The sequence below is a fragment of the Diadema antillarum genome, unplaced genomic scaffold, assembly GCF_040938485.1.
Source record: "Diadema antillarum isolate AM-2024a unplaced genomic scaffold, OU_Dant_1.0 scf00000134, whole genome shotgun sequence".
In the NCBI taxonomy this organism is placed as follows: Eukaryota; Metazoa; Echinodermata; class Echinoidea; order Diadematoida; family Diadematidae; genus Diadema; species Diadema antillarum.
In genome coordinates this window covers 1,084,898-1,229,076 of record NW_027271023.1, presented here as the reverse complement: position 1 = coordinate 1,229,076, position 144,179 = coordinate 1,084,898, and the positions used below count along the sequence as shown (strand labels likewise).

Sequence of the window (144,179 nt, the reverse complement as noted above, 5' to 3'; positions counted from 1 at the left end):
CAAGGTAACCATGGCAACATCGTTGGGCTTGAATTTGCTAGAGGATGCATTCATGTAACGAGCAGTCAGATTTCGTGCGGATTAAGAAAAAAAAATACAAAAGTGTTTCTGTTTTGTTCATTTTTTTGAATCTCCTTATTTTATCCATTTTCTTATGAGTTTGCAACAGATATCGGGTTGAGTGGAGTTAATTTATTTAACCACAGTAAAACAGCTTGCTACCAGCTGTAAACTGTTTTCAACCAAGGCCCTGTTTCTTAAAAAGAAAACCACCACCACCATCACCACCACCACCACCAACAACATATTTTGATCTTACCCTTCTCTACTAGTATCATTATATTGTCATAAGCATCATTACCTGGGTCCCATTTCATAAAGGATATTAGGATGACAACTCCTGCTGGAATGCCAACTTCCTATAACACGGCCATGCAATCAGGAGGCTGGATTCTTGTCGTTCCCATGACAATTAACTTCCCACCAAGAGTTGCTATCATATCATCTTTTTATGAAATGGGGCCCAGGTCTACCCTTTTTTGTCGTTTGTATGTGTGTGACTGCTGCAAGATATCAAAGTGTTCTTTTTTTAACACTATCATATTTTACCATGAATAAAATTAAATTTAGTATAACTATCATTAGAGGATTGCTCTCGCTGTTTTCAAGATCATCTTTATCTTATTACTATTCTCTATGTCTCCAGGCCATGATCAGCGCAGCTAGCACCATCAGCGGTGCGACGGAGGAGTCTACCCCAGAGGAGGCGGCGGAGAAACTGCGGGAGGCTCGCTCCGAGATCGACACCTGGCGCGTCAAGTGTAGAGACACGTGGCGCGCAAGGTTCCGGGGGCTCAAGACTGAGCTCCAAAGGAGGCTGAAGGTGAGATAGACCGAAATGTTATGATCATTCTTTCCTTCATAGGACTTCTGCTGCAACTACTTCTCGTACCAAAACAACAACTACTGTCACAGGGGACTTTCCTCTGAATGTGGGGAACGAAAGTCCTCCCTGCGACTGGGATCTTTTCTATAGTCAAAGGCTGACTTTCTCTAAATGCAGCAGATTGTTAAGCAGACCATTCACTCAATCAACTCCTTCAACTTGTGCAACTACAGTGCCTCGAAATAAGTAGCCAATTACACAGTGTTCTTATAATGTAACAAGCAATAAGATTTATTATACTCGTCTCAAATTATGGTCGTTTACAATTATAATAACATGGTACAAACTTGAATACAGATTTCCAATTCCACTTGATCTTGAGCTTGGTTGCTCTGCTCGTTGGTTTATTCTAGAAGCTCCCGTGCTTGGTTGCTCTGGGTTGTAGACGATGCCCTGCCTGAAGTAGCGGGTCGTCTCCCCTTACTTCTGGTCCTCTCTGGAACCCTAAACTTGGTCCTCGCTGGAACCCTAAACGGTGGCTCTCTCCCTGGAACCCTAAACACCCTGTTAATTTAATAACATGATACCTCCCTTATAATTTGTGGTCTTTAGTTATTCCTGATTCTTATTCATATAACTTAAACAAAACATATGATTATATATTCCATCATATCAACATTGATTAGCCACACATAATTTCCATAATAATGTTTCACCATGGATAATTATCTTTCAATGTGGAATAGGGGTGATTAATCAGCCCATTAAAATCTTAGCGTTGTTCTAATTCTCTATTTCTTTCACAATGCAATTAAAATTCGGTTTGACATACAACCATCACACATACAATGCAATATCGGGAATTACATAGGAACTTACAAGGCATAAACAACTTCAATTAAATGATCGTGTACTTACAACAGTTGTTGGTGTTTACACTCGAATCCTCCTAGATTCTCTGCTGGATGGTCAGGCTGTCCCAGCCGAAATGCAACAATCCCTGAATCACACTGATTCCAAATAACACTCTGCTACTCTAACTTCGCAATCTCGAAGTACCGTAGCCTGGTCCTGAGTGTTCCGCAAATAATGTGGCATCTGAATTTTGTGCCCAAACACTGCATATTTATACATTTGTTGGACCATAGGTCTCCATGTAAAATTAATTAAATGAAGTCAAGTGACTTCCTAGAAAGTTTTCATAGAAGTCCTGCCCCCTTTTCTTATTGGTTGGCGTTTTCTGTCTGTCAAAACTTTCCTGAGTATCTCATTTTGCATTGGTCAAGCCTCTGCTTGACGTCATCACTTCCTGTCCACGGAAACCAAAATTCTTTGAAGTGGTCCTGTTTTGACCTAGCTAGAAACTTGTGTTTGACGTCGTGAATGACGTCCACATACCAGATAGTATGAGGCATACTACCAGGGATACCCTTTCCTCGTATTTTGACGTCATGTAGGGTTTACTCATCCCTAAAACATTTAATTCCAAATCACTCTCTTTTACTTTGATTGTGCATCGCAACATCTCCTTATATGGTTATTTTGATGCAAGCTTTTGTCTTTAAAGCTGCACTTCTTTTGTAACCATTGCCATAACATCAATTTCTTACATGAGCTACACAATAACCAGTAGTACAATGAGACAAATTATTACGTGACAAATACAAAATATGTCATATCATGACACAACCCCCCATTTCAAGATAGTACTGCTATCTACAATAGTATTTTCACGTATGAAACTAATTTGTCCGTACATACACATGACAATATCAACATTCGATAATCCCCTTGATATGGGTAAACCTGCCCCTCTTACTCTGGACATCGGCTAAGGAAGTCTGCCCCAACGTTATCTGTTCCCTTGACAGCGGTCACGTGGTAGCGGTAGGATTGGAGGGCAAGTGCCCAGCGCAAGACTCGGTTGTTTTGCAACTTAGCCTTGGCAATGTACATGAGGGGACGATGATCCACCTCAAGTTCAAACTCTCTCCCATATAGGTAAACATCGAACTTTTTTACTGCCCATGCAATTGCGAGGCACTCTCGCTCTATGACGGCATACCGTCGCTCTGTGTCTGACAACTTCCGGCTGATGTATGCGATAGGGAACTTCTCTCCCTCTACGCGCTGCATGAGTACTGCGCCAATGCCTACGTCAGACGCGTCAGTCGCAAGTATGAACGGGGATTCATGGTCTGGAAGATGGAGTATGGGGGATGAAGTCAGTCGGGACTTCAGCGTGTTGAACGCCTGCTCTTCCAGGGGTCCCCAGTCTACGCGGTTGGCTCTGTCTTTCTTTGTTAAGTCCGACAGCGGTGCGGCGATAGCTGCGAAGTTGGGTATGAACTTGCGGTAATACCCAGCTAGCCCTAGAAACGCGCGTACCTCCCGCTTTGTTTGCGGCACTTCCGCCTGCAAGATCTGCTCTACTTTCTCGGGGTGAGGCTTCAGCGTGCCGCCACCTACGACATGCCCTAGAAAGTCGAGCGTCTTGAAGCCCACATGACATTTACTTGGCTTCGCGGTTAACCCAGCATCTGCAAGCCTCGAGAGTACAGCTTGCAAGGAATCCAAGTGTTCTTCCCAGGTCTCGGAGAACACAAGGATATCGTCGATGTAGTTCACTACATTGTCGAGTCCAAACAGCACTTCTCGCATCAGCCGTGAGAAGGTGGCTGGTGCATTCACCATACCAAATGGCAGCACGGTGAAGTGAAACAGGCCTTCAGCGGTGACAAATGCTGTTTTCTCCTTATCAGACTCGGCCATGGGTATCTGCCAATACCCCTTGCTGAGGTCGAACTTCGAAAAGTACTTACCTCTTGACAGCTTCGCTAGGAGAGTGTCAGCAATCGGAATAGGTTCTGGGTCAAACACAGTTATAGCATTCAATTTGCGGTAGTCGACGCAAAATCTGTTACTTCCGTCCTTCTTTTTCACTAGTACGATCGGTGACGCGTACTTGGATCGTGATTTCTCTATCACGCCCATCTTCAGCATTTCGCTCAATTCTGCTTTTACCGCAGCTTGCATAGATTGTGGTAGGGGATACGGCTTGCTTACCACGGGGTCAGCGGTAGTAAGTGTCACTGAGCATTCCATTGCGTTTGTTCGCCCTGGTACATCGGTTAATTGCGCATCAAACTGATTTAGCAGATCGGTTACCTGCGCTGCTTGTGACTCGGTCAGTTCCGCATCTATCACCACGTCAGCCACGCTCTCATTCTGCGATAAGGCGGGCAGTCCTATGCACGGTCGGTCGAGATCGGGTTCGACCTCCTCCTCGACCACGGAGATGGCATTCGCTTGGACTCCATTGTCCCTACTTCGCGCACGGTCAACATACTTCTTCAAGAGGTTAACATGGTAGGTCTTGACCTTGCCATTGACCTCAACTCTCACATCACATCGCCCTAGTGTGCCTGTGACCGTATACGGTCCCTGCCATTGCATCAGGAGTTTGCTTGCGCTCGTTGGCCTCATAATGAGCACTTTATCGCCAACCTCAAACTTCCTGTCACGCGCCTTTGCGTCATAGTACTTGGCATATCTTTTCGATGCGCGCTTGAGCTCCTCATGCGCCACTTTGCAAGTCTCCTCGAGTCTCGCTCGTAGGTCCACAACATACTCGTATGTTGTTTTGACCTCTTCGTCGACTGTTTCCGCTTCCCAGATTGTCTTAATCAGGGAGAGAGGTCCACGTACAGTCCTACCATACAGTAGCTCAAACGGACTAAAGCTAAGGCTAGCTTGTGGTACCTCCCGATACGCGAACAACAATGCCGGTAAATAACGGTCCCAATCTTTGGGTCGCTCTGCACTCATTCGTCGCAGCATGGCTTTGAGAGTTCCGTTGAATCTCTCAACCAACCCATTGCACATGGGATGGTACGGAGTTGTGTTAAGCTGCTTTACGGACAGCAAACGCCCTAACTCCCTCATTAGCTCAGAAGTGAACTGCGCCCCTCTATCAGAGAGAATCTCGTCTGGCAAACCTAAGCGGCTAAACATCTCGACAAGCGCCTCAGCCACTCGCTCGGTTTCAATGCTCGGTAATGCAATAGCTTCTGGGTAGCGAGTTGCATAATCGACCAGCGTCAAAACATACCGATTCCCACGATCGGTCTTGGGGTCAAAAGGTCCTACGAGGTCAATCGCCACGCGCTTGAACGGAGTATCAATGAGCGGCATGCTCGCGAGCGGCACGCGACCCACGCTCCCCTTATTCACGGTGCGCTGACAGATATCACATGATATGCAATATCGCCGGACGTCATCTCCCATACCTGGCCAATAGAAGCTTTGCTGTAATCGGTCGAGTGTTTTCTGTGTTTTTAGGTGCCCAGACATTATGCCATCGTGGGCAAGCGCCATTAATCCATCACGGTATGCGCTCGGTACGGCCAATTGTCGAACTGGCTTGCCATATTCCAATTTTGTAGATTGGAATTCGCGATAGAGCAGGCCTCGATGCACGAGAAACTTGCTCTCATTTCCTTTGCTTGTGGTCGTTTTCTGACCACTCTCCGCTGCTCGCCAAGCTTTCGCTAGCGTCGGGTCAGCCTTTTGCGCTGCTTCATACTCACCTTTACTCGTCGCGAGTGAGAGTGCACTTGCTGTCGGCAGTGGTTTGAGGGGTTTCGCACTTTGCGCCTTCTGGCCACGTGTCTCTACCGCCCCTCCCTCGGATGATTCTACCATCTCTTCCTCCTCTACCACTACCTCGTCACTATCAAGTGACCACTGTGGATCGGGATTATTTTGGTCCCTGACCCCGGGAATATTCCCCAAAATAAGCTCATACATTGGGTCTTCCATAACCAGAGCTTCCACTTCCCCAGTGTAGAAAGGCGTGTCTACCCATACCCTAGCAATGGGGAATTCTCTGACAGTCCCGTCTATCAAAACCACCCTCTTCTTCTGCCCTGCAACAATCTGAGGGGTTCTAACGAACACTGACTTTACCACGGCTGTACTACAGCCACTGTCCCTTAGAACGGACACTACATGCCCTTCTACTTTTCCCTGAAGAACAGGCATGTTCACACCTGATGGTCTGACTCCCGAAGAGCATCCTGCCTCGAGAAGGGGTATTTCATCCCCCGAAGCTAGCTTCACATACGAGCCCGGCTGTCTTGCCGTTTCATATCTAACGGTGTTAGCCTCAATACAGGCAGCCCCCTTTCGGTCCTGACTAGTCTTCTCCTCAGACCCCTTCATTTCATCCAAAGCAGCAGCCCGGTTTAGTCTCGGACTATTCGTTTTGGCCTGGCAGTTTCGAGCCAAATGACCTGCCTTCCCACAAACATAACAACCACTTGACCCCTTATTTCCTTGTGGGCCACTGAATTTGGAAGCCGAATGACCCTGACTTTGGCCCTTGTCAGGTCGCTTTTGGTCTTTGTAGGAGTTGCTCTTTTGTTCCTTATGGGGGTGGGCTTGACTGTATTGATCCGCTAGCTTCGTCATTTCATCTAAGTTTGTCGGATGTCTCTCGCGAACAAACTGCTTCAGCTCTTTCGAGCTCCTGGCATAAATTTGATCCATTATCATCAATTGAATTAGGTCATCAAACTCAGCCCTAAAACCAGCTAACTCTAACCAACGCAAGAGATAGCGCTTCAGCCTCTCGGCTAACTGACTGTGAGTCTCGCCAGGCTCTACCTGCGAGCTCCGGAATTTAGCTCTAAATCCCTCTTCGTTCAACTCATACCTTTGGAGTAAGGCAGCCTTTAATTCATCGTAATCATTTGCAAGTTCTGACGGCATTCGGGAATACACTTCCAGGCCTTTGCCCGTCAACAGTGTACTGAGGGGTAGGGCCCACTGAGTTCTGGCCCATCCCATGCTTTCCGCATATCTCTCGAATCTGCATAGATAGGAATCTAAGTCATCTGTTTTCTCATTGAAAAGAGGTAATTTCACCTTTTTCATGCCATTACTAGGGGAATCATTCCTAGGTCTGGCTGCTGCGATTTGCAGCTCCAGCTCTTTTATTTTCTCCAAATGTTCCCTTTCCTTTTGTCGTTCCTCTCTTTCCTTTTGTCGTTCATCTCTTTCCTTTTGTTGCTCCTCTCTGAGCTTTTCTTCCTTCAAGTCTAGTTTCTCCTTTTCATCCCTAGCAAAATCGACCAATTCCTTGCCTGTCAGCCCTGCCTCCTTCCCCACTTTTATGAGTTCAGAATACACATCCATTGCAATGTACAGTCACGTTACTATAGCAACAATCACTCAATGTAATCTGACCTTAAGACACTGGACCTTGAGCCTAACTCTCACTGGCCAGACAAGTGGCCACTGGCGGTCTAACCTTTGGCTTCTTGTTTCGAGTTATCAGTTGCACATGAGTTGACTGGTCTAGTTATTAACTTTTAACAATTGCTGCCCGGGTTCTCCACCAATTCTTGTCACAGGGGACTTTCCTCTGAATGTGGGGAACGAAAGTCCTCCCTGCGACTGGGATCTTTTCTATAGTCAAAGGCTGACTTTCTCTAAATGCAGCAGATTGTTAAGCAGACCATTCACTCAATCAACTCCTTCAACTTGTGCAACTACAGTGCCTCGAAATAAGTAGCCAATTACACAGTGTTCTTATAATGTAACAAGCAATAAGATTTATTATACTCGTCTCAAATTATGGTCGTTTACAATTATAATAACATGGTACAAACTTGAATACAGATTTCCAATTCCACTTGATCTTGAGCTTGGTTGCTCTGCTCGTTGGTTTATTCTAGAAGCTCCCGTGCTTGGTTGCTCTAGGTTGTAGACGATGCCCTGCCTGAAGTAGCGGGTCGTCTCCCCTTACTTCTGGTCCTCTCTGGAACCCTAAACTTGGTCCTCGCTGGAACCCTAAACGGTGGCTCTCTCCCTGGAACCCTAAACACCCTGTTAATTTAATAACATGATACCTCCCTTATAATTTGTGGTCTTTAGTTATTCCTGATTCTTATTCATATAACTTAAACAAAACATATGATTATATATTCCATCATATCAACATTGATTAGCCACACATAATTTCCATAATAATGTTTCACCATGGATAATTATCTTTCAATGTGGAATAGGGGTGATTAATCAGCCCATTAAAATCTTAGCGTTGTTCTAATTCTCTATTTCTTTCACAATGCAATTAAAATTCGGTTTGACATACAACCATCACACATACAATGCAATATCGGGAATTACATAGGAACTTACAAGGCATAAACAACTTCAATTAAATGATCGTGTACTTACAACAGTTGTTGGTGTTTACACTCGAATCCTCCTAGATTCTCTGCTGGATGGTCAGGCTGTCCCAGCCGAAATGCAACAATCCCTGAATCACACTGATTCCAAATAACACTCTGCTACTCTAACTTCGCAATCTCGAAGTACCGTAGCCTGGTCCTGAGTGTTCCGCAAATAATGTGGCATCTGAATTTTGTGCCCAAACACTGCATATTTATACATTTGTTGGACCATAGGTCTCCATGTAAAATTAATTAAATGAAGTCAAGTGACTTCCTAGAAAGTTTTCATAGAAGTCCTGCCCCCTTTTCTTATTGGTTGGCGTTTTCTGTCTGTCAAAACTTTCCTGAGTATCTCATTTTGCATTGGTCAAGCCTCTGCTTGACGTCATCACTTCCTGTCCACGGAAACCAAAATTCTTTGAAGTGGTCCTGTTTTGACCTAGCTAGAAACTTGTGTTTGACGTCGTGAATGACGTCCACATACCAGATAGTATGAGGCATACTACCAGGGATAGGTCCTACCCTTTCCTCGTATTTTGACGTCATGTAGGGTTTACTCATCCCTAAAACATTTAATTCCAAATCACTCTCTTTTACTTTGATTGTGCATCGCAACATCTCCTTATATGGTTATTTTGATGCAAGCTTTTGTCTTTAAAGCTGCACTTCTTTTGTAACCATTGCCATAACATCAATTTCTTACATGAGCTACACAATAACCAGTAGTACAATGAGACAAATTATTACGTGACAAATACAAAATATGTCATATCATGACAACTACTGCTACTACTACTACTACTATTACTACTACTACTCGTACTACTACTACTATTACAACTACTGCTGCTGCTACTACTACTACTACTACCGATACTACTACTACTACTACTACTGATACTGGTACTACTACTTCTACTACAGCTACTATTACTACTACTACTACTACTAGTCGTAGTACTTCTACTGCTGCTACTTTTACTACTACTACTACTGCTACTATTGCTTCTACAATTATAGGCCTACTACTATTTATACTTCGAGTAGTTGTAGAGATAGTACACGTAATTCCAGCAGAGCCATTATAGCAGGCTAATATCAGGTTTTGGTTATTGCAGTGGTGGATTGTTATCATATTAATATTTCACCTATATATTCACATAAACTTCCTACCTACTTATCCATTTATCAGTATTTTGTTTGTCTATTCGTGCACCTGTAGCCCATACATACCAGTCTTTCCATCTGTTACACTTTAGGCTTATCTATCTATCTATCTATCTATCTATCGATGTATCTCTCTGTGTATATGTTTTAATGTTCGTCATTATATGAATTCATAAGTAATCATCTACTAATATCCTTGTACCCCTCTTTCCCTTCACCTTGCGTGGTGGTCAGACCCTAGCTGATCCCATCAGGCTGATAACCGGGGGCGGGGAGGACCGAAAGTGGTGTGAGCTTGGTGATGACCTCAAGCAGGCCTGGGACAAAGTTCAGAACCAAAACGACGACCTAGACCTGGCCCTGCAGGTATTAAATGACCAGACCTTACTATGATACTAGCATCGATCTAATTTGGCCTCTAGATAGACAGGGGGGGGGGGGGAGAATACACCTATGTCTATTTTCAAGAATATATACGTCATTATAGTATATTGTAATGATAGTGACTTATATTATGATATAGTTATTTTCCTTTCTCTGTCCTTATATCTTTTGACGTTTATATCTTGGTCAATTAATGCCTAAGCCATTATGAATGTTCATCATTTCAAGAAAAAAGATGACTGTACTTCGTTTGGTCTACATTGTAATCTTACATAACCGCTGCATATTCAATTGCTTTGGCAACAGAGAGAGTTTTTTTTTCAGCCATTGTCCCTGTGGTTAGTTTTTGATATATTATTGGTGTGGGGTTTTTTAGCGTGATGGTGAATATCTATCAATTCGTTGAATAAATTATCCAATCTTGTAACTCATGGAGTAATTCATTCTTTCAATTATTCATTATCATATCATTTCAGTTCCTATTCGATCACACACTTTTCCATGCCTTCAGCGATTCAGTCATCCATTCCATCACATCTTTAATTATCCCATTCTATTCATCTGTATATATTTTGACCTTTTCATTCACAAAATCTATATGTCATCAACCAGTCAGTTATTTTAATTTTCCCCGCTTATATTGCAGGACGCTCGTGAGAAAACGGCGCGCCTGCAGCTGGACTTTGACTCTCACACCCAGGAGCTGAAGGTATATGCAGGGCTCCAAACTAACTTTTATTTTTGGTGGCCCAAAGGCAAACATCCGACCTTTTTTGATGGCCCGATCAGGCCACCAAATTCTTCATTTCTGAAAACACCGTTAGTGTCGAGCCCTGGTATATGTAATGTAGATTTTTTGTGACAAATCATCATATATCATCTCAGATAAAGACCCAGCTGGTATGGGCCTCTAATGACTTTAGATCATATTCATGATACACTATATTTTAGTATATAGCTCAACGGTCTAGTTCCACATCTAACGTAGATAATGGTATACTACACATACACACACACACACACACGCACACACACACACACACACACAAATGAAATAAAAATCCGACGGGCCAACAGCAATATGATACGTGGTCATTGTAATTTGTATTATCATTACCAAGCAAAATAAGATACATTTTCGAAATATGTATGTCACTAACCTCGATGTTATTCAACTTAATGATTATGCATCTTTTTAGGTATATAGAAGGATTGGTCCACCTACCTTTCGTAATTATTTAAGGTGTCAAAAATTCACTGGACTTATGACTTTGAGTGCCCTCCATGGGCTCCGAAGAACTTCAAAAGATGTTTCGCTGAAGCTATACTTATTGGCTTAATATGATTATAATTTGGAGCATTGAACGTAATACCTAACGACGGATTCGGACTGAACACAAGGCACACAAACCCATAATGCGCCTACCTATTATAGCTGTCATAATATCTTAGTCATTATTCTTGTCTTTACCACTGCCATAAGTCATTTGTCCGTAGTACCTAGTACTATTATCATTGTTGTCATGCTATGAATCTCTGTGTTGTTAAACTCTCTTTCTAATTTGGAATATTCTAGATTCTGGCTACTGATATCGGCGTCGGCCTCGCTCCCGACATCACGCCGTCAGCGATAGTCGGCGTGCTCAACACCGCCTTCGACGACCTTCGGAAAGTCGCCGATACCCGCGAACAACAGCGGATCGAAGCTTGCGACATGATCATGTCGAATGAGGCGGAAATCCAGGTATAGCTCAGACACATTCATACATATTATACACATACACGCGTTAAGAAGAAAAAAGTGTATCCATGTACATCATGTCTGAATTTCAATGCATTTGAAAAAAAAAATTGCTAGTATTTATAGGGCTTAACAAAATAAATATTCACTCACGCATCACAAATGGTGACCACTTTGAACCATGTAGTGTATTTACCTAGTTAGATTAACGCGATTCCTTCCGAAAGTTTATTTCATTTAGTTCATGCCTTCATGCATGCACATTTGTATCAGACATACATAATAATGAATTACAGTATTTTGAAAGGCACAAACACACAGTCACATACACGCGCACACACAGAAACACACAGTCACATACACGCGCACACACAGTCACACACATACACACACACACACACACACACACACACACAGACACACAATCAATCAAAATGAAATATGAATGAGAATGTATTTTCATATAATGACGTCGTAGTGACGTCACGGTCGACTGATCACTATTATTTTATAAGATCTGTCGTCTTTGAGACATGATACATATATGGTATAATTTTGAAATTGATAGGCCAAGGACTTTCTGAGCTAACCTCTGCACAACTTTTGGGGAGAAATAAAGAAATAAAGAAAGAAGAATAAAGAATTAGTACAGATACAGAAGGTGATCCGAGAGGATACTCGGATCACCTAATAACTGCAACTATGGGCATCAGTAATATAATGTTTCTCTGTTATTGTTATTTGATAATTTTGACATCAGTATACTGCACCTTTTGAATCTAAAACAGAAAAAACAGGCATGCTTCCGTAATACAGTGTATAATCAACTCTTTTATGCTACAATATCTTTGAATTGTTCCTTTGCCACTACCCAGGACCTCAAGAGAAAGGTCGAGGGCCTGACACACTCTTTGGAAGAGTTGCATGCCCTTTCAGAGAAAAATCGGGCCAAGAAGGGTCGAAGGATGCGCTTCCGGTGGCGACGGAAGATCTCCGACTCAAAGAAAGTACGACTGATTTTATGTAGACATTAAACTTTCACTTTAACATAAAACTTGGTACAGTATAAGCAGGTGAAATCATTACAAGTATTGATTCCTTCATTTCAGTTGGTGATGGGAGAATTCTGGCTGTAAATAAATACGACTATAAGTACAGCTTTAGGGGGCACCGTTGTCATGAATTTATCAACGCAAGAGAACCACGAGTGTTATCATATTTGATATTGTTGTGCTTTTGATTGCATAGATAGTTATACTCATCACTGAACAAAATCACTATGATGCAAGAATTGTATACAAATTGCACCATCCTCTGTAGAGAGAACGATGTTGTTTATCATTGCTCGTTGTCTTACAGCGCAGATAATGATGCAAAGAAAAATACACTTCTGTATGCGCCTGTGTGTTACACGACAAATGAATATATCTGTAAAGTTCAAAATTCAAATTCATTTTCATTTCCATCAAATAAACAGAGAAAATTGAATACAATGTATAAGCAGAAAATATTTCAAATATGATTTTAAAAACGCAAATTGATAAAATACATGTGATAATGAGTAACAAATTGAGGAAAACATAATTGTATCATCTATAGTTATAACAGACCGCAGTATCAATTGCAGCTCATAATCTACATGAGGAAAATTAGTGCAGATAACATCGATGATAATGATCCAAGACGAACCAAAAAAGAAAAAGAAATTATGTTTGTTTTCCTTTTCGTCTCAATTCAGCCCATTGATCTCTGTAAGCTGCAGGATGATATCATCGAGAAGAACGCCAAGATCAGGTGATTATCATTGATTTTCATGTTTATTCGTGTAGTTATTACATTTTCTATTAACATGATAATTGCCATTTACCATTGTCATGGAAATGAGACGATACGATACGATATCATAATGCTCGGTACCTCTTCTGGGTTCTATTTCATATAAGACCTTAGGATGGCAACTTCTCACAGCAACAGCCAATGAAGAAGCTGGATACTTGTCATTACCATGACAATTGCCATTCCAGCAAGAGTTGCCATCATAACTTTTTGTAAAATGGGGCCCTGGAGTTTGCGATATTGATAGTCGCAACTTGTATAGCGCACAGGTCCACCTTTCGGTACTCATGGTATGTACACTCTATCAAAGCAGTTGTAGAAATTTAATTAAAGAACCAGCCTCAAGACATAATGACATATACATTATGGCAGATTATCAATTCTTACTTACGTCATCAAAATGCATGAGCACGCTCTTATCCAAATCACATTAGACTATCCTAATCATCATCACACTTTTCAGCGTCATTAACATCATTGTAACCACAACACCACCACCAGTACTACTTTTGTGATAACATCATCACATCTTTGTCATCAACATAATATGTATTACGACCACTATCTATCCTCACATGAATGAATCGTTAATCATCACCATGATCGTTGTCGATGTCGCGTTCCAGCCTTCTCGAGGGACAGATGACCGGTCTGGCCGATGACCTCAGGGTGATTGAGAAGGCAGGAAAGAAAGTCCAGGAACGGCTGGAAAGAGTTCAGAAATCCAGGACTGAACTTCGGCAGGAGGTCACGCTCCTTGAGTTCGACAACTCGAGGAAGGAGCGGCTGATCCAAGACCTTAGGAACCTCGTCAATGTGTAAGGGATTTGTATTTGTACGAAAAAAAAATGTACACCACCTATCAGAAATGATTGGGTTTGTGGGTGTCCGCCCCTCCTGGATGTATGGATATGCGTATGATGAGTATATGAAATACAATCTATGGTATATGTCTATGTTCCATACATGTCACGCATGCATTATTCAAAGCACAATTCGTATTATATATATATATATATATATATATATATATATCCCAATTCACCGCTACTTGAATCTCATTGGAAGATCCAGCTGAGGCACGCGGCTGGTTGTTATTCATAACTCTCTGCCCCAAAAAGGAACATGCGCACAAAGAGTTGAAAGGTTGGTCCGTCGGGTATTCGAGCTTGGGTCTGCCTCAACCGCTATGATGTCTCCGTGGCCGAGCGGTTAAGGCGTTGGCGTTCCATGCCAAAGACCCGGGTTCGATTCCCGGCATAGACCAATTTTTCAACTCTTGCGCTTTTCCGAAAAAGGAGGAGTGTAAGAGGAATAATGATGTCAAAGCTACGCAACGATTTCTCCTTCCTTTCTCATATATCACATATTCGAAATACACAATGAATTATGTGTGTGTGTGTGCAAACAATGTGCCAACATGGATTGTACATGTTTACAATGATATAAGACATCAATACTCTTCTGGAGAGAGCTTCTTGATATATTGAACCATAATTGGTTACAAAGAGCGTTAGAGTCGAGAGTTGTTAGAGTTTAGCCATTGAGAATATAAAAAAACCATGCTTACATGAATATGGAATTAGCTTAATCAGTGTTAAAACAAACAATCAGCAACCATAACAAATCCGAATGTATTAACGATGAGTGTTTCCTCCGGAAGAAATGAACTTGTATCGTTTGTGCTTTTGGTTTCATTTTGTTTAGCCTGCAGACCAACTGCGTGGACCAAAAGGCCATCGCCTCGTTCCCCGTCACAAACATCGTGGATCACGTGACCATCGCCTCCATGCCCAACGTTCAGTGCCAGAAGATCTCGGCCAAGGACATCCTGCCTTTCAAGGGACGCAGGCGGGCTGGCGAGCTCCGCAAGATGAGGCTACTCGGTAAGGGAAGCTACGGCAAGGTGTTCCTCGGCCGCTACAAACCGACTGATGAGCCTGTCGCCATCAAACAGCTCCAGCTCGAACTCCCCACTGTCAAGTGCAACCGGATTGCAGAGAAGCGCTGGATTAAGGGCGTGGCTCTCAAGGAGTCTTTGGTGCAGCAGCTGGTGTCAGGTTCGCCTTACTTCCCCAAAATGATTGGAGTCGTCACCTTCGAAGGCATCCCCTGCACCGTGTCCGAGTTCGTTGGCAACAAGCGGACCGGAAAGGCGTTTCCCCTCTACTCAGCCCTCTCGAGGAAGAGACCGAAACCCAAGCTGACCTCGAAGACCATGCTTCACGTGTGTGAGGACATCACCAGGGGACTCATGGAACTCCACCAGCATGGACTGCTGCACAACGACATCAAGTGCAACAACGTGCTGCTGGAGAAGCGCACCCAGCGATGGCACGGTGTCCTGATCGACTTCGGTCTCTGTAGCACCACGTCCTACTCGCGTCAGAAAGACTTCAAGTCTCGCGCCAAGAGTGAGTACAAGGCGGGACGCGGCCTTTTCTTCCTCGCACCCGAGGTCGTGCTCGACGGCAAGCGTTACTCCGTCCTCTCCGACATCTTCTCGCTGGGCACCCTGTTCGAGACCATCGCAGAAAGCAGGGGTCCTCAGGACCTTATGGAAGTCGCCCGGGCGTGCATGGAGGAAGACCCGCTGAAGAGGCCACACACTATGGATGAGGTTTTAACGAAGATCGAAAACGCCCGGTCTTCGGTCTGATCGGCGCCGGCTTGGGAGGGGTAAAGCATGCTGCGGTATTATAGGTGCCATTGAAATCAACACCGCAGCATGCATATAGTTCTCCTTCCCCTCCCTAGGCCGATGACAAAGTCTAACACCTGACTTTTGATATAAGGAGTACAGGCACCATCAGTTTATCGACTTCATCAGTGATATTCTTCTGATGGGAAAACCAGTTTAATCGGACAGTAGTGGTTGCCATCCTGAAATAAAGTCGAGGTTCATACAGCGAGGAATACAATGCAAATTACGGAGGAAAACTATCGGAATTCACCGTCCTCCATTAGTCCCGTGATCAGGCGTGGTCCAGACAGCCGATTCAACAACAGCCGGATGGTTCGGCAAGTTTTCAGCAGATATTAATGGGAGGCCAATATTAGACAGTGTTAATGAAATGGCCTTAGAGAGGAGAGGGTCATCTTTCCGTCCAGAGACTATGAATCAGAGGCTACACGTCCACTATACACTGTCTGGGACTGATTTTGAAGATTTGGTTGCAACGAAACATGGATTGACAGTTCGCATAAACATAACACCAGCTCACTCAAGAAAACAGATATAAGAACGGAACAACTGGAGACAGAAATGATGAGTATGGGACCTACAAAGCACAGAAATAACGAAGTGGAGGCAAGACAAAATTTAGCATAGGCCTACCATGTGCAAAACCAAACAATAACGAAATAGTGGAGACTAATAGTCTTAGAACTAATGGACATGATTCAAGCAAACAAACAGAATATGAAAGCGCAACAAACAGGCCAGTGGACCTAGACGTCAACCAGACAACATGAACGATGAGTATATCACCTCCTTCGATGGCAACAAAGCAATCGTGGAATTGATGCGGGAAATGCCAAGAATACAAACGAGCAACACTAAAGTGCAGCAGATATACTGAGCCTGCTCCAAACAAAGCAAAGGAGGCGAAAGAAATGAGCAAGCCCCAAGCTGAAATCTGCCAAACGCAAAACTAAACTGAAGACTGGGGCAGGCATAACGGACATGCCCATAGAAACCAGAAGAGATATAATTGAAGTGAGATTATCATGAGCGTACCAGAAGCAAAAGTCATCAACAAGTCATTGGTGACAAAATAAAATGGCAAATGTAGGAGGAAGCAAAAAAAATTACCGATTGCAGCAATGTTGCACCTAGTGAAAACGGGATTCTACTACAAAATTGGACAAAATTATGAGGACATGCAATAAGCAAAAGAATAAAGAGGCAGAACTGACATCCATCTACACACAAGAGGCAGGCAAGAAAGACTAAAATATTGACCGCAGAAATACTGGCCATGATGAAAATGAAATCCGCTCTATACTGAATATGCCTCGAAACAATGATCGTACCCGAAGCGGGTATCTGCAAGGACTCGGTGACTGCAGGAATGATCACGACTTGCAAACAAGGACAACCTGGAGAAAAATAAACGACCATATGAACAGACGGAGAGAGAGAAACAGAAATGTTCGGCGTGCCACACGCTGCAACCAGTAACATTGCAGTGGAGACAGAAGTAGCGGCGGTATCATAATCCTACAACCTCAAACCAGCAGAGACAGCATGTGACTGAAATGGCATGATGAAAAAAGAAAACCCCAGAAAATCAGCCACGAAATCATAACAAATAATAAACATGGGGACCTGTTGACTGTAGCGAAGACTCAGAAAATGAAGTATGCGGAAACCATGCAGATGTAAATGGAGGCCGTTGGCGAAAATTTCAAAAGTAAAATTGGAAATCGCAGGCAAAACACTTTTAGGTTACTGCAAAAGAAGTCTTGAAAGCCATTTTAACGGCGTTTGAAAACGGATGCAGATATGAAATAGGCAAAATATAGAAACAACAGCAGTCCCAACGTGGACTAAAAAACGAAGCAAAATACCAGCCTTCAAAGAACAGAAAATGAAAACGAAGAGGCCAGTGGGGGGATAAGAAGCTAGCAGAGGAGGTCGAAAGTAGGGTAGAAAAAAATCGACCATGCCATAATAGTTTCTTCCAGCCACGACTGCGTGATCGAAGAATCGAGGAATATGCCCAAAACGAAATCAGCACATTGGCATTAGAGGCAGACACAACAGACTAAATTACTGCAGATTATGATGAAAATGAAATCCACTATATACCAAATAAGCTTTTGAACAACTATCATTCCAGAAGCTGGCACTTGCAAAGTCTGAGGATTCAATGACGGCAGGGGTAATTGCGACGTGCCAACACTTACAGCCTAGAGAATAATGTGCAAGAAATTAATGGATAGAAGCAAAAACCAGGGGAGAATAATGTAGCAACCAGCATTCATCAAATGGAGTCAAAAGAAGTGGGATTATCTTACAACAAGCACAAACCAGCAGAGATTGCTTGCAAAAACACCTCGGGAAATTAGCTCCGGAAATAAGCAAAATTAAAATAACATGTGATCGCGTTGTTAGCAGTATTGACTGAAATGTGAAGCATGCCCAAAGCAGGGGCAGGGGTCAGAAGTGACCGGGAAGCCACAATCTGTAGTCCAAAAGAATCATGTGATGTCAAACGGAAAGTAAAGGACATCAAAAATCGCAGGCAAATCATTGTGAGGTTGCTCGAAGAACAGTCATGATGGGCATTTCAAAAGCGTTTTTAACACTGATGCATTACGGAATGGGCAAAACCAGAAGAATCTACACGGAGACAGCAAGCCCAATGTGGACTCGAAAACGAAACAAAATATACCACCAACGAATGGAAACAGGCTGTGCAGCGGAGGCCGAAAGTATATAGGCAGAAGAACTTCCATGCCATAAATTGCTTCAGTCAAGGCTGCGTGATCGAAGAAACGAAGGACGTAAATACCAAAAACGAAATTCAGCGGCGAAACAACCCCAAATAATGATAAAGCCAGCAGCAGAAACTAACAAACACCAACTGGCGACATAATTGATGTGACAGCAGAAACAATGAGAACGTCATACCGGGACCAAAAGTAACGAGCCTACGTATTGGCGAACCCAGCAACTATACTTATAGGTGGTTGTACATTGAAAAGATAAGCCATAAAAACGAGATCAACAAGAAATGAAATCAGCAGTGGTCTTGCGGAAAGGAGCCCTATTGCACGTACAACAGAAGGAGGTAGAACTACTATAAGTACGTCATAGAAGCAAAGAAAAAAAACTGCAAAGAAAACGTGAACACGACAAAATTGTGACGCCAAGTGCAATATAGAAAAAAAAAAACCGTGTACACGTCAGGAACGAAAATCAGCAGAAGTCACGAGGACAGGACTATAATTGGTGTGAGGAAAAAAATCAGCGTGCTCCCACAAGCGATAACCTGAACATAAACTATGATAAAAAACAGAAAGGATGAATTCAGCAATAAAATCTTGGGGAATAATGAGCACGTCATCAGCGACAATAAATTGCAGGGAAAAGTTATGGACGCGGCGGGTGCAAAAACCTACAAACACTGAATGGAAGCATGAAGAAATGATGAACGTGCAATAGAGATTCAACTCGCAACAAAAAGTGACAGCGAGCGAAAATAAGCTACCTAACAACCAACGACCAGCGGAAACTCTCGATACTTGCATGGTGTATGGCAGACTAAAGACTTCCGCAAAAAGGGGGGGGGGGGTAGAAATCTATCATAAATGCAGATATAAAGAACCTACAAAGAAGAAAATGGCATCGCCGAATACCATTGGAAAGACAACAACAACAATAACTAATCTGTTCTGGCAGAAACCAGCAATGACAAAATTGTGGCGGATCGCAATAACTTCCTGCTGTGACAAGTACTACAAGGCATGTTTATATACCCAAACTGCAGTGCCAACATAATAGGCGCAAAGACAGTGATCATGCATGACAAAAGTTTTGTAAAATTCAGAGAATAGCCCCATGTCAACTTTGTGAGAACAACATCTGTGTCTTCGAGTCAAGCAGGATGGGACGGACAATATACGCCATGCAGGCAATAAAGAGGCTATATCTTACGCCTTGGAGTCAAGCACGCAATACATTGGTTATTTCATTTCTGGCTTATCCCCCAACAAACAAAAACAAAAGTTACATGCACAAAAAGTTGTCTTCGGAGCCAAATCATTGTGAGGTTGCTGGAAGAACAGTCCTGATGGGAATTTCAAAAGCGTTTTTAACACTGATGCATTACGGAATGGAGAAAAACCAGAAGAATCTACACGGAGAGAGAAACAAACAGCAAGCCCAATGTGGACTCGAAAACGAAACAAAATACCACCAACGAATGGGAAAAGGCTGTGCAGCGGAGGGAAGAAGCTAGCAGCGAAGGCCGAAAGTATATAGGCAGAAGAACTTACCATGCCACATATTGCCTCAGTCAAGGCTGAGTGATCGAAGAAACGAAGGATGTAAATACCAAAAACGAAATTCAGCGCCGAAACAACCCCAAATAATGATAAAGCCAGCCAGCAGAAACTAGCCAACACCAACTGGCGGCACATACTGGAAGTGACAGCAGAAGCAGAACGTCATGCTTAAGTACAAGTAGCGAGCCCAAAAAGTGGCGAACCCATCAACTATATATACTATACTAAGACAAGCCACAAAAACGAGATCAGCAAGAAACGAACTCAGCAGAATCAGTGGTCTTGCGAAAAGGAGCATCATTGCACGTATATCAGAAGGAGGTAGAACTATAAGTATGTCATAGAAGCAAAGAACAACAAAAAAAATGTAAAGAAAACGTGAACACGACGCTATCATGAAATTGTGACGCCAAGTACAATTCTATTATTATAGAAAAAAAAATGTGAACACGTCAGAAACGAAAATCAGCAGAAGTCATCAGGGCGGGACTAATTGGTGAGAGGAAAAAAATCAGCATGCTCGCACAAGCAATAAACTGAACATAAACTATAATGAAATAAGAAAGGATGAATTCAGCAATAAGATCTTGGGGACTAATGAGCGCGCCATCAGCGACAGCTAATTGCAGGCACAAGCTATGGATGCGGGGGTGCAAAACCCTGTAAACACTGAATGGAAGCAGAAATAATGAATGTGCCATAAAGATACAACTCGAAACAAGAAGTGAGATCGAGCGAAAATGAGCTAACAACCAACGACCAGCGGGAACTCTCGATAATTGCATGGCGTACGGCAGAATAAAGACTATGCAAAGAAGAAGAAGAAGAAAAAAAGTCTATCATAAATGCAGATATAACGAACCTACAAGGAAGGAGAAGGCATCGCCGAATACCATGGGAAAGACAAAAATAATAACTAATCTGTTCTGGCAGAAACCAGCAGTGACCAAATTGTGGCGGATCGCAATAACTAGTACTGCTCTGACTAGTACTACAAGGCATGTTTATATACCCAAATCTGCAGTGGCAACATAACAGGCGCAAAGACAGTGAGCATGACAAAAGTTTTGCAAAATTCAGAGAAGAGCCCCCTGTCAACTTTGTTGGAACAATATCTGTGTCTTCGACTTGCACAGGAAGGGATGGATGGTTTACACCACTCGGGCAATAGAGAAACTTTCTTGAGCCCTAGAATCAAGCACGCAATACGTTAATATTTCAGGAGTTATCTCAACCCAATAAGAAAAACAAACAAACAAGCAAACAAGAAAAAAAAAAGAAAAATACATCGACAAAAGTCGTCTTCCTGTGACGGAATATCAGTTTTTAATTCAAAAAGAAGAAAAAGAATGTTTTTGATTTATTCCCATAGAATAATCATTGGAAACGATCTTTGACACAGACATAGATAAAAAGAAAGACGGACTATGAAGAAAAAAAAAATGTACCTGAACGAAGCAAAACTTTAAAACAAAAAAGACAGGAATGATGAGTATCTTCAGAAATGACCTTAAACTTGAACAAACTAGGATGATTAACCATACTGCCATCATTAATCAATGCGGGGAATATTACGATGTTATCATCATCCTTAATGTATTTATTTATGTGTATTTTTAATTATCATCACCTTGTTATAAAGATTGTGATGTGAGATGTACCGCAACGCAACGTAATTTGAAGCAACCGATATGATCTGACATAGTATTTGATAAGATATTTAGATAAACATTTCCATAATGATGACACTGTAATTAATGCTTTTAATATTATTGTTTAAAATGTTGATTGTATATGCATATTTTGTGAATAAAATGTACTGAAATAGAACATTCTCAGTGTTCCTGATTTTTTTTAGAATGTTCTAATAATTGCCGAGAATCTGGGTGTTGAAGCATGTTTCATCAATGCAGGGGCGTCACCAGCTTTTTTTCAAGGGGGGTGCGTTTTGACCCTAATGTAACGAGATTTTTTTTTGGACTGACATTTGGAATATAGGAAGCTCTCAATCCCTAGACTTTTACTGTTGTTGAGGGAAACCAAGCGGGGAAAGGGCACCGGCGTAGCTAGGATTTCATCTTTTACAGTAAAAAAACTACCACTTGGAGCTATATTTTTTCGCTTTGGAAATAAAGAGGGGGGGGGGGGGGGAGGAGGGCGCACCGGGCGCAACTGCCGGCAATTACTGGCAGCAACATCAGGAGAAAGGCATAACAATTAAATGCGAGCGAGCGGAGCGTGTGAGCTTGAATATTTTGACATTTTCACAGTAAAAAAAAAAACAAACAAAAAAACTGCAGTTTGTTGCTATATTATTTCGCTTTGGCAATAAAGGGAGGGGGCGCACCGGGCGGAACTGCTGGCAATTACTGGCAGTAACATCAGGTGAACTGCATGACGAATAAATGCGAGCGAGCTTGAAAATTTTACATTTTACAGTCCAAAAGCTGCCGTTCTTAGCCATATTTTTTCGCTTTGGAAATCAAGGGAGAGGGGGGGGGGAGGCGCACCGGGCGGAACTGCTGGCAATTACTGGCAGCAGCATCAGGTGAATTGCATAACGATTAAATGCGAGCGAGCGAAGAGAGCGAGCTTGAAAATTTTACATTTTACAGTCCAAAAACTGCCGTTCCTAGCCATATTTTTTCGCTTTGGAAATTAAGGGAGGGGGGCGCACCGGGCGGAACTGCTGGCAATTACTGGCAGCAACATCAGGTGAATTGCATAACGATTAAATGCGAGCGAGCTTGGAAATTTTACATTTTACAGTCCAAAAACTTCGTTCTTAGCCATATTTTTTCGCTTTGGAAATTAAGGGGGGGTGGAGCGCATGCCACCGGCGGAACTGCTGGCAATTACTGGCAGCAACATCAGGTGAATTGCATGACGATTCAATGCGAGCGAGCGAAGAGAGCGAGCTTGAAAATTTTGACATTTCACAGTAGAAAAACTGCCGTTTGTAGCTATATTTTTTCGCTTTGGAAATTAAGGGGGGGGGGCCACCGGGCGCAACTGCAGACAATTACTGGCAGTAACATCAGGGGAATTGCATAAAGATTAAATGCGCTCGAGCGAAGACAGCGAGCTTAAAAATGTTACATTTCACAGTCCAAAAACTGCCGTTCTTATAGCCATATTTTTTCGCTTTGGAAATTAAGGGAGGGGGGCGCACCGGGCGGAACTGCTGGCAATTACTGGCAGCAACATCAGGTGAATTGCATAACGATTAAATGCGAGCGAGCTTGAAAATTTTACGTTTTACAGTCCAAAAACTGCCGTTCTTAGCCATATTATTTCGCTTTGGAAATTAAGGGGGGTGGAGCGCATGCCACCGGGCACAACTGCTGGCAATTACTGGCAGCAACATCAGGTGAATTGCATATGATGATTCAATGCGAGCGAGCGAAGAGAGCGAGCTTGAAAATTTTGACATTTTACAGTAGAAAAACTGCCGTTTGTAATCATTTTTTCACTTTGGAAATTAAGGGGGGGGGGTGCGCCGGGCGCAACTGAAGACAATTACTGGCAGTAACATCAAGAGAAAGGCATAAAGATTAAATGCGAGCGAGCGAAGAGAGCGAGCTTGAAAATTTTACATTTTACAGTCCAAAAACTGCCGTTCTTAGCCATATTTTTTCGCTTTGGAAATAAAGGGAGGGGGGCGGAACTGCTGGCAATTACTGGCAGCAACATCAGGTGAATTGCATACGATTAAATGCGAGCGAGCTTGAAAATTTTACATTTCACAGTCCAAAAACTGCCGTTCTTATAGCCATATGTTTTCGCTTTGGAAATTAAGGGAGGGGGGCGCACCGGGCGGAACTGCTGGCAATTACTGGCAGCAACATCAGGTGAATTGCATAACGATTAAATGCGAGCGAGCTTGAATATTTTACATTTTACAGTCCAAAAACTGCCGTTCTTAGCCATATTATTTCGCTTTGGAAATTAAGGGGGGTGGAGCGCATGCCACCGGGCACAACTGCTGGCAATTACTGGCAGCAACATCAGGTGAATTGCATATAATGATTCAATGCGAGCGAGCGAAGAGAGCGAGCTTGAAAATTTTGACATTTTACAGTAGAAAAACTGCCGTTTGTAATCATTTTTTCACTTTGGAAATTAAGGGGGGGGGGGGGTGCGCCGGGCGCAACTGCACACAATTACTGGCAGTAACATCAGGAGAAAGGCATAAAGATTAAATGCGAGCGAGCGAAGAGAGCGAGTTTGAAAATTTTACATTTTACAGTCCAAAAACTGCCATTCTTAGCCATATTTTTTCGCTTTGGAAATAAAGGGAGGGGGGCGGAACTGCTGGCAATTACTGGCAGCAACATCAGGTGAATTGCATAACGATTAAATGCGAGCGAGCTTGAAAATTTTACATTTTACAGTCCAAAAACTGCCGTTCTTAGCCATATTTTTTCGCTTTGGAAATTAAGGGGGGGGGGTGGAGCGCATGCCACCGGGCACAACTGCTGGCAATTACTGGCAGCAACATCAGGTGAATTGCATAACGATTCAATGCGAGCGAGCGAAGAGAGCGAGCTTGAAAATTTTGACATTTTACAGTAGAAAAACTGCCGTTTGTAGCTATATTTTTTCGCTTTGGAAATTAAGGGGGGGGGGGGGGGGCGGGGGCGCACCGGGCGCAACTGCAGACATTACTGGCAGTAACATCAGGGGAATTGCATAAAGATTAAATGCGAGCGAGCTTGAAAATTTTGACATTTTACAGTCCCAAAACTGCCGTTTTATATTTTTTTTTTTGCTTTCGAAATTGAGGGGGCGCACCGGGCGCAACTGCTGGCAATTACTGGCAGCAATATTAGGAGAATTCAAATGCGAGCGAGCGGAGCGAGCGAGCTTGAAAATTGTGACATTTTACAGTCTCAAAACTGCCGTTTGTAGCTATATTCTTTGCAGTAAGGGGGGGGGGGGGGGCGCACCGGGTGGAACTGCCGGCAATTACTGGCAGCAACATCAGGAGAATGGCATTACGACTAAATGCCAGCGAGCGAGATTGAAAATGTTGACATTTTATAGTCCAAAAACTGCCATTTTGCTATACTTTTTCGCTTTGGAAATTAAGAGGGGGCGGGGGGGGGGGGGGGGGACGCCCGGTGCGCACCTCCCCCTGGATCCGCCACTGGTAGTCAAGGGTGTCGGTTTATGTTCATGACTGGGGGAGGTATGACCAGCGAGGTGGCGTCGAAGTGACCAAGTATGGGAAGGATGTGCAAAATCTATGTATATAGTCAACACTGTATAGAATACACTTGTACTAGTAGAAAATTATGTATAAAATCAGTGCTGCCAGAACCAGGGGTGCGAATTGCTTTTGCGCACGATTTTTTTGTTTTTGTTTTTGTCCCCGATGCAAAATGTCAAAAAAAAAACAATATAAGAAAAAATAATAATCATTTAGTGTCCGGCGTTGAGGTCGCTCGCAGACTGAATTTTTTTTTTTTTTTTTTTTTTTTTTTTAGTCTGAAGGGGGGTGCGTTCGCACCCAACGCACCCCCCCTGGTGACGCCCATGCAATGTTTCAGTACGGTACATGATAGATCAGATATAGGCCTATAACACCACGGTGTTACACCAAGATAGTGTTCTATATAAAGCACAAACATTTTTTTTTTTGCCTTGCGCGTCGCAGACAAGTGCGCGAAAACGGGTAAAAGGGGAATGTGTGGCAATCGAAAGAGAGGAGATATAGATAGATAGATAGATAGATAGATAGATAGATAGATAGATAGATAGACAGGTACAGGCAGATAGATAGAGAGATGTATAATATATGGACAGATAGATAGATAGAGAGGGGGGGGGGAAAGATATGCAGATAGAGATAAATATGACGTATAATGAGAGAGATACGGTTGGGCAGATGTGGGACGGGATAGACGTTCAGTAGAAACGCAAACGTGAGATAATACAGCCAATAATAATCATGTAAGAAAAAGAGAAAACACAAATAGAAGCTAGCGGACATGTTATTTTCTCAGATGCAAATTTTGCAAAATTCACAGGTAAAAATTAATCGCAAAGCATAGAATACATTCCGTAGACAATGGTGGGAAAAGGGCAAAAATAGAGAGAGAAAAAAAGAGTGATCTTGAGTTTGTTTAAAGATAATGCTGACATTCATTTATTGTAGAATTTTATCAAAGCTGATTCATTACACAAAACTAGTGGACATTAGTTCAAGTGATTCATCGTACCAACACATTCCGTGGATTTGTGCTGTCCCTATAGATTACTAGTCTTCGAAGTTCATACCGTACAATGCAAAACATTATATATAAGCAAGTAATATGCTTTGTAATTTGATTTCTTTATTGGTACACATCTCTGAATATGTGTCATTCACGTAAACTTCTTTGCATAGAGGAAGAGGAACCTTACTATTAATAATCAGAACTGCTAGACTTCATCATGTTTGTGTGGGCTCGAGCGAAGAGGTACACGTAAGCTATTTAAACATTTCCCCCACTCGGCAGCATCAGACACTTTATCACTTAAAGCGTTAGTGGATAACGGTTCTGATTTGGTTGTAACTACTTCAATGATGTAATGACAATGACATGGATGATAATATTCTATGATCTTCTTCATCCATGGGAGCCTCTTACGCGTTACAATTATTTTACCAGAGGGCCCTGCCTTTATAAGTGGATATTGCGTGATGTTTGCTATTGTTTTCAAAGAAAATATAGTATGATAAGAATGTTTTTTTCATGAGATTAGAAAGAAGTGTGCACGATGTCTTTATAATACCTTCATCTCCGGTTGTGGAAATGTATGGGTAATCTAAACGTTTAGTTGCTACGAAGGCAATCAACGTAAAATAGTAGAATGAGTTTATGCATAACGATAATTTCGAACCACACACATTACTGATTAAGTTTCATTGCAAAGATCAGACAGTGTTTCACCACCTAATCCTGGTCATGTATGACTGTAAGATTTTCTGCACAGGTGTCTGAAAATGCCATTGAATAAGAATATTATGCAGATATATTACCCATACTCTCCGAAGACACCCTTAAAATTCTTACCCTTGCAGATATTGTTAACATTAAAAAGATTATAAAAATGCAGTATGCATAACATTTTACTCCGAAGATACACTTCCCGTGAAAAATAAAAGTGGGAAAGAAAGAGAATTACGTATAGGAGTGTCTAGTAAAACCCTTTTTTAAAAAGTAAGAAAATCCTGCAGAAACAAGAGCCAGGAACGGTCAACATGCAGGTTCTTTCCTCCAAATTCAGAATGATTAGGAGGTTTGAATTTGCATTATACAGTACGTATGTTAAAACTACTATTCAACTGCCTCCAGGTACTACTTTGTAACCTTTTGCAACATTGAAACATACAGTAACTTTGTGAACTTCATGTTTACTACACAAACGACCAGGTCAATTGACAGCCTGTGACAAATGGAAATAAATGAGAGATGAACGAACAATCGCAGAGATAGAGAAGTTAGATGCACATTATTCATAAAGAGAGATAAAATTAGTGGATCTTATTGGTAGATTCTCTGGTAGACAGATATCCTTAGAGAAGGGAAGAAAGGAAGAGACGGAGTAAATAGAAAAATCTGTATCCACTCGGCTGTCTGTTTCCGTAACACATCTCAGCACCTTGCATCGGGCTCTAAGGTCCGAGTACATTTTCAAGAGTAGCTGTCGAAATGCTGCGTTAACAACCATCGTCAAATGTGACGCGTCGCTGCGATAGGCGCGGCGGGAAAGTTTTCGAGCCGTCCGTTTCTAGAATGCTCCTTCTGTCCCGTCGCCGTTCGGTGACTAAGCTATATGTTGCCTCACAGCTCCGAGGAATGGGCGGTAGGGGTCTATTGTCCATGTTCAGACTTGTACTCCGGGCGACACTACGAGAAATCTCCTGCTCCACTACCGCGTCTAGCCCTGTGCCGGAGCAAGATGTTTCCGTCATTTCACAGTCCTCGTGCACGATGCTGAGCATTTCTTGTCCATGGTACATTGTAGAATGTGGTCTTGTCGCCAGCGGATGTTCTTCAATAAAAGACCCTTCAGGTTGCGCCGTTGCTGCGAGTAAAGGGCTTGTCATATCCTCGTAGTGAGCTTCTATCACCTCGCTCCATCTGTGGCGACGAAACTGGCTCGTCCGAGAGGAACTCCGTCCGACTTCCACACAGCTCGTCCGAATCACCCGAAGAGGGTTCTGGATCTGTTGCACAGTGTTGGCGCTGAGTCCGTTATGGAAATCAAAGCGATCAAGGTGCCTGTCGTCGGTGGAGCCTACCTGCGTGAAGATGTCGTCCAGCGACCTCGACATTCGTCGATCAACCTTCATCTGCAAACCCACTGAGCGTCTGATTCTGTCACATTGTGGATGTTGATCTGTCAGGTCGTCATCTTCATGACATGCCGCGCGTAGATTTCTTTCGGACATCGAACGGCGCGACAGTCTGGTCATCGCCTTAGCCAACGGAGAGCGAATCGACGAGTCGACCTCGGCTGTCTCCGCACCATCGCCTCGATGGACAGAATTCCGCTCGAGAAACGACAACACGGCGTCCACATCGTCCACGCGGTGGGTGAGTTCGATTCTCATCGACGATCGTCGGCTACCGTTGTCGTTGTCTCTGCGATTTCGCCACATATACAAAATGACGCCAGTGCCAAAGATGGCTATCATTAGAATTGTGACGATAAACAATACCGTAGAAGTTTCGGCACCAGGCGATGACGGATCGACAGTTGGGCGTGTCGAGGGTAGGCCTATACTAGTCATTGCAAATGTTGTCTGCATTGTCGAATGTTTGGAGATAGTAGCAGAGTGGAAAATGTTCTTTCGATGCTAATGCTAGCCGTTCACCCAATTTCCGAAAAACGTTGATAGTATAATACTTGCGTTAGTGTAATTTCAGCTACATTTATCCAAATCTTTCTCGATGTAAAATGTAGGCACCCCAGGAACAGAGAAATATCAAATTCTTCAGGAACGGCAATGCCGACACACGTTTTGCTGGTACCCCCTTTGTCCGGAAGAATGTTTCTTACTCCAAGAAAACACGGCACCAATTGCACCACAGAACTTTATCTCCAAGAATGTTCTACAAGAGATGAATAGTGACACAGATCTTTGGGCACATTCAACAGTCAGATAAGGTGGGGAAGCTGAATTTCTTCTGACAAGTAACCTCTGGGTCGGTTTTTACCAACAATGTGTACAGGTGGCTGACTCCACACGCGACAAGAATAATGATATACAAAATGTTATTGTGACAGTATCATTACCATCATGCAGAAAGGCGTGTCGGGTGGTATTAATAGAAGGGGGACGAGGAGGATACACTTGAGATCAGCATTGTGAATTCTTCCGGGGCAGTCACGGCAAATGCGCGGCGTTATGCGCGCAACATCTCTTATGTAATGATTATACCCGGCGGACCTGTCGATGCGTCATTTCGTGGGTGTCGAACATGATGCGGGGTTTGATAAAGTGTCTCTGGGTTTGAGGAGTTGAGGGAAGATTGACACTCCGCCTTCTGCTGGTTACGCCACTGATGATATATCTTCGAAATAAATTAGGTTTCGGTGGGTTTAAATACCCTGCGGTCTCTATCAAGCTATTTTTCATCGGGCAAAATCGATGTCTCGAGACAGTGATGACGGCTATTTAGTCTTCGTCACTGATAAAATACATTCTGCCGGCCAATGCTGATACGGAAACATTAAAGGGACTATAAATGCAAATAGGATGGTTTGTATTGATTCATGCCACTATCAGCATCATGTATGTGGCCAAAACGAATATCTAAATACATGTACGTTCCATATATCTTATGATTTTTTTCTACGTTTTGTCTTCAGATTACTTGCATACGCCCACCACAAACAAGCAAGCAAACAAACAAACAACCAAACTAAAAACTTCCATTCCAAGATTCTGCCAGTGACATAATCTGATGTCAATCTTAATGTTTAAGAAAAGATACTGGGACGCACTTTCCCTAGGCTGAAAATATTTTTCTGTTTCCGTGTAACTAATTATGATCAAAAGGCATCGCAGCGAAACAGGCAAGTAATCTTTTTGCTAATCACATTATAGTACTTTAGCAATGATTGGCAGACATTTTTTTTTTTTTTTTGGGGGGGGGGGGAGGGGTTTGGGGCGTATCCAAACAATCTGAAGGAAATTATAGAAATATAATCATAAAATTATATCTAGATATTCTTTGGCCACATGAATGATGATCAGGGTATTATAAATGAATAGAGGTCAACATGCATTTGCATTGCATAGTAGCCTGTTCCTATAACCATCTTTTTTTAAAGCTCAAGTCCACTGAGAGGTATAATGACTAACACACAACAGCTAGCTATGAAACACGGTGAATGAAGTTGTAAGCGTACAAAATAATGCAAAATTCTTCGACCGTGATTTTTCGGGCGCCGTCAAAATGGTCGACTCTGAAAGTCAGGAATCACTAAACTTCTGGAGGAGTCGAACCCTGACGATATAGAAGTCTGGACAAGTATAAAAAAAGAGTGAGTACGATATTACCAAAGGCATTTAGTATCAAACAAGAGACATGGAAACAAAATAGATAAGACGAAATATTTGAAAATTATTGGATAAGACTAACAATTGACGGGTGAAATCAACTAGTAATTACAATAAAATATAAACGAACAGAATATTATGGATACTCGCACGAGCCTAAAGATTTAGATTCTAAAGGGGTTAAAACTATCGTGAGAAAGCATAAACGTGCCATACGCGTGGACGTTGTGGATCTATTTACGTTAATTGTCTATGTTTACGACATTGCTAATCTCGATAACAAGGATATGAACGTTTCGGAAGAAACCAAATTTAGGGTTAGGTATACTAAAATGGTCATATCACGAAGTCGCACCTCGGCGTTAGTAATCGTGATTTATCTTGATTGTTCTCACCTCCAAAACGCTCACGACGGATGGGAATACAGTGCACTCCCAATATAATGAATACGGTTAAAACGAAATTCCTGTTATAACAAAGTAAAAATTCAGGCCGCAACATAATCCACTCTGTGCTTTTTTTAAATAGTTTATTTGTTCGGTTATAACGAAATTTTGATTTCTTCGTTATAACGGGAGTCCACTGTATATTACCAATCATCGTCACATACATGACATCTAATTACATGTACTTTTTTTTTAGTCTTCACCTTAAAGCGGCGATAGGACCACGCCCCACACCAAACATTTACAAACTGGTTAGCCAGTGCGACCATTGTGAAATTGGGATTGTGCTACAGGCGGCCCAAAAAAATTATACTCAATTGCCATTAATCCAAAAAAAAAAAACCACCACCAACAACAAATGCTGCTATGTCATATCAAACAAGGAAAGGGGGAAAAAATCTCTCGACAAATAATAATAAAGAAAATTTTCAGTTTTTTTCCTACCAGTTCTCAACCTACCCCCCCCCCTCCCATCCGTCACTGGAGATCATTATTCGCGTTGATTAGCTGATGTATATTCTTAAGAGAGGTAGGCCTACTGTATATAAACCAAATAACTTTCTCTGAGATATGCAGAAAGGAATTATTGATATCAGTAGGCCTATACCTGTATACCTAACATCATTAGTAGCATCCTTACCGGACTTACAGGTTCCTGTCACCTGAACTGCTACAGTCAGCCTCATCTCCTTGTTGCTATATTGATGTAGCTTACCTCATAAATCACTAAGTTTCGAATGACAAATGGATCAGACAGGTTTCTATAGTTGTAAATCTTACATCATGTGCCATAATCATCATAAAGATTTTGTTGTTTCACGAGCATCTAGGTTGATCATCTGGGTTGTGTGTCGTGAACATCACTTTGTCAAAGACCCCCTAGCTTGCTGACAAAATATATTGTACCATTTACGGTGTTAGGCCTGGAGAATGCCTAGGCCTATTTCCTTGTGCATTCATGACTTACACACCTCATTGCATTTTCTCAGCTGTTGTTGGAACTTAAATTTCTGCACCCCTGCCAACCCCCCCCCCCCCCTCCACAAATCGAATATATTGCCTTATTCTTACGAAGTCAATAACATAACACAATAAATTTCGTCTGTCTTCTGTTATTATTATGATTATTGTTATTTTTGCCGTGTGCGATCTGTCACGCCCATTCTCGGCAATCCAAATTTGTAAAATCGAAGGAGTAGATTAAAGGGAAACAAATCCAGGATTCAAGAAGACGGTATTGCATGGACCCACGCTCACACAGTCTGACATGTTCCGAAAGTCCGAATAAAATCGATACGGTTATGTCGAAAATGGTCGAAATCATGGCAGCTCGTCTCTTGTTTTGGCCGTTATTCCTTTGCTGGTTCCGCCTACCTCTTCAAAGCAAAGATGGCTTGCCAGTTAACTTCCTGGTAAATACGTGTGACAGGTACGTAGTATTTAACGGCTTGCCGCGTATAAGTGTAAGAGCTGAGTCCCGTTTCATAAAAATTTTCATCAGTAACAACTGCCACATTTCTATGACAAATTTGCTCTCAGGCAATCGGATGAAAGGATTTCCGTAGCTTTTAACAACTATCATAACATGTTACTGATAACAAGTTTTATGAAACGGTGCCTGCTCTCAATCTAATAAGTCGATATGATCGGTCCAGTCTAATATGCAAATGTATCATTACACTACTGCTACTTGAGTGCACGCTGTACGAGCCCTCGATTTAATTTCATTTGCAGTGAACAAGCCGTATAATCATAGGTAATTTTCGTAAAGAAGATGGTGCCGATCATAACGCCAGAGCCTTCTATTAAGGCTCTGCGTCACGCCATGGAATAGCGCCCTCTTTAATCCCGAGTCCACGTCCCTTTAAACTACCTTTGTGAACTCGGACCAACAGATTCCTGTCACTCTCTGTAACGTTAGAACTGCGCAAGAGGGCGATTGTGTCAAAATGATTAACCCTTATTTAGCAACTGAAGATTCCGTACATGATGGTCTATTGTTCCGTGGAAGATACAGCAATTGATATTACTCTCATTTCGACAACTTTCTAAATTATGCAAAATACAGCTGTAGATCACTGCATGTTTATTTTTGGATAATAAAGTTGTCTTTATTTGAAAGCCTATTACGACTTTATCAAGAAACTTGTGTGTCACATAGATAATTCTGACATACTTTTGCTGACCTTTGACCTCTTTCACTTTACGTAATCATATATTCTATATGACCACATAGTAAAGCATAAAACTTTGAAAAAACGGACGGGCGGTTTCAGGCTGTTAAGGAAGTAATCTGACGGGCGGTTTCAGGCTGTTTAGGAAGTAATCTGACGGGCTGTTTCGGGCAGTTCAGTTACTAATGGGTTTTGTCTGTAAGTTATGTTTATTTGAAAGCCCATTAAGACTTTATCAAGAGACTTGTGTATCACATAAATAATTCTGACATACTTTCGTTGACCTTTGACCTCTTTTAATTGCTTTTTAAAATATATATATTTTAAAATTTTAATTTTAATTTTAATTTTAATTATATTCTAAATGACGAAAATTAATAGCAAAGCACAAAATTATAAAAAAAAAAGAAACCGACGGGCGGTTTCGAGCGGTTCACTTTCTATCAAATGGGTTTAAGAGATCAGTCTTATATAGACATCACTTACCATGGTGTAGAGTTTCGTCAGAATTGTCCTATCTCTTGGCAGCAAGCAATTCCAAACACACGCCGTTTTTATCAGCAAGAATGTGCTGGGTATTTTAGAGTTATTCAGTCACACGTACCCCACATTTCATGTTCGTTGTTTGGTTTCGTTTTGTTTTGAAAAAAAAAAAAAGGTTTCATAGTAGGCCTAATTTGATTAAGTGGGAGAATGAATTGATGATGTTAGATAGTCATGTATGATATGTTTCTCCCTATAAGGATGGCTTTGTTTTGATCTAGAGTATAGTTTCTAGCAGAAGGTCACTCGGATGATCAGGCTGTCCGAACCGGTTACAGTTCCTTATTCCGAAGGTTCGGTAATCCGAAAACGAAGTAAGATTTGTAATTTTGAAGCTTCGTCAGCACACACCTTTCATTTCACTTACGGAATTCCGAACTTTCAGAATAACAAAACCTTGTTTCATGTTCGGATTATCATAGAACCTCCGGAATGACGAACCTTAATTCATTTTCACTCTAGGAAACCTTCGGAATATAACGGCACAATATTGTTCTGATGATGAAGAACCCTACATGTATTTTATTTCAGGATTACGCACACGTAGGCGTATTATAGGAATCGGTGTGTTTTGGAAGAGCGTACAGTTGGGTATAACGATCCTTATTTCATTTTCGGGTTAAAGAACCTTCGGAATAACGAACATCAAACGTCCGAAACATCGACTCATGTTGTAACATGACAAACTACATGTTCTTGTCTTTTGCATGCAATTGTGTATGACGCTCGGGATTTTTTTTTTTTTTTTTTGACTTGATGAGATTATTACGGATACCTTGAACTGGCACTAACATATAAATACATACACACACACACACACACACACACACACACACACACACACACACACACACACACACAGGTTGACTAATATATTCCTCACTATATACACGCACCCCCTCCCCCCCCCCCCCAAATAAGAAGTTAACTATACAACCAAACACACAACAGTCACAATAAATAAAAGTACCGTTGTAGCTGCTAAACTTTGGCAAGATGCTACATATGACGTAAAAAATCACTTTGCTGTGCAAAAACATGAGCAAAGGGTAGCTCTGCATGGCCATGTCATTGTATTTTGACCAATACAGTACAACGTTTGGCTTCTACATGTATTTCTTACTTTGTCAGGATTCCATGCACATGCATTCATTAATCCCGATATTATCATGTAGCTACCGTTATGGATTAATATAATTATCTATAAGTACAGCAACTTTCTCAAAACACTGCACACAAGAGTGAAATTCAGTTATACATCAATTAATAGTTTTATTTCATGAGTACGTCATATATAATACAGGGTACATGGATGGCCATTTGAATACACAATTGTTTTCATAGACATACACCGTTCTTTTTCCCGACCAACTATGCTGTGGCAATTATACATATAATATAAAACAATGAATCTAAAATGAAATACGGAATAAACAGAATAGCATGGAAAAGTAGACGATAAATATATCTTTGTGTTTTTTATACAAAGAGCTAGAAATCAGATTTCAAAACACAATTGTTTATAAATTACCTCAACATATGAATTCATAACAATTCTCAAAATGAGAAAGGTATGACCCTCTCACTCATTGTACAGTGTTGAGACTTTGGTTGGAATTCAATACAGCCAGAATGCAAGACAGAATTCAATTGGAATATTAGCATCAGTTTATCACTCGTAAAAAACTTGTTATGCAGTAAACAACAGAACATAGTGCGATTATATAGAGGGGGAAGATGTTGAAGAAGTACTCCATGAACAGTGAGACAGACTACACTTGGTCTTGAAAAAAAAACCACAAACAAACAAACAAACAGAGACATAAAGAAAAGAACAGTAGAGACCTCCAGCTCTCATACACAACCTGTGTGCATTTCCTGCATCAAAAACAAAACAACATAAACACTAATGAATCTCTCAAAAAACAAGTGCACTTCAGTAAATACATGTTACCATGGAAACAGGAACATTTACAAACACCTTCCTGATCCAACCATCTTACATGCTCGGCACGATATATATTGCAATGTTTTAAAAATGATTAAAGCGTGCTCACACCTGACGCTATAACTCTGTCGCTGAAGAGATGGTTGACTTTCTCATCAAGGGCTTCAGAGCCATAATTTCTCACACTTATATCCCCCACATAATCACATTGTACATGTTCGTTTCGAAGAATCTTTCTCCGTGACAGGTATCACTATGTTATTCGGGCAACATGTGAGTTTCAAAACCTGTAAGACTCTTTTGACATAATCAATTTCCTCCATCAATCATGCCTTGGAAGGTTTCATCTTTGCCTCGTTGGAAGAGCTCCAGACCGGCAAATTATTTGTCATTTGGCATGTAGTCATCATCCTTGCATGATGGGTCATGTCTACCAAAAGGAAATAAATAGGCCAAATATATCTAGTCATAAGGACAAAAAAAGTACATGTACACTGCATGTTCTTTATATTGTGAACAGAGTAGTGCAAAGAATTCTCACATGAAACAGAATCTACTAAAATGGTTAAGAGGAAAAGGTTTAAAGGAATTGGTACAAACACATTATTCCACTGTAATCATTAATTGGATTTGCATGTGGCTCTTACATGGAGGAAAACAAATGTAGGAGCATGAGAGGTGTATGTCAAGGACTCAAACAGTTCAGTGTGCTGATCACATAGAGCATTTTTGCCCCCCCCCCCCCCCCAAGTACTCTCATATTAGTTTGGTTACCTAATGTATTTTGCAACATTTCAATCTCCATTTTAGAGACACGCAAGACATACTTATTTTTCAGTCTCTAGGACGTCACGAAAATACACCATATGCAGCATATATAGATATGCAGGAAAAAGAAGGAAAAATCATACACATAAAAAGAAGCAATCACTGTCGATACACATCAGCACAGCCACGTCTTACTTTTATACCCAAGACTTCATTATAAAGTTATGTGACGTCTGAGTGATGATAGAAAAAAAGGCTCGTGTCTACATAATACATGCCATCTGCATCGATAAACTAAATATAGAAGAATTATGATTAAAATACAAGCAGAAGTTATCAGAAAGTACTGTTCAACTGGTGATGCGGTAATGCAATACACCGCAAATAAAATGCACAATGTCAATAACAACAACCACACATGGTTGAAGGTACTTTATTGGACAAAATATGTTACCAAGGGCTACGTAAATGATCCATAAGAATACTGAGTGCTTTCAGTCTTTCTATCAACTGAGGATGCAAAATATAATAATAAAGATAATTCATCTTTCTGTACCACCTAGAAAATTTATCATAGCAGTTCTACTCTCTGGATGGCCACATTCTTCCAATATCTTGCTTACATGTACATAAATATGACATAAATGAGTCTTTGTGAATACAAATAAAACTTCAGCACCAAATGGATTAAACACAACACATTCAACAATCAACATCAAAACACAGTAATCATCACTGAAGTGCATTTCAAATACTTACACAGTTTTTTTTTTTGCTAGTGACTGAGAAGGAGACTAGCCACTGTCATCATGAGAACTTAAGTTGTACCATGTGCAACAAAGGGGAAGTGAACAGACAGAAAAAGATTGGATACAGGGAAACATGTGCCTCTGTTCTTAGTTCACTTTTGCCATCACCATAGCAACTATTGACAACAATGATACTCTTGCAACTGATTGTCAATTTGTCCTTCATCTATGTAAATGAGCACTAATTATTCAGTGTTTGGTATAGCCATGATTAAAAAAAATAAAAACCAGAAAAGCACTCGGACAGCACAGACCTACGCCAAGCCAGCAACTCATTTCCACCCTTACACGCATGCAATTTCCCCAAATAAAAGCCTTTTGTTTACCTCATTGCACAGCGCATTGCCCAAGCAGAGCGCATGCTTTAGTGCGCGTATCTAAACCTCCAGTACACGCAGCTTGAGCCCCAAGTTCGTTGATCTTATATGTCAAAAGATGAAAAATCCTTCAAAAATCCTTAAAAATTCAAAGATCACTACTAAAATTTAATGAGGTGTTCCTTGTGTCAATATCGACTTTTCCGGCAAATTCATTTCAATCCGTACACAACTTTTTGAGTTATTTTGCAAACAGACAAACCAACGCCGATGATCACTTAACCTCCTTCCTTGGCGGAGGTAAAATCATGGGCATACATACTCTGGTGCATATGTCAATTATCATCATTTTTTTAACATCATGGCTATTATCCTAAACTCTGAACAGCAGATGCTTATTTATGTCAATACAGGGCAATTTGTCAATCAGTTGCAATGATAACAAATTGATGCAAGAATCTTTTATTTGAATGAGATTCTTGCGTCACTTCAAGCAATAATATCTAAAAGTCGGAACAACTTCCTGACTCTCTCTACTAGTATTTGCATATTTTGTCTGCGTAATATCAAGCAGGAAGAAAAGAGAACGAAGACTCTTCTTTCTATCAGAAGTCAAAAGAAGAAGAGGAGGAAGAGGAGGGGATGGAGGAGAAGACGAAGGGAGAAGACAATGAAAATATACAATGGAGAAAGTGACTTTCTTTATTCACAAATTGAATTAGAAAGAAGAGTGGGGAACAGAAACTAGGAAATCATGCACACTCTTAAAAATCCCAGTTCTCTTCACCATACTGAGCCTGTTCCCTGCCAGTTCAAAAAAAAATCTCCCAATCGAATTTTTACAAGATCAACCAGGTTCCCGTGGTCGCCGATTATACAAAACGAGGACGATCGGTGAGCATACTACATTTTTTTTCACCAGCTCTTTCTGTCTGACATAATTTAGTGCTTCCAAATCAAAACAGAAAGGATGAAACCATATCAAAATGTAAGAAGGTGGAAGATATGACATCAATTTGGCTGAGAGTATCTTTGGTGTATGATAAAACTACAATAACATAAACACCTGCCATCCCATCAAGTTCATTAATCAATACTCTTCACACTCGACTTTACACTTTGAGAAGTGCATGCTTCACATCCTCCAAGTTCAAATTCAAATTCCCAAGAAATTGGTTTCACTTACTATAATCGCAGACAGGACAAATATTTAAAATTGTACACCTTAATTGTTTCACCTATCTCATATGTATGATAAATATGTGGGCTAATCAATGATCATCAGTTACCAAAAAAAACAAACAAGGATATATACTGTAAAATGTCTAACCCTCTTCGACTTATTTTTGGATACAACTGAATAAAAATGACATCAAAATTCCCATTGGTCTGAACTATCTCAAGTACATTGCCGTCTAGTATGTCCTTACAAGAGACTTATCAAGAAGCCCAACCTGTCTTATTGTATGCAGCGAATAGATAAGTTCTGCTGCGGCACCTTTTGTGAATATAATAATGTAAATTATCATGAAGAAATAGATACATAAACACAAATCACCACATATTTTTCGACAAAACAAGCTGTATATTGGATACGCAAAACCTGAAAACAGAAAAACAAAATAAAGGATATTACTAGTGATATATTCTGTAAATCATCCAATAAAACAACTCCACTTCTAAACCAGAGTAAATTTATCACAGCCACTCCAACACATGATTCTGTTTAAAATATTTGTATGTATCATAAATTATAGTGACTAAAATAATTCAATCTCCCTGATGCAGTGATATCCTTTGTTAAAAGCCTCTTCATTTTTATGATGACACTCAATCTTTGGATACTCAATGCATACATCAAGTGTGGTATATGCTATATATTTTTCTCTTTTTTTTGGTTATATTCATGAATTTTACAAGTCCGTTGATACTCCTTAAACTTTATTTATCAACACGCAATGATATTTACTCTGATTCTGACATGAATGTGACGCGCATACACACATTTCTCTATCCATTGCTGTACTCCACTACTGCGAATTTAACCATTCGCAAAATTGTTGGGAAGTCCCGATTAGCAAGAAATCAGACTTGCAAAATACACAGAGTATACAAGAGTCTGTTTCAAATTCATGCTATTTTGCAGACTGCATGTCAAAGGAATTGTGGCACCACATAGTGTTCCATTGGAGGGAAAGTTGATATACACTCGAGCATCAGTCAGCAAAGAGGATAAGGTGAGTGTGTAAGTAAGTACAATGTGTGCATATCTTGCCAGCGTAACATGGCCATGTGCAGGGTAGCAGAGAGAAAAAAAAAGCGCAGTCACTTGAGCATTTCTGAGAGTCATGTCCACCTTTAAAGTTTGTAGAGGATCCCAAACAGCAGGCAACTGGGTTATCCATCATTTTGTTTGTTGCTCCAGTGTTTGTTTTCATCCCACAGCATAGTAAAAAAAAAAACCAGCAACAAAAACAACACAAAAACAAAACAAAACAGGAGATGGGTGTGCTGTCTACCTGTGGCATCACTGAATCTAGGAACGACGTCCGCAACGAAAATGTGAGGTCCTTTAAAGTCCTTCTGCTTCTAATAAGTCTCATCCTTCCTCAATGACACATGTCAACGTAGGAATGAGAATACAAAAAACAAAACAAAACAAAAAGAGTGATCCGTCTAAGAGGTGGCATGAGTGAGATACACAGAGCTCTCGAGAGTCTTCCTGATTGGTCAGATTCAATCCGAAGAAACAAGAATAAGAACATTCCTTGTTTGATTCCATGTCTAGTTGCTGCGACAGTGGTGGCACCGGATGCAGTTTGAAACCTGCGTGATATCCTACGTGCATTCCTTTCCTTCCGTCCTAGGTCAACAATCCCTTGCGGTTCCCCCGTCAGAAGCGCGTCGTCTCCGTCTTCTCGCATCTGAGAGGAAATATTGAATCCCGGACCTTCACTTCCCCAGCATAAACATCTACATAAAGGTAACAAAAAGAACGAAAGTGTGAAAACCTCGCAAAAAAAAAGAAAGAATATCAGTCTACTAGATATTTCATTCTGGTCAAAAAATCAAGTTGTTTGATCTTGCATATGATACTCTAAATATGAAACTAAAGGAGAATAGGGCAGCTCCTTGAACAGTACCAAACTATCAGAAATATCCCGATGGAATCCCATTTTCTTTGCTCATTTTTTCACTAATAGGAAATATCACTTATGACACATATTTTACATATGAGACCAATCTTTCAGAATATTCATCAATAATCCTTTCACTGAGAAGATCAAGAGCCATCATAAAAACTTTATGACACCCTTGAACATTGAACTGTATTAGCCACTGAATCACAGTATTACAGTGTATTCCCACTTTGATTTAATCCACATTCCATCGGGGTTCGAAGGGCCAGTGTAAATTCTTCAATGTGGACTTTAAAACACATAAAATATGAATTACCGACAAATAAAAAAAAAGAAAATATATATTTATATTTTCAACATTGAAAGTGGGTAATACTCCATAAATATATCACATCCATCAAACTACCTCACCTTTGTTTGCCCTCATTTTACAGACTCAAGGCAAATTTCCACACAAGGTAAAATGAGAAATGCACTAAACTTTTGCACTGCAATCCAAACAACGTTATCTGACACAGCAAACAACATTTTTTATGAGGCATGCTAGTGAACTCCACGGCTGCTTCACTCTCCTCTACTTACCAAAGGGAATGCATGCTGACTAACGTGAAATATAAAATGCATGTTGATTATAAAGCATGCACAACCTTTCTAGACAGCGAATTTCCTAAAAAATCATGCAAAATTCATGCAGGAAACAGGGCGATAATCAAACCTCTGCACAATTCAAAGGAATTTTCGGGACCAGTTTAAAACTTGAATGGTTCGAGAACAAAGAGTGAAATTTCACTCGTCCAGCAGAACAGTGAAAATTTGAAGAAACTGAATAAAAGTTTGGAAAGTTTAAGTTTGTTGCAAGAAGGGTACGAGCTTGATGCCACGCACAGACAGACAGACAGACACACACACACAGACACACATTACCCTCTCTCTGACAAAATTCTGAAATCTCTAAGGACTTTGTACAGGACCAACCAGCTTTGCATTTAAAGCTTTGAAGTCACATTTCTCACCAATTTTGTTTGCATGTAAACAACAAAAACTGCTACAACAAAATAATTATTGGCTCTGATATTTATCAGTAATTTACTGTTTGAGGTAGTAAGAAGGCACAACAGAAGCTTTCAAGTTTTCTGTATGCCTAAGATTCTCACGATAGGGATCGTATATTGATAAATGTTTATACTGAATAAGTTGATCAGTAAAGCACTGAAGCAAGTACATTGTAGTCTATAAATTTTATCTATATACACAAAAACACAAACACACATACACACACTCTAAATATTTACCACGGTGCAGCTTGAGAACTATGACCTATTTAATGATCACACAAAACTCGTAGTGGTAGGGCATGATCACTTGATTGAAAAAAGTGTAAAAAAAAAGAGACGATTAATTGTAGAATGACATGTGCCGGAATGTAATGTCTTCTCACTGAAATGACAGTGCATGTGCGGAACTGTTGAATGCTTTTCTACCAGTTACCGATTTGTGGCAGATACAGAAGGGCGGCTCAACACAGCAATGGCATGTTCAATTTCACTTTTCTGACGCACACAGACACATACACACACACACATACACATACACATACACATACACATACACATACACATACACATGCTTGAGGAAGACACAGTTGTGGTACATGCTATGCGAACAGCACACTGCATGAAAAGGTGGGAACACCAGCAATTGTGTTTGATGCTCTCTAATTTGGGAAAGTCTAAATTATCAATAAGACCAAGTCAACAAGTAAAGATCTCAGCTCATGACAGCCATGTCTATCAAAGTTTTCAATGCTAGTATTGTTGCATATAACTACACAGTGTAAGCATTTCTATGATTATTGTTTTTACAGTGTACATATATGTTAATGTACTTAACATATAATTTCATCATTATATTATTATACATTCATCATTTAAGATATGGGAAGATATACTCAAAATTCAAAGAATATATTCCTGACATTCCAAGCTGATCAGTAGTCAGCCTTACTATGATTACATAACTGGAGACCTCGATATGCAGTGATCAGGAATTCCACATTTAAACAGCATTTTTCTTTCTAACTTTTACAAGCTTTTTGTTATAAGGCAAAGGATGGGGAGACTTATACTGTTTAAGGAGGCGATTTCCTAGAAAACAGCCCCACAGAATTCCACAACTACAGACGGCATTAACTGAAAACTATGCTCAAGCAAGATAGAACATAACCATCAAAAAGAAAAAAAGAAGAAAAAAGAGGGAAACATAGATGTCATCCCCAAGCACACACCAACACACGCTTCTTTATGAGAAGGACTGAAGGCAAAAAGAGGAAAGCAACAGTGGCGTTCAATCCAAAATTTTCTTCTACAGGACACGATTTCATTTCACAGGATTGATATTGGCCGACATTCAAGGGGGAAAAACAGATTTAAAAAAAGGTGAAAATAGCGAAGCTCTGGCATTGCAATGATGATTGGCATGCTTTTTAACCCATTGAGGACGAGTCCCGAGTATATTCGGCAAGTGTCTATGGGAAATGTGTGTTAGACTTGTAGCAAAATCAGTCCGTCCTCAAAGGGTTAAATTGGCTGGCTGTGTCGTGGCGCGTGAACAGTGCATGATGCAAATTCCTTCAGCTTTTGCGAAATTATGAGTCATGATATGGCTCTATCTTAGAGTTTCAGCAAAAAAAGAAAATGAGAAAAAGAGGAAGAAGAAGAAATACTGTCGCCAACTACAGTTGGAGAAGCACTACATTGTCACTGATTGTAAATATCTATGATATTTTCTGGCCTAAAATTAGATACAGGCTGGTACTAATATTTCATCAACTATTTGCATTGAATAATTCAAGTCTTTAAGAGATAATGAAACACATCACACTATTGTATTGTTGTATCATCATATGCATCTTATGATTTTATATCAAAAGATCAGTATCAATTTTGGTGTGTGTGTGTGTGCATATACATGTGTGTGTATATAACATATATATAGATATATAGTTCATCACCCACCATAATATTTCTTAACCTACTAGGCAAAGATGTCAACTGTAGTCACAGAAAGCTCTCATCCAAAGTATAGTGATAAGGGAAAAGGTGTTATATACTTCTACCCTTCCATACCTGTAAATTTATTTCATATGCTGTTCTTGTGTATATAAACAACCCAAACCCCAAAGAGTACATAATAATACAAACAATATAACATGCAGGAAAATTTGCTATCAATTTCATGTGAAGGTGAATATCATTGTGTAACTACTTATTGTAATAGGTACATAAATATATTGACTAAATTGATAAACAAATAACCACATAAAGTGATGATATAATATTGATGTAAACTTTTTTGCTTTATTTCTGATAGAAAAATCCCTTTCATCCAAGGATAAGAAACTATCTATATTTACTCAAGTAATTACTCTCAGAATACTTTCACCAAGGATACTAGGCGGGACCAAGGAGGTACTAGTACAATCCTCCTTGCTTTCACCATACACTAAAAGCACTTGTGTGTAAGAAGGCCACAGAAAGGTTATGGAAAGTAATTGAATTAATTTCAGAATAAGAGCCCTAGTTGAGTTCAGCCTAATCACCAAAAAAACTACAAATCTGAAAATGGTTAATCATCTCATCACTAAAATTCTCCATGAAGTCAAGGTATTGCTCTAAGGCATACAATTAAAAGAAATGGTACAGGTAAGTAAACATCTGGCTACCAAAAAAAAAAAAATACTGTATAAGCCGTTATTTTCGCGAGGGTTTAATTTTCGCAAATTTTGTCAATCTCAGTTGGACCGCGAATTCAACAACACGCGAAAATGTCACCATACGCTAAGGTAGTAGGGCGCTTATGTAGGCCTCTGTGTCAATTCGCGAAAACAACATCTCGCAAAAATGACCTCCTCATTCGCGAAAATATCTGTACGCGAAAATAACAGCGTATACAGTATATGGATTGAGTTAGTCAAAAATTGAAGTCACAATCTGTGTAAATGTCAACTAATAAAATCTTGAAGTATCTCATGTCATCTCAGGTTAAGAGCAAAGCAGGAAAAGTAGTTAGTTAAGGCCATTTTCTATTTTCAAGCAGATCAGTATGAACTCATCAACTGAAGAACTGGTTGGTTTGTTGTTGTTGTTTTTTTTGTCATCAGCAAAGCAGAGAGTTATATGACTCTATCATAGGTAAAAAGCTGACTTGAGTCTCAAAATGCAAGTTGATAAAACAAAATGGAGGAAAGGAAATGAATCAATAACCGACAGTATCCTTGCACCCTTTTAACTACTGACTAACAACGAATAAATTGGTTAAAGCCCCTCACCCATTCTACTGATGAGGAAAAAACCCATCCTACCACCATTTGTGGCTTTGTTTTTTCCTGAGGACTATGTATTAGTAAAACAAGGTCTGAGTTCATCAATTACCTGATTTACTTGAAAGAACTGAAAGTCTGCAGGTGAACGTAAAAAAAAAAGAACATATTTGCAACTGGACTAAGTGATGTTACTCCTTTTCAAATTATCTGCAGACATATGAGTCTGACAAAAGATTCACACTGTGAAGACTAAAAAGAATATAATGTTGACAGAGATTTGAAAGTCCTCCAAACTACTTAATTCATGCAGTTTACATTTGAAAGCGCTTGGTGGTTAAGGTCGTCCATGTTCATTCTCTGCTTACATATATGACCATTTCATCACCCCTTAGCATTTTGAATGCTGTAGTTGAAATGATTTGAAATTTGAATACTGACATCTTGCCAACCCATCAAGTGGAAAAGAAAGAAAATGTGTTTGACATTTCAGACTGCGTACAGAATGTTTCTGTTCACTATTGAATCTGAGCTAAAACCTGTTCATCAATAGTCACTAAACTTTTAAACTTTAAAGAAAAAAAAAGTGACATATACAAGTAAAACCATACCAATATCAGATATTGTACCATATGGTACCAGATTATGTGGATACTGTAATTTGAAGCATTTTACCAAATGACCACTGGAATCACAATGAATAGATGATGCCACAAACATCACATACATTCTTCCATCTTCATACAACAGTGGTTAACACACATGCACACACACACAAACATACATAAGGAATTGAAGTAATTTTCTATACATACATCTGTCATTCCATTGTATCTGAACACTTATACTCAATTGTCATACCTAATCATGTCCTCAATATTCACATCTGACTTTTTAAACAGTGGCAATCTATATTCATGAAAATGCTGGAAAAAAAAGATATATAGAAAGAGACTTTGCCAGAAACACGACTTGACAAATTGAATAGGGAGAAGCAAAGATACTTTGCACAATTTGATCAACCAGGGCATGGGGAATAAAGCTGGAAACCTAGGATGAAAGCAACACCATCAAAGACCACACTGACCAATTACACATTTTTTTTAAATGTAATCTACGTTTTCCATGACACTGTCTGTGCAGAAAAATTAAAGAAGATAATCACAACCATCTATCCAAGTGTAAATGCAGATGGAGTCTAATCCATCATCGCAGTTTTACTAATTGCACATTACTGCAGTCACACAACTCCCGGCACACATCAATGCATGAACATTTGCAAGTGAATACTCCACCAACTCGTTGAAGTCTTTCAAAACACATAAATCAAATTGATACTATATAGGCTGGCATGGGCAGTGTGCAAAGTGGGGGGGGGGGGGGGAGCGAGAGATTGTGCACATCAATGATTTCTTCATGAAAGCAGAAATGGTTTGAAGGTTTGGATAACTCCTATGGAAACAAAAACGAAAGCTTGAGTTATAAAAAGAGTCTTCAAGTACAGGCAGAGACAGACAGAAGAAAAATAAAAAAGAGAAAAATGATATGAATCTATAATGAAACAAACCAGTGCAGACCACACACTGTCACGTTTGTCCGCTACCTACCCTCTGTTATCGACGACTTCTGCCATATTTTTCTTACTCAAATGCCTGCACCAAGGATTGGAAAAGAAAGCTTCTTCAAACAAGAAGGAAATCTGCTCGAAACTTTTGCAGATAACCAACAATATTTGAGAGTGACTGGGTATTAATAGATTTCTCAGGTGGGACTTTTCTTGAATTTATGTAAATGCACATTCCTGTAGTATCTACACTTATTATACCTTGTTAAACATTTTCTTGTGAAACAGCTTTGTGAAAAAAAGAGGAATATAGAGGGGATATTCCAGGGAAAATGTAATGTGAAATAACTTCTTCAATTCACATTTATACTTTCAGACAATAACCTCTTTTTTTTTGGGGGGGGGGAGGGGGCAGGGGACGGCAGATGGGGAGGTGGAAGGTGGGAGGGAAGGGGGAGAGCTGGGCAAGTTTTGTAAGAGATAATAAATGCAAACTTTGCTTCTTTGGTAGTCATGGCAGTCAGCACTCTACTTCTACAATAGATGAATATAAAACTTGTTATGTGCTGCATTTGGAATCATGCTGGCACATGTACTGCAAAAACACGATCAGAACAATGGTAAAATCATGGGCATGATCGTTGTATAGGTCCCGTGTAAAATTTTATGAACATTTCTTCCCGACAACAACTAGTAAATCACTGAAAATATAAAGAGTCAGTATGAAAAAATATTTTGTTACATCTGATCATATTCCTGAAAACGACTTTAAAGCATTTTGATTGCTGTGCGGGGAAATAATCGTACAAGCATCACATGAATCCATTTACTTCTGTGGAAGAACACTTCACAGGAAATTTGCAAGCTATCAAATTACTTCTATAAGTTTGAGAAAATGACTTTGTGGAATGTACAATATTCCTGAGAAAATAATAATTTGTTGCACGCATGAAAGTGATCCATTTCTTTGGTTTCTTTGCACAGTATATTTCTCACGGGAATAAAAAAGAATGGACTGTGTATTCAGCACTATTGAGCCAAAAATGAATTCTACAGTCAATTGAAAGGGGAAGAAGGAACTGAATATACAAATACTTGAATAGTGGAATATATGCTATAGCCATACAGAAAACAGAAATACAGAAATACAGACTCCCTTTAGGTGAGAGGACATATGGGGAGGGGCTGGTGATTAAAAAGTATCAAACATGGGAATCTGAAGTGGGATCAGTAGTCAGAGAAACAAACTCAGCACACCATGTCAATACATCAAATGTATTGAGTTCCTTCTCAAACAATCTGTAGGGATATTCACTACAACTCATAAAATGGACCTCAATTTCACCCTTTTGATATTATGGGGTCAACAGACATGTATCAGACAAAGTAAAAAAAAAGTGACAGAAAAAGTGACAGACAATTTTCCCCCTAGCTCAACAGCTCATTTGTCTACAAATTTTCATTATCAAAAAACCTTGACATATTTTTACTTTTTCTCAAGGAAGAACAAACACTTTTCTATAAAGCCACAGAATAATGGAGATTGGAATGTGCAATGACTTCTCTTTAGAATAAGATTTGTGACAATTTTCAGAGGGTTTTTAAAGCTAGCATCATCAGGCACATCTGAAAGTCATAGGACATTAGAGTGCCAGACAGACAAGATCATCAATCACAGAAAATGTTAACTGTGATACATGGTGGCTCACTGAATACTGTTCCCACTTCAGGCTTTGGATAAACACAAGCACACCAATCCAAGAGTATAATATATATAAACAGTGGATCCAAGTACCATAAACACACTGTTATTGCCATTAAATGCTGGTCTAAATTGCTACGCTGGGGCAGAGACTGAGATGCGTGTAAGATTGGTTTTTACGGTTTGCTGCCAGTGAGAATGTCATATACATAGGCATTTACCAAATGACTGAAGGAAACTTTTATTAGCAGCTGCTTCACTCCAAAAATTGTTAGATACTTTTGCTGGGCATCCTTTATGATACCTATATATTGATGCCAACCAGCAGCACTAGTCTTTCTGCTCCATTGCTCGCATGAATCATGTACAATCTTACAAGATTTAATCAGGCTAGGCATTGAAACTGTGTCAGCTTTACAAGATCTGTGCTTGCATTTCTGATCTCTCTTGTAGCCTCTTTTCTAAACTATATAATGTAGGACACTGCCAAATTTACTTTGCCTTGCGTAATATATGATACTGTTCACCAATATTTCGAGCAAAGTTTAAAACAAGATATGGATCTCAGAAGTACTTACGGATCTCAAATCAGCAACTTTCCGGGCGTGGGCTGAGAATTTGGATGTCTCCACCTGCGAATCAGAGGCACCTTCGCCAATCCTTGCGTACATGGAGGCAGGTCGATATGGCCGTGGTCCCACCTGAGGTTTGGGTCTGATAGGGGGCGGGGCTTTCTTTGCATTATTGTCAGTTGGGAGGGGGAGGACAGGGTCATGTTTAGGGTTTTGCACTGGGACCTTTGGCTGCACATCGGCGTCAACCGTCACGGACTTGGAGGTATTGTTATTGCTTTCGTCATGGGATGAGTTGTTGGGTGAGGATGGGGAAACGGGAGAGTCTGGTTTGGGCGGGGCGGTGGGTGTAGCATCATCCCGGATTGGTGATGCTTCGGGAGTTTCAGGTGGGGTGGGTAATGTTGGTGAAAGACCATTGGTGACAAGTTCAATACTTTCCTGCCTTCTGGCTTCTGGCGGGGGAGCAGTGGTTTCAGTTCTTGAGTCAGTCTTTGAGGTGCTCAGGCTCATTGACATGCTACCACTGACGCTGTCATCTTTCGAAGAAGATGATGATGAGTTGAGGGAGGAGTTTGAGTCACTGCGTTGCCGCTGGGCCTCTCGTTGAGCAGAGAGGACATACGAGGCTTTTGGGTTGTTCTTCTTCTTAAGAATGTCAGCAAAGACATTCCGTCTGCCACTCGCAGATGCTTGGGCAGATACTTGTGGCTTAGTGGGAGTGTCTTCTGGGATTGCTTCCACCATCTGATCAACTTTTGGGGAGTCTTCTTTCAGCGGGGCATCGGCCTCATCACCGCCCAACTTCCCTGAATCCTCGGCAGATTTTTCAGGCGCCACAGCTGGTGGTGCCGGTGCTTGCTCCACAGGGGTGCTGATTGCTTGTGGGGGGGTCATCTGGCCATAGACAGGCATAGGCTGCATGCCCATTGGGGTATAGACCATCTGGGGTGGGGACATGAGGACGCCTCCACCCGGTTGCTGCATCATCATGTACGGTGCCTGGGATGGCATCAGGACTTGCTGCTGCTGCTGCTGTTGCAACAACAGCTGCTGCTGCAGCATGATCTGCTGTTGCATCTGCTGCTGCTGCATCTGCTGCATCTGGTAGGACATGCCCGGGTTTGCCGCCATGTGCGCCGCTGAGGGATTCGCCATCAGCTGTTGCTGCAACATGGCCATCTGTTGCTGGAGTTGCTTGTATTGTTCGGTAAGTTGCTGCATGCTGGGTTGCCCGGGCTCTACCTTCACAGTCTCACTGGCAGTCTCCTGCTCCTTGTCAACCGAGACATCTTCCTTCTCCTGTTTCTGTCCTTCCTCTTTCTCTCCATCTCCAACCTTTCTCTCGGCATCATCTGGCTTTTCTTCCACTTGCTGTTCTTTTTCTGTGACAACCTGCTCTTCATCTTTGCTATCTTTGCTCATCTCAACATCTTTATCATCAACTTCTTCCGCCACTTGCTCTCTTGTCTGCTCCGCCCCATCTTCTGCCAGTTCTTCCACCTTCTCCTCCGTCTCTTCTGCAGTATCCTGGACGACGTCCTCTGCTTTGCTCTCGGACGCTGCATCGTCCAGCGACTGTCTACTCACGGGAGCAGCAAGGGCTGTCAGGGATTTCTCCTCCAGGACGCTGTCTGACTCCTCTCCCTGAGGGGTGGGGGAGTAACTCGTCGTCTCATTGCTATCGTCATCCAGGCTCAGTTTCATCATGCGTGTTAGAGCGGCTCGCTTGTCTAAAATATCTGAGGTTTCTGCAATAAAGCAAGAATCGAACAGGGCTGAGGGTTAGGGCTATATGCTTCACTCGGCACTTAATGCTTTGAGCTACATTATCTCATCATGTTTGATCACGATGATTGAGTTAGGGAAAAAATATCAGAAGTACATCTTCTATTCAGACAGAAACTACTCTGCAAGAACAAAAGGCACATTGATTCCGTGAAAAAGTAACTGCATGCTACATAGAAAAATAGGAAAAGACAGTTTTTAAGAAAAGCAAAATAATGCTGCATACTACATTCCCATACACAGAATGTTGAAAAAGAAGCCTCAAATACAACTGAAATTTGCGCGCCAAGTCTTATTACATTAAAACTCAAAATTCCTAGGATTAAACTTTTAGCATTGACGACTGTGTGACTTGAACTAGACAGCACATGAAAGAAATTCAACTCATCGAAATCATAAAAATGACATTGAATCAGAAAAAAAAAATGCACTATAAAGTTGCAAATTTGAACATTTAAAAAAAAGTGAATGGATGTTATGCACGAAATTAGAAGAACCCGAACTTCCCACACATAGATGAAAGAGCTTCAGTATAGCTATTCTAATGATAATGTGATGTCATACATAGAATGGATGGGAGCAAGAAATGATATGGGATAAATACACTACATAGTTTGCAGTAAAGCAAAGATTTGATAGGTCATGCAGCTTTGGAAAGTTAGAAGCATCTACAATTATAGGCCTATGAATACTGCAAACCACAAGCTCTATTTGAGATAAAGCAGAAGTATAAAAGTTTGCTGGGAAAAGGCACTTGTTTACACCTCTAAATGAATCTGAATACTATGTTTCCTTTATGACAGCAGTTAGCATGCACATAAATTTGTTGGGTCACTGATACGTACAATGTATTTGTAGCTTTTAAAAAGAGCATGCTTTACGAAAATATTAGACATTTTGTCTTTACAATATTAGCACATCAATACCCTCATCCCGTAGATGGATACGTGTAGATAAATTGCATACACAACACACATCTCATACCACTGCATGCTACACTATTCATGCTCATATTTTTTACTTCATCATTTGAAATGAAAGCATTGGGATTCATGCAAGATGTTTGCCTCTCTACGATGTGACTGACTGTCTTGTACGGAAAAAAAGTGTGAAGTGGCCTAGATGTGTCTTTTTTGGGGGGATCGGGACGGCACAGCGGTGAAAGTGAATTTTGTGGAGTGAAAAGTAAAGTGACAATGATGAGAGTGGGCTGACCTTTGACCTTTTCAGGAAGGACAGGAGAGACAGAGGTGGGTGATGTCACACTATCCACTACCACCACCGGTTCTGGTTCCCCGCCCTGTAATCCTGATGGCACTCTCTTTGCCGTTGCTCCCTCAACGGCTTCTTGTGGAGGCTGGCCAGATGCAGCCAGCGGTTGAACGTCGGTCGAGTCGTGCGTGGAGCTGAGATGATCGGAGCTGCGGGCGTTCGGCCCTGATGAAGCATCTCCGAAAGAATCGTCGAGGAAGACATCATCATTGCTCGTGGAAGCATCAAAGCTCTCCTCCAGTCGCACCGAACGATGCAAACCTCGGAGTCGTCTCCTGAGCACATCTTCAAGGTTCTCGCTCGATGGGTTTGTGTCGCTCGGTACAGACCCTGACTTGGTGGATGCTTCTCTCGCAACGGAGGAAGTCTTCTGCATGGGAATTATTGATCCCGAAGAATTTTGGGCTGCCATGTTTCCATCAACTGGTGGCAAAGTGTCTTGTTCTCCTTGTAATCGAGTAGGGGGAGCAACAATCTCGGCTCTGACTTGAATTTGGTTGGATTTCTTTGGTACAGGACGCACTGCATCTATTTTTGCATCCGCACTCTTTTGCTTCCTCATTCTGGCTGCAGGGACTGGGGGTACAGCACTCCTCCCAGCAGCTTGTGAGTCCTTGAGGGTCTCTGAAGAAGGGAGCTTATTCTTTGACGCATCACTTTTGACGTCCTGAAGGTGTCCCTTTCCATCCATGTCTGAAGAGGACTTCTTCTTTCTCCTGGGTGGCACTGCTGGCCTGGTGTCCTTACCCACACCTCCATGACCTTTGCCTGGTTGCTGTGTGGGAGCAATGGATCCTGCTGTTGCAAGCTTCAACTCTGATTCGGATGCGCTTCGAGGTGCGAGGTGCTTGGGCGGTGCCTGTTTCAAACGGCTCTCGGTGGTCGATGAACTCCTCTCCTTTCTGAAGGATGGAGGGAGGGGAGGGGGCCGACTGGGTCTCAGCTTCATCGCAGGAGCTGTGGAAACCTTGTTGGCCGAAGCATTCTTGCTCTGCTGACTGAGCGCTTGCAGGAATGCCGACTGCAGGGCACTCAGGGCCGCATTGTCCTGAATCGGCGGGGGCCTCTTCGGTGCCTTTCTCTTCCGGTACAATCCAGGCTGCTGATCGGCAGACAGCTGTTTGGTGAGCTTCGCAACTTTGCCACCCGAGCCTCCCACGCCTAGCTCGGGCTCGGATGAAATGCGCGCCATCCTCGGTCGTGGCACGGGGGGTTTGCCAGCGTTTGAATCTTGTGGCACGTCCCCAGAATAGACATGATGTCCTCCGGGTTGACAGTTTGCATCACTAACCATGTCCAACCCACCACCATCATTTTGCTGCTTTCCCTCCGCCGAAATCTGTGAAAAGTTCCTCGGTTTTGCAACGGGCCTCAGAGGCTCTACGACAGCAGCTACTATAGACACATTTGTGCCGGTCAGCGAATCTGGTTTGTTAGTGTCTGCGATGTCGTGTTCACTACTGGGCATGGTGTTAGTAGGTGCAGTTAGTTGCTGAGTCTGACACAGTACTGGAGGGTTGGCACATTTTAAGGGCAAGGCAGGGAGAGTGCGGTGTGCGGGAGATTGGCAAGGCAGAGAGTGAGACAGAGATAAAACACAGAACATCAATAGCTTGCATCATGCTCAGAGAGTGAAGATAGTGACAGTCAGAGAAAAGCGTGTAAAGGAGAGAGAAAGTCGACAGCTGTGCAATACATATTGAAAGGAAAGTGATCAAGAATAAATCTAGTGTCCTTCAGTGCGGCTGGACTAGGATGACGGAAGATTGCAATCAGCAGGCAGTGTCTGAGTCTGCATAATCCTGGGTCATCAAATTTTCTTTGGTCAAGCATTTGTAGGATTTTGGCATGCTCATGTACCCAGTAACTGTTTCAGCTCAACCTTACACTATCTCTTAATTGCCATGTCTCTTGGGAACTACAATCCTCTCCACATGTCTTGATTCATCAATGTTGCAAAAACAAATTTTTCAACCATTTGTTTATAACATTTTGATTTGCAGTTATTTTTGTTTTTAATGGAAAAAGCTTGAATCAGGATTCTAATTTATATATGAATATAGGTCTATTTCATCTTTGTATCTTACTTCATTCTTGTTATATTACATCTGAAGAGAGTGCGATGAGAGAAAAAAAAATTGTGCATCTTTATGGAAAGCTATCAGCAGTCAATTTTGCCTAGTGTTGCAATTTAAATTCCTGAAATGATAAGTTCAATGATGAGTACAAATTTTATATGATATGAAATGCACTTATGCATGTGTTAACATATGATTACTTTCAATTTCCAGATGTAAAAATCTATCAAGGTAATGCTGTCCAAAGAATCTTAACAATCTCAATAATGCATGCATGTATTTCTTTGAGGGATGCATTTTCAAGAAAATGTAGCTGAAGGCGTGAAATAATTACAATAATTTTAATTTTCTCATTGACGTGTATAGCACTCTCTCAATTCAATCGTCTCCCTGTGAAATATATCTGACCATACAATCTGAGACAATATGGAAGCAAGTCCCTATGCAAGTCAATCGATTGCAGTCACTTGATATGCTTGTGTTAATACCTCCCTAGAAATAGTGGTCGTGAAGTATCTGACATTTAAGAGTTTTATCTGATCTCGCAGGGCACTTTATGACACATGCACTGATGGTATAGAGAGATAAAGTGTGCTAATTTGTGCATTCTAATAGCAAAATGTACATTGTGTTCCCAAACATGCATTGACAGGGTTAGATAAGGTACTGTATATCAACTGTGCGGGCAATATAAAAAATAAAATGAAATAAAATGAAGAAAACACAAATGAAAATAACATCGAATAATGAACATTGAATAAAAGTGAATAAAAGCAAGTTTGTACATGAAGTTCTATTCAGAAAAACTGCAGTTTCAAATTATTTGCAGAGATACTGCATGATGGGTATTTTTTTTTAAAGAAACATGTCATTCTTGGGGGAAATCAATGAAATTAGACAAGCAGAAAAGTAAAGAACATGTGTTAATTATTGTGCTTTATATTGTTCAGCAATAAGCATATCACACAGATGGCTAAAGACATCTTGCTAGAAAGAAACGGCATGTCAGTTAGTGCATTGGCATTATTTTTAAAGCCAAATGGGTCAAATCAAACAGAACTTGCAAACAATAAATAGCTAAGATCGACAACAAAGCACTGTTAGAAAGATTAGAACATCAAGCTTCTCTAAAAATGAACACATATTACACACAAATGGCACACTTTTGTTAGTTGCACAATGCAAACAAATCTATGTCACTTCACAGTGGACATGGCACCATCATTAGTATTAGTCACAACTGTCAAAAGTTAACACAAGCAATGGCATATACCCCCCAAAAAGCAAAATCTTGAGCACTTATCAAAACATAGATAAACCAAATTGAACAAAAATGCACCACAACCTCCCCCTCCCCCCACAAAAAAATGAACAGGCTACAATGCAATAGGTTGAGTGTTGTGGGCAGCCATTTTGTTTCCGCAAATTCAAGTTACAACTTACCTTCCACGTCCTCCTCTGTCGGGCGTTCTGATTGGACGACCACTGTATCCTCGGCTTCTACCACTTCCTGGTCGTCTCCGACCTCCTTCTCCTCCTCCCCAACCTCCTCCTCTGCACTCTCCCCGACGGTCAGCGTCGCGTCCACTTTGATCTTCTCTCCAGACTCTGGGTCCTCGGCGGCGGGGACTTGTGATTGGTCGTTGCCGCCCACGCTGACCTCCGACACGCTGATTGCTTCCTCTCCGCCCAGGTCCTCTGTCAGGGCTGCGGCAAGAAACGTTTGAGATGAACACACAAGTGAGTATTGACATAATTATGCTCTGCACCATTCACTTCTCAGGAGACCGCAGAGACACCCACTAAAATTAATGCACTTATTCCTCTCTCACTATGTCACTGTGCAGTTCTCTCTTTGAGATTTTGTGGTGCCAGTGGCAACTCATTCAGACATTGTTAAAGAAGCAATGTATTGGAAAGATATTTTTATTCACTTTGAAAGACCGTGTGTTCTCTTGACTGTTAACAAGCTGTTTTTGCTCTCCAGAATATCCAATGAGAAATCTTCCCATATTCAAGCAATTCCTGATCAAAACCAAAAGAAAAATCATGCATATCCTAGGTTGCAACATCTAACAATCACTAATCTGGGAACTTAGACTATTCTCTAAGAAATTTGTGTCCAGATAATGTTGTATTACTGAGGGTGCCTCACAGATAGGAAGACAATTGATTCATGTGGCATTGCATCATGACTCGTCACTCTCAAAGGAAGATATGTCTTTATGATGGTAATTGCTTTTCACCATCCCTTCTTAGAAAACAAGCAGCACATTAATAGTACAGGCAGTCAGGGCTTTGGAAAGGGCTCTCGAAAGGGCTATGGAAAGGGCTTTCGAAAGGGCTATCAAAAGCCGTTTAAACAGGGGAAAGTTGATAAACGCAGCCTATGATGAGCACTACAGGTACTTGCTAAAAATATTTCTTTGCATGCTCAAGTATAAAAAAGTAGAAAATCAGTGTTGGATATCACTTTGGCACTGCTGTAAAATATTCTCAAACATGTTCACCCATCTAGGCAAATCAACTTGTTACTACAGAATTGATTCATATGCAAATACAAATGACAAGAGACCTGACCCAACAGAAAAAAAAAAAAATGGAACGGCAGTGGAAATGTACATGGTTATCATACTGTGACCATCTTGAAAAAGAGTATGTCAACTAGCATGTTATTCCATAGGAATCAAGAAATAGCCCATGTACTTATGTGACAGAGATGTGCTTCTGTAGAACCCCTGGAATCATTTATTTCTTACTTTTGAAATACTATTAATTTCACATTTTTCTTTTTCAAAGGATTAGTTTTCTCTACAGCCCTGCTCACAAGTCAGCTAGGGCATTGAATTCTTGCATTTCTTTCCGGAGGCCATTTTGATTTTTTTTTTTCATTCAGGAAAATGGGCAAGGAGGCAACAGCCCTTGCTGCCCCTGATGCATAATGTCTTTCATCCTTGGAGACCATTTCTTAAATACAAACGTACAAATAAAGTAATATTTGCTGTCATTTGTGAGGAAAAAGCAACCAAAAAGGGTAATGTTGCAGTCACACAGCCTGGACGGTTGTTTTGATTAACCCAGTGGGCGCTGTGTTTGATGACGCGCAGCATCATTTAAAGATTTTCATCTTTCCCATCATTTGTGCAACCTCCCTTAGATTTTCACTGATCTGGTGCATTCATGCATCATCACTATCGACTCAGCTATCAACATCCAATTTGGGGACTGATTTTTCCACTAGAATATGACGTGAGATGAAAGAAGCATCCCTACAATGTGTACATTAAATCTGACGATATCAGACAGGTCATATATTCTAACAAACAATCTATCAATGAGTCTTTATACAAGACCAACTCTGATAATTTTTCAGCAAAAACAACAAGCAAACAAACAAATAAATACACAAAATTCTGAACTTCACACTGCAATGAGAGTAGGAGTACTGTTATCAAAACGACAAAACTAACTGCATCTTCATCTACTGTATAAGAAAACTTTCTTGACACAAATACAATGAGAATGTGGCACACACAAAAAAAAAACAACCAAATGATAGCTAAAGCCGAATCATGGAGGCATCACACTGTTATGAATCAGGAGAAACGAGGTGTATGTTAGCGGAGTTGCAATCTGTAAGTACACAGTATGATGACAAGGGGCAAGGAAACTCGAAGCGTGTGCAGCATGTTAGACTGAAGGTACAGCATAAATCACGACAAGAACACTGCAAGAACACTTGTGTATGCGACAATTAAAAATATGTATATCATTTTTTTTTCACATATGAAATAGGTACTCATGTATGAGAGAGAAAAAACGCATTCAACATTCACATTGTATTATTCTGAGTACAATCTACAGTGAAGTAAATGAAGACATACAAAACTTGGCAGACAGACTGTGGACACAGACTAATTAATTAAAACGACACAAGAGCAGAATTACTCTGCTACACACGATGGTTATTAAAGGCTCTCTATCTACACGATGGTTGATTGTAAAGAGGCTCGTATTTGTTAAACATCATATAAACTGTGGATTAGAGATGGAAAAGTATGGGCCTGGGAGTCGTGGGTTCTGGTCTGTGTGGGGGAAAAAAAAAGATAATGTAGAACCCCAAATTTCTGTATGCATGAAACTTTCGAAAATTTTGCGAGAAGCCAAGATTGGTGAAAGTAAAATGCACAAGAAATGCATTGAATGCCATTCACTAATTTGCAAAAGTTTCATGTTGCGAATGTTTCTTATTTTACAGTAGCTTGTGTTGGGTGCTTATATCATTTATGCAGTGCATTCACACTTCCAAGTATTGTTGAAAGTGTCATATACATATGTATATACGTCATCATTGGTTTATTGTCATAGTGTGTCAGCATATCACTTTAAATTGTGTACTGCACACACACTGTCAAAAAAACCAAAAAAAACAACAAAAACACACAGGTGCTATGTCAGGCAAGGCTTCAAGCCACTAACTCCTCATCAGGAACTAAAGGGTTTCATGTATAGAAAGATCAAGAAACTTACAACTTTCATCTAGATCTGTATATCTGGTAGCTACTTGCATTTACACACAGTTAGTTGCACTAATGGCAACAATGATGATGTAACTATTCCATAAAGAAACTACTCTATGCTGATTAATTATTACAAAAATGTTGCCACAGGCACACACACAAACACAAACACACACGATATGAATTGTAATTTGACTGTTGCAAATGGATGTTTAAATGGGGGTCCTGATTTTGACTGATGCATATGAAGAGCATTCCAATTCATTCATTTGGTATAAAGTAATAAAGACTGTAATTTGGACTCTGCTGCACCCAAACTGTCACAGAGACACATCTGGCATATTACAGATATACTGTAAAAGTGGAAATTTTTGCTGTGTTTGCAATTTTTGCACATTTCGCGCAACCAGAAACTAGCGTGAAAATAAAAGCACGCAGATATTTTTGCTTGCCATATGTTCCAGTACACACTCGTTGATGTCTTGACTCCGTGGAATAAAAAACACGCGAAACCCTTCTAACCCGGCCAAGCGTGAAAAGTTAGTCGCGCGAAAATATCCACTTTTACAGTATCATTATCTTTATCATTTCATAAGGGACTTGATGAAATATGGGCAACAGGTGAAGAAATGCTGACAAGGAATACCAGGATGTGAAATCGAATACACCCAGATGGCATGAGATGTACAGATGTAAATGTTTCTCTGAAATTTTGTGATGGTATACTATTATCAATCATCAGTAACTTTGGCATCAAGGTGCAGTAGGCACAAAAGATCAAGATCTGTTACGTAATTAAAAGCACCCTTTCTGCAAGGGTCACATGTTTACCATGTGCAAGGTATCCCGGCACCCTCTGGTGATCAACTGGGAGGTTGTTAATACACTACACTTATCAGTTACTGTAAGTAGACTAGACAGTCATTTGTCATCTAAGACAGCCATTCTTTCAAGTCCCCCCCCCCCCCCATTAACATTACAAAAAAAAACAAAAAAAACAGCAAGACTTTACTAATACTTGACCATCACTTGTGAGACTGCTTGCTTGCTTTAATATTGTTCTTGTTCTGCTGTTTACCTTGCCTGCCAATGTTTTGATTTGCTTTTTTTCCTTTCTACATGGCACTGTGCAATCAATGCCATTCAAGGCAACTATGAGTTGCACAACTAACTTATCATTTCTTAGAACTTTGCGTCAAGTTGTTTCAACCGATATAACCACCATCATGACATTTATGTTTTAAAAACAAATTTACAATCGTAAGAAAAACCTGGGCCAACATCCTTTTATACATTTTGAATGAAAATTTGAGTTTGAATTAAACATTCATGGTTATTCCAAACAATTCTTTTCTGTTTGTTTGTGGAGGTAGAGTCTTCATCACATGGAAGAAACAGTAAATGATTTGGTGATGGGAACAAACATGACGTGAGAAAGTTTTCACACAAACGGAGGTGGAATATGTGGCAAACAGCATGCTATACTCCAAACGTGTGTAGGAAACGATCTAGACTACAGACTATGGATGTGATTACAACTGTATATCTGCACAAAAACAGCATTGACACTAGTGTACGCACAAGCTATCCTAAGATCCAGAAGAATAAATATACATTGTATGTGGCAGAAATGGCACACAACTTTGTTTTTCTTCTCCTGAAATAAAGAATACTCAATTTGCAAAAAATAAATAAAAAAATAAAAAATAAATGCATGAGATAAATCACTAAAGACCAACAAAAGTCTATTTTGTTCCTTTTCTAATAATCAATGTTGTTAATTTTAAAGTCTTGAAAATACACTATTGCCCTTTAAATACAGGAGCAGTTTTTTTTTTTTTTTTTTTTTTTTTTTTTTTTTTTTTTTTTTTTTTGGTGTGTTTTACAAATTCATAGAGCAGAAGTAGGCGGGTATTTAGCATTACACAGCTAGAATCCTATTGAATGAGTTTTGCACACACAAAGAGGTTATTGTTGGAGAGCCATGTACTGAATGCATCGGACACTGCTGTTACGATGTAGGTGTCTCTAAGAAGCTTTACAGAGGCAAAGTCCACTATTGTGCGAATATTTGACCACCCGTTTGCTTGCTTTTTTTCTTTTTGTTGACACATCATAAAGAAAGCACTGTCTGCTATTCCTGACACCCAATGTGACAAGGGGGAAAAAATGGCACCCTTGCCCTTTTAGTTATTTGCATGACTGCTAATATCCACTCAACTGCAACACACAAGAAACTCCCCCTTGCTTGAAATGTGGTTTTCACTTTATATCAGCTCTACAACTATAACCATTCCAAAATGTAGCGTAAAAAAATTGTGGACCTTGGCCATGATCTAATGAACAGACAGCAATCAAAGAAAAAAGAATGGCCGATACACTGTAACAACAAAAGTCAAAGCAAGTGCAACATCAACCACAGGTGAAGTGTGGCATGCAGAATCTATGATTTGTGGGTGCAAGTTCACAGCAAACGTGGTGGGGCCCTATGCTTTTTACAATGGTCTATCTATACCCTGGAGTGAATGAAAGTTATGGAGTGATGGAGTCTAACTCATCTCATCATTACTGAGAGATGGTGCCTGCATGTAAATTATGCAGTATCTTTATATCATGCATCTTGCAAGCGGAAAACATGGCACATGTACAATTCATCCATGGTGTGCATTGTAGGCCTATCTGTCTCCAGAATCTATCAAAGCATCTTTCTACTCAATCGTTTTTGTGTACAGAAGAAATGACCCTCAACAATCTTTTCTTCACATTTGTACAAGATTGGCAATATGTGACTTTCAGCTTTTTTTTATCTTTGCTGCCAAGCAAATTAAATTGAAACAATACATTGAGAGTCTTCAAGCCAAGGTATGAGATAAGCCTTCTTTATTTAGATCAGGGTGCATTGCAGAAGACAGAAATATCAAAAAGGGGTGATGGGTGATCTGGAAAGGGGAGGGGGCATGGTAGACACAGCAGGAGCACTCTGACACCGGGTGACTTACATTCTGTCCCTACAGCTATGGCCTCCTCAAAGGCGGCCTCCATGCTCTGAATGAGGCTGGATGTGGCCGAGGCGTTCAGGCTGGGCTCAGGGTCTGCTAGAAGTTATGGGTGTGGCCGGGGCAGGTGGGGCGGAATGGGGGTACAGGTGGTGGTAGTGGTGGTGGTGGTGGTTGTGGTCAATGGGATGTGATGGGATGAGAATGGGGACGGGTACCACAGACACCAAATACAGCACAGGACGGGACGGTCACAGGGATGTTGGTTGTGGTGATGGTGGTAGTGGTATTGATGAGTTGATGAGGAATGGATGTAGATTGTTGTTGTTGTTGTTGTTTGAGTAAATTTTGGGGTTTTATTCCAGAAAGCGTGTGATGAAAATGAGATGAGATGAATCATGTTTGGCACACCAATGACATGGAAGGATTCGGTAGTGATACCAGTTACAAAGGTGATGATGGTGATAGGGGTTACGGTAATAGTAGTTTCCATCCGCATGATTTCATCACATAGAATCAATATCAATTTGCATTGTCAATTTAAGAGGGGGAAATGGATTGTCAACCGAATGCAGTGATAATAATTGTTGCCAGTGTGAATATTGCAAAAATAGGCAGTAGATACATGTAAATTGCAAATATTATTTTTGAGGTAGTAGAGGCATATTTGTTTATTGAAACAGTTGATTGTAGCATGAGGGATCGTTTCAAAATTGGCCACGGCCAATATCAAATATTGACAAAATTGAGTCACAGTGTGTGCGTTCATGTTTGTAAGTTGGGAGGAGGGTTTGTATTGATGGGAAATTATAATTTGCAGAAGAATTTTGAGATTAATATTTTCAACATTCATACATTATGGAGAAGTTAGGATTATACGCATGGCATTGCAGTGTTAGGTATGCCGTTTGACGTCAAGATAGTATGACATGGAGACGTACATTGCCGAGTGGAGCGAAACAATACCACACAAACAAGTGAAGAAATTGGCAAACAAAATGGAGGTAAAGAGGGCAGAGAAAGAAATATATTCCAGTTAAAAAACAAAAGAATGTCAAGGACCATTGAATGAATTGCATTAACCTGTATAAGAACTGCAGCAAGCTAGGCCATGCAGCACACATTATCATTGACAAGTTTTAATAAGACAAGGATATTAGAAACTGTATATATAATGTTTATCTATTCTTTACGAATATCACAGTCTACGCTGTAGTTTCAAGGCAAACAATCTTCCGTCTCCATCTATAGTTAGAACTTCACAAATTACCAGGTAAAACATAAACATATTTAAATACTAATATATATTCAAGCTCAGCTGAACAAAAATTTCTTGATAAGACTTCAATCTACCTCCACAACATTGGCAAGAAAAACAATCAATCAAATTGTAGTAAAAAATTGATTCATTTCAGTCTGATGCTTATTGAAAGAGGAAAAAAACAACAACTTTTCTCCAAGGAGTTATTCATCTATTCAATTGACATGTGAAGCTTACACATTAAAACGCATTAGACATAAAACTGTTTTTAGTTAGTATAGCAAGGTTAAAAAAACGAGGATGTCATATTCGATGAGATGATCAGCTGGTTAAACGATGATGAACATTAATTGTGGGGTTGTTATGCAAAATCCAAATGAATAAAAGAAAGCTGCATGACTTTGAGAGACAAGAGGGTGCAAGATCCATTGCAGAGCTAGCTAGAAAGCATTGTTAAACACATGAAACTGCAGGATTCTGCATGCAGATAATATTACTATCCCCATCATCATATATCAAGCTGTAAATGATGGTGCAAGAGGCAATATTTGCTGGGAATGCAATACGGCTGACTATTTCACATGACAGAATTGTGGACTTCTCGCCGCCTTGGGATAAGAAGAGAAGATGGAATGTTGGTGATGAAAAAGGAAAGGACTGAAAAAAGACCATAACCCTCTGCATAATGCCATATGATTGCACTAGCCCCTGCACTAAGGACTAGACTTTGCCTTTGGCAATTCTGTGAAAAGTGGCACTAAAATTCAATCGACTTTGGGCTTGCAAAGTGTGACCTTTGACCAAAAGACAGATGCTGTAAAGTTTCTCTCTCTCCCGACACAAAGACTTTATATGAAACTGGAACCTTAACGATAGAATCATATGATTGATTGATGTAGGGAGAAATATGAATGGTATTTAACGTTTCCAAAAGTTCATTATCCTCAATTACTTGCAGTCATCCTCATCACATATGATTTGGTATATTTAATAACCTACATCGAGTGCTTCATGGTCTAATAAGCACACTACTCTGTTATTACCTAAGAACAATCGGCAAACAGGTTTCAGTATACTGTGATCTAATTGGTTTTCAACAGCTGGGCTTTTCGCTTTTATGGCAGCTGTTCCCTTCTACCAAGGTAAACAGTAAACATCACCCTGGGAGAGGGGTGCGGGAGAGGGGTGTGTGTGTTGTCAGGTGCCATCTCTCATAGCAACCAGGCATGCAGAGGGTGGGGAGAGAAATACTGGGGAGGAGGAGGAAGTGGATAAAATACACGTAGGCTTGGATGACAGGGATGAGGAGAGGAGGATAATGAAGGGCGGAGCTGTGAGGATACACCCATCTCACCTGAGGAGCATTCACTGATGGTGTCGGGCCCCTCCCCACCCCCACGGGCCAGCAGGAGGATACCCTCCTCAATCAACTTGCCCACGTCCTCTTGCGGCTCGCCCGGTGAGGGGGGCTCATTTGGGGGCGGAGGGGGCACGAACACCGGCGGCGGGGTGAGGGGTACCGGGACCGCACCCTGGGCTGGGCCACCATCCGTGGCATCATGTTTCGGGGGGTCGGGGGCCACGGATGAAGGGTCTGAGGGTAGGTTGCTGTCATCAAGTACTGATGAAGAGTATAGACATGCACATGCACAGTGTCCAAATTCATTAGCTCTACATCCCAAGTAACATTCAGATGGGTGTGACATAACAACATGGATCAAAACAAGATCTGAATAAACAAAAATTGCACCTCGACACTTACACAATAAAGACAATCTAGACACTTTCGATGTTATTCAAGTTGAAATATGGTATAACTGTTTAAATCTGGAACCTATTTATCTCTGTTAAAAGCCCTTTGACTATGCAGCAAGCTACCTTGTAAGGGTATAAAGGGAAGTTTAAAACTAACTGCGGATCAAATCAACTTTGACATTGAGTGTTTAAGAGGATCTGGACTTGGCTACAAAAACACAATGTCATGTTGTTGCTGTTGTTTTCTACCATCTTGCCAAACTTTGTCCTGGTATATGAATTGTGGACTTTTATTATGGCAAACTACTGTAATGCCATTCACTGTTCTTTAGTCTGATGAAATGGCAAGAGATTATATTCCACTTTTGTGAACACTAAAATGTGGTTAAATTCATAATTTGAAGCTGTCCAATGTAAATGCGATGTCTGCTGTCTTATTTCAAGGTGACAGCAACCAGCAAAACAGACATCTATGTGTCTGTCATGGTGGAATACTAATATCTAAAGAAACTAGATACATTTACCTGTGTGCAACAGTTACAAGTTTACATCACGTACATTTTCCCTGTATACACAATTTGTCTTTAATGGAAGTGCACACAAATCATATTCAAGTGTTTGGATAAATGCAGTTTTGTGCAGACTGAAATTAATACATGCACCACATGTGCTATACTTGGACAAACACACCAAGCTACTAAGCTTACACCAGTAATCAATATCTATCCCCAATATTGTCTAGAGGACGCTATGTGAACTTTGTGCAGCACATATGGACTATATAAATGTGTGAGCTAACCTGCATGTTGCCCGATGGAAAAGAAAAAGTAGATGACCCTCAGTGAGGAAGCTATAAGACACACTACAGTTTATTACAAAGGTGCTATTTACTATTCCTGAATGTGAACCAGCAATTTAGACCACCACCAAGGCAAATGAAAGACCATCCACTCAAAAAAAAAAAAAAGGAATAATAATAAAAAATAACCAAATATCAGCCACAAGAAGATCTTCTTTTTTTCTTCACTTAATAATATCTTTTCTTTCTTCACTATGACTGGGCCAACTAATATTGTTGAAAGAAAAGAGCGAGAAAATCAAACAGTTTCGTATTCTGGAGCTTGTTCTTTGTGTCTGACACAAGAATGATTTTTTTAAGTGGATGATCTCCAGTATATGTTCTATTCTGAAAGAAGCCCCCCGTGGGTGCATTCCCTAACCACATCCTATGCAATGTGTGGACTTGTTGGGACCATGCTAGGTACATGTATGTAACTGTGCCAAACTCAAGGCAAAGTACCTGCAAAGCATAAAGTGGCCTGATTCCAAGGCTGTTGGCTGTTGTTTCCCCCCTCACATCCATATTTATTCCAGAGTACACTTGCAGGAATATCAATTTTGAGTATGTAGTGTGCATGCATGAACGCTAATACTCCAAGGTAGACTCTGAATTTATAATGCCTCAAGAGTTGCAATTTCAGTAACACCATAATTTGCTGCAATCAATGTCTGCATTATTCTCCTGACTCATACATGTACTACGTGTGCCGGCACTTGTACGTTGTAAGACATTTATACCCCCATTCCACAAAGATGTTTTTTTTCTCACTGGTCACTTGTCGGAAGCAAAGTTTGTTGCTTCAGGCCACCCATCGAAATGTATCGGATGGCTGTCTGATAAATCCAACTTGTGCTGGCCGTCATCGGGTCAGTGTCAGATATCCCAGGCATTATCCAATGAGGCAAGATCGTCTGACACTGACCCAATAGTTGACCAGTACACATTGGATTCATCAGACTACGAGCTGATACACTTAGGTGGGTGGCCGGCAGCAACTGACTTTGCTTCCGACGAGTGACTGATGAAAAAAAAAAATGGAGGAATAAGTGAATAGTTTTTGCAACATTCACATCGGCACAGATTCTTGTCATATTTCTTCTTGTGGAAGTTTCTTGTCCACTCTTTCTCTTTACATCTATCATCTGATAACTGTAACACAGAGGCAAAGTTTGAAGCACATAATTATATTCTATGTCTTTGTTTTTTCAGTTTTTGTATTTTCCAGTGGTTTTCAAAACTTGCACTCGGGCTTTTTGGAAGTGTGTCTTGACAAGATAAATATGCATGAGAGGGAATAGTCTCGACTCTCAAAAAAAGATTCACCAATAGTTTTGGGCAGGGTATGGGTGGAATGGAGTAGCAGCAGGGAAGGTTAACAGCCAACAGCCTGGAATTGAGACTATATAGGCATTAAGCAGCAAAAGGACATGCAATAGCAATGCATAGCAAAAATATCCAAAAGCCGAAAAATCAAAAGGCTCTTACCAACTCTTCTGAACAGTTCTAATTACTTCACACAATGTACTGGGTCAACATTTTCAAGGTTATTCATACTGGATGTACGCACTATCTGAGTGAAAATACATTGATTTGTTACACTATCTACATCTGATATATTCAGCGATAAATAGACATGTTAAATTGCATACACTCCATTCATAATAGATGCTTGATAATCATCCGCTATGCCCAATAAATATCAAGCAAGGTTTCCAGCAAGCGTGATTTGTATACCTGCATCCAGTTCGGCGAAGTTCACGTCCACCTCCTGTGGCTGGATCTCAGTGGCGTCCCCACCATCCTTCCTCCGCTCAAGCGTCGATGATGGGGTCTCCGCCGGCGACGGAGTAACGGAAGACGCCGATTCTGATCCAGATTCCATCACCTCCGCATTCCCAAAGGTTATCCGCCTCTCCTGGTCAGACATGGCCGGGGAGGCGTCGCCGTTACCATTGACGGTGACATCCGGTGCCGCCGCTAAGGGAAGGGGCACGGCTGGGGGCAGAGGAGCACCGCCCGCTGGTGGCGGTGCGGGCGCTCGCCTCTTCTTGGATACGGCATGCGACGCCCGTTCGAGAGTTGTCTTTGGCGACTGGCCCCCTTGGGACGAGGTTTCCTTTTTGGCGGCAGACGGTGGTGGGGGCGCCGGTCGCCGCTTCTTTAGGGTGTTCTCACCTGGGACGCTGTCATTGCTCTCGACCGATGCTTGCTTCACTGCAGGTGCATGGGCGGTGACTGCTTGGGCAGATTCCACCACCATATCCTTCTGTGGTGCTGCTGCTGCAGGTTTGGTTGCCACCTCAGCTGTTGGCTCAAGGGTAACTTCACCCTGTCAGGGGATCAAATAATGACACCATCCATATTCCAGTTTGTCTTTCCATTTTGCACAAGACCAGAAAAAGGTCATTTGTACTAAACAGTCATGTTGGTTTTTAAACTCACTGAGATACACATCTGTGATGCATTAATTATTCATGTAACCCCTACATCCACTTGCCCGTGAGAACAAAGTACTGAATGAGTAGCTTTATGTTACAAACAACTATCATAAAAATATAATGTATATAATGCAATGGTTTTGGGGGTGGTATCTTCTCTTTTTTTTGCAATTTAGGTAAGTTCTCTGATATGATCTATGAAAATATTAAGACAACCAAAAAGATTTCCTCCTGTGACAACAATGCAATCTATCTAAATCTCCAACGTGAGAAATTGCTAATTTTGCTTTTCTTCAAAATACTCAATTCTCATTCTGTTGCCATAATTTTTAGGCATGGATTTAATGACAAATTGTCTTATGAGTCCTAATTTATGAAACATGTGGAGTGCACATACACACTAGTTATAAATGTCTCTTCCTCGTTCTCTAAACGCATTACATTATCATCCACTCTAGCAGAATTCATTTGCATAAGAACTCAAGATATTTTTTTCTTTTCCTCTTCCAGAAAAAGAGTTGCTTTCACACATCAAAACACACTAGCCTCAGACCAAAGAGGTTCAAGAGAATGGAGTCACAACCATCTTATTTCCTTTACTAGATGTTTGATGCCGCTGCTCAAAAATATTTGAAGCATGTGCCAAACAGGATCTGCCACGCAGATAGTAAGACAATTGACTCGTGTCTCATTGCATAATCATCAGCCACTTTCTAAGGAAGATATTTCTTTGTGATGGTAATTACTTTTCGCTATCCCTTCTTATAAGAGATAGGTGGTACAGACACGAGGATGTGCGAATTGAAATTTCGCAAAAAATGCTGAAATAAAGATGAAAATTACTTGACTGGGCATACCCGGGCACTAATCTGATAAATCTACCAATAAAGAATTATACTTAAAGTTTATTCCATGTTAGTTTTATATGTCGGAATTCAGTGGAAAAGTGATAAAACCTGCTTTACCAGGATGGTACAGTTTTAAACATTTTCACATGATACAGCTCTGATTTACACTTTCGCACAAATTTCTGCACGGGATTGACTTTTGTTTTACATGCTTTATCATTAAGTGAAATTTCATTTCATCTAATAAATAAATAAGCAAAATATGGCCAATATTATGTTAACGTTCAAAATGAATCTTCAGATTGCTCAGCAAGATGGCGGCTTCGAACATCAATCATCAAAGGCACAAATGCACCTGCGAAATTCTTTTGTACATCAATAGAAATCTGACAACTGTTTGAATAATTACAGCCAGTTGGAACTCCAACTCTTAAACCTCCTTGCTCAGACAGTTACACAAAGAAATCTTACAGGGAAATCTAACATGCAAATAAACCGCACAGTCTGCAACCTTTGCTACTAACAGTCCTATCTTCAGATTTATATCTCAGTTTGGGGGGATTTATCGCAAGAAATCTTGCAAACCACTAGTATTGTGCCACATGCAGTGAGTCATCAAATTGTCAGGGTGACTCTAATGCCCTCTAATGATCTCGCATTACACGCTCTTCTGAAGCCAGTTGCATAAAAGGTTTGAAATACACAGTAACTCAAATTGTAATAATCACGGTCACTTTATCAGCAGCAAAGAGAGAACTTATTATCTGTGAGTTTTCAAGCTATGGCAACAACAATCATTGTGACTTTTTTCAACTCAATTTCAACTTATTTACCATTGGTTTGGAAATACAAAAATCAAAAAGATACACAAAGATACCTCTTCATACTAAAACAAAGTCAATAAAACAATAAAAGAACAAAACTTGCAAGTACAATATCTTAACAAAAAAATGAGACCATGTTCCTCTTTTCTCTGCCTTATTATAAAGGGATGGTAAGGGAATTGGTTGAGGTGAGGATCTTTTTTTTTTCAAGATCGTTGGTCCCACCTTTTATTATGATTGCTTTGATTTGGATATGTCAGCCATTTCAAAGCCAATTTTCATCTAATAAACTTTGAATTCCTCTTGCAGAATTGTATGCTCCTTCACAAGAGGCTTCTAATCATCTCCAAAATCATCATTAAAAAATGTTGGAAACCTGAAACCACATCTCAACTAAAACTATACCATCCCTTTAAAGTGAGATTCATCAACACATGGACTTCACAGGCATTTGGAAAGGCTCAGAAAGGATGCTTTCATCAATGAAATGCTTGTTTCCTCATTAATGTTAAATGTCAGTCCTTGAAGTTGAAGGGAAATCTTGTAAAAACTGAAACTGGGCACATTGTAGATGGTTTTCAGACTTACAAAAGAACTTGTTGGTAATCAGGTTACTGAAACTTTTTTCTCAGCTGTGTTTTGGAGGTCAAATTGCTCATATTGCGATCACACAACACGAAATGAGCCAAACTTGACTAGAAACACTTTCAAATCAAAACTAAGTTGACACGACTAAGGAAGAAAATTGTAAGAAATCTAATTCAAGTTTCCTCTCAGACTTTCATGGGGAAAAAAAACCTACATTGATGAATTAGCATGAAATATGTTTCTAAACACACTAAAAATGAGTGTTTTCACAAGTATGAAACCCCTAGAAGTCCCTCCCATTTTGCATAATTACCTTTTTCTTGCTCTTCCTGCCAAACATGCTCTTCTTTTTCTTCTCTATGGGAGCAGGTTCTGGCTCTTGTGGAGGTGGAGGAGCTGTCATGGTAACAAGGGACACAAATAAAAAAATGGTAAAGATGACAACATAAAAAAAAATACATGGTTCAATACTGTATACGCCGAACATTTCGCAAGGTTTTTATTTTGGAGTCAAAAGGGGCCTGAGCGTTCGATCCTAGCAGAATCTTCGTCAGAGGCAAAATGACAAACAGGTAGGGAAAGCAACGTTTTTATTTTCGCAAATTTTGTGAGTCAGGTGCTATTTGTGAAATTAAAGACACGCGGAAATATTGACTCTGATCATGCTATGAATGTGAGGTACATGTATACATTTTTCCGTTTGGTACAGGACTCCATGATCGCGAATTAAACCACTCGCGAAATCATCGGGAAGTTCAGATTTGTGAAAATTTAGACTCGCTAAATATATGGCGTATACAGTATTTGTTCATGAAGAATTCTACTTGAAATAATGGTACAGGACTCCACGATCGTGAATTAAACCACTCGCGAAATCATCGGGAAGTTCCGATTTGTGAAAATTTAGACTCGCTAAATATATGGCGTATACAGTATTTGTTCATGCAAAATTCTACTTGAAATAATAAGCTTAATAAGATGCTAAACTGAATTCAGTTTGTTCCTGCACCTGATCTGACAAACATATATCCACTGAGGTATCATAAAGTTTTAGCTGAGATAAACTAAAATCATATGAGGGAAAAGGTAATATTAATAGCCAATGTCTGTGACAGTGCGGGTGTAGACACAAGTCTCCAGGCTGTGTCGGGATAAAAACAGCAACCTGCTGAAGTATAAACAATCATGGTCTTATTAACCCACTGAAGACTAGCTTAATTGTGTTCTGAAGAATTCATCAATACAAACTCATCAATAAAAACCTCTTCCAAAAGAGAAGAGGGCAAAACATAAATGGTTATACTGACAAGACTGATCTTATTAGTCATTTAGATTGTCTTCATAGCAGTAACTCTCTTTTTCCAGTTAACATATATTTGAATTTCATATAAATGTGTGTCTCCATGCTTTTGGCAGAAGGGAAAATTTGCTTCATGTTTAGTTAACTGATATCATAACCATTGATTTTTTTGACAATTTAGGGATGATTAATTCGTAAAGTTGAACAGGTTCATTGTTTTATCATTGACACAACCTCCCCCCCCCCCAAAAAAAGGGACTTCATGACATGATTATATCACAGCAAATTGGGAGTCATAAGGAGACAACATTATTAGCTTGGGTGATCATGACAAATATTACCATGTTTTGAACAAAAATTATTAACTTCAAATTTCCATATCTTTTTCTGCTTGGCCTAATTAATGTTATTCACATGAAACCTTGACTGTCCCATTTCTGTCTCCTCATTCAACTTTACGAAAGCCAGCATAAACACAGACTGAAATCTTCCTTTAAACATGATATGCTGTATATATACACCCACCAGGATTCTTATACCCTGCAGTTTATTGTAGGAAAGTTGAGACAACCACTTGTAAAAGTGACATCAACAGAACAAAACAGCAACAACAAAAAAAGCAAGAGGAAATTGGAAACCCCCTGGGCGTTGGTGGGAGTAGATCTGTTCAAAGTGTAAGGTACACTAGAGCATCGTAAATATTTGATCGGTGACTAATCTTTCTCACTATCAGCGCAAGAGCTTTCACCTGCCGGTCTAAACTATTAACCCGTTGAGGACCGAATGATTTTGCTACAACACGCACATCCCATAGACACCTGCCTGAGTATTCTCGGGACTCATCTTCAATGGGTTAATACAAAGCCAGAGAGCAGGGAGGAGACAGTACTGAGTCAGCATTGCTTATATTCATCAAGTCCTATGGTAATTTAGCAGGAAGAAATGGAGAGTTTGATCCCAAAAATAGGATAAGTACCAATTTCAAACATTTTAATCTAAAGTCCATCATCAGATAGAGCAAAATAAAACCTTTCCAATGATACCTATTTAACAAGAAACATTCTTGAAGTTATGACTAAAAAAAATCCCAAACTTTGTTGTTCTCTCTCTTTTTCTTTAGCAGGTTTATTTGCAAATACCTCAAATTAACAAGAATGGAGTTACCCCATTTTGCAATCAAACTAATTTAAAATCATTTCAATGCAAATATATTTTTGATGACAGATCCTGAATCTCCCACAGAGGTATAGCATCAGTTTGTCATTGAACAAAATGTTCATAACACAACTCACTGCAGAAATTACTCTGGAAAATAAATGCTGACATCATGTATGATGAATAGCATTTCTATATCTTGCACAAATACAATCGGGGCTAATGTCATTTTTTTCCACGAAAAATAGCATAGCACATAAAAAGAGCAGGAAGTACAGAATGCCAACGATGATTATTCCCCAGATTGGGTTGAAATGATTAAATACCACCATTTGAATACACCAACTCAAAAGGACTAGACAAATTCAAGCATCACTGATTGTCATGCAAAAAGAGATGGCGACTCTACTCTCCTAAATTGCAAAGCTGACACGGATACAACCCCGTCTGTGGAAAACCAACGCCTTTTTACATTTTGGTTCTCAATGCACTGACTCCCCTCTACCCCCTCCCCCCTCCCATCATTATGCAAGCTTACAAAAGCATTTGATCCAAGTGTAATGAACCTACATATCAAATCTTAATACTTGCCTGTAAACTTGTCTAAGGATAGGGATTGTTTGTCCTTTTATCTTGCCTTCATCCGCTTCAAGACTTTCAAGTCCCATCAGCAGTGTAAACTATAAGCCTGCCCAGCAAACTCTAGCCAGGGCTGGGACTAAGGAACGAGGCCATGCGTGAAGTGCAATTTTCAGCATTATTGAGGGGAGTTAGCATATTAGAAAATCTGCCCATGGGCAGCGAATCATATGATTCCTCCTGAACTTGACAAAGGGAAGGATCATCAGTTAAAGAATGACCACATTCCAGAGATATTTCCCCTTGTAGATGGCAATTTGCATACAAATACGAGTTCAAAATTGCCTGAGGGGCCCCCTTCTCACAAATGAATGCAAGGCATTTCCATTTTTCATGCCAGAGTGAACACTGGTCTAAAAACTGATCTAGTACAAAACATTTCTTCAAATGCAATCCAGCAAAGGATGGGTAATAACAAACCTAGAGTTTCTCAATACCTGGCAAACAAATACATACTAATAAAATTGTGTTTGTTTTGTTTGTCATGCACTTGTTTGTTTCTATCTTGCCGGAACCATAGACTCGCAAAATAAATTCCTCATCAATTATACTTCCTTCATTCCTCAATAGTCTGTTGCATGACTCTAATGATTACAGCCAGCAGAACATGACGTGGTGTTCTACCTATTGCACCATTTGTACATATAAATTATGAGGGAAGTGCAGCGATCAAGGAATTTTACAATTATGCTGCAACAAAGGGATGCCTACTGATAAAAAAAAAAAAATCAAACAAAATGCTTACTTCCTGAAGTCCTAAGACCTCACAAACTTCTGCTCTGGATTTCTTCAGTAACTTCAAATCAAAGGATATGTTTTTTCCCTATTAAAACATTACAAAAAACCCCATAATTTAACTTGCATTCAAACAAGAAGAGATAAATTTTGCAGCAATACCACATCACTGCATGTGTACCAACACTATTAAACTCAGAAAATCTGCTAAGTTTCAGTGAATTACTGTCATGCCAATGAACAGCAGCTTGAATGACATAAATACTCCATCATCTATATTTCACTGCTTTCACTCAAGAATAGCCAGTTCTCTGCATGAGTCATCCCTTTAACTCCACAAGAAGGCATGAGACAGAGACGCCTAGCCTTTTTTAACACCAGAGCCGACGCCCTTTTACAAACTTTGTCTAGATGCAGCTCTACGATTACACGAAAGTGACAAGAAAGAGACAAGATGAAGAGAAAGAGAGGAATTCCGTGGAGAAATAGTCGGCAGGTGCATCTGCCGGGGTTGACAACACCCCCGATGCTGCGATGTCAGATTGCCATGGCGATGTGATTGCCTCCCGGGGGGATGAAATATGCGTGGGGGCAAATCTGGGCACACACACACAAACTCCTCGGAGCTGCCTTTGATTTAAAATAGAGCAGACATGCCAGCAAAGGAATAATGCACCCTGGGCATTGCATGGAAATGACCCAAAGTATACAAAGCAAAACAGGCAAAAATTCATTGCAGAATTTGTCGTTGTTTTTGTTTCATATGACCCAAAGCATATGAAGCAAAACTGCTTCGTAGTTTTGCAGATTCTGCACAGGAGGTTCCTCTGCCAAACTATGGATGCATTTTATCAACTCACTTCTGGCACAGAATTTAAGGTTTCCAAACAACTTTTAGGGAGTTTTTAGCAGTTGATAAATGCAAAACTGTTTTGATTAGATAGAGTTAGAAACACATTTCTGAAATGATGAACAAAAGTGTGATTGCATAAATGCAAAGTTGTTTTGAAATGTATTCATAGCTCAGACCTGCCCACGCCAATCACTGCCAACTACACATCTCCACTCCTCGGGTCAAACTGCGCAATGGAGCTGGGCTGTGACAAGGCCTCCCCATCGACGCATGACGTGAGAGTTGACAAACCCAACAACTTGAGAAATGACATCCGCAAGGCATTTGCAAATGCATTTAGCTAGCTGGTATGGAAAGGAAAGTTGATAAACACTGCCTACAATGTATCATGTCATGTCCCAACCACAGAACAGAAACGTCTCCCTGATTTCTGAATAACATGGGCCCATTGAAATGCATTATACAACAAACAGGTATCTCTCCCTTGATTGCCCTTTGGAACTTCCTTGATTTTGATGCGCAGTTGTTGGCAGCCCAGATACGGCTCTATCACACTATCATTCTTTCTCGGTGTATTTGAAGGCGCTGTGTCAAGGGTATGATGTTTGAAGAAGATAATCCAGCATGTGTCAGTGTCACAAAGCACAACTGGTTCAAGGGCAGATTGATCTTGTTCTTGTTTACACCGTATGTGAGAATATACAAATTTTTCCCCTGCTGTGTGGCTGCAGCTCAAGTGAAAACACTTGTTTTATGCTTGTACATGTTTTAAGTGCATGCACTGTATTTTTTTTTTTACTGAGACATGAATAAGAACAGGGGAGTGATGAAATGAAACATTGATTATTAAAGTCAAATACATTACTGTCCATACCCTACACTATTTCTTAAGAGTGAGTAGGAGAGGGGTAAGAAAGGTTGGGAGATTTTTCAAAGAATGTTTACATTTTCATTGTCTGCAACAATTGGTTCAAAATGTTGCTGATATTCACCATGTGATGCATCTTCCTACATGGTTTCTTTGGCTAAAACTTCACTGTATTTCACAGTAAAGTTAATTTCAGGATGTAATAATTGCCCATGCACCTACAAACACATGTATCCTCTGCCCTCTACTTTTAAGGTCAGTTTCACAAAAAAACAAAACAAAACAAAACTCATGGAAAACAATTCCCGGCCAATATTCTTCTCATTACCAGAAATTGCTTGGGTTTCTATATAAGAACAAATATTTTACGATGCGAATTCATTGAATAACCATCCATACATGACTTTGTAATGTCTGCAACATACATGTATAAAAAGAGCAGGGAAAACAACAACTAAAAAAAAAACCACACAAACTTAATGGTCACTTACGATTCAGGTCAACCAGAAGGAGTTCATTGACCTCGTAGTAGTTGAGGCTCTTGGAGTAGTCGATGTCCTCGTCGGGCTTCTTGACGAGGCGCAGCCTTGGGTCGTTGGCCCCGACGACGGCCAGCTCCTCGTAGACCTGGGGCAGGAATTCCTGGATGGGCTTCTCTGGGTTGACTCGGAGCAGGGCCTTGTGGTTTTTACCGGACAGCACCGTCAGTCGGATGGTTTGCTGCGAACAAATCGGGAGAACGATGATCGAAATTCATTATGATACACTCTTCTTTCTTTACAAATTGCAATCAATTACATACATGCCACAGTTGTCCTGAAATACATCTCAAATTGATACTGATATGTATATAAAATCTTTGTGCTTTGAGTGCACTTTGAATAAAAAATATCATAACATTGAATACACTCATGTCTACAGTCCTCGGTACAGAAAGGGTTAACGTCAAATAGAGGAGACATACCGGTATTCCTCCTCTATTGGACGTAAACCCTTTCTGTCATCACATGACATACAATGTACAAGTGTCAATGCACAACATGTATGACATACAGTATGTTTCAAGGTAAAATATGACACTTGGGACTTGGGAACTTGGGAGAGCTACACTGAATTGACGGCCAGCGCATGCGCACACAAACATCTTATCCGTTCATGTATTTGAAATTTGTTCGCATGTGATGTGTGCGCATGCGCTGACCGTAGTAATCAGTGCATGTAGCTCTCCCGAGGTCCTCTCGACCGAGTCACATTCAGTCATCAATTCGAACAGAAAGGGACTATCGGCAGAACCAAACGTTGCCCGAAGCCTGTTTTCAATACTTCAACTTAATTGGTAAGTCTTCAAATTGAAGAATTTTTTGGATATTAAGTTGATATCTACCCGCGATACTAAATCTGTCATGATCCTGAATGCTACAATGCGAAGCCCCATAACGCTATGCGTATGGGGCTGCTGGTTGCAGTTAACTGCATGATTACTAAGAAATGACAGCATTTTGGGGCGAGTAAGTCTCACAGTGTTAGTTATATGAAAAGTACTTTAACCTGAAACACAGAAATTCAGGGAAACTTTTGAGGTACCAAAACTTTTTATTATCTTTAAAGGCACATGGTCCCGGTGGTTTAGTCAAAATGCGTACGCGGGCGCACAGCGCAAGTTTCCTATAGACCCCTACGCTATCGACTCCTCTTTTACCTGGATAGTGCTAACGCTTTGGCCCATTTCCCCCGAGCCCGAAGAAGTCCGATCCACTGTAGTCAGTGATCCGATCACAGTTCGGCTCATGATGCAGCTGAGGGGGATGACAGCTTTAACAAACTTCTTTTGTGATGTCATAATAAGAAGCATATATGCACGCACCCTGGCATTACTACAGACAGCGTGATGCGCAGAGAAGACAATGAAGGCAACGTTACTAATAGCAACACCTACGCGCTTTACTCTTGATGACAGCTCAACTTCCGCAATCTTCGTATCAATGCTAACGGTGATTGGCAGTATCATCAACAGTGCCCTCTACACTACCGAGACTATGCGCCTTTAAACCACTGTATTAAAGAAAGTTTAGCATGCAATATCTCAACTTTTATTTTTCTGGTACCAAGAATGGGTAATGTCTTTATTAAACAGTAATCACTCAGCCTATCTTACATATGACCATGATCACATCTACAACACAAAAAGACAACTCTCAATTGTCACAAATCAACAAATCAAATGTGATGAGGATTTGGGAAGTGATTTGCTATTTGGTTAAACCTCTCACAAATTCATGATCAGTAAAGTTGACAGTGAGTTCTTCACAACAAGAGTTGAACAAACATTCTCAAGGAAAGGTTATTTCAGCTCATTCAACAATAATAACTACACCTGAGATAAACCTGATTTATGCATCCTACTACATCAGGAGAATATGAGTTATAATTCCTTTCATGCATTTGTTTACAGAAGTTGGATCAAATGTGGGTCTCCTTTTTTTTAGGGGGGTATTCTTAGCATGTCATTATTCATTAAGGCTTATCAGGCAAGTTGTTGTGCAGGGTATTAATTTTTGATTTAAAAAAAACTCCACAAATTGCTCTAAATCCTCCTGGTCAACACTTCGTTCTAAGAATCAAAGATCACTATTTAAGCAATTGCACGAAAAACCTGGCAGCTAATCATCGGAAATGCACTAGGTGTAATACAGCACTTTATAATAACAAATGAAAACCTGGAAATGCTTTACCCGGTGTGGCAAGTGAACGAGGCCCCGCGTGATTAAGTTGCTACAAGAGCAAAGATGATCCATTGTTCACTGATGAATCTGTATATACATGTACGCACGGTATCCTCTCTATGGTATCCTCAAGTACATACAAATCGATTACAAGGTGGTAATGGTACACGGCACATGTCAAGATCACTTCAGTATGCACTCCCAAAAAAATTTAGGTTCTCTTCTCGATGACCGCGGTGAGAAAAGCCGCAAAACGTTTCGAGGGAAAACGTTTTCCATTAATCACTGGCGTATCAAATGTTGGTGTAATCAGGGCATCTTGCTGATACCCGCGACTTCGCGCAAGCCGCAGCTCAAATTCAGACCTCCTCCCAAAGAATCCCTTAATCCCATGAGGGATTACCAGGGTCTATAAAAAGGACAAGTGTTTTGTGAGTTCTAGCAGACTTAAAGGGAGCTCTATAGATTATCATTCTTATGAGACAAAATAAAAAAATCCAAATCTCTTGTGATGCATAATGATGCTATCTCTTCTTACATGACTCTACATACATAATCATTGCAGACTGTATTGCTCATAAGCATGTCTAAGCTGTTCAGCACAAGACTTTTCACACAAATTTTTCCTCATTCTTTTTGAATTTTAACACTACCCTTTCAGTGTCTTCCATGATGATTGAAATCATCAATCAATTTTGACTGAATATGATTATGATTTCCTGGAATGCCAAATGTGATCATTTAGCAGATGTATTAAACCCTTTGTGTCCTTTGAGTGTTGATTGACACAGAAAACCCCATAGCATTGTGCGCACTGTCCAAAGTCCCTGGCGCAAAAAGAGCTAAAGGGATCTTTTTTTTTCCAGAGAGCCAAATATACTTTAAATGAAATAAGTCACAATAAAGACAAGACTTCCCCTGAAAGTTTGTGAAAGTTTTGGAGATCTGGAACACAATTCAGTATCATTTCATCAAGATAGTAAAACAAGTCTAGTGGTTTCTTTTTCTCTCTCTCTCTCTCTCTTTAGAACACTAATCAAGACACAAGACTTGAAGGATAAACGGGGACAACTTTCTTCTGTTTAACATCTCAAAAACTCTGCACATGAAAACTCGCTTAAAAAAATTGCAAGCAGGTTGCATACTACATGTAGGCCTACAACACTGTATGCCTGCATTGCATGCTTCATGTGATTAATTCTGGACATGGTGGGCAAAATGAAAAATCTCTCTGACAACAAAAAGTTCAAGTCAGAAATAGATGATGTACGATCTCAGTAATTAATGCAAAAGAAGCAAATTTTGTGTGTGGGTTTTTTTTTTTACTTACATTGTATTTGGAAATGAAAGTTTGTCTGAGGTCACTTTATTATTTGCAAACATCATTACGGAAGAAAAGGCATGGGATATTGTACTAAAAAAACATGACAGTCTGATTGTTTTTCATTTTTGGAACGTGCTACATCATGCATGAATATTCTAGTTATTTACTGCTTCAGGTTTCTTGCCCCAGGAGAAATACATATAAAACCAGTTAACTCTTGATGATTGACTAATAACTGCATTTAACAGGAAAAAATGCATGATAAATAGAGATTATCAAATATCTGCCTATCTTATGAAATTCCGCAACAGAAAAACAAATAAGAATTAAACTGGAAAGATATCTTTAGCATTCTCTGGGATAAGCTTTTCAAGGTTATCATCCATTTTCTTTTAACAGCCTGTCGAATGAGATGCATTGAAATGCAGAAGACCTTCACATAGGTCACACTGGTGTAGAACCACCACAGCAGTTTTTCTGATAATAGCCCATATCATTCAACCGCATCATCGTTAAAAAAACAAACAGTTCTAGCTGGCTGTAGAGTACCCTTTGACCATTACAGTAACTTTATAGTGTACTCTAACTGACTTTACTACACAAAGCATGCTTATGACAAAAATAAACAGCCAACCACACAAACAAAGTCAATGCAAACAATAAAGCGCACACACACACACACACACACACACACACACACAAAGAAATTACACAGAGAAACTAGAGCCACAGAAATGGAAAATTGATAATGACTGCAATAGTATTAGCCCTCATTATGGGAACAAAGCTAAAAAAAAAAGCCTACTAAAAAACAGACAAAATACAAGCTACTATCTATGTGTAAATGTAGACGAAAAAGAGCAATACAAAGGAGAAAAGGAACAAGAATAGGGAGGAAAAAAGAGAGAAGATGGAAATATTGATGATGATGGTGATGGTGATGATGACGATAATGATGATGATGATGATGATGATGATGATGAGGAGGAGGAGGAGGAGGAGGAGGAGGATGGTGATGATGATTATGATGGTGATGATAATGATGATGATGATGATGATGATGGTGATGGCGATGATGGCGATGGCGGTGATGATGATGGTGATGGTGATGATGATGATGATGGCGGTGGCAATGAAAATGATGATGGTGATGATGATAATGATGATGGTGATGGTGATGATGATGATGATGATGATGATGGTGATGATGATGATGACAATGGTGATGATGATGATGATGATGATAAGGAGGAAGAGGAAGACGAAAAGAATGAAAAACAAAGAATGAAGAAATGAAGAGGAAGAGTGTGGAAAAGTTAAAAAAAAAGATGAAGATAAAAAAATACAGAAAGGAGACAAAAGATGATGGTGACTGCAGAAAAGGAAGGAAAGAAGGACAAAACCCCAAACACCACAAAGGGACAAAAAAGCACTTGGAGGAAGAGGTCCCCAGACTCACCTCAAACTGAGTAGCTTTTCTCTTCTCTGATCCCTTGAGGGACTGGATCTCCCCTCGGCTCAACTTGGGAACGATCTGAAGCTTTGTGGTGTCCAGCTCACCTATCCTCTGACTGGCTTTGAACTGAAATGTCAATGTAGAAAGGAAAAGAATAAGAATATAATGAACATAAAAAGAAATAGCACATAATGATAAACCAACGAGCTTCAAAGGAAGACAATGCTCTCATTTAACCCGTTCCATGCTGAATTCTGAAATCCCCATAGACCTAATACACAGGCCACAAGGTTCCCGTATAGAACGGGTTAATAATTTTCTGTGAGGGCAGGCCAGACAAGCTGAACCCCAGGAGTTTAAAATATTTCCCCCCCTGCATTCACATGAACTTTCATTCATTGGCTATTACTTCAGCATTAATATACATGCCTATATCACTGAACTTTATAAAAATACAGAAATGCAAGATTAAAATAACCTTTAAAAATGTAATGCTCTGGTAAATGACAGCTCTCTTTTCATCAGGGCTTTCACAAGTGGAAACCTCACAATTCTCTCCATAATTTTCATCAATATTTGTATTCACTGCGTACTCTAAAATCCACACTGCCCCTTTGTTTTGTTTTTTGGTCTTATTGGGTATTGAGCAAATATTGGTCTAGTGACTGCTATCACAGATATATATTATATCACAGATAATATACATACAGTAGAATAGCATTCATTAAACTGGATTTCCCCTGCTAAGCTTGTGTTGAACTTGTATCAGGTGAAAGGCAAACACAAAACCAAGGTAGGTAAACCAAAAGGGCTTTTAGACTGACAAACAGAACTCGTTGGTAATCACGTTTCTATGGCACACTCATTAACATTTTTAGAACAATGCTCCTCTTCTCCAAAAGTGTCCTGGGGGGTGTTTCATAAAGCTGTTCGTAAAGTTACGAATGACTTACGAGTAACTGGTGATCAGTTCTTATGCTGAATTATGGAAATTCTGATAAGTATAGCACATCAGAACTGATCACCAGTCGCTCGTAAGTCGTTCGTAACTTTACAAACAGCTTTATGAAACACCCCCCAGCTGTCTTGTCCCTCTCGCATGTCATAATATATATCATGAAAAGGGGTGTAATATGGTTCTAGAAGCTGGCACAGAATCAAGAAACTCTTCTTCAAAGTACTGTAAAGCAAGATGTTTATGTGGCATGAAATTTTCGCAAATTTGAGGTGATAATCTTTTTCGCGGCATGAAATTTTCGTGAGTTGCCACTGGCATTCAAGGCAGACAGTATTGACCGATTCGGGTTCGTTGAGGGCAGCAGACAATTTGTGGCACTGGGCGCAGTCATTACCTCAAATTGCGGTGTCCCAGCCGACCCCCCCCCCCTCTCCCCCACCCCCCGGGCAACATATTTATTGCGCACTTGTAACAAAGGTTCGCACACTAAGCAAGCATTCGCGCACTCAGTACGAGACGCCTATTGGCTAAAGCAACCATGCATCAGTTTTTCATTCCGTGCGCGTGCTAATGTAGGGAGAGGGGTGGGGAAGTGGGAGGGGGGGTCGGCTGGGACACCGCAGTAATGGCGCTGCCCATGCCGATAATACACAAAGCGCGTCACAGAATCGGTCAATACACAAGAACTTTCGTGTGCACTTAATTTTGCAAATCTTAACTCTTGCCAAATTTGTGAAATTAAAATGCATGCAAACATTTCAGTTTTAAAGGGAAGATAAACCCTAAGAACAATGTGGATTGAGTAAAAGCAGCTACATTAGTAGAACATATCAGTGAAAGTTTGAAGAAAATCAGACAATTGATGCAGAAGTTATGAATTTTTAAAGTTTTGGTGTTGGAACCGCTGGAAGAGGAGACTACGAGTAGTTATGACGTATGAGTGGACAACAATACAAAGGAAATATAAAGAAAATTCTACAACAATCCATTTTTCATGAAAATTACAAATTCTGTCAACTTGATACTGACATATATTAAGGGTAGCAATGATTCCCCCTGCTTCCTGAAAGCGGTTAGTCAAGTGATCTTTCATAATGCTAGAAAAATGAATTTTTGTTGAATTTCCTTTATATTCTCTTTGTATTGTTGTCCTCTCATACGTCATAACCTCTAGTAGTCTCCTCATCCAGCGGTTCCAACACCAAAACTTTAAAAATTCATAACTTTTGCATCGATTGTCCGATTTTTCTCAAACTTTCACTGATATTTTCTACTTATGTTGCTGGTTTTACTCAATCCACATTGCTCTTTGGGTTTACCTTCCCTTTAACAGTAGCCACTTCTTTACTCTCCCAATTCTAAGCGTATCATAAATTGTATTACCGTAAATCATTCCACTGTGGAAGGCATTGTGGCAAAAAAAAAGAACTATTATAAACAAGATCATCATTTTCTGGGTAAAATAGCCACTGATTTACAGTCACTGGGGATGGATTATACAAAGACATTCACGAAAAAAAGTAGAGAAATGGAGGAGAACAACTGAGAGAGATAGAGAGAGAGGGAGAGAGAGATGAAAACTGATAAGCCATGGCAACCAGTATGTGGGTTTTTGTAGCCAGGGGCAGCATTTCAGAAATACCTCAAGAAGTGAGAGATGGGGTAGGAATATATATATATATATATATATATATATATATAATATTATATATATATATTATATATATATATATATATATATTTTTTTTTTTTTTTGGGGGGGGGGGGGGTGTGGTGGGGAAGGGTTCAAAGGTCACTCAGTCAGTTACCTGTGAGATGTCGGTCCTGCTGGCACTGCTGGGAATGATCACATGACCCGTGGGGTTCAATTTGTTCTTGGCTGCAATCATGACCACAAGGTCCATCATTTGTAATCTGGTCAAGAAAAATCAATTAAAAAATATGGGAAAACCGTGCACATATTAGGAGGTGAAATGGGTGATGCAGGGAAATGACATCAAATCAAGCTACTCGGGTTAAAATCAGCCAAAATAAAGAATGCAAGAAAGCCAGTAACATCCAATCATATGAGACTATCATCTTTCATGTTTGAGTGTTTCATTACCCAGGTACCTGATCTTTTGAAAAATTGCATTACTACCTTTGATATATTCCTAACCCTAACTTGCAGATTTTGAAAAAAAAAATTGTATGGGTCAAACATCCCCCCCCCCCCCCCCCCATTCTGTCCCAAGACCCTCAGGTATATTATACACCGGCACCTTTGGTATCAGGAACATAAATAAATAAGAGATTTTTCCAGGGTCATCACGCTTTACAGCTAGCTGCGTTCTTTGTATCAATCCATGCAAAACCACCTAACATTCCATAAAGGAAAATACAATTTATGATGCTCTTTACTTTGTGATAAGTTGGTATCAGTAACAGTTAATGTATCATGAAACCAAAAGATCCACTAGTTTCCTCATATTTTCGTACAATGTATGTATTTCCTTTGGTTGTTTGGTTTTTTTTTCGGGGAAAAGAACTGCACACACCAAAAATGAAATGAATAGTTCAATTTATTTTACTCACAGCTGGCTGAAACAGTTATACCTTTCTTTCTATCATAAGACACTATTCATGTCTTACAGCATCACTTAATTCTTTTGTGTTTTTAAATCAATTCCCCTCAAAAAAAAAATAAAACAAACAAAAAACAAAACAAAACAAAACACATAGCTGCCATTACAGATTGAGAGGGATTAGAGTATAAAAATCCTTCATGTCAGGGAGTAAAATTACTTCTGGGGCCCATTCTCCAACCGAGGTCACATTATTTTAAGGACGCTAAAAAAACAATTGAATGTTGTTTTGCAGAAATCACTGGTGTGCACAATTTCCAATTCACTCCTTAGGCCTATACAAGGTTTCAGGTCTAGAGACCTGTTCAATATTGAGCACCACAGCGCCAGTGGGATAAAGGGTTTCAAAAAGCGTGAAATATAGTATTAAGAAAATGAGTTCACAGTGCTCAGTTCATGCAGGTTACAATCTTCGTGCATATAACGGTAAGAACATGAACCTAACAGAAAATGGGCAAACTCATCACTGGTCTTTCAGACTTATCAATCAAACCGATGGAGCTTAATGCCACCATCTGAGCAGAGATCACTGCAAGGGTCAGAGTGCATGAGGGTAAAGACATGGTGCAACTTTTTGGCCTCTACTCCTAGTTTAACAGAGTGTTTGTGATTTAAGGGCTGTGTCCAGCTATGGATTTGTTCAGAAGCAAAGATCTTACTGCAACATTCAAAAGTTACCTGCACTTTGAACTAAATGAAAAGACAACTAATCCGCAGAATGGAAATATTGTGGCTTTTGATGTTCTAACACACTCCAAACTTTTTTTTTCTTTTTTTTTACAAACAAATCTGCACAGAACAATCAACAATTATTCACAAAAGGTAATCATGAAAGATAACTATTACATATTCAATGTCATTAAAAACTGTAATACAGTGAACATCCCATTTCATCACAGCTTTTTAAATGATTATTTGTAGGTTTGGCCACTTACACCCATTGTTTACTTGACCTCAAAAGTTGTTCACAAAGTTCACACGAACTTGAAAATCATGAAGGGAATGAGTTAGAATGTCATTACAAATGTTTAAATTGTATCATCATTATCATATCATATCAATATCCCAATTTATTGCTATTAGTATTACTGACATCCTACTACATATGACAAAAATCCCAGAATAAATATTCTAACAGGATCAAAACACTGTTTGTAGGTAAACAAACAAACGAACAAACAAACAAATAAAAAAAATCCAACAATTATGTCACCAACACTTGGCCTATCATGACTGCACATCATTTCACTTTGTTGTGGTTTTGATTAGGTATGCTTCATTTACATGATATATTTTCATCTTCACTTTTCTTACAACCAATATGGTGCATTACAATTTATGTATGCATCATAATAAGCTGACCATCAAACTTGAGTTTATGAAATGACTTCAAATCAAAATCAAAGAATTCATTGCAGTCTGTCACTCACTTGTCATCAACTGTTGCTGTGACGGTGTTGCCACTGGGCAACGTGATTTCTAGGGATCGCTGCCCTGGACCCCTGGGGATTTCCCCACTTCCCGTCGAGGTGTGGCTGATGGCCGGTGAGGGCGGGGCACCATTGGACTTGGTGGAGCCATTGCTGGACTGCGCCGGGGTGGGGCCCGGAGCAGGAGGGGGCTTGGTGGCATTAGGCGGGGGCGGGGTGGTCTTGAAAGACTTCTTGGTCCTGCAGAGAATGATGAGAAAACATAACAAGAATCAAAGTCTTAGGTATTACAAAAATAATTGGAAATGCCTGATATGTAAGTTTGGAAATCGTAATTGAAATATGGGGAACTTCAAATGCGATTACCTCAAAATATAACTCTTACGTGAAATTTGCATGTAATGGTTTGAATGACCGCCGACGACATGAAGTGTGCATTAACAATAATACATCAACCAGTTCTTAAATTAAGTAAGAGAGATGGAAATAAAAAACAAAAAATAAAAATAGGGGACATGAAGAGGGAGGGGTGAATTGAATGAGAATATATTCAGGCACCTAAAATTCACCATTTTTTGAACTGAACAGATGTGCACTGCAGCCAACATGATTGGAGAGAAAGAAAGCCAGAACTTTAGATGATAATTTAAATCTACAGTAGTGATCAACATTTTTCTGATTCAAACAAAAGCAATGCAAGGCCTGTGACATTGAAATTTCTATGCTGCATCTGCGTTCTGTCTTTCCGTCACTGCAAGCACCTGGTAATAACAAATATATTTGGTCTGTACTACTTAGTGTACTGTGTACCATGCTAAAACTACTGCACAGACATTACAATCTAGACAGAATACATACATTGACTTATTTTTATATACATTTTACAATCTAGATGTAAGGCATACATTGTGTTAAATTGCACATGAATGATCAACTGATCTCAATGACACTAAAGAAGAAAAAAAAAATAACATTGTCGCCAAACCTGACACCGAAGTTTATAATTCCCTGGCACCAAGGCACAGGTATATTCACTCCTGCCCTAGCTATATTCAGTTTGCATACGTACTGTCAAAAAAGTGAAAAAAAAAATGAACAGAGTTGTTCATTTACTAGGTCCCTTGTAACAAACCTCAGGGGATCTCAGAGGTGTAATACAATGACCTTTGAACCTGGTGCTAGCAAGTGAATGGCAAAGCTACACACTTCACTTTACAATCGATAATCTGTGCAAACCTTAAATTTCTGAGATAAACCAGTTTCATGGTGTCGTGGCACAAGAGCAAGAGCTCTCATTTGCCTGTTCTCAGTCCATACCCACACTTTCCATACAGGTGTACTATCAAATACACCAGCAATAACACACAACCTGGCTTGTCATGAACAAGTGCTACATGTTATGTACACCTACAATATTCACTTAAAGGCACTGTTCAAAGAATTGGTTGTGGCCCAATTAAAAAAAAAAAACCTTGGTTTTCAGTTCTTACCAGAGTTTTTCTCTTTTTCAATGTACCATTTACACTGCAAGATAAAAACAGAAACTTTCTGTTTGGGGGTTGTTTTTCTTTTCTTTTCTTTTTTTTTCTTTTTTTGGCAGGAAATGCACATGCGGAAAGGCAGATAACATTAATCATGTCTCGTGGTACCTTGAGTAACTATTTCCAAGTCAGCGTCTCAAACAAGTCAACATCTCATGCAAGGTTACTCATTTGATATCGAAAAAAATAATCATGAATTTATCTTTTATGGCCTCATACAGCAACAAGGACAGTCTCATAAAATCTTCTTGGATGCATGTTTGTCATCTTTGTCTGAAGAGCACTTTCACATTCATGTAAAATGTTCAGATCTAATTCTGTCTATCTGTCAATACCAATCCCCACCCCACAAAAACACTCTGTACAATAACACGTGTTTCCTTCCGTAACTTAGTAATCATTACACATCATCATTTAATTTGCAGCCCATGTATACTCGTAAAATGACAGTGTAGTATAGTTGGAGTGTCAACAGACTGCATCCAACAGAATTCATGAATTCGGAAGAAATTATAAAAAAAAAGGAAGGGCAAAATCATGAATGTGGCTTCAATGACTTTGAGCTAGCATGACAACAGTTACACCAGTTTTAATGCTGGTTTTAAGGTGACTTAAAGTTCACATTTTATAGGGAGCAGAAACACTGTAAGTATCTCCATTACATTTACTGTTATTGCTGCTTGCGAGGACATGATATGAAGAGACTACAGTATAATTTTCTTGAATCGATAGGATTTTTTTTTTTCTTGGAAGCACAAATATTCATCCCAGCCTTGAACATTCTCATGAAAAGTTATGAAGGAAATCAATTATAAATGCTTTTCCATGTAATTTGTCACTCTGTGTATTTTGAAATAATTGTCGTACATTGTTATTCTGTTGCAGGGCCCCCAAGAATAAAAGTGTATATAAAACCACAGATGGGGCTAACCTTGGTAAAAAAAAAAATACTGTTAAATAGGCCTATACAGACAGATAAATACAGAAATAAATTATATTATGACACACTTTGCAGAAGAAAAACAAAAGCAAGCAAATGGATGACTACAGTATACCAATGATCACTTGTATGATGCACACAACAAGCTACATATAAATATTGTCATCTAATAATTACTTTGAATGACAGCAAGATACTTATGGAAGGAAAGTGATAGGCTGCCCAGACCGTTTAAGACTTATTAGAAAAACATAACATCACAGTCACACTATCTGAATCCACAGTTCAGAAGTATCAACGGGAATGTAATCCCATGATGATCATACATTTTTGGGCATTAATATATCCCATAATTTTGCTCATATTGTATTGTAATCAATCTGTTTTTCACTTTCCAGTATTAAGTCATGCAATTAAATATGGCCTACAGTTGTTTTGGTTTTTTTATCTATGGTTATTGATATTGCAGAGTAAAACAATAAATGGATTAGTATAAATTAAAAAAAAAAATCCCTGAAAACACACATGCAGGCCGGCTTTTGGTTCCCCCAAGCCAAAAAAAACAAACAAAAAAAAAAACTGATAAACAAAAGCAAAAACACTTGAACATCATGGAAGTACTCTGAAGAACCAGACAAAGCAATACATATCACTACGAAAAGTTATATGAACAATATTACTCAGCTCGATTTGTGGTCTTGACCGGGCTTCTGTATAGGCCTACACCACACCACTGAGACTGATCGTCCTACAATTTCATACGTGGTTAAATTTGCAATCACGGAGTGCAGTCATGAACAGAAAATGTACATGCAAGCACATTGCACTTTTATGTCTGCCTGATCAAAGTTAATATTTCTGCATGTTGTTAAATTTGCAAAGAGCACCTGACTTGCAAAATTCGTGAAAATAAAAACCCTGCGAAGTATATGGCATACATGTACATTATGTATATATACAATTGTCTATGCCATATATTTCACAGAGTTAGATATCATCTGCGAACCTTCTAGCAGCGGATATCAATCATTACCTCACATGTAGCATCACGAGTGATTTTGAAAATCATTATGATACACTGTTCTAGACAGTATACAACTACAGTCGACCTTGCTTAAGTCAACCTTGCACAAGTCGAATAATCACCAAAGTCGAAGGTCTTTTCAAGTCCTCTTCTATTCATATTCTTTTGATTTTAATTCCTCATAAGTCGAATATTCTCTAAGTCAAACTATTTCTTCAGTCCAAATAGATTTGACTAATAAAGGCATAAGATTGACTGCAGTTGTAGGTACAGTCACCACAAGAGCATTCTAGGATCTCTCAGCTCAGCCCATATAGTTCTACAGAAGTTTGTGGTTCCCAAACAATTCATGTACACTATGCCGCGTCAGCTATGGCATTCAATGCAATATCATTGTTTGTCCCACCATTCTACTGACAAAGGTATGTAGAGTTTCTACTGAAAGCAGAAAAGACACATTCCCTCATCACACCCTCCCCCAATCTCCAATGACCCACTGGACACAAAACAATCATCCAGCTTGGTCCAGAAGATTTAACCGCTTGGGGGTGGGGAGGGGAGGAATTAAAGGTCACAAGAACAGAGAGATTCCTACCATGGGTGCATTATATATATACCGACCTTGAAGTTGAAAAGCAGCATGCACAACAGGACATGATTCCAATTCAACCGACTCTTGCACGTTTTCCTTCAGACATTCCAGATGAAATCACTACGCCTGTCTCAAGCATGGAGCACTGGTATCATAAAACATATCACTGCATGACATATATATTACAAGTTTCCACCAGGGGCACAGTAGCAAGATCGAGACTGGGGAAAGAAAAAAAACAAATCTTTCACGAAGATGTAAACTTTCCGTCTCTGGCATGGACGATGACTCAGAGCAATGAGAGAGAAAGGGAGAGAGATAGGGAATAAAAAAGTGATCTAAACTATCCTCTAGGATTCTTTCCAGTTGGAGCAATGATGATAATCACATCGGATGTCCGAATATTCCTCAGAGCCGGTCACAAACATTCACTGACAACTTGACTCGTACGGACAGAGTGCTCTTCTAAAGTTTCCCTGCTACGTGTTTTGGCCACCGCAGAGTGCCAGAGTTTCTATACCCCCTCTCTCCTCTGTAGCTTCTCTCTTCTCATTCGACGCAGAGCAACATGACACCTGAATCTCGGAGACATTCCGTGCCCTACTGGTAGGCGGGTGCCAGATCACTTGCTACTACAAAGCGACCCCACCACGCTAGGGTGTACTGTATACTGTAATGTGCATTGTAAACAGCTCAGTGAAGCCCCACTCTCTAATCTTCACTTCACCACACATTCCAGTGGTCCGTGTGCCGCATTCTCCCTCCGCAGCAGTAATAGCTACTACATACCTGCCGTACCCTGGTCCACAGTGTACACCCTAACTGAAGAGAAGGTGGGGGGGGGGGGGGGGTCTGTACTTCATAGCACAAGAATAGACCCACAACAATAATACTCGAAGAGAGACTCTGCAGGGACAATTGGCACACTGTTGGGAATTGAAAGGACAGCTCGTAGTCTTGTTTGCCACAAAAAGGACCAATGGGGAGGGGTGAAAGGGGACTATATGGAGGGGGCGGTGGTGATTCACGGGATATGAATGGGAAACAGCCATTGACCCACTGGTGTATGAAACTGGTCAAGGGGGATCAACGGAATACAGCAGGACCGAAGTATAGACTCCGTTGTTTGGATCCTCTTTGGCTCAAAGTCAGCTTCTACCAAATAATCTCTTCCCCTTTTTCTTTCTAATCTCAGAGCATTTTTTTTTCTCCAACAAGATTCAATGCCAACAACAATGATTGCTAAACAATACCCAGGTCGGGTGACCTCCACGATTTGCCTTCTTGTCCACGCCCCTTCACCAGAGGCAAATCTGGACTGTTTGATGAGCGACTAACTATTTACCGAGCAAAGACAAGTCCCATGGCAAGCAAATGGTGTGTGAGAGAAAAGTGTAGGTAAATTTCTGCATCACTACCAGAAGTGCAAATAGTGCCCCAGAGCCTCGTTTAACCCCCACCCCCCCCCCCAAAAAAAAAAAAAAAATTGTCATTTATCTTTAGAGTGTTCATGCTTTTGTCACAGTAGAAGTACAATATAAAAACAGATGGCTTGGTAATGTTGTATTTCACTGGCATCCATTCTCTGTCAGAGATTTCTTACTTCTTTCTTTATAGACTACTGTAAACCAGAATTGAAAACTGCTTATCCAATGGTGGCGAGCCAATGGAGTATTAATGGAGTCAAAAGGGGCCTGAGCTTATGATCCTAGCAGAATCTTCGTCAGAGGCAAAATTTGCCTCTGACGAAGATTCTGCTAGGATCGAAAGCTCAACCAGAAACATTCACAGCATGAAACTTTCACGAATTGGAGCCATTGGCCTTCACACATCATGAAACTTTTGCAAAACACCAATGGCATTCAATACAACTGTGTACATACACACATTTGCATGCATTGCACCTTTCAATTTGCAAGTCTTGGCTCCTTGTGAAATTTCCAAAAGTTTCATGTACATGAAAATATCTAGTTATCCATTATTATTAGTCATAATTATTCAGTATCTGTATCATTATCAGGCCGCCAGGAATAAGACTCTAGTACCAGGTACATTATTTCTTCTTCCTTCAACTTCTTTCTACACAGGTGATTTTGCTTTCTCAGTCTCAAAATGATTTGAGAGACCTGTGCTATTCAGATAAAAAAGGAAAGTCAATATGAAACTTATATACGGTACATACTTTCAAATTCTATATTTCTTCCTTTTCCTATCACAGTTTCATATTCTATCACTGAGTGTTAGACCCATATTATAATGTGCTGTCTTATCATTCTGTTCTTCCAGTGTAAATGCTACAACTACACTTGCACAGACACAGAAATGAAATAGACCTCAAACTTCTTAAACTGAACATATAATGCAGCAAATGTGTATATTTTTATGAAGTTTAATGCATTCTACTCTTCAAAAATAAGAAGATATGCTTTGCGAAAAAATACAATAAGTTTTTCTCCAAATGCAGCTTAGAATGCTTGGCAATTTCAATTTCTCAATTCTTGGTCAACATATTTGCTTCTGCCTTCAAAATATGTTTTGATTGTTTTTTCAAGTGAATACTAGTTTTTGTCTGTTTGTTTCCTATTCAATTGCTGTTGTTCTTACTTTTCATTTATTTAACTGTTTATTCATTTATACATTTGTTTATTATTATTATTATTATTATTATTAGTATTAGTATTATTATCATTATTATTATTGTTATCATTATCATTATTATCATTATTACTATTATCATTATTAGCCATGATGGAAATGACATGTATATGCAACACTCAAAGTCATGATCTTTGGGGAAATAAGTCATTGGAGGGTGATACTGCCTTTTCAAATAACCCACGGTATACCTTATCTAGCTACAATAGCTGCATAGGAAATGATTCATTGACATTTAAGGTGTGTTTATGCTCAATTTGCGAAGGCAGAATCAGCGTTTTGAAAAGCCGATTCAAAATGCTGATTCAAAACGCCGTTCACGGGAGCACTGTTTATGCTCACTTTCCTCGAGCCTTGGAAAGAGCGTTCGCCATCGCTTCGCTGACCTCAGCAGAGGCAGGTCAATAGGGGCGTGCGCTTTTTGGAAGTTCTGGCCTGAGCGTGTGCATTGTTCATGTTCCTAGGCATGTCTAATATAATTTCGATTGCGTTACTAATACACACGTACATGAACTGTAGACAATGATGGGAAATATGACTATTTATTTCATCGACAAATTGTTGACAAAATCGGAATGTGTAGTTAACAGTCTCGCGTATCAACTATCATTAATTTCATTTATCTCCTACGTTGTGATACTGCAGTAAGAATATTTTTTCTATAATAAAACTCACACATAACGTACCTTAATTCTGTTTATTTCTGCTTTTGTTACAAACTGTATTGAAAATCAGTCATTTGTGACGACTGTTACTTTGTGTCGTGATCGGTGGCCTGGCCTGGGAGAGCAGCTGGGAAAGACATGTGTATGCACAGTACATGGGAAAATTGCACAGGCCAGGGTAGCTGGCTGGCGGGGCGCGCGCTTTTTTACATGAACCGGAAAGGCGTTTAGATGACGTCACTCTAAATGCGTATAGAAACGCTGTTGCGTTTATGCTTCCCCGTCAAACATGATTAGTCAGAAACGCCGATCGTAAATGCACCTTTTTGTGCGTTTTGGATCTCCATTTTGAATCAGCCTTTCTATCGAGATGAGCATGAACGCAACAGCGTTTTGCACTAATCACGTTTCAAAAGCCTCATTTTGGCCCCCAAAATGGAAGCATAAACGCACCCTTAGTTGTTTCATGTTGAACACTATGATGTGGAGAACTTGTAGAATTTTTTGTTTCAGATATGTACATGTATATAACAATTAGGAAGCAGAGAACACCAACTACCTTGTTTGTACCAAGTATTTTTGTTTTTTCAATATGACTTGTATGTGATTTTTTAAATATATATTTGGAAAATATAACTGAAACAAGGAGAAAAAATAGCCCATGATGGTGAGAAAATTAAGGGTTGTTACTTTGCCTAGTCCCACTTATGTTATATCATACTCTGCTGTTAAAAAGGTAACAAAAATGTAAATTGCTGACTGATTACAGTACAAAATCAAAGTCTAAAGTTTAAAACTTTGTCAAACTAAGAAACTATTCTGGTTCAAAAGCTTTTTATTGACAATAAATCTTGGGATGAGTACATAGACCTCTTGCTGTGTAGACACAAGAGCCATTAACTAAGCTCATTTAAGGCTATTTTGAGAAAAAGACAAAAATCTACCTTTTTCCAGAATGATGAATTTAGATAGGCCTACTTTCACAATGCTATCCTCTACACATTTCCCCATCATTTTGAAGTCCTCTGATCATCTTTTTCTCACTATATAAGATATAATACTGTTGCCCAAGAATCTATATTTTGGTGAATTTGAGCTTTTCCACTGCTAATATCTCTTTCAGCAATATATGTTGCTATATCCCACCATCTACCCCCATCCCAACCCATTTCAAAAGGTATCCCATTTCTGATATAATACTTTAATGTGGTTGGATTATGATTCCGCCATATCATAACAATTTTAGCATCTGACATTCTCAAAAATTCATGAACTCCCTCTAGATCTGCTATTGTGTGCATTGTGGGTGTGAATGTTTGTCCTAGTTCGTGTGCACATCGAAATGATGGGTGTGCTATAATGACCAATCAGTCAACTTTTGATTATAGCGTGAAATGCACTGCTTCCATTGATGATAAGGACTTGGCATTGTAAGAGCCGATAGGTATTCATGGGTTAAAAGAGCTGTATTCACAGCACTACAGTTGGTATTAAAGCTGCATATATCAAACTAGACACCCCAAACCATGAAACACTCAAATGGTATATTTCCTCTTTGAACAATCAATTGGATTTCCTTTATACTACACACAGAAGCCAACCAATTTCAACTAAAGTGGATTTGTGTAACTTTGCAAAAGAATACTTGAAAATGATACAAGAGTTACAACAATGTATTTTCAAATTTTCAAGTCATTTAATATATTACACTTGGGAGCCTTTAAGCAACATTTGAAGAAACAATACAGAAATGCTGACTGAAGTGTTTCAGTGGCTCCTACTGTCACATGAACATTAGGGAACACTATTGTCAGTTGAAAAAATGAATTTCAAAATGATGTAAAGCTACTGACAATATTGTGTGAATGCTATATGATCAGAATGAAAATAGTATGGCTATATTCATTTATATGCAATAAGTACACTAACCTGGACCACATGATAATGTGGGAACTGGCAGTATTATAGCAATCCGAGATTCAGTTGTGGAATATTAGTCACTTCCAAACCTAATTTGCTTGAAAATCCAAATTGGAGCAGAGTTCCGCAACGTCTTTCACAGATATTCCATTGCAAAGTCCTTCAGCAGCATCCTTTGGTTATTCAGTTTGTATTGTGTAGAACGAAAGCAAAGTGGCAAACTTCAGCACATGCATGCGAGGACGTATGCTCTCACGTAATTGCTCAACTTCATCTTTGGGGCCAGAACGGAGCTGGAATTTACTATTATTGTATCACCACCGCAGCCCAAAGCTGTACCCTACCCGCTACCAGCCTGGGAGCTACACCCCAATGTGTCGGCATGCATTCCAAAGCAGCGGTGGCCTTAGAACACGGTGAGGGTCTGAGGAACAGGGCAAGCACGGAAAAACTGCGGGCATACAGTCTGAGGCGATGCAATAAAAACGAGGTATGTATACATCTCCTGGTCTCTTGTTCACTACCTATTGTTCTAGTAGCCTTGATGTGCGATCTCTTCAGAAATTGTTCAAGCGTGAACAAGAAAAAAAAAGAGGTACTAAATACTTCGTGACTGAGTAAGTGTAATTGGAGAGAGAGAGAGAGACGAGGGAAAAAAAATCTGGAACCCAACGGAGGGCTGTGTCTGGCAGTTCAGGCAGTTATAGTAAGAAGAGTAAACAGAATCAAAAGGGGTGGGGAAGAAATCAGATATAACTTTTCAGAGGGTGCAAAGTCTATTGTTGTTAATGGTAATCCATTGAAAAAGACTGAAGTTCAATAAACACAAAACTGGACTAAAAAAAAAAACAAACTTGATGCATTTAGAGCCAAGTCAATGACATTGACACTGACAGGCAAAGAAAAAAAAAGAAACAGTGCGAAATCAAACAGTCTAATGATCGAAGCTGGTTGTTATTTTTTTCTTCTATAAAATGTCTCACTCACTGGCGAGGATAACTATTCTGCAAGCTGATACTCTCCAAATTGTTACATAATAAGCTGGATAGACAAGGATGTATACAGTGAACGACTATCAAGGGGATACTATTTAAATGAAAGCTTAATGTCTTTTGGACTAGAGCACTGAATGCGATTACCTGGCTATCTATAGTATTATGACACTCAAGATCAATGCACTTTGGAATACTTGTGATTACCTGTTTATCGGGACACACACAGTATTAGGGCATATCGTATTTCATCTTTTAAAACGGGATATAACACAGAGGAAATATTCTTTAAGTGACAGTATATATGCTTCCACAAGAAAAGGGTACCCAATATTTGAGAAAGCAAAACCCATACAAAAGAGAAAGCACAAGTAACATCTGCGTAATTTGAATACTTATTACTGCTAATCATCACATAATATACATATCAGAATTGATGATAACAATCATCATAACAATCACAATCATATTAGCAACAAAATATACTACAGATTTCTTTGCCTAACAATATATGACAATGACAATGACAATAATGATCACGATAATTGCGTGATAAGTGAGTTTAATATATAATGCAAGAAATTTCAACATTTTATCTGTGAGTAGTGAATGTCTCCTTGTTAGAAGGCAATGATGGTGTTCTCATACCCATTGAGGATGGACTGATTTTGCTACAACACATGTTTTCCATAGACAGCTGCCAAAGTATTCTCAAGACTCATCTTCAACTGGTATCTGAGCCCTCAATCATGTTAACAAACCATGATTACATTATGAGCTTATGACACCCAACATCACTCCTCCCTGGTAAATCCGAAGAGGTGATTTTGCATGAAAAGGGGGTAGGCAACCACCCCTAATACCTCCCTCTCCACCGGTGGAAGGGAAACAAACATGCCTGCTGAGCACACACCACAGACTCCCATTCACGATAAATTATTGGCATATTTCAACTCTTTTCAAGTGAGCTTGACGTCAATGTGAACCTCCCCTTTAGATCGTGAGAGCAGATAATGGATCCGCGAGCATGACAATGGCTGCTTACAGGAACTGCTGCTGTTGATGATTTCATAATGATAATTGACTTGCAAAAATGACATGCTGTACAAGGAAACTGACTTCGCAAACATGCATTTTTTGTGCCTGTCTCATGTTCAAAGTCGTCAATAGTTATCACTGGCCCAACAGGAAACAAACTACCCCTTTCCCCATAGAAAAGGATAATGAACAAACAAACACACAAATACAAAAGTTGTATATGCCTGTGAAAATCCTTATATCAAATGCAATACAGAGTTGAGAGTTTAGTCGCAAAATGAGTTAACTCCATTCTTGTTAATTTGACATACTTGTGATTAAAGCTGCTAAAACAAAGAAAACAATAAGAAGATATGGGACATTATTAACCATAACTTCACAAGAACATTCCTCATCATGCAACAAGTGAGGTATCATTGGAAAGGTTGAAATACTTTGCTCAATATGATGATGGAATTACTTTAAAATCTTTAAAAGTGGCACTTTCTAGGGACTGTATTATAGTACTGGTTGAGGTGGGGATTCATGTTTTGAATATTCCCAAGAGAGATATTGAGATAACTCTTATGAAATATAAAGAAGATGTCATTTTAAGAAGGATTCAATGTTTATTTGATGAAAATTGGTTTTCAAATGGCTGAGATATCCAAAATAGTGATAATAATGAAAGGCGACAGGCCACGCCTTTTATTAGGATCTCTTTGTTTCACCTTGTTTTCAGATATCTCAGCCATTTTAAAACCGATTTTAATCAAATAAACTTTTGATACCCCTTAGAATTGCATGCTCTTTGACATCTCTTAGCGTGGTTTCTGAATATCTTGCAAAATGCTAAATGATAAATCCTCACCTCAACCAGAACTGTACACACCCTTTAACCCGTTTTGTGATCACACTCTTCATACAGTATAAACCTCAGAAAACACTGCAAAATTACTCAAGTCTGTACCCAACTTTGTAAAGCATCTTGTGGAAGATATTTGCTGATGATTTGCTGAGGTACAGGAAGCAATGTTGCCGACACTTGTTTCCATAGTAAACGAAATATCATCGGGTGGGCAAACAATATACAACAATTTGTGCACTGACACCACAAAACGACAGGTGTCTTGCACCCAATTGTACCCATGAGCAACTTAAACCCATTGAGGACAGGCAGACTTTGCTACAACGCGCATTTCCCATAGACACCTGTCCAAGTATACTCGGGACTAGTCTTCAACGAGTTAAGTAGTGAAACTGCTGGTACAGTAGCAATAAATACACTTGAAGTACCAGTATGTTGGCAAAATCACCTTTGGGAAACGCTCCTGAAAAACTGACAACTGTAAATATGTGTAGTGTGGTGTGATAAGGTTGCCATACCCTAGCCATTCTTTACTTGGAAAAGAAAAAAAAAATGAGGACACCAAATTGGCTAGTTATGATACCAGAGGTAGTAATACTAGTATGCATATAAAGGTTACATTTTTTACAGGGAGAAATCTTTAACAGTCAGTTGAATCGTGTGTTATGAAACCTTCTTGAAACTATATCATTGCTATTACAAACTGTCATGTTGACCTACACAATTGTTGATGCCTGCTGAGAACACTTTGTAAAGTTATGTGGAATTTCAAAAAAAAGAAAGAAAGAAAAAAAGAGTTGTTTTTTTCACATGCCTTTCACACAGGGTGCGCAGTGAAAACTATTGTGATCAAAGCTTCGAAAAACAAAAAAGTATTTAACCAATTTTCACATAACGATGCATATTCCAAGCTTTTTTTGTGTGTCCAAACAAAAGAATTAATGGTTTTCGCATCATTTTGCAAAAATAGGTTTTCAAAAAACATTAACTTCAGGTGTGTGAATGTGACTACAGGCATAGAACCCTGTGCAAAATGAGAGGGTGTCATCCTTTATACCATGACTATTTTTCCCTCCAGGATTTAAGTTGTCTTACACATGTTGACATTCGGCATCCGAGGCCCGTTTGATCTGCAATTTGAATAAACCCAGGGACTGGATGGCAAAGAACCCCTCCCCCTAACTGCAGATTGCATTACCATTCAGGCATAAGTTCAGCACCACAAAATATGACTTGGTGATGCTACGCTGTATTTCATGATCCATATACTGTACTCTTAGAGTGGAACTTTTTCACAGGTTTGACATTTTAACGCATTTTGCACAATGTGAAGCTAGGATAAAAATCAAAACTCATTAATTTTTTGCTTGATATATGTTATATTGTTTCATATTTGATTTCCCCTTACGAAAAAGTCCTGTGGTACTCCTGTGGTAATTACCACAGGACGGTACCACAGGACAGTACCACAGGAAAGTACCACAGGACAGTACCACAGGACAGTACCACAGGAATTGTCCTGTGGTATTTTGGGACATACCACAGGACAGTACCACAGGAATTCCTGTGGTATTTTGGGACGTACCACAGGGCAGTACCACAGGAAAGTACCACAGGACCGGTACCACAGAACAGTACCACAGGACAGTACCACAGGAATTCCTGTGGTATTTTGGGACGTACCACAGGGCAGTACCACAGGAATTCCTGTGGTATTTTGGGACGTACCACAGGGCAGTACCACAGGACTAGTACCACAGAACAGTACCACAGGAACTGTCCTGTGGTATTTTGGGACAGTACCACAGGACAGTACCACACAGCATTTCCATGGTACCACAGGAGAGTACCACACAGGATAGATCGAAAAAAAAAAATCTGGGAGCCTTTTAGCCACATTTCAAGGAATATTTCTGATAGGTGAGTGATGGATTTTAGGATAAACATGGCCCTACTTAATAACCTGTCCTACTCCTAACATATAACCTCAAACGAGAGTCTAATGGCCAAGTGCCAATCTAGTCCTATAATAGATCTATATAGTCATATTCTATTCCTAGGTGCTGGTAGCCATCGACCCTCTCAGTACATATATATATGGCCGTCTATCCGTAAAGCATTAAGGCATGGTTACTAACTCGATTATACTTTATTATCAAGATATGAAATTACACTTTCATAACAATATCTATGATATTGGGAATAACATAACATAATTAGACAATCTTTCATAAAGTTCAAAGTAAGTTCCATCATTAATACTTTGACTTTTTAAGTCATATATGTATTTTCTAAAATCTAGAGCGCTTTTTATGAATATTCATGAGCTATGTAAAAATTTGTACCACAGGAGTACCACAGGTCTGGAGTACCACAGGAGTACCACAGAAGTCCTTATGAAATTTCTCATGCTTTACATCAGCACTTTCACTAAATAGGTAATACTGTAGGAGTATAGGACAGGATAAGTAATGGCAAATCAATTGTTATAATTCATAGCATAACTCATCTATCAATTAATTGAGGAATATTAATATGTGCTTTTTTGTTTGTATTTTTGTTATAAATTTCAGTTGATTCTGCCTTACAATTTTCCTGTGTGGTACTCCTGTGTGGTACTGCTGTTTGATATTCTCCTGATGTGATAGTCCTCTGGTATAAAATGTTAAGAAAAAAAAAAGAATATCCTGTAGCATTTTTCTGTGGTACTTACGAATTTAATTTGCTGTTTGGTACTTCTGTGTGGAATAGCACCATATTATGATTTTCCTGTGGGATTTTGGACAGTTCCTGTGGTACTCTCCTGTGGTATACATCGAAAATTACCACAGGAATTCCTGTTGTACTGTCCTGTGGTACGTCCCAAAATTCCACAGGACAATTCGTGTGGTACTGTCCTGTGGTACGTCCCAAAATACCACAGGACAAGTCATGTGGTACTGTCCTGTGGTACTATTCTGTGGTACTTTCCTGTGGTATTGTCCTGTGGTACTGCTCTGTGGTACTGCCCTGTGGTACTGTCCTGTGGTACGTCCCAAAATACCACAGGACAAGTCGTGTGGTACTGTCCTGTGGTACTATCCTGTGGTACTGTCCTGTGGTACATTGTGTGGTACGTCCCAAAATACCACAGGACAAGTCGTGTGGTACTGTCCTGTGGTACTATCCTGTGGTACTTTCCTGTGGTACTGCCCTGTGGTATTGCCCTGTGGTACTGCCCTGTGGTACTGTCCTGTGGTACGTCCCAAAATACCACAGGACAAGTCGTGAGGTACTGTCCTGTGGTAATATCCTGTGGTACTGTCCTGTGGTACTGTCCTGTGGTATGTCCCAAAATACCACAGGACAATTCCTGTGGTACTGTCCTGTGGTATGTCCCAAAATACCACAGGACAAGTCGTGTGGTACTGCCCTGTGGTACTTTCCTGTGGTACTGCCCTGTGGTACTGTCCTGTGGTACGTCCCAAAATACCACAGGACGAGTCGTGTGGTACTGTCCTGTGGTACTATCCTGTGGTACTGTCCTGTGGTACTGCCCTGTGGTACGTCCCAAAATACCACAGGACAAGTCGTGTGGTACTGTCCTGTGGTACTATCCTGTGGTACTTTCCTGTGGTACTGTCCTGTGGTACTGTCCTGTGGTACTGCCCTGTGGTACTGTCCTGTGGTACGTCCCAAAATACCACAGGGCAAGTCGTGAGGTACTGTCCTGTGGTACTATCCTGTGGTACTGTCCTGTGGTACGTCCCAAAATACCACAGGACAATTCCTGTGGTACTGTCCTGTGGTACTATCCTGTGGTACTTTCCTGTGGTACTGTCCTGTGGAACTGCCCTGTGGTACTGTCCTGTGGTACGTCCTAAAATACCACAGAACAAGTCGTGTGGTACTGTCCTGTGGTACTATCCTGTGGTACTTTCCTGTTGTACTCTCCTGTGGTACGTCCCACAATACCACAGGACAATTCATGTGGTACTGTCCTGTGGCACTGTTGTGTGGTATACATCCCAAAATACCACAGGACAATTTGTGTGTATAATGTCTTGTGGTACTGTCCTGTGGAACTTTCCTGTGGTAATGTCCTGTGGTACTGCCCTGTGGTACATCCCAGAGTACCACACAGTTCCTGTGTTAACATATATTTGTGTGGTACATTGTGTGGTACCAACCAGTACCACAGGGAGTACCACATGAGCATGTAAAACAGTACCACACAGTTCCTGTGGTAACATTCATTTATGTGGTACATTGTGTGGTACTGACAAGTACTACAGGGAGTACCCTACAAGCCTGTGGTTCAGTACCACACAGTTCCTGTGGTAACATTACAAGTGTGTGGTACATTGTGTGGTACCGACAAGTACCACAGGGAGTACCACAGGACTTTTTTGTTAGGGAAGGTAGGTATGTTGCAGGAGTAACTTGTACTTTTCTTCAAGTTTGCTAGTCCTATGGCGCCAGTGAACTTACTGTTCTTCTACCATCATGCACTGCCAAACCCTTAGCCACAGTGGCAGGGGTGAACTGTTTGAAGTACTTGCTCAATTGTTGTAGCTGTCCACATAATTTGAAACATGCAAAATTCATCTCATCCAGCCAAGAGCAAATATATTACCAGCATGAAAATTTCCATGTTCACAGCATTAGAAATTTATAAGCTTTTAATATGAGCACAGGATACCACAGATTGTTTCACACTGAACATCTGTCATGGATGGGTGAAAATCATTTCATTAATGATATCAATATTACACATTCTGATTGAATTCACTTTTAATTTACACTCATTAAATATTAGCTGCCAATGACAGACACTGTATGACAAATATTCAAATTGTGAAAACAATGATTAATGAGGAATACATGCTATAGGTGTACAGTAGTGTGGAACTTGTCCAATGTGAAATCAAAGAAAATACTATGTCATGAACACAATCATCTTCTAATCATTTACAAGAATCAAGGCCCAGTGCTAAAATCTTTAAAATCTGAAATTTTGATGGCCTGATAAAAGAAACGTATTTGCCTGAAATAAAAGGAAACATAACAGTCCCTTTTGAATCATAGCTGCCTGATTGAGCCTTCAACAGATGATCTTTTTGGAAATTTGGTGGACTGACACCTGTATTTACTGGCCTGGGCCATATCAGGCCACTGCTAATGTCAATCCCTGATAATGTACCTGATGTCAATGCACTCTGCTCCACTTTATTGTACATCACAGTAAGCAAAATATATATGCAAAAGTTGTAGCTATCCTTGTCATGTTAAGAACATTTCCTGGATCAAATCCAACCCCTTCTTCCACCTTCCCCTTACAGAGACCCCTTGACAATGGGAAAAGTGCTTCTGAGTACATTCAAGGCATGTGGATGAATTTTTCCACAACATTCATCTGCATATTTTTTCACCATTTTTATTTCTATGCAATTCATAGCATCTTCCTATTTGAGGAATTCATAGCATCTTTTTTTTTTTTTAAAGATAAAAACTATTGTGTTGGAAGTGTAACTTCCCTTACAGATGAGCAATCTGGGGGAATTTGAAGAATTTGTTATCAAAAATGACTGAAAAAGAGTCGGTGATTGCCATATTTGCGAATGTCTCATATTGCGACCCATGTGGACCACTGCATGATGAACTTTGTGAGGTTCAACCATTGTTTGTTTATACTTTTTAGAGGTATTATACAATTGCACCCTCCGGTTGACTAACTTTGTTCTTTGAGAAAAATTTACAGAAATACCAGCTACGTTCAAGTTTTAATGATATGACACAAAATATCTTAATGGCAATGCATTTTTTCCCTGATAGTCATTACCAGCCTGTCATGACTGAGTTCATGGCTAAGCTGTTTTGTGGCAAATCAGGCAATTTCTTTGAATAACAATGTCGACTTCCTTGTGATGTATCCCATTCATACTTCATTTGATTATGTCCTGCAGAGCAGCAAATATAATCAACTGAAATGTATCTGTTGTTGTAATTGCTGTTTTAAGTTGTGAATGATTTTTCCTATCATCATCACCATTATTACTTGTTAATGAATGCATTTTTAGCTAGCATAATGACAATATTTTCTGCCTCCAAAGAAGTGGGACCATCCAACAAGAGCTCTTTAATAATGAAGTTTGTTTGGTTGATGTGACTTTGACATGGATGAGTACAATACAGGTATCCAGCCTACTAGCGCTTGTGTCAACAAAAGTTACAAATATCTCAGTGTGTTCCCACTGTTGCTTCCTTTTCATTTTTGAATACTCACATATGATTATTTCTTCCTAATCATTTAGAAGTTCCAAATTTTTCAGCAGCCTACAACAAATGAGTGATTTTGTGACAGTATCTTTTAGTAAGAGGCTGCATGTTACTGTTAGTAAATTGATAAAACATACACTGTAGTGTCGTTCATATAAAGTAAATCAAGTGTTCATTTGCTAATTCTGAGTAATTAAAACTGGACATTAATGCTTGAGTACGCTAGTTTGACAAGCACTTTAGTACGTCATTAGAGGTCTTTGAATTAGAGATTAAAATTTGCTTCATCACAGTTAAAGTTCATGAATAATTAGAAAGGGAATTTCATGAGTAGGCCTACCTACCTTTACAGCATTATCAAAATATTCTGCTTGCTTACATTTAATGTTTGACTGAGCTACAATAAAATGTAACCATTAAAGGTTTTTACAGCATGCTTCTCTCAATGAACAGGGGAATAATCTGGCAATCAATAAAGTCCAACAGTGACAGAGGGTCAATTGACCACTGCTGACATGTAAACACTTGGCTGAAAAGCAAACATTGTATAAAAACATGTGCATGTCCATGTGAGTGTGACATTGCATAGATTCTTTGGGCTGATAGCATGTTGAGACTGACAGCTAGCCAGTGGCATCACAAACATAGTGGTCACTGCAAGCTGGTCAGATCTTTTTATCTTTTTTTTTAAAACCATTATTTACTTCTGTATTGGCCGAGCATTACCCTAGATCGGATTGCTAACTGCTAAGCAAATATTGGATAGGCCTATACTATTACCTAGGAAATGCTACCAGGGAATAAATGCCCCTTCCCCTTTTTAGTTATTTTTTTTTTCTTTCTGAATAGTTAGAAAAAAAGAGGCCATCAACTCAGGTATATAAAAAAAATAACAAGGGAAATATGATTATAAATTGTATCTTCAACTTTGTGCCAGTTACAGAGTGTGCTTGACCTTTTAAATTTCATCCCCTACACATTTGATAATTTTGGTGAATTCCCAGCTTGCACCCACACAACAGTCTCCTTAAAAGCCGGTAAAAAGATTGCTTGTTTGGGAGTACAAGAATCAGGAACATTCATTTCCTCTCACTAACATAGCTTTGCACAAACAAAATGAAAGAGGTCAATTCCATTGTGACTTATGGGACAAAGTGACAATTGTCGGCAATTTCAAACCAGTATTTTGAGAAAATAGTTGCATCAAATGCATTTTTCTCAGTTCATGGTTAGATCCATCATATCACAGTTTATGAAAACACCATACTTAGTTTGAAAAGTATCATTGCTTTACGTACAGCAACGAAAAATTGCTGTCGTGACTTATGGGACATTTGAGGACCACCGTTTTTCACATGGGAAAGTAAGTTCTGAAATATTCTTACACACAGAGTCTCTGGAAAGATATTTTCTTTCCTGAATGTAGCAAAAGGTTGGTGCTTACCCTGAGCCAAGTGATATGAATATCTACTCATTGGTACAGTAGCAGGATAGGGAAAACCAGTGTGACTGATGGGACACAAAAACGTGACTTATGGGACGCTATCAACTACCACATTTTGAGATTGAGAGAATAATATTTACTGATGGCGGAACAAGTTCTAGAACATCATAAAACCAATCTATGACCAAAGAACATTCAGAAAATAAGCCATCTTAGAATTACACAAGCTGTATTATGGTCATAATAGTGTATCAGAAATGATACATAAATTCTGCAAAAATTGGCAATTTTCATGAAAAATGAAGGTTTTTCGGACATAACTCCACTCCACGTTCACCGACGTTCACAAATGAGGTATCAAAATATCCGTTGTGAAAGGCTGCTTTGAGTAAACAATACCAGATCATCTAATTAAGCTTCATTAATCATCTATACTCAATAGTTTGATTTTCATAAAATGCAACCTTTCCATGGAATTGACCAAGATACTTCTGAACACTGTGCTACCTCTTTCAAAATATCTGTTGTGCAAAACATGTTACTTTGGGAGAGAAATGGAAGAGGAGTTTAATGATTGAACAGAGAGAAATTGAAGTCATCTCTCTATTTAATAAACACCTATGATACTCTAAGTTTAAAAAGTGATTGTTTCCGAAAATGTTTGTCACAGCAAATTACCAGATGGAATATATCCCTCTGTCACTTTGCCATACTTTCTTCTGAGATTAGTTTAGACCAGAATATATAGCTGTTACTCAGTTTCTAATCTCCTTTTATTAAACAAAGAGCTTGGAAAAAAGTACAGCGTCAGGATTTTATTTTCATTCTCAAACAAACAAACAAACAAACAAACAAAGAGTGACCTCTATGAAGCTTTACAATTGAGGATTAGGTGCCTACTACCTTTAGAAATGAAATGACCTTTCCGTAAGCATTCCATTTACTGATGAATTGTCATGTGGCTTGCAGAAAGGCATATTTGACTGCATTTGTCTCAGAAAACAGATTCCTGCTTGAACACCTGATTTATACTATTTTTATGATGCCATTACTTATAATATTCTCTGGGGTGAGTTTAACCATGTCATATCACAGAACTTTTAAAAACAGACTGATAACCATCCACACGAGTAAGACTGAAATAATTCATTTAGGTCAGAATTCAACCTAAAAATGAGCAAACATTTGTCAAGGCCTCACATTCGTATAGCCCGATCCTGTAGTGGGACAAAATGTTAATGTAGACCTATATTTGCATATCAGGCTAGGACAAGCCATAAAAGATGTCTCACGTAGATACATTGCTGATGACATAAGAACTTTGATCAGCTTCCAAGAAACGTCTCCTTATCATCCCTGTTGCTTCATTTTATGGCATGGTGACTTCTACAACCCCTGTACAGTGCACTCCTGTTACAACAAATACAGTTGAAAACTTTTGCTACAACAAAGTAAAATCCAGCACCAAAAATTATTGTCTATGTAATAATCTTTGTGTAATTCTATAGCTCAACGGTAATTAACCTTTGATATATAATGAAGCAAAACTGCAGTTCTTGAGGACTCCGTTTTAACGGGAGTTGCCTGTACCACTGGGAAATGCTAAAAAGGTCTATGTGGGTTGTTGGATTTCTACATGTTAGAAAGGCTTTCCAGTCAAATCGTACTGAAACACAGAATGGGAGAAACACTAATCAACCTTTACAATGCAAAAATGTTGTCCCAGTTATCCCATGAGTAACTCCATAATCTTACAAACTGGTGGTTTATCATGAGACTCCAGCCTGAAAATGTCTACTGGTAGTCCAATTCACACACAACAGATATTGAAGGTTTTCAAAACATTTATTTTTGCAACCATTAACTCTTGAGTGTGGAAACAGAACAAGTCATAAACTATTGCAATCTGCGTGGTAACGCAAATATCAACCCACACCATTCTTTCTCTCAAAATCTCATGAGATTTTGCTTCACATGGTGCATGCACATAACACACATGCACAAAATACAAACACATTTATCAATGTCACGGTGCAACGTGCCCCATTGGGTCTGCACAATAGTGCGCAATAGGTAGTCTAGATTCTGGACTTTTTCTGTATCTCTATTGGAGCTGCTGAACCTATACACGTCAAGTCAAGTGATGGCGCAATCTCGCGAACTGGAGGAAAAAAAAAGAGAGTCCCGACCGATTCTATCAGTTGATGACTTTCCGTAAGAATTTTCAGGAAGTTTACGCATGAATTATAAGTGTGTGAACTTTTGACCTCAGCATCAGCTGAGAGCTATTGGTCTGGAATTTTTTTTCTCCACTTCTCAGGATTATATCATCACTTGACTTGATGCAAACAGGTTTATTAGCAACGGGAACATAAATATATCAAAAGAGTCCAAATTTGCGAAGTCCATACTTCACATTATGGTGCTTGGGGTCCCACTCCAGATCCATGCTTTATCAAAATTATCTTTTTTTCGGGGGGGGGGGGGGTGTGAACGGTGGCAAATAAAACTGATTTCTGTATTGCGATTCAAAATTAAATAAATGAATTAACTTTTGTGTGTGAATGGGACTGATATGCAATCTTATTCTTCACTATCCATGCTTGCTGATGTTTGGTTGGTCATACATGTATCTTTATGCCTGTGAAAGTCATCAGCCTTCGTCACCTTTTCCGTCCAGGACGAAGATGGAAAATTCACACTGAAGTAGAAATGAATGAGAGTTTCATGTCTTACGGAACAGGTTATAAACTGGTATAAAAGGGGTATAGGCCTACGATGTTTATCAAAGAGTCACATTGTACAGTTTCTCAAAACACATGGCTACTGTTCAGAGTGACATACTGCATACTTCCCACAAAATCATGCAGATGTCCTAGCAACAGATTACAGAAAAGATTGAATGATCAAATAAACTTCTGACAAAAACAAATGCAATACAATTGAAGATTTTGTTCGCAAAAACCGATAAGTCCATATTTGCCAAATGGAGATATTTGTGATTAAAGGTCAGGCAAAATAAAGACAATAATAAGAAAATTTTTGCTTCTTTTGACCATAACTTCAAAGATGTACCTTTATAGGTAGTGACCAATATATCATTTAAAAGGTATTATTTTGTACTTTATGACAGAGACCTTACTTCAAAATCTTCAAAAATGGACTTATCGGTTTTTGCGAACAAACTCTTCAATTGTATACGCATGGTTTTGCCTTAATATCAAGTTTGTTGACTGTTTCATGCATACTAGAAGATATTATCACATTGTAATATGAGGAGAAAATCTGAATACCATTATCATGCTGTTGATTTTTAAGCTTCTATCTAGCCTTTCCCAGCTTCCTTTGGCCTCCATGAAAAAAGGGAAAAAAATAGATTCAAAATCTATATCATGTCAACCCACTTCCAGCTGATAAAATCTCTTTGCATTTACAAATGCTTCTCACTTTACACAGGATTTTTTTACTTGCCTAGGGCCATGCACAACACTAGATAGCTTTGGTTTGCTGGCCACTTTGTGTGTATGTTTGTGTGTGTGTGTGTGTGTTTGCGTGTCTGTGTGTGTCTGTCAGGAGAAGAAATGAGGGGGGGGGGAGAGGAGAGTTTCACGCTTGCACATACTCGTTAATATCTCATATTTGAAATCCATTTGTGAACATTGAAATGAATCTTCTCACCGTCTGCTATCATACTGGCAAACATTCCACATACGACAGCTGCATCACAACCTCCACAGCTTGCCGAAATAAAACACACAACTTCTAATGTGTTTGCACACAAGACTACTCTCTTACTCTTCAACCTTATTTTACAAGGGTTTAATTTTCATGAAATTCGTAAATTTTTGCTGGGCTGAAAATTTAGCAACACACAAAAATATTGCCACCTGAGGCACTTAGTGGAGGAATGGACAGGCATTAATTGTGCACTTAGTATATACAGTAGTCTCAGTGTGAAATCACGAAAACAACATCTCTCAAAAATGTCTGTGACCTACTCATTCACAAAAATATATGTTTGAAAAAATAACAGTTTTTTCATACAACATTCGCAAACATCATGCAAAAAGTGATTACTGGACAAGTTAAGTTTAACCACCTCAATTGAGTGGTAATTTGATAGATGTCAAAACTGGTCTGAATCAGGCCATCTAGAAGTACTGGTAGCACAAAAAAAAAACAAAAAAAAAATGATTGGAGGATACCTCAAACTGTGACAGACCAAACATAATTTAAAAAGGCATTCTTGGAGAAACATGATTCATGTTTGCATTTAATTTATGATTCATGTTTCTAGACAAGTTTGAAAACAATTTCTTTTGCCAATCTGAAAGGGCTCTAATACCCCCTTTTATACTGTGCATGACTCTTGCTCTGATGCGAGATAATTTAGCTTGGGATATACGAGTTTTATACTGCCATTTTTTAACCCGCAAGCAGAATAGGGCCTACATGATACTTTCAGTTCAGGAGGTCAATGACTTTAGCACTAGCTAATAATCAAGATACTATTTAATACTGATGTTAACTTGGGCCTCAAGGGCTCAAGCGGACTTGAACTACCTCTGAGAGCAGGTTTATACTTCAGCTTGGGCTATTGTATTTTTCTTGACCTTTCATATTGAGAGTTAGCTCTCTTTGGGAGCGGACCTGAAGCGAGATATCTCCCAGTATGAATGGGGTATAAAACTGTTTGAGTGTGTGTGTGTGTGTGTGTGTGTGTGTGTGTGTGTGTGTGTGTGTGTGTGTGTGTGTGTGTGTGTGTGTGTGTTTGTACCGTAGACAAGGGAAGCACTGAGGCTAGATAGACGACACTCAACAGAAATAATCAGTTAATCTTCTCTCTACTGCAGGATCAAGTGTCCCTCAACTGAGAGAATGTTAATGAGTCCCAAGAGTAACCAGTGCAGTAGGGTAGTAGTCCCTTTGCCACTGACCTCAGCTAATAAATGGATGGATACAGGCACTGACCACTTGCTATTCCATGACACAAAAAAAGTCCACTACAGAAACCAGAAGTATACAATGTAACATTGTAGGGATTTTTTTTTAGAGCCTCCTGTAAAAGTTTTACAGCCTCCTGGCAGTCACATATGGACATGTGATATCCATAATATCGAGGAAAATTAATGAAATTTGGCAATTTCTTATTCTATGCCCATTGGAGATAATACAACTTGGAGTCTCTTCCCATTGGTTCCAGTGGTAGCACTATGTTTTGTCATCAATGGTTATACTATTTTTATTGCCTGAAAAATAAAAATTAAAATATAGTATTTTCCAACATCAGTATGGTTTCCCCCACAAAGTATGTGAATGCCAGTATGCATACAAACACTGTATTTCATGACTATGGTTATGACATGCAGTGGAACCTCGTTGAGGCTAACAATAACAACTAGTAATGGCTAGTATAAGGTACCATTTTGCTTAATTTCCTACATCTTCAGGTCAATGATGTGTATCAAAAAGACACATGGCAACTGGTATGCCTCAGCCATAATACATGGTTCTCCCAATAGGTCTATGCAGTGTGATGACAGTTTCATATACTTGGCAAAATATTAAATTGACATGCTTGTCACATACTATTACTAGTATATGTCGAATGTTCACTTTCCTTGAACTAGGGATCACTGGATGAATGGCTATACAGCCTATTGTTTTTAAAGAGAGCAGGTATTGGGGATTTGAGGATTTTTACTGGATTTTGACCCTTTTATGAGTCTATGCATTGAGTAATTTCAAAGATATTGAGAGAGAAAGTGAAATTTCAGTATTAAATAGTAAAATGTTAGCATTCTAACCTGGCCTTTGACCCATGAACTTTGACCCTAAAATCCCCAAGAGAATCACTGTCAGGTAGAACATGCATAAATATAAGTTTCACGAGTTTCACAGTTGTTGGTTTGCTCAACTATAAAGCTATTGATCCAAAGATGATCAAAAGCTTTGGAACTCAGTATGAGCCAATGTCTAAAAATGTCTTGAGCAATGTTGGTGAAACAGTGGAACTGAAGACTAAGACTTAATACATTACTATTAATGCAACTCTCACAGTGATCTATTCAGGACCAACAACCCAGTACTGTCCAAACATTGAGCATAAAATATAAGCCTTACTGACCAGAGTGCACTCAGTCCCTTGTGTTGCATTTGATGCTGGATATTTAACATATTCACACGACATGCCAAGGAAACAGTAGTGACAGCAGGTCACATAACATTTATCATCCTTCGATCCACTATTAAAGTAGAAACAATCACACCAAGTAGGCCTATGTGCATTGTCTAATAACACCTAGATGATCCAATATGTGCTACTGTCACAGATAATTAGAAAAATACAACATACTTTCAATAAAACGATTTCAAAGACAATGCATAATGCAAAACACCACAACTTCTACTATGCAAATAATGAAGCACTGGGAATGATAGCTGTGAGTGACAGATGTCAAAAACATATCAAACGACAATGTTAAACAGCACCCACAAATTTGTTTTGAATATTTTGAAGGCTTACCTTCTTTGACATCATACCCGCAGTCACTTAGATATACTGAAGTGCGCTGAAATTGCTCATTACGAAACAAAAAATGAATATCATTGATTTCCTGCCCGCCTCATTAACCCATCAGCCTCTCTGGTACCCCCTCCCCCTCCCCCTTTGGGACCCACCCAACAATGGGAGCACACTCTTTTGTCCATTCACGGCATACTACCAGTGAGTGCTGAAACCCGAAGAAGAACACACTTTACCTGCAGCATCCTATAAACATCTTTGAGCCGGGCAGTAGACGGGTAACTCTCCAAAGTTATATCCAAGCATTCCAATTGGTCCAATTGTTCCTCTCACAGTCAACTTTTTGGTAGAAAATGCTCATCAGGATGGACACTTTTTGCGACTAAAAAAAATAAACATGTGTGTATACTCTCAGCTCTCACGTCAGTTTGAAAAGTGCCTTCGTATAAAGAAAAATGCTGCAGAGTTTACTCTACTGTTCTACTGCCACCATCACTTCGCTATAGGTGGGGCTTTCAGGTAGCTCAACGCACCCCACATCAATACAAAAGCTCAAGCCTTTTAAGTGATTTGACGTGGTGTGCATATAAGCAGTCATTCTTTTTTTGCCCTCTATTTCTCTTCTCCCTTTTTTTTTTCTTGATTGGTGCTGCATAGCAAAGCGCCCCCGTAATTCACTTCCACTGGGATAAAAAGGACAAGGGGATGAGGAACAATAGGAATACATCGGTTTTTTGCTGTTGAATGCAAAGTTTGTTGCGGTGTGTTCGGGCATATCTGACATACCTCCCTGTACTCCGCTGGTCAGTAGAGGGTGACGGTAAAGTACACAGACGGTGATTTCAGCTCAATTAACTGGTAGCTCTCTCTCCAGCAGAGGGGCGTCAATCAGCACCCATCCAGCGTAATCTAAGGACTTCCGCTCTAAATGATTTTATATGTTGTTGACAAATCTTGTTCAAAGTTGTTGTACCCATTAAAGGGACTTTGTCATAATTCACCGACCAGGATAGTGAGATTGATATTCATCAATCACGGTAAGAATACAGAACCAGGACTTAGACTTAGCATTGAAGCCTGACATAATGCATTGGGAATTAGAACATTAAGAATAGGAGGTTTTGGATAGAAGTGAAACATATTATACCAGTGCTTATCTGCAAGGCTTTCCACACGAAATAGATCAGGGCAATTGGAAATCCTATTTGGGCAAGGACAAGTAATGTAGACACAGTTATGTATTTACAGTTGGCCAACATTGTGATTATAACTTCTTCTTTTTTTTTCTTTCAGAGAAAGAGGCAAACTCATCGACATGAAAAACAATCATGTTGCCACACATTAACCTGTTGAGGACAAGTCCGAGTATACTCGGGCAGGTGTCTATGGGAAAAGTGTGCTCAGATAGCAAATTCAGACCATCTTCAACTGATTAAAATTACATAGAAGAATGTATGATCTTGTAAAAGTGTCCACTTTATCAAAGAAATTGAAACCAACCATTGCCCTCTTTCTTTGCATCAGTCCTATTTCACAAACAACTTTTACCCGTTTTGAAGCAAAAGGGAACAAAATGCACTTCTTTCTCTAAGTCGAGCAAACTTGAGATGACTAATTTTGAGCAGTAATCTGCTCTCAACTCAGAGGGACAGGTAATTTCATACATTTATAACCATGTGCATAGACTCACAATAGTGTCAAGTGTAAGACCAAAAACAAAGCCAAACAAAAAAGGACCACTGACAACAGTTAGTAGCAGTTTGATATAATTTTAATACTTCCTATTCCAGTGGCCGCATATTGCATTAACAGTTAACACCGCCTTTCGCTCGTACAGCTGTACCGCGACATTAGGCCCCTCTGTGAGCCCACTACACAAAGAGAGCACTTGTATCATGTATACACAGACTGTCAATTACAACCTAAAGTGTACAAAACGATGTATACAATGCAGTGTGAATGCAAATGTGTGTGACGGAGCATGAATAGGATTACACTGGCTGCTTCACATACCAAACTAGAAAAGCACTCTGAGAGCGCAGACCTCCGCCAAGCATGCAGCTCATTTCCACCACTGATCTTGTTCTTCCATAGAGATATCAGTGATTTCCACCCATACGTACTTATAGCATTGTGTGCTGAAAGTTGCCAGATTTCCCAATATAGAAGCCTTTGTTACGTCATAAACACTCAGCTGCACGGCGCGCCTCACCCCAGCAGAAGCTTAAGTACGCACTTTAGTGCGCGCAGGCAAACCTCAAATGCGCGCAGACAAACCTCAAATACGCGCAGCCTGAACTCCCAAGTTCATTGACCCTACCTGCCAAAATATCAAAAATCCTTGATAAATTCCCCCAAAATTCTTGGATCACTACCAAAAGTTAATCATTTGGTACTTGTGTCATTCCCAACCTTTCCTGCAAGTTTCATCCCAATCCGTTCACTACTTTTTGAGTTATTTTGCACACGGACAAACTAACTAACTAACAAACCAACGGTAACGAAAACATAACCTCCTCCCTTGGCGGAGGTAAGCTTTTCCACTATCCCAACAGTATGGAACTACTGTGCTTGGTCTCAATTGGTCTAGGAGTAATATTTGTGTAAAGTGGTCCAGCTTGAATACCAAATCCATGCATCAATAGATTGAGATCTTAATACTGCTTGATACCATGGCACAATACCACAATTGATAGATTGTGTCAGGTACATGTACACATTTTGTGTACAAATACACTCTATTAGTCACATGATCATTCAAATATATAGCAAACATGATCCCTGCAACACGCCCACGGCGGAGCTGCTACCAATTTCAGCTGGTGGTTTTCAAGCGGTTTCCATGACAGGGTATCAATTGGCAGGTTCGCAATGCTGATTGAGGGCAGAATCATGAAATTATCATATTATATTTATGGTCAATACCAATTACCATGAAAGAATAAATTATATGTACAACAGTATGGTACATATCACAAATGATGGGAAAGTGCACTTGCACTTACACTTTCTGTCTAAAACTATGAAACCTGTATGAAATATTTCAGATGCATTCACACAGGCTTTCATTTTTCAGTAAACACACACACACACACACACACACACACACAATTAACTGTTTTTGGAAATCGATTTTAGCAATGCAATGTGAAAACCATTAATTCTTACAGACACTCAAAAACAATTATCTCTCGTGACACACATCGTTATGAAATAATCTATCCTGCTTTGTTCATTTTGTTTAAAACTCTCACGCAATAATTCATTTGCCCTGAGGGATGTGTGTGAATGGCATGTGACAAACCCATTATTTTTTTTGAATCCCATTATGCAACTTCCAACAATACAATGTAGGTCCGCACATTCTCAGATGCCCAGGGTCAGCATTTTCTTTTTCCACCGAGGTACAGCAGGGTATGATAAGTGATTGTATGAAAAATCTCCACCAAATGCAGATGCCTTGTCGTCTGCTCACGCTTTAGACCTTTTTGTAATGGCACCCATGCCTTGCATGGTGAAACAGGAATTTCTGGTAGTAGGCCCTCTAGTGTTCATAGTATTACACTCTATTAGTATGCCAATACACTCATACAACAATTGGTAATGTCACTTGATTGTGCAAAGTACAAAGGGCTTATTATGACTTACTCTCTGGAGAAACTAATGTGTTTGTAGAGTGGGAAGTGGCCTTTATAAAAAAATGCAATTAAATAAGATAAAGAAATATTATCTATGAGCTCTGGTAGAGGTCATATTGCCTCTTCTCTCAGATTTCATGATTACTGAATTTGGAGTCTGCAGGGTTTCATGAGAGTGATAAAAGCAATAAAAATAAGGTCAGCATGATCATAAACATCTTTATTTCATTTCCTACCAAAAGGCTGGTACAGTGACAGTTTGTGATTTGCTAGGTAAGCAGTGATTTGTATACACACACACACACACACAAAATGTGGTGTGTTTGTTTCTGTTTTATATCGTGTGTTTGTAAGATTGTGTGCCTGTGTGTGTGTAGGACAAGTAGGTGTGTGTTTATTACGTGTATATGTGTTTACATGTTCTGGGGAAAAAATGCATATGGGTGCAACTTCATGGTTTAATGGGACAGACAGGTCTTTATACATTTGATATTTGCCATACCACACATGCCTGATGGTTCTGGAAAAAGTTGTAATTTTCTTGGAAGTTACTCCAAAGTGGTTTAAAGAATGTACGGCCTACCAGAATATGTACTGTGTATACCTGATATGCATACGTATATATACAAGTCAACCACAGGAAAATTCTTCACATGTATATCACATATCATGGCATCTTTTGCATTGTACATTGGTAGGTGCTTGATTGCCAGGCATACAATGCAATATATGAAATTGATTGAATTCATAAACATAATACTGTTTACATCCATGTAATTGTTATTTCAAAAGATAAGTCTTAAATTTACATGCTTTATGATGGCTAAGAGGAAATATTTCAAAGAAAAAAGAAAAAAATTACTTTGACTGAAATCACACATATGTATAGCACAAGAAGAACATATCAAAAACATACATACACACATACACACACACAAAAAAAAACATGTGCAAAATTGGATTTAAAACAATGTATTCCATGGGCATGGCTACACCTTCATTCTGTAAAGGTTATCACCTAATTATTCCACTCAGAATTGAAAAATGTTAGAGTATATTGAAACTGTAATACCATTTTTTAATCAAAGACATGTAACATACAAATTGTACACATGTAGGACTTCCAACATGGTTTTTAATACTAACTTGTTCTAATTTTGATATCATATTCATTCATCAACCTGACTTTCTCTCTATATATATCTCTCTCTCTTTCTCTCTCCCTTTGTATTTGTATAATTACTAAACATAACATGCACGTAAACACACACTTATGTGTATATATATGCCTAGTCTTCTTGTATAGTTATAAATCACCCTTCCATTTACATTGTATTACAGCTGTTTACTATGCATGACACTTCAGCCTCACACTGCACAGTGACCAGCACTTATATCAAATAAAATCAGAGCTGTGTGCCTTTTTATTATATCCTGTTCAGTCTTTTGTCCACGCCCACCTGTTCCATGGCGAACCAATTGACACAAGAGGATGTCTGCCGCTAACACAAAGCCCCGAAGGCTGTAACCATAATAAAATGAATACCACCCCTCCCAGTGCCATTGACTTTGGAGGCCCTAATATTATTTTTTCCCCTCGCGCGATGAGTCATCCAATTGCGGCAGAATAGCATCGCTCCCTCCCTCGCTGAAGACGCATCGACTTTCTCTTTTCAGCACGAAGAAGAGTATTATTTATCCATGGCAACATCTTGCCCTGACACATCACATGCAATTTACCCCACTCCTGAGCAATAATTTAAGCCAACAGAGAATTCTGCTGTACACGTACAGTGTGCATATGAAAAAGGTTTGCTCTCCATACATGGACTTTCCGCACACACCAATTTTCCAGGAAGAATGTTACCAAACAGGCCTTCATGCCAGCCTGTTGCACTCCAGTCAAATATTTACTCAAATACTATAAGAGCGCATTTCTATGAATTCCACATATATGGATATATCATCAAAAAAGCCACAGTAACGAGAGGTTTGGGTTTTCTCACTCTTGCTCAAGGATGCTAGACACAGAAAGCACACTAAAAAAAAATAATAATAATAATAAAAAACCATGAGATCTTTATCTCTGGTACATCATGTTTTATGGTTACATGCTCACATCAGGGAGGTTCCCACATCAGGGAGGTTCCCATCTCCCTGCTCACATACTCACACAAACACACACAGGAGATAGACTTTGAATTATGTCTTCCTCTTGATCATAGTGGGGGTTAATTGGTCTCAGTGGAGTACACTGGTTTACATGGCAACTGGCCAAGTAGAAGAAACTCGTTCGATTTCTGTCTGTGTTGAGATATGGTATGGCTTGAGCTGGAGTTTGAAGTTTATTATATGGCAGTAATATTTACCACAACTGATTGTGATGAAAGGTACAATATTTGCAACACACTGAGGCTGATTTTCAAACCAAAAACAACGATTTATAACACAGGATACTGTAAAAGTGGCTATTTTCGCATAAGTAATTTTTTGCGCTCGGCAGGGTGAGATTAAATTTTGTTTGCTTTTAATTTCACGGAATCAAGACATTTATTTATTAGTGGAACATATGGCATGCACGCACAAATATTTGCGGATTGTTTTTATTTTTGCACTGATTCCTGGTCGCGAGAAATGCACAAAAATTTCCCCACCGCGAAAATGTCCACTTTTACGGTGGCCCTTTGGCACAGTTAGTGAGGTATTGTGAACAGCTATCATAGCCACTCCATATCAGTCTACTAATACTGCAAAGCAATATGAGTGTACACTAAACATATTTTCATCGGTGTAACTTTTGCCTGGTGACCAAGATTTGAGCCATTTTGTGCGTTTGAGCAGAATATGCGAAGTTGGCGCGCCGTTGACCGAGTCAGACGTGCGAATATGGCACAAAGAGTTAACACCCATCAACACTTTCGATTCCATTCTTGCGTCAATGATTTTAGTCCAGAGGTGGTGAACTTTACCCTCTTTCTCTCCCCTTAAATTATCTTTAAAAAGTTGCACTCAGTGATAGCTACAGGTTGTTAGTGTTGCTAAGTCAGACAAGCCTTGACTACACTTTCATGCTGACAAAAACAACTTAGATGATAAAGGCATGTAGTACTGCATGAAGTATGTCAGGATGCTAAAAAGTGGTCAATTACTACTGGTATTACATGATTTTTTTTTTTGTCTACTAGGAAGAAAAAGGAAAGAGAGAGAGAAAGACTCAATGTGGTCTATAGAGTCTGGGCAAAGAGATGTAAATTCTATCGCTAGACAAGGACCTGTCCATGTCTCTACAAAGAGACTCCTGTGTTTGGGTAGGACCCTCCGCCCACTTTGTGCCATTGTTATGCACGTACGCCCCATTGTGACTTGTTTTTTTGTCCAAACTACAATCCAGGTCACTACAAGCAAGCATCTTGGTTTCACCTTCTGTTCTCTTTTCTCAATAGGTACAAGATATTCTTTATGAATACTGAAGAACTGATACCAACAATAAAACACTTAACCACCATGTACAAGTGTACATGAAGAACAGTGATAAACACTGCTTTGAAGTATGAACACACCATTGGTGATTCAACGACTGTTTTTGAGGAGTATTTCCATTCTTGATACAAGGAGAAACATTCTGAAGATACATGGATGAGTACATACTTGAAATATAATAATTTCTCCAACACAGTGGCACTGAACATATGTTTTATCCTTCTGTTTATCAACCTAGCTATAGTTTTTATGCCTTCTTTTGTGGTCAGCACATCTGCTTGAGAGCATTTTAGATACATGTAGATGTACATGTATTGAAACTAAATATCAATGAAAATGGATAACACATCCTTGTAAACCCTTTCACATCAAAACTATTTCTGTAAGAGGCTCTCATAATATTACATGGGGGGGGGGGGGGGGGGGGGGGTGACATGATCGTACTATATTGAAAGACTATTACCACTACCAAGTTTGAGTGATACAATAATCCAAACCTCAAAAACTATCTTCTTTTTTTTAGCACTACAGCTGCATCACAAAAACTTTCACATCATAATCATATGCAACATAACAGTTCTAAACAAACTGCAAAGCATGCAATAGAAAAATCATACAAAATCATATACTCTTTTTGGCATATGAATGTGTACTTGGCACTTTCTTTTTTTTTTGGGGGGGGGAGGGGTCATCTCATTAACTTTGATTTTGAAAAGAAGTAATCAAAGTGATCCACTGATAAATCAAAGTTGTCAATAGCCGTGATGAACATTTTAAGCATACTTGCTTCCACTCCTTTTTTTTTTCTTTTGTCACTCTAATTCATTCTCTACAAGATTTGTCTTTTATGTGGGCCTCTCTTTCCAAATAACATAATGATTTTGAACAAACATTTTCATACAATGTATTATTCTGGGTTTTTTTTTCCACTTTATGTTTCATATTTTGCATTACATTGATATGTTGTTTATTGTTGTATCTGAAAGAATTTGTGATGTTGGAAATAGAATTTGATCTGAATTGAATCGGATTGAATAAAAAAAAAAGAGTCATCTTAAAGAGTTTGTAAGTCTGAGAGTATGGCAACATCCTGCCTGCCAATCACTATCCCACTTAAGCCTCTCAGGCCCCGGCAACCGATAGTTCCCATCAACGATGCACACAGTATTGCAGTGACTGGTAATGCTAGGGTTATAGAGTTACATGTAGGCAGTCAACTGCTTTACTACAGTGTATGTTCCCTTCATTGAAGGTTTATTCCATCTAAAATACTGTGTCGCAACACGCTACACTGAACCTTACATGAGCTTGCGATAATTATGCAAGATTAATGGCTCTCAAGACAGGAAATCCATCAGTGTACATCAATTACTAATTCCCTGACATCCAGGCATTCACATATAGAGCAATTATGGTAATAACTGAAACCATTATGATTGATTACTCACTCTATTAAAAAAAAAAATATTATACAGTTACGACATTTCAAGGCATGCATTTCCAGTAATCTATATTCCTATTCAAATGTTTAATCGATTGAATTTCTTGCATTGTGTTATTAAACACTATCTTCGACAAGAGTGTATACTGAGAGTCCTCCTAGGCAAAAATGAAACCTAAACAAGGCATTAAAAAAATGAATTAAATGCCAGCAATGTTGTGGGAATCTACAGACGTGACTCCTGATCATGGACTTCAATGGTATAATATATCTAGGCTCATATCTCCTAACACTGCTCTGGCAAACACTATGCAGTGTATGCAGTAGCACTACGAAAAAAATAATGGCAAATATCTCGCAACATATTATTAATGCATGTGTGTGTGCTGTTCCATTGTATCATGTACACTTTGAAAATCATAAATGCAGATCTTCTCGACACCTGCAGCCTTCTGGACAAAATAGAGCATCAGGGCACCAAAATCCCCTGATAGTACTGTGGTGGTGCTTGGAGACGGTTACCTGGTGGTTGCTATGGCTCTGATACTAGTCTGCTCCTACAGTTGTTTCATTAAAATAAAGATTGAGTGTCTTTTTTTCTTCCTTTTTGTCCTTTATCTTTAGCTATAGCTGCATTAATACTATTATCTACCGGAACATGATGGTTGCTAGTATTCATATAAAATAACTTGCCCAATATTTAGAGCACCAACCTAACTTTGCTCTATTTTCAGTGAGTGGAAATACAGACACAGTGAAGATGACTCATGTTGGGGCTGTATATTTACAATGCATCACATGAAAGGGGAAGTCATAACAGAAATAAACGCCTTTTATGATTTGATCATCTGTTCCAGAATAATGCGGTAACTATACACAAAGGGAAGATTGTAACAATTATTGGAACTGAACACCTGTTTTTGGTGTTGTTTTGACTTTCACACAATATTTGTTTGGCTTATTCAGTTGAAATTTCATCTCTTTTTTGTACCTCTACAGCTTCATTTTAGGCAGCTGTATACAAATTTAAAAATTATGTCGGGAAATCATCACTTTAATTACTTGATTTTGTAGGAATTTGAATAAACAAGACAAAAATAAATGACAACTGATATTGACTCTTAACTTCAGCTCTCTGGATTTTCATGATATCTTCTCATAGCCTAGGATACCCATTGTAACTTCTTCATGTGCCTAGGAAAACCTGCTTAACTTTACAAGCTTTGGAACTCAATAATCCATTCAAACTTAGATTACTCGCAGATTAGCAAGCCCACTCATGTGTAGCATTGTACTGTGCTTCGGTCCAAAAGGAAGACCATGTTGTCATAATAGGGATTAGGGAGATTAGGTAAGCTTCATTCATTGTCAGCTTGTTACCAGACATCTGAGTTAATTGGCAAAATAAAGAACTCTAGCTTGCATGCCAAGCAGTAAACAAAGCATAGTAATCAACAAAAACTGGTAAATTATCCCTTCTGGTTTAGAAGAACACTGAGAACATGATTTGTGGATGCATAGCATTTATATGTCATGGTTCCCTTGAAATATGAGTACAAGATAAGCATACCATTGTTTCTGTGTGATATTGATGTTGATGTCAGTGACTAGTGATGTTTATCATCATTTTAAGTAAAAATAACATTGAACATAAAGCGTGGCATCCTTCTGGATACATAACCAACTCCAGAATACTGTAAAACGAGGAATGTTCTTGTGCATTTTAATTTCACGAATTTCGCAAGCGCCAAGATTCGCGAAATTAAAATGCACACTAATATTCTTGTCTACACTATATGCATTGAATGCTAGTGGCATTTCGTGAAAATTTCATGCTGCAAAAAAAGCCGTCGGCTCCAATTCACGAAAAATTCATGCTGCGAATATATCATGTTTTACAGTATCAGGTACAGATGAAAACCACAAACATGTAATGGAATGCAAATTCCTCTGCATATCAAACATAGTACATTCATGTATTGTTGTGAGAGTCTCTCTTTGATGAGGATATAATGCTGCTTATGATCATAGTGATAGTGATCATAATGCTGATAATGATGAATTGATAACAATTTGATGATAATGATGATGATGAGAATGATGGTAGTGATGATGAAACAATGATAATGTATGAAGATCAAAAAAAAAATGAGCCCAAAAAGTTGCATTTGACTACAGCGACATGGTGTCACTTCAGGGAACAATATTAAAGAATATCTTTCAGAGTACAATGTATTCTGAGAAATTATTACATATCTCATCCTTTTCGTTTTAAAAATGAAGCGAGAACAAGAACAAATGGCAAACAAGTCCCTTTAAAATGATAGAAGGAAAATGAATTAAAAACAATTGAAAAGAAACTGTGAAAATGCAGAAAATTTCCTGCTTGATCAGCATGGGAATTTAACTATCATCTCATTGAGGCAGCTCAGTCACTTGTTCACTTTAGTCAACAAAGAGGAGATAATTAATGTAAACAGTACACGCATTGTACGTTTGAGTGACCTTGTGTAACAATGGACTTAACTCTACACTGCTTGAGAATACAGCATACAGTCTTGGTGTGCATACTCTCATTAAATATAGACACTGAAAATCTATTGATGGTATCATTGTCAGCTCTGTGAATAAAGAGGAAAGAGTCATGCCTAGTGCACACTTCCAATAATTGATCATAGACCAAAGCACTGCTTACTATCATTGAGGGAGGTAATACACAGAGATCTTAGAATTGTGTAACTTGGTTAGAACTGATGCTCCAGATGAGGGTTTTCATATTTTTGTCAAATGTTCATGCTTTCATTATTGTGCCATCTTGCTAGATACAATTTACATCAATACCTTTGCGTCTCCCTGTTACAGTAACATGCCAACAAACAGGCCTACTGTTGACTTTTACTCATGCATGCTTAAAGGACAAGTTCACCTTCATAAACATAAGGATTGAGAGAATGCAACAATATTAGTAGAACACATCAGTGAAAGTTTGAGGAAAATTGGACAATCGATGCAAAAGTTATGAATTTTTAAAGTTTTTGTGTTGGAACCGCTGGATGAGGAGACTACTACAGCTTGTGAGTCATATGCGTACAACAGTATAAAGAAAATGTAAAGAAAATTCAACATATTTTCACTTTTTTCACATAATAAAAGAGCGCTTGACTTGCCTCTTTCTAAAGGCAGGGGGAATAATATTACCCATAACATTTGTCGGTAACGAGTCGGGGGGGAATGTGTACTCTTTTCAAAAGATGAAATTTTGTGAAATTCTCTTTATATTTTCCTTATATTGTTGTACGCATGTGACATCTAAGTTATTCACACACTGCAGTAGTCTTCTCATCCAGCGGTTACTGCACAAAAACTTCAAAAATTCATAACTTTTGAACGGATTGTCCAATTTTCCTCAAACTTTCAATGATGTATTCTACTAATATTACTACATTCTCTCAATCCTTATGTTTATGAAGGTGAACTTGTCCTTTAAGTACTGCTCCAGTGTCTCTGAGCTTGCCCATTTCACCGAAATTGCAAGAAAATATAGGAGAATTTTAGAAACTACAGAGTCAAGAAGGTATAAAAGTAAAGTAAAAGAAAAAAAAATCTTATCATCTAAAACAAAATGACACACAAACCTTTTCTTGTGGAAGAAAAAAAGAAGAAAAGAAAACACACTCTCACATTATAAAATCAACTATGAAGTCCAGTCATTAGCAATGATCTTGGAATGATACATTTTCAGATATTGTCCTGATTCCAGCAATACTCATTGGTTTAAATATCTTTTATCAAACTAGGACCAGCACTATTGTTGATGGTCTTTTCAGGTTGCAGTTGAACAAGCAACATATCAATGGAGAATGTGTGATGTGGTCATGTGATTTAATCAAATATTCATCTAAATCTTATTCTGATGTTGTGGTGAAAAACTGTCACGGACTCACGGCCCTGTAGGTAATTAGACTATACAAGTGTATCATTTTCCATGAACTTGCTCATGAATGCAGAAATATAGTGTTGTAACATGAGGGACTTTCTTTCGCAGTCTTCAATTCGCATCGTCTATTCTGATTCATTTTCAGTAGATCACTGAAACTGCTTGTATGAAATACAAACCAGAATACATAAATCATAATATATCTAACTCCACAAAATATTCCCTGAGCCTCACAAATGTTTGAAACACAGGTGTATGAGAGCTGAAGATGAGGTGATAGAAAATCAGACCTCAGCGGTCCCAGCAGGGAGAATAGGTCTTGGAATTCCCCGTAGGTAACGCCCTCGCGAACACAGATGGCCTACACATTAGCCAAACTTTGCTACAAATGAAAACTCCAGCATACAATGAGCAGAAGGTCATGTGTCAATTGACTTGTGTACAGGCTCGCTCTATGAGATGAACTTTGAATCAAACAAAAAGAGAGAATAAAAACAGCCTCGCAAATTACATTTTCAGACTTTGCCCGTTTACCTCAGGCAAAGAGATCATTAAAGAGTGTACTGTACATAACGCAATTATTCATGTTAGCTACATAAAGTGTTTATGGGCCAGTAGCTCTGTGCTATGCAGTCTCTCTGAAAAAAACTAACTTTTATCATTGTGCTCTGGAGAACGCAATAGAATACAAATGATTTGTTTACTTGTTCAATTCTCTCTGCCTGTGTCAAATAGAGTGATATTGAGCATATTCATCTGATGTAAAGAAATTACTGTCATGCACACTTGTACGTACATCATCTAGTCTCTGTGCCAAGGCATTTACAAACAATTTAAAATATATGTGGTGTGAAATCGGTATTTTGAATAATTCAAAGTGCCAATGTTGAAAGTGTGATGAAAGACTTCAGAAATATATCCAAACAAACATAATCTGAGAACTTCCTATTTACCTGGAGTGCTCAGGGAAAAATATTATTTTTTAGAAGAAACCTATACGTGTCACTCAAATTTAGATGAAATCTTTTTGGACCAAAGTTTTGCCTTCCAATCTTTTGTTATTCCTCTTGGACTTTCTAGAATATCTTTACTGTGTGCACAATAAAATTTTGCTCAAAAACATTTAATATTTTCATAAATGCAAGATTACTGTGTGCATTTAAATGATGCCTTTGATACCTCAATGTACTTATACTCTCAAGATCTGGTTTTCTAATAATCTCTTCTTCTTTTCTGTTCTCTTCTTGTGACTCTGCCATATTAAGTTCACGGCCAGCAACAACAAACAACTGATCAATGGAAAGGGGCGTGTCTTTGTGCACAAATGTAAACGCTGCTCTCCTCTCATGTCACATAAACAGGTGGATGGGAATTGAAAATGACAAGAAAGAGTCATGAGTCACTGTTCAGGAAAAGGTTAAGTATGATGCTGTCAATTTTTTACCCTGAGATGTTCTTCTAGACAGAAATCAATGGAAAGTTCTGTGGTTCTGCATCACAGATAAGAGTTGATTGAAGGTAATAAGAAGTTCAGGGGCCATGAAAACAGAAAATTTCTGGCTTCAGTTTCTAATCAAGTGAAAATAATGAGAATAACACCATCAGGGTAAAACAAAGTAAAACAGTACGACATGAATAATAAAAAAAAAATGAATACATTAATTCTGTGCACATGATGATTTTGAATAAAGGGGTCTATGTTGGTGCAAATGCAACCCCCTTCAGACCCTTCAAAAAAAGTTTTACTCGCATGCGCGCGGGTAAGAGGTCTTTTTTTTTTTCCTTCAATTTTTTTTTTTTGCTTGTTAGCTGATGAAAACCAGAAGTGGAACCAGTATATAAATGCATCCCCCCCCCCTTTGAAAAAAGCTGGTGGCACCCCTGTTACTGCAGCTTAAACATTTTGGAAACATGTATGTCAAGTTCCTCTTTAGATGACTGTGGCTGTGAGCAAAAATTCATTCGGCCTTTTGGAATGACGGCAGCAAGGCAAATGCATGACAGAAAAATCTGTGTCTGGAATACTCACTTTCCCGATACTTGAAATGACATCCGATTCATGTCCTCCGTCTCGCTCCCCTTGCCCCCCTGATGGGCCCACTTCAGCATGCAAGAAACGTTTCCTGGTAATGTCAAAAGCAGATACTCCGTAGTTGGGCTGTTCCGCCCGCTGGCCTGAGCTGTGCAGAGCGTTTCCCTCCAGACTCCAGGCGATGTGTTCTCCAAATCCTCCTCTCTCGTCTGTAGTGCTTTTGGATCAGATCGCAGTCAAGACAGAAATAGCGACCGGACGTAGCAGCTATCACAGAAATGACAAGCTCCTTTGGGTTTTTAACTATCGCTTCGACAGGTGTCTTTTGCAGTGCACTCATCCATGGCGTCAACAAACTTTTCAGCTGAAATTTGCAGGCTGTAAAATTAGATTAAAGAAACAGTTATGTTAGCACATATTTGACACCATCCATGAGAGAAAGCACACTGATCTACATACTTGATGCAAACAAATAATGTACTTCTCTTAATTGATCTGGCCGAGCAAGTGTTTATCCCTGGGCGAGCAAGTATTTATCCCTACACATGGTCAAATATAGGCCTGTTGATATTCATTAGTTTATCAATCAAGCCTACATGCAGGTATTGGGTATTAAATTATCTGTGTCAACGCATTTCTCGATGATTAGCTATAGATCCTTAGTATCCTCCATGCAAACCAATTAAACAAATTATACAGTAACTATCTGCTCTCATCAAGTTGAAAAAAAAAATGAATTCAATATAGACTATTATCCATTGAGTGCAAGTCATCTCATAGATCTAGTTGTGGCAGAAAGCTATTAAAAGAAGAGTACTGTATACGCTATATATTTCGCGTGGGTTTTATTTTCGCGAATTTCGCGAGTCGGGAGCTATTCGCGAAATTAACAACACGCGAAAATATTACCTTCCAAAATGAATCCCTTGCCTTGATGATACGAACATTTCAGTACTAGTATACCATGTCACGGCTTACCGAACAGACCATACTGGCTCAGCTTGTTTACGTTTACGCACGTCCACGTCTACTTACGAATACTGTAGAGAGCCAATCCATTATCGCAAGGGGACCACTCGTCAGAAATCTAGCGCGATGGACTTAACCACTTCAAAAATGTTGAATTCTAACTTACTAGTTCGCAGAGCTTGGTAAGTTTTTTCATGCAGTGTATAACTAGTATCATTCTTATTTGCTAGTAAGTTGAAAATTCACACTTTCTTTGCCACTTCATATTTTCTCTGGTCCCCCAATCGCGAATTTAACCACTCGCGAAAGTGTGTGACAGCGGCAATTCGCGAAAATTTATGTACGCGAAAATTATAGCGTATACAGTAAACAACACTGTCAGGTACATTTAACTGAGCCACAAAACAGCTGTGAATTAAAATCATCTTAATAATCAAATTACATTAAATTACAGAAACATGCATCCAAGATTACAGAACACACGAACTTATATTTCTCAAAAACAAAAAAAAAACCTGATTCACACCAAACAAAATACAAACTAATCATTGAAATAAATTTTAATGATGCTAAAATTTTATTTTTCATCATGATAGGCCTAATCATAGTTTCAAATGGTAGCCTATGTGTGTGCATGATTTGACAGCATAGGTCAGGGTCGAAAATTCAAATATCACCTCGAGTGGAAAGGTAGCAACAAATTTACTTATTCATTCCCATATAAATACGAGATGAGTTCAACAGGTGCACACGTTCACATTGTGCAACAGATGCCGTTAGCAAGCAGACAACACCATTGAAGTTCACTCGCCCAAGAGCCCACGGACCAGGTAGGCGGTACCGCGACCGTGCACTCCAGCATCCATCCCTCTACCCCCATCACCGCAGCCGTATCCGTATCACTCCAAGCTCGCTAATTTTCTTCCCCAACCAATCCCTTCTCGCTAACTGACAACTAAAATATCGAATAGCTAGGCAGAACATATCCGATTACATCAAAGTAATGGCAAATGATGAAGGATCGCAAAATTTACCTTATGATGAGATGACGAGAGCTAAAACATCTAAGAAGATGAATGAATGGGAACGAAGTGGTTTATCTCTGTTGACGATCGCATTTACCGTTTAAAATAACGTGCACGCGCAGGTTGGGTGAATCCCGTATGTTCATTGTACCGTGCCCTAACGTTCGCATCACCGTTGCATGGTAGTGGTGTTCCTTCACACACACATAATGAAGTTGCCGTGACTAACCGATGAAGATGTGAAAATAAAAGAAAAGAATGAATCAAGGCCGCGCCGGTTGGAAGCTACCAACGCCCAGTCAACGATGAGTGCAGTGTACGAGTGAAAATCGATTCCGCGAATAAAAGAATTGTCTCTTCAGGGGACATATTCCTGGTTCCAACCGCTTCTAGACAAAAGCGGGAGCGTTTGAAACTTGAAAGATTCAAGTGTAAAAATGTAAGCTATACATTATACATACAGGCAAGATAGAACTTATTTACATTAAGAGATGACACATACAAGTAAATAAATGATTGCGTGTCGATTCGTGTTGTCGTCTGTGACTAAATAGTAATTTCTTATGGGGGATCCCCGTATGATTTTTTTTTTTTTTTTTTTTTGGTGGTGGTGGTTTTGTTTTGTATGTTCCCTTCAGTTTTCACGTAACCATCTGCATGTCCTCTACTTTTTTTTTAACCAGTTGAAATCATTGGATTCTTTCTTTATAATCCCTGTCTTGTGGTATTTCTGAATGAATAAATAACAATGAAATATCATTCTACAATACACGCATACCATAAAGATAGAAACTACACACAGATCTCGATACATTCAACTTCCGTTCATTCTAAATTATTATTGTCTTTCTGTACTTTTCCTCTTAAAGTTATTTTCCCAGTGGCTGACGAATTTCGCTCCACCTGCACGTTGCCTTAACTGAAATTGTTAAAATCCGAGTTCGTAGTAAATAAGATAATATACTTCTACCTCTCCTGCTATATACACGGGAGCCTAATCTCCTACATTATATAATTATGTTACCTACATATCCTGTGTTTTGCTTTAGTCGTATAGATTTGTGGATGATAATTGACGCATGGCTTGTACTCTGATCTCGAGCGGTTAGTGGTCATGTATTAAATGAACTTCCCACATGTCAGTAAATGACATTTCTATTACTCATCCCTAAAGAATAGCTGCTTCAGTACCAACATCATTCCAAGCTGCTACCAAAATAAGTGATGGGCTTGATAAGGGACAAACAGTTCGTCAATATTTTTTCTCGCAACTTAACTGATCTACTTCGACAATCTTTATCCTTTTATAACCACATAATAGAAGGTTTTTCAAATCCATGAAATTCTTCCGTCGAGAGGTTTTCATTGCAGCTTATTGACAATGTAGGGCAATTTTTTTTTTCCAATCAGTTCCACATCAGGTTTACCATTACTAATGCACTGTTTATATTGTTTGTTTGTTCGTTAATTTTTGTTCTTATAATTGTATTTGGGGTTTTCCGCTTTTCCTTTACATGATTTTTTTTTTGGCCCAAAGATATAATATTATATAAGATTATATCTCTGTTTTTACCATCCCTACTATTAGTCATTACAACCTTTCGTTCCCATCGGGCCGAGTCTATAGATGTAGGAAGGAAATCGTGTCCGTTCAAAGGAGAAGCGTGCAAGCACGAGATGACGGTGATTGTGATAATTTGATTGATGACATATCAATATTTTTCTCATCTTGTGTCATCAACAATGATGCCATTTTGCCACTTTTTAATAATGTTTTTTCTTCAAATTACAATATTCAGCTGTTCTTGAGCATAATTCTACATAATTATCTTTTTATTGATTTTTTCCAATTACACTATTACTATTCAGCTATTCTTAAACATAATTCTACATAATTATCTTTTTGTTTATTTTTTTATTACACCGTTCAGCTGTTCTTGAGCATAATTCTATCATTGGATAATCAGTGATCAATTCAAATCTGACCATCGATTATACTGATAGAATTTTGAAGGAGAAATTCCTTGTAATGACATTCGTTCAATTGATAATGTTACAAATCAGTATTTGAGTATATAAAGTCGTATATAGAAAATATTCGTCATGAATATCTAATGATTACTAGTCTCCTCAGTTACGCTCCGATGCACGCACAGTCACCGATAGAGCTCATTAGCATTCTCATTATAATCATGTTAACAAAAAAATCGTGAGATTATCACGATACTAGTGCATCCATTGCCTAGCAACGACATCAATGTGACGTTAATACATGTACAAAGAGAGAGAGGGAGAGAGAGAGAGGGGGGGGGGGCTCTGTGGAAAATATCCATTAGCTTTAGGGGAAACAATCATCTCTGGAGTGAATAAATTAGATGCAAGTGGGGGAATTGTGATTAGATGAGGCTGGATGGAACGATCGGGTATTAAACAATAACTCCTCTCCCTTGATAACGTCCAATAGACTTCTTATACTAGACAATCAAGGTATATTGATGGATTATCATGACCTATATTTTCTGCCGATCTTCTGTGTGGCGTTTGGTTATTGCATTAATTGATTTGATTAATACAAGAGATTTTCCCCATTGAGGATAAAAATCTCTTTGGATTAATAACAAGTCATGATTGATGGTGAAAATCACTGTGGTAGAGTTATCAAATTCGGACTGAAATCTGTAACCAAAAGTCTTTTAATCTAAATTCTAATTATAGTAATTTCATTGTAAAAACGGTGTATGGACATACAGTATACAGGTACACAGTATATTTTCGTCAGTATGCAATTGGTACACACTCAGAATTCTTGTATATACCAGAAAGAATGAGCCTATTATGATCTCAGTATCTTTTACCGATCTTTGTTGTTGATTGTTGAATTGATTTGATTAATTTTTGATTTATAGTGAAAATCGCTGTGGCAGCTAGAGCTATCAGCTTCTGATGGAAATTCCAACCAGTTAAATATATAATAATCCTTTTAATCAATCTTAATCTGGCTATCATACACACCCAACAATACACATAATTATTTTCGTGTTATAGTGTGCGTCTACTCGACATGTGATTACCGAATGATGTTTGCAGAGAGTTCGATGCAACACTCATACATCGAATTGATTGGGGTCTCATACACGCGATCGCGCTTGCACAAATCATGTTCTGTAGAGTTTTAACTTTTTGTGTTGTTAAAGTATGAAAGACGGTTAACACAGTTCGTCATTCCAAAGGTTCGTCATCTTAGTATGTATATTCTCCATTTTTCTTCATCTTCTTTACGGAACAACGAACCTTATTTCATTTTAGAATTTAAGAACATTTGGCATGAATAACCCCCTTTTCCCACTCTTAGATTAACAAGCCTTCGGAATAACGATATATATATATATATATTTTTGGAAACCTTTGGACCAATGAACCCTCGGAGTAACACCACGTCCAGTTGACGAATGTTCGGATTAACGATCATCTAGGTGTAGGGAATTTATTGTTTCAGAATAACGATCCTACGGAACATAACGAACCTTGTTTCATCTTCGGATTCAAGAACATTCGAAATAATGCACTTTAACCTGGAAGACATGCATGTGACCGGTCCACTGCATATCGGTTAAGCAAATATGTTTGGCATGGGGGTGGATGGGGATTGTTGCTGTGGAATGAGTTGAAATACAAAAATTATTATTATTTCATCAATTTTATCATCATGATGAAAATAGCTACTACATAGAACTTTACAAGACTAAACACTAGAAATAATATTGGAAACGATAAATCATAATTATAGTTGACTTACTACTGCTGTATGTACTTTCACGTCATTCCATTGTTATTACTATTATAAAGAAAATAGACTCTACCTGCGCTCACTATACTGTTGTCTTTGTTGAAAATACAGGAATAGAACAATCAACTGCTTTAGTCAATACTGCTCTGCCTATTATACTCTTGCTGCTACTCCTGCTACCATACTTTATACAACTATTGGTACTACACTTCATATTCGAAAGGAAGGCAGATGATTTTTGTTGTTAGTAGTTTCCGGAAGAGATTACCGTGCCCTTGGTTACCATGGTATTATCAATCATATATTATCAGGGCAATTACCCCCGGATAACAATTACCCCTCCCCCCGCACCCCCCCCCCCCCCCCCCCCCCCCCCCCCCGGCTAAATACTGGTTTGTGATAAGTTCAGAGTATAGATTAGGGTTATAGGTTTAGGTTTAGGGTTAGAGTTTGGGTTAGGATTAGGTTCAGGGCTAGAATTAGGGTCAGGGTCTTGGATAATTGTCATGGGGGTAATAATGCCCTAGACCCATTACATGTATTAATATGTCCTAAAGATAATTAGTAATTATAATCGGGAGCGTCAAAATCACCTCGAAGAGGGCGCCATTCACAAAGAACAGTAAAAATCACTGCCTCATATTGTTGAACACTAGCAAGTAAACAACAACAAACAAACAAATTCTCAGATGCGAGAATGTTCAGCTGCTCTTGCCCAAGTAACGTCTGGGTGTAACATAATATGATTGGCACTGCAATGCCCAAACTTTAATTGCGATTTACAGAATAATTTAGAACCGCGATTGCTCAAATATTATACAGAGTAAGCACCCAGTATCAAAGGGATGTATATAGTTTTGGTTGAGATGGGGCTTCCTCCGAGCATTTCATGAAGCATTTTGGTCGGATATTTTTCTGACAAACTGTTACAAGCCACTGAAAGCCTTGCATCTGATTGGCTGAGAACAAATCTGTCCGACAACTTTGTCGGACAAAACGCTACATTAAATGCCCCCCCCCCCGTTTCCGTTTGTGTGTGTGTGTGTGTGTGTGTGTGTGTGTGTGTGTGTGTGTGTGTGTGTGATAATGAGAGACCACCGATGAAGCCTCTCATGAAATATGAAAGTGCATACAATTCTAAGAAGAATTCAAAATTTATTTGATGAAAATTGGTTTTGAAATGGCAGAGATATCAAAAAACAAAGAGGTCCTGTGGAGGGAACCACATTTAATTAAGACCACTTTAATTCATTCACTTTGTATTAAGATTTCTCAGCCATTTCAAAACCTATTGTCATCAAACAAACTTTAATTTCTTCTTAAAATTGCATGCTCCTTAATATTTTAGAAGTTGTTTCTAATCATAATCTCGCAAAAAATCAAAATCTGAATCCCCCATCTCAACCAAAACTATACCATCCCTTTAACTCATTAGTACATTATGACTGGTGATCTGTCACAGCATAGTTAGGGAAAGAAAACGAAAATAGGCCTAATCATTTCTGACACAGAACAAGGTTCAGCGATTCTGACTGTCACAATCAAGGAGGGAGGTGCATGGGGAGAGTCTCCTCCCATACCTCCCTGCTGCAATGTTGGTGTAGGGTCGAAAGTGATTGGCTGACACCCCACCCCTTTTCCTAAAAACTATTTTGGTGGGATCTTACTTCACACCTGCTTCTTTTTAGGTGTTTGGGCGAAAAATATCTACCCATAATCTGCCTGCAGATTGACGCCTACACCTGTGCAATCGTGTAGTGTAGGCCAGCGGATTGAGGCTGAATTTGGGGGTCAACTGGCAACTATCGTATAACAAACAAATTTTGTAATTTTTTGAAAGTATATGTCTCAACAAACTTACCAATAAAATTTACCCAGAATTTCTGCGTCGGAACATGCACAAATGACATCATCAATATGGCCACCCCCAAACCAGAAAAATGAATGGGAATTTTAGGAAATCTCAAGTGTTCATTATACAACTGACATTAGTCATGAGATAAATTGCCAGTGTATGTATTTCTTATTTCCTGCCTTTCTTCAAGCAAAATTGGGCCCATTTGTGACCTCTTTTTCAAAAAATGTGAGCCCAAATTAGGTCATTTCTATGGCAACTTTATGCTGAAAACAATTTTTTTTCTCAAACAAAAAATGCAACACCCTCTCAACGATAAACACCATTCTAAATCTATATAAGTATTTAAATTTAGTTGACTGGAGTTGAGACCTAACCTGTGAGAGACCATAGCTACCATGGTTACACTCAAACTTGTCTGTATATAACACAGCTGTCCAGACATCACAATTTTCATTACTAGTGGTGTATTATGTATATTCCATCTCAGTAGCTGGATTTCTTGTTATTTTTCGTTTTGCATTTGGCACAATCATAAGACAAGCTGACATTTAGTTCATGCCAATTAGGCATAGAACATAGATTAAGTCAATTTCTCATAAGATGAGACCCTCCTCTACCTCAGCCCCCACTCCCAATAAAAATGGTTAGTTCATGGTTGTTCCTTTCTTGCAGTCCTGTAGGGTGTTTCAACAAACTTCTCATTGGTTTCAGTTTCACTTCACTGGTTTCAGTCTCGCTATCTCACTTTTCTGATTGGTATGTTTCAGTCACGAGGACTTGCTAAGTGAAAGTGAAAACACTAATTGACACTGATCTCACAGAAATCAATTTTGCTGAAACGGTTCTTGCATGGACTTCTGTACGATACCAAAGCAAGCTCATTATACTCGATGGACTACTACAACAAATACTGTACTTCTGAAAGAAATGAAGCATTGTTAACAGAAACTGGATATACATTTTGTCATAGATCACATTAGTCCAGTCAAAGTAGGGTTTCACCCACTATTAATTAATTGCAGTTGGAATTTCCACTGCAGTGCTACTTGTTATGGGCTCCTAAATACCTTACTCAAAGTCCCAAGAAATCCAGGGGGGCAAAGTGGCTAAATTTACATAATATGCAAATTAGCTCCCATTATGATAAAAATACAGTGTTTCCCTGAAAAATATACTTCTAGGTTTTAGATTGGAACACCGAAAGTGTTGAAACCTATGTTTACAATTTTAGTTAGTGCGATGCAAACATTTACCATGTACATAGTCTGGGCCTCATTTGCATAATATGCAAATTAGCTCCCACAGACCAAATGATAAGAATACAGTGTTTCCATGAAAACAATGCTTCTAGGATTGAGACTGGAACACCGAAAGTTTTGAAATCTATGTTTACGATGTCAGTTAGTGCGATGCAAACATTTCCATGTACATAATCTGGGCCTCATTTGCATAGTATGCAAATTAACTCCCATAATGATAAAAATACAATGTTTCCATGAAAACAATGCTTCTAGGTTTCAGATTGGAACACCGAAAATGTTGAAACCTATGTTTGCAATGTGAGTTAGTGCGATGCAAACATTTTCACGTATATAATCTGGGCCTTTTGCATGATATGCAAAGGGTTCCGAGCCAACGGAATATTCTAATGCATCAAAGTGCCCGATATGAGCATATCAAGAATGTTCAAATATGATATTTCAGTTTCTCTTCATCAAAAACAAACTTTCCAGCCTTAGTAAACTAGCATGAATAATCAATATCATAAAATTCGAGTTTGTTATCAGACAGATAATGATAGCTTATCCATTAATTACGTAGAATCAAAGTATGAAATTAAGTGTCAACATCTATAATTTGTCTAATTTTGTAATGAATGAACTCTATTTGGAGGGTGGTTTGCTTGAATCTTGATGATTCATCTCTTGCATCCTTGAGGGTTTTGAGATATTGAAGATGGCACAGTCAAAGGAAACCCTGTAGGTAGTGCCCAAAGTCACCCCAGTCGATCATATTATCCCCACGACCATTTACACAACATGCATCAACCAACGCGATTTCCGTTATTTTAAGCGTACGAGATTTTATTTTTAAGTCGTTTGGCCGTCTAGCAAATATGTAGAATTGACATTGACAGAGACATTTTCCTACAATGTGTATAATTATCTTTAAAAAGTGGTGCACAGTCAAAGCGACTCGTAGGGAGGTACCCGAATTCATCCCTATGCCCTCACGGCCCGGTACAAAACATAATGAATACAGCTGTTTGAAGCGAAAAAACTCTGTGCGTAACGTCCTTTTAGTTTCATTTCCATTAACATTCAGTGGAAGTTATAGAAGAATTTTGTTCTACAATATCTATAGGGTAAAAATGGTTCACATACGAAGACAACCACGTGGAGGGTGCCCAAAATTACCCCACCCAAAGGCAGTTTAAGACATGATGTACCAACGCAAATACATAATTATATTCTATGGGTACATGTCTTTAAACAGTCCTTCTGGTCCTCTAGCAAAGAAACTTTTATTTAATAAAATTCAATGGAGTCAACAGACGATATATTGCTCTGCAATTTTGACTTACAATGACATAGTTAAAGTGGTTATCATTCGAAGGGAGCGTACTATATGGGAAGTACCTACATTAATTACCTCTATACATGACCCTTTGTAACGCAATTATCAACGCAATTACAGTCGTTCCAAAAGAGCATGTCTCAAAAAAAGTCGTTCCTTGAGTTTTATGACTATCACTTGAGTTTTATGTTTATGTATAAATTATCGTATAGTGCTATAATCATTCGACATAGTTTTACGCACATCATTTTCTGTTACAAAGAAAGTGATGTCTATCTGTTCTTGTTGAAAATGAAATAAGAATTAAATTGAATTGGATTGAATTGGATTCCTGCCATATATCAAGACACTTTTTTTCTATAAAAATTGCCGGAGTAGAGATAAAATAACAACATTGATCTACAATATCTATGCAGTCCATAGGGTTCACTTGCAGAGACCACCTTGGGAGAGGTGCTCGAAGTAACTCCATGCATCCTAAAGGCGATGAAAAACATGCAGTATACAACCGAGAAAAATGTTCCATGGTTACATACCTCTGAAAAGCTCTTCCGTCTGTGTAGCACATACGCTTTTAATTTTCGTAAAATGCAATTAAGGTGATATAAGAGACGTTGCTTTACAATATCTATTATGTCAAGTCCTTTGGAAGTGCTCAGATTACCCCTACCCTGACCGTCGTGGTCCCGAAACAGATTACCAAACATGCATTATATGCCAAAGCAAACTCACTTGTACATGCATGTAAAGTCGTTTTGCCGAGTGGTAAATAAAGACCCTTTACCTTTCATGATTTTTAAATGGTAGAGACACTGCTTTACAATCATCATAATAGTCAAAGGGATGCACATTCAACGGCAACCAAGTGGGATGTGTTCAAAATCATCTAACCCCAGGGCATTATAAGAAACATGCACTAGCATAATTATAGCACAAATATGTTTCAATTTTCCATGCCTTCACATTGTTCCAATCGTTACGGTTGTACAGCAATTGCCCTTTTGTTTGTAAGAAATGCAATATAATTACAAAAAAAAAAATGCTCTACATTAACTACATTGTCAAAAGGGTGAACATTCAAAAGCAATCCCTTGGGAAATGTCCAAAATTACACCGCCGCTCAAGACCCGTAATTACATCACACGGATACTATGAACGCAAATACCGACGTTCTTTCGTGCATGGTTTTCGAAGTAGTTGCAGCAATACAGCTACACACTTATATATCAATGACTGTCGTGGAAATGATAGGAAATGCATTGCTTCAAAATATCTATTTAGTGGGAGGATGCACATTAAATGCCAATCCTGTGGGATGTGCCCCCAAAGTACACCACCCTCATGGCAATATAGAAAACATTGAATATTATTAACGCGAATACACTATATATGTTCCAAACGTACATGTTTTCAAACTTCGATCGTGCCGTAAATCAAGGGCACTTTTTTTTTTTTCAAAAATACGTTGTAGTTAATAGAGGAGACATTGCTCTACAATATCCATATCGTCAAGAGGGTGAACATTAAAAGACAACCCCATTGGAATTTCCAAAGATACACCTACGCTCAACCCCCCTTAAGACAAAATATAGATACATGTATTAGCAACGCAAACACCGTTGTTCTAGCGTGGATGGTTTTAAAAGCACTTCCGGCAATATAGCAAATACACTTTTTAACAATGAAAAGTCATGGAAATGATAGAAGAGGTTTAACTTTACAAGATCTATGCAGTGAGGAGGGTGCACATTAAATGGCAACCCTGTGGTATGTGCCAAAAAATATTCCACCCTCATGGCAGTATATAAGACATATAAAATCATATAATGCGAATATATATATGTTCCAAACGTGAATGTCTTCAAAATGCCATCGTGCCGTACAACAAAGGCACATTTGTGTCCAAGAAATACAACTTATTAATAGAGGAGACATTGCTCTACAATAACTTTATTGTCAAAAGGGTGAACATTCAAAATCAATTCCTTGGGAAATGTCCAAATTCACAACTAAGCTTACGCCCTCCTGTTACAGAACACATTTAGCAACGCAAATACCGTTGTTCTAGCGTGAATGGTTGTAAAAGTAGTTCCGGCAATACAGCAACTACAATTTTCATCGATGGGAAGTAATGGAAATGATAGAAGAGACTTAACTATACAAGATCTATACGGTGAAGAGGGTGCGCATTAAACGGCAACCCTGCGGGATGTGCCAAAAATACTCCACCCTCTCCGCAATATAGAAAACATTATAATATCATATAACGCAAATATATATATGTTCCAAACGTACATGTTTTCGAAATTCCATCGTGCCGTATAGCAAAGGCACTTTTGTATCCAAAAATGCAACCAATTACTAGAGGAAGCATTGCTCTACAATAACTATATTGTCAAAAAGGTGAGCATTCAAAGGTAATCTTTGGGGAGGTGTCTAAATTTACACCTACGCTCACGGCCTTTATTACACAATACGGATATTATCAACGCAAATACAGTTGTTCTAACGTGAATGGTTTTAAAAGTAGGTCCGGCAATGCAGCAAATACACTCTTACATCAATGAAAAGTCATCGAAATGATAGAAGATTTACCTTACAAGATCTACATGATAGAGAGGGTGCTTATTGAAGGGCGACCCGGTGCCGTGTGCCCCCAAAATGCCCTTTATCCTCTTAGCAATATAGAAAACACATATTATCTTATAACGCGAATATATATGTTTCAAACGTACATGCTGTCGTGTCTTATAGCAAGCGCACGTTTGTTTCCAAGAAATGCAATATAATCAAAACAGATTGTCACATAGTTCTTTACCTCAAGTGTGACATCCATATATTATATTAATATATTTTAATAAATAGAATACACAAGCAAAATGACACTTGACAGATATGTTGAAATTGCACTCTCATTCCATTGCCTAAACCTGTTTCCGAAGCTCTTTCTCGTTGCCGTGGAAATAATTTGATGACCATGGTTAGCCTTACAACGAGTTGAGTCATCTAGTGACTGGATACTTTTACTGGGCACCTACTTATTTGAAAGTTATTAAGCTTAATTTATAACTATTTGCGTAGAAAGAATTACATTTTATTATTTAAGGTTTTTTCATGAAAGCGTTACCATGGCAATGACTATATTTCCCCCATATTAACACATGATTAAGACGAAAATTGGTTTGGCACTTCGCTGAAACCAACAAGACACATTGAAAATAACATATATTTAGACATTCTTATTATATTTCAACAAATTAAATGAAAATTATGAAAATTGCTATGAAAACTTTTGTTTATTTCTACTACGTCAGTGTAAGGTTGCTATAGAAACGCTCTTGGTATGCGTACAACTCACCAGCTCAACTGAAAATGAGCATAATTGATGGCTGATGACCTGAGGTACATGAGAAATAGCATTACTGTAGCTAGAATCACTTCCTTTCCAAAATATTCCATTTTTATTATTAGAGATGTCGAAGTGACAATTACTCTAGCAAAATTGCAGTTCTTAAGAAGCCATTTTGATGACGTCATTTGAGCACGTTCCGATTAGATTTTTTTGGGTAAATTTCATGTGGGATATTGTCAGGATGTATATTTTTCAAAAAAGTTAAAATTTGCTTGTTATACGATAGTTGCCAGTTGAGCCTTTTTTAAGCCACTTTTTGGCCATCGTCTGCAGGCCTAGTGGTATCGTCAGCAGCATTGGACCGTGGGTTGTACAAGGTTATTGGGCTGTTTTATTACCACAATCGCTATTAGCGGAAGAGGAGGATCTGGAGCTGGATTACGTACTTTGTGATGAGAGTTCCCTCGATCTAGGCTTCACTTCACGCATAACGTTTGACGTAATAACAATGGATGACGATGTATTTGATGAAGGAATCGGAGACGATGTCATTCCAGAGGACTGGGCTAAAATTGAGCGAGCTCGGAGAACGGTCAGTAATTCTTTCGTAATGATATAAGAATTGTCACATATGGCATGGCGAAAAACCATACCGGGCGGAGCTAATCAAGATGAATATGTTGTAGTCCCATAAATAGTTTTTCACGTTGTGTTTCAAGAACGAATCATAGACATGGACATGGGCAACGCGCTTTGCCTTTACTCATCAATTTTGCTCATACGAGTCATAATGATAGAGTCATAAATGATACGAGTACAACATATTTTTGTTTCTTTTACGATTTGCTCACCTATTGTAGCCTCATGCATATAGGTAGATTCTAATCATGTCATGTATGTAAATTACATAACTTATAAATAAGTAAATTTAGCAGTTCTGTTAATTCTGTCTGTAGGGGTAGGATTCAGTCATGTCATTTCACAGGTGCAGGTCGTACAGGCACCAGCCAGCTCTACGTAAACGAATAACAGTCTAAAATAAATGTTCCTGTTTATCATTTTCTGCAACATAAATATGCAGCTATGACATATGACATGTGATTCAAAGCTCAAAAGCAGGCACAAATGTCAACATTATATACAGCAAACCTGAATATTGAATCACATTTCTGACTCACAGCTCACTGTAGAAGTAGGGCCTGTGCCTACCATGTGACAAAAATTATCAGGTAGATTCTATCTGTAAATTATGATCCTAAAGAAGTCATTGTGTGGAGGAGAGTGGAGGGATGAAGGCGGAAAATTACTCAGTGACAGTAGTGTCATGCAGTAAAGTTTGACTCGTGTGATAAACATGGGCAGTACAGTGCCTCTGCCAGGATGCATGAACAGTGTGAGTGTTAGAGATGCTTCCTTGTGAGTTGTGGGTTTGGGAAAACGGAGACAGAGAAAAGTCAAGGAATGAGTGTACAAGGAATACACAGATTTGCGAGTAAATTGCTATTTCAAAGGAGGCCTAGTAAAAGGTTTTTATTGTGTTTTTACCCCCCAGGATGGCTACCGAGCAGGCCTTGAGGCTGGCCAGGAGGCTGCCCTCCAGGGAGGATTCAATCGTGGGTTCTCAGAGGGCATCGTCAACAAGTTCACCATCAGCTTCATGAAGGGTGTTATCAGGTGAGCACCAAGCAAAGAAAGTAGAATAAACCAAGCAAATCATTTTGGGGCTTGAGAATGAACTCAATCATGAGAGTTTATTCCTGTGTAAATGTAAAAAAAATACCCAGTATGTGAAGCTACAGAGTGTATCAAGGTAGAATCAAATGAGCTCAATGAGGATGCTAGAGAAGGGGTATGATCTTGGTACTGGCAAGATTTATTGGAGTTGGCCCTCCTTCCCTTCCCTCCCCCCCCCCCCCCCCCCCCCCCCGCAATAAAGGTATAAGATTGAGTACTATTCTGATCATTGTAGTGCATGGAGTTGGCAGAGCAATTGTGACCCGCTACAACAAAAGGATCCTAAAGTCGCGACGAGTGAGCCGAGAAAATCGAGTTTGAAGTCAGATCATCAAAATCCGTCAAAACGTTCGGATTTCTGTTTTTGACATAATTTTGTAGTCTAATGTATCTTCTATCATCTGCCGAAATGTTGAAGCTAAATGATCAAAGGAAAGGCAAGAAACTAGCATTTTTCTCGCCCATGATTTTCCGACTTTCAACGAAACAGAAATATGTCAGAATATTTGGATTTAGCGGTGCAGCTAGACTCCGTCCCTAGCAACGAGGGAGTGATCTCATTGGTCAGTGCGTGGCATCCTGGTTACTGATTGGTCATGCATAGACCACTGGCGCTAAGCTTGAATGAACATCGCGGAGGTTGCTAGGAGCGTACCTTCTATTGTCAAACGATGAAAACTGTCTTGCTTCCCCTTGATCATGATAGCATAGGAAAGAAAACTTTGAAGGCGGTTTTCTCGAAACGCTGATTTCTTAAACCACTCGACATGGGCTAATAAAATCATCGATATCTCTGCAACCGAGTACTTTTATGAGTCATGTTATATATATGACATTAAAGTGGAAGAGTAAGGGAATAATGTTATGTGATTTTCAGAAAATTGTCCTCCCCCGACTTTCGGATCCTTTTGTTGCAGCGGGTCACAATTTATTGCTTCTGCCTTAGGAATGAAAATGTTAATGTGCAACCCAGTACATCATCAATATCCAAAGCACCCATTATTAAAGGTCTTATCGCTACAGGTGAGTTTATCGCAAACTATTTGTTTTCAACTTGCCTAGAATATTTTCATTTGTACATACAATGATTGAAGTGCACATCCAGGGATATAGATCTAATTTTGATTGGAAATGTATTGATCATTGATCTTTCCCTTTTCTATTTATATGGTTTCACTTTGCGTTCCTGAGTGCCTTCCCTTTTCTTTGCTTTCAAAATTTATTTTCAGTATTCAGCTTAATGCGAATACTATGCAATCCTAGAACCTGTTTATTTGCATGATTGCAGTGTTCTTATAAGAATGTGTACAGGCCATGTAATGCTTGGATATGTATTAATTGTTGATCGACCCCTTTTTCTTCATATATGTGGCTTCATACTTGTGATTCTCAGTGCCTTACTTGCGGAGAGGCATTCATCTGACGAGGACCCCCAGAATGATTCTGAGGAAGCAACAGTTGCAGAGTTGGAGGCCATGATGTCTGACTTGGATTCCCTCCAG

The 144,179-nt window shown here is 39.3% G+C and overlaps 4 protein-coding genes across 4 annotated transcripts in view; 1 reads left to right on the top strand and 3 right to left on the bottom strand.

Annotated features, from left to right (window-relative positions):
* Positions 1-2,701: 2,701 nt before the first annotated feature.
* Positions 2,702-6,736, bottom strand: LOC139720826 (uncharacterized). Its single transcript, XM_071632163.1, has one exon. It carries the CDS (start codon positions 6,734-6,736, stop codon positions 2,702-2,704), a length of 4,035 nt encoding a protein of 1,344 aa, XP_071488264.1.
* A 33,423-nt stretch (positions 6,737-40,159) lies between these two features.
* On the bottom strand, positions 40,160-129,497 carry LOC139720825 (uncharacterized). Its single transcript, XM_071632162.1, has 12 exons — positions 129,379-129,497; positions 127,373-127,753; positions 86,406-86,645; positions 84,160-84,265; positions 81,397-81,519; positions 76,382-76,610; positions 70,654-70,736; positions 67,360-67,971; positions 64,401-64,803; positions 55,713-55,976; positions 49,138-50,882; positions 40,160-40,808 (listed from the first exon to the last, which is right to left on the bottom strand). Exons 2-12 carry the CDS (start codon positions 127,450-127,452, stop codon positions 40,788-40,790), a joined length of 3,906 nt encoding a protein of 1,301 aa, XP_071488263.1. The 5' UTR covers positions 127,453-127,753; positions 129,379-129,497; the 3' UTR covers positions 40,160-40,787.
* LOC139720911 (uncharacterized) lies at positions 51,037-54,224 on the bottom strand. Its single transcript, XM_071632238.1, has 2 exons — positions 52,135-54,224; positions 51,037-51,041 (listed from the first exon to the last, which is right to left on the bottom strand). Exons 1-2 carry the CDS (start codon positions 53,795-53,797, stop codon positions 51,037-51,039), a joined length of 1,668 nt encoding a protein of 555 aa, XP_071488339.1. The 5' UTR covers positions 53,798-54,224.
* Positions 129,498-141,414: 11,917 nt separating the features above from the next.
* LOC139720878 (uncharacterized) overlaps positions 141,415-144,179 on the top strand; it is a 6,044-nt gene continuing 3,279 nt past the window's right edge. The window contains exons 1-3 of the mRNA XM_071632210.1: positions 141,415-141,535; positions 142,496-142,617; positions 144,071-144,179. The exon at positions 144,071-144,179 is cut by the window's right edge and continues 52 nt beyond it. Coding sequence (XP_071488311.1) covers positions 141,452-141,535; positions 142,496-142,617; positions 144,071-144,179 — 315 coding nt within the window. The 5' untranslated portion in view covers positions 141,415-141,451. The remainder of the gene's footprint in view (positions 141,536-142,495; positions 142,618-144,070) is intronic.

Bases quoted from the DNA above. Each gene is read 5' to 3' on its own strand.
- LOC139720825 (XM_071632162.1), bottom strand. From the start codon at position 127,452: ATGCTGAAGTGGGCCCATCAGGGGGGCAAGGGGAGCGAGACGGAGGAC. The intron at 50,883-55,712 runs GTAAGTTGTAAC...GCTTTATTGCAG, and splicing joins GACAGAGGAGGACGTGGAAG to AAACCTCAGATATTTTAGAC. The intron at 40,809-49,137 runs GTAAGTACTTCT...ACCTTTATGTAG, and splicing joins AAGTTGCTGATTTGAGATCC to ATGTTTATGCTGGGGAAGTG.
- LOC139720826 (XM_071632163.1), bottom strand. From the start codon at position 6,736: ATGGGATGGGCCAGAACTCAGTGGGCCCTACCCCTCAGTACACTGTTG.
- LOC139720911 (XM_071632238.1), bottom strand. From the start codon at position 53,797: ATGTTCTGTGTTTTATCTCTGTCTCACTCTCTGCCTTGCCAATCTCCC.